Source organism: Delphinapterus leucas, chromosome 1, assembly GCF_059928025.1.
Source record: "Delphinapterus leucas isolate spDelLeu-1000000601 "Yukka" chromosome 1, BTC_Dleu_Yukka2, whole genome shotgun sequence".
NCBI classification, from domain to species: Eukaryota; Metazoa; Chordata; class Mammalia; order Artiodactyla; family Monodontidae; genus Delphinapterus; species Delphinapterus leucas.
The window spans coordinates 76,245,439-76,353,392 of record NC_143129.1 but is presented as its reverse complement, the minus strand read 5'-3'; the positions used below and the strand labels follow the sequence as shown (position 1 = coordinate 76,353,392).

General features: G+C 39.3%; 2 protein-coding genes and 1 pseudogene across 2 annotated transcripts; all 3 read right to left on the bottom strand.

The window, feature by feature from the left end:
* Positions 1-4,240: 4,240 nt before the first annotated feature.
* On the bottom strand, positions 4,241-5,467 carry LOC149750603 (Fc receptor-like protein 2; annotated as a pseudogene).
* Positions 5,468-33,177: 27,710 nt separating this feature from the next.
* On the bottom strand, positions 33,178-47,018 carry LOC111167001 (Fc receptor-like protein 1). The gene is given in 12 exon segments (XM_089907170.1): positions 33,178-33,737; positions 34,895-34,926; positions 35,494-35,565; positions 35,792-35,874; positions 37,109-37,136; positions 38,207-38,323; positions 38,670-38,948; positions 39,092-39,204; positions 39,206-39,368; positions 46,367-46,567; positions 46,570-46,635; positions 46,874-47,018. Coding segments are annotated over 12 exon segments (1,371 nt in total). The 3' UTR covers positions 33,178-33,665.
* A 15,808-nt stretch (positions 47,019-62,826) lies between these two features.
* CD5L (CD5 molecule like) lies at positions 62,827-103,561 on the bottom strand. The gene is made up of 5 exons (XM_089907107.1): positions 103,489-103,561; positions 70,217-70,364; positions 67,540-67,868; positions 66,435-66,752; positions 62,827-65,881 (listed from the first exon to the last, which is right to left on the bottom strand). The coding sequence occupies exons 1-5, from the start codon at positions 103,559-103,561 to the stop codon at positions 65,394-65,396; spliced, it is 1,356 nt and encodes a 451-aa protein (XP_089763233.1). The 3' UTR covers positions 62,827-65,393.
* Between the last annotated feature and the right edge of the window lie 4,393 nt (positions 103,562-107,954).

The window sequence follows — 107,954 nt, the reverse complement described above, 5'->3', positions numbered from 1 at the left end:
TACTACAGAACCTCTGTTTTTAAAGCCAGAGCCTTTATCAGAGAGGCCTTCCCTGGCCTTGCAATCAAAGAGGTCTCACCTGATTATTTTCTGTTTCAAGCCCCTGTATGCTTTTTTTTCATAGCATTTTATCATTATTTGTAATTATTTCCTCTATTTTCTTGTTTGTTTTTATGTCTTCTCCTCAGCTATCATTCAAGGGCCCATGTTTAGCTTACCCATTGTTGTATCCCTTGTACCTCTACCAATTTTCTCTTGCAGGGAGGCATTAAATAAGTATTTTTTGAGAAACTATGAAAAACTCTGGACCAGGGTTTCTTGACATTTATTTCATTAGCACTTCCCTAAGGGGCCCTTTCAGATTTTTTTTTTCTATCCACCCCCCTCCTCTATGAAACATTAATAGCACAGATATGCTGTATGTATATATATACATAAAAAGTAAGATTTTTTTTTTCACCTCCACAAGGACCAATTTTTGCTGCTTTGAGGGTGATATCACCTCTGTTGGGAATGCATGCTTGAGACGTAGAGACAGACCATTCTCAGCAATCTAACTACCAGGATAGAAAGTTATGACCATTCAAAGACATCTTTGTATTAGAAACAGAAACCTCTGATCAAGTTTCCCTTCTTTGTGGAGGCTATCCTGAGGCTATAATGGAACGAAGTCCTCTCCTTTAACCAGATGGCATTCTTTTCTTCCCCCCCATGACAGTTACCAAATTTTGTTTTTCTGTATGCATTTACGTGGTTATGATGTTCCTTTCTCTCCTTAGACTGTAGTACCACAGGGCTGAAAAGAGTCTGGTGTGTTCTCCATCACGTTTTCTTTCTTTTCTTCCTTCCTCCCATCCCTTATTTCTTCCTACACTCCTTCCTCCCTTCCTCTCTTTTTTTGTTGTAGAAAGAACAGTTAACATGATATCTATCTTCTTAACAAATTTTTTATTATGCAATACATTATCGTTGACTATAGATACAATGTTATACAGCAGCGCTCTAAAGCTTAACTTAATCTTGCTTAACTGAAACTTTATGCCAGTTGACTAGTAACCCCTCAGTTCCTCCTCCTGGCAACCACAGTTCCACTCTGATTCTATGAATTTGATTATTTTAGATAGCTCATGTAAGTGGAATAATGCAATGTTTGTTTTTCTGTGACTGGCCTATGTCACAACATAATTGTCCTCATGTTTCACCCATGTTGTCACAAGTTGAAGAATTTCCTTCCTTTTTTAAGGCTGAGTAGTTTTTCGTTGTATGTACATATAACAGGGAAGAGCCAATCCTGACTCCATGTTGGATCTGTTTCTTTACTTTAACCTTTGCTTCCTGTTGTTTTTGTTCACTAAAAGGACACTGTGTATACATAATGGCCTGCCTTCGGGAACCCTGCCCCTCTGCCTGAATGTTAAACCAAAGTGCCTTTGTTTAAGGAAGCAACCTGACCCTGTCCGCCTGGGAACAGCTGCAAGAAAGAAGAAATTAGCATGTCCCCTCTCCGAGGCTGGCCATTCCAGGAGATATTTGCAAGACTTATGGCCTTTTTATTTTACTTCCTCACCTCCTCCCACCCTCTGTTCTATAAAAGAAACTGACATCCAGACCCCGATAAGATTTTTTTTTTAGACACTAGTCTGCCATTTTCTCTGTCTTCCAGGTTTCCAAATAAAGTCATTATTCTTTGCCTCAACACCTTGTCTCCTGATTTATTGGCCTGTCATGCAGCGAGCAGAGGGAACTTGGACTCAGTAACATATATACCATGTTTTCTTTATCCATATATCTATTGATGGACAGTGAGATTTCTTCCACATCATGGTTATTGCGCATAGTGCTTTAATGAACATAGCAGTGCTAATATCTCTTCAAGATCCTGATTTCAATTATTTTGGATGAATACACAGAACTGGGATTGGTGGATCATACAATAGTTCTATCTTTTTTTGTTAGAAACTTTATACTGTTTAATATAGATGCTGTATCTTACAGATTAATAAATGATGCCTTACTGAAATTGGTGAAACTTATAAGAGGAAAATAAAGTGAGGAGGTGCAACAAAGTCGGGTTTAAGCCTCTGCAGTCAGGGAAATATGGATTCTGGTCTTAGCTCTACCCTCTACTGACTGTATGAACATGGCAAACTACTTCCCCAAGATTGTTAACCATGGACAATATCACACACTTAAAACATACTTTTTTTAAAATAATTCCAGATAATATGTGTAAGTTTTCCATACATAATAGACCCAATAATTAGTCATTGGTAACATTTTTTGGCTAGTAGAATATTAGTAGGGATCAGTATGATATATCATTTGGAGGTATTCTCTAAGTTTTGGGTCTTAAAAATTATATATTACAAAGAGATAAAGTTATGCTGAAAAGGCTAAAAACATAACACCTTTATGAAAGTGTTGGTTATAAAAGGTGGATGCATTTACACTTCCAGTAATGATGGAAGAAGAAACTGAACTAACCTTTCTTTTGAGGATCACTAGAAATGCTGGGCGAAATTCTTTTAAAAGTCTGTTTCAAGGTACTGAAGGGATAATAAGACAGCAAAGAATTCTGAGACACGATTAGAGAAGAAAGGAGCTCAGGGAGAAAAACCTGGCTTCTGAAACCACTTGTTTAAAAGGGCACTTGCCAAGTCCAGAAAGGGCAGCAGGGAGGCTTGTGCTTTAGCACAGTCCTGTGGGGTTGGGAGACATGGACTGGTATTCATGCTGGTGTGTGTGGAAATGTTTAAAATATGATTGTAAAATTAAAAAGAATAAAATACTGCCATTTGCAGCAACATGAATGGATCTAGAGAATACTTAGCTTAGTGAAACAAGTCAGGCAGAGAAAGACAAATACTATATGATATCAGTTACATGTAAGTAATCTAAAAAATAATACAAATGAATAAATATACAAAACAGAAACAGACTCACAGACATAGAAATCAAACTTATGGTTACCAAAGAGGATACAGAGAGAGGTAGGGAGGGATAAATTAGAAGTATGGGATTAACATATAAAAACTATGATACATAAAATAGATAAGCAACAAGAGTTTACTGTATAGCACAGGGAATTATATTCAATATCTTGTAATAACTTATAATGGAATATGATCTGCAAAAAAAAAACAAAACAGAAGCAGAACCAAATCACTGTGCTGTATACCTGAAACTAATGCAATATCATAAATCAGCTATACTTCAATAAAAAATATATATATGGCTGTAAAATTTTTGACAGTTCCTCAATTTAGAGGTGGAGTCTATACTCCCTCCCCTTGTATCTGGACAAGTTTGTTAGGTGCTAAGACCCAATAAAACTGTGGTGGAAGTGATACTGTAATTTTTGAATTAGTTGATGAGATGTTGTAGATTTACTATCACAATTTTTTTTGAAGCTTAAGCCAACATATAAAAAGTCTGACTACCCTAAGGCCACCATGTTATGAGGAAGTCCTGACCACATTGAAGGGTCACACATACACACTCTAATTGACTGTCCAGGTTGAGGTCCCAGCCTATAGCCAGCATCAACCACCAGGCACGCAGGTGAAGATGGCCCCTTATGATCCATATAATAGATCCAAGAATTCAAAAAGGAGTCACTGTTCTTGTCATGAGTTGGGTAACTGAGAAGAAATGGATAAATAAAAGATAAAATATTATACTAAGTTGTTTTCATTTATTTAAATAAAACTCTTAATTACATTTTACTCCATTGCATATAAACTAATTTTGTCTATTGAAAATTATTAAATTACATTTAATAATTGGACTTTTTATTTAAAAGTCAAGCATGGAGGAATGTGCTAATGGTTTTTGTCTCAAGTGACTGCACACAGGGAAAAACGACAAATTGTAAAATTAGTAATATGGCAACGTTGCGCACTACATGGAGCCTTAGAAAATTGTGAAGCATGAAAATAAATGATCAGATTTTTGAAGGTTTTCATTTTTCTCTCTTTTTTTTTTCAAATCCAATCTATAGCAGTAATGGGTCCTGGAATCCTTGCCAATACTATGCAGAAACAGTAAATATAAATTCATGTAAATTTAAGCATAGTGTGTACTTTTCAGGTTAGTGTGGAGAGAAGAAAAGCAGTCAGGCATTGAGGGAGTTCACCTTCTCCAACTCCCCCCATAGAGCAGACATCACCTAGACCTCCACCTATTTTCTGAAACCCAAGTATGGTACCAATAAAAAGCCATTGACTATAATACTACTCCTCTATCCAGGGACCATCAAGCCACCTGAGATGGAGAGTGGCACCAGTTCACAGTACTGGGCCCCCAGGCCATTGTCAGCCTCGCAGGAGTAGCTTCCAGGATGCCCTGCAGTTAGAGAGAGGTTGAAGGATGCTCCTTCTCCAGAGGGCACTGAGCTGCTACCCAGGTTGATGTCCTCATGATAAAACCGGTACAGGATTGGGGTGGGGGATGTAGGGGCAGCTCCAAGCCTCACAGCAAAGCTCTACCATATCCACCATGACAGCCTGGGTCCTGGGACCCCTGAGGGTGAGGACAGGACAAGATGTTGAAACTAACAGACTCAAAGGCGGCTATCAGAGAGGATTTGTGATGCTGCATTAGACTCATGAATTCCCATACCAGGATCTCAGCATCGGGCCTGGCTCTTGGTCATTGTGTATTCCTTCCATTCCTGTATCCCCATTAGAGCAATCAGAGGTTGTTTTTTCAAAGTGTCTTTAGAAATTTGGGGAAATATCAATTCTGGGTCATTGTCTAGAGACATGATCATTTGTCGTTCTCATCTTATTTACTTCTAATGCCAACCCAACCCCCTTTGTGTTTTCTGCTATGACAAAAAAAGATGTCAGAAGTTTAACTTGTGAAGGTAACCCATCCTCAAGTTTTTGGTGGTTCTCCACAGCACTGATCACTGGGATCTCCTGGAATTTCCTCATGACTCCTGGCTCTTGGTTTGGGGATTTCTGTCTGAGATGAATGGGAGTGAAATTTACTTCTCACAGAAATATTCACCACCTTGTTCTGGATGGGATTGTGGCCATTGTCAGCTCTATAGTAATGTTGGCCAGCATTGTACTCCTTCACAGCTGGGATCTCCAGGTCTGCTGACAGGGAATGCTGGGCTTCTGTCCCAGACTTGTTCCTGTGGCCTCTCTGTGCTAGGAAAATGTGATGTCTCCTGTGCCCTCAGCCACTGAGCAGAGTAGGGTGAGATCCCCTCCTTCAGTCTCTTGTCCCCCAGGGACCTGGGTATCTAAGCTTACATTAGAGCCCAGGACTTCTAGCTGAATAGAAGATGACATATGAGAACCCTGACTATGAAATACTCTGGGAACAGAAGGTAGACTTATTTCAGCCTCTAATACAAGGAGTGGGAATATGGGTATTGCTTATGTAACATATTACAAGTATACAATGGTAAGGAATCCATGGTAATTATCCTTGAAGAATGTGGATACAGATACTTTCAGGTCCTAACCCAGATCTGGGTTAATTTCATGGGTAGCAATCATTAAAGAATCATGATGAATCATCCACTACATGAGAGGAGAAACATTTTTTTTGGATGAGTCACTGTGCAGACACATACCTTTTGCATAGAATTAAGAAGTTCACTGGTAACATCAGTCTACCTTGAAAAAGGCACTGTTCCTAATAATGTCAATAAAAATTCCTCCATTATTCCCAATTTCAAGGATCAACACAAATTGTCACACCCTCCTCTGACCACTCCAGTTCACTTTGATTTCTGCTCTTCTGACTCTTCATTTTAGCCCCATATGTGTTGCAATCCAGCATGTGGAGACATTTGGAGAGCGGGAGCCTTGTCTTTTAAAGTTCCCAACCCTCTACTAAATGCCAATGCACACAGTTGGTGATCAATGAAGATTTGATTGATGATATTACTTTAATAAGAAGAGAAAGATTATAAGGAGCTTAGTCCATTTGTTATTCTTATGAAATGCCAAGAGCAATTTGGAGAGTTTCTCTAGTCCAGCTCCTACTTTCCACAAGGACAGAAGTTGAACAAAGAAGCAAAAGACTAGCCATCCATGCTGAAGCTACAGTGTTCATGTTTTTCCCCATGCTCAGCCCCACGATGCTTATTCTGCCCGTGAATTTAAGATTGGAGGCTCCAGTTTCTGACACTGTGAGTCACTGTCTCTGCATGGCACCAGTAAGACCCTGAGTCTTCACTCCACATGGTGGGGAACTAGAGCTCTGGGGAGCTGCTCCAGCCTAACCCCAGGGTCCTGCTATCTCTGAAGAAACAAACTGGAGCTGGGCATCTGAGCTCTGTGGAGAGGGATGGGTCTTTCAAGAGAGATCAACGTCACTGGGCCCTCCTCAATGGGCCCAGAAGAGCTGACTGTCAGCCCAGGACATGGAAACAGCTCTGGAGAGAAGGATCACAACAGCTTTCAGGGCAGTAAGATTTACAGTTCCTGCTGCAAAGTACCTGGTGAGAAACAACCCCAGCACACAGGACATTCAGAACCAGACATGCCACGTACCATGTCTCCCTTACATGGTCAAACCACAAGCACTCCAGTTCATGTTTGGTGTATGGGTAGCTTTCCCCTATGAAGTAACCACGTGCTCTGCTACCACTGTCTCCTATCCACCCCAGCTCCCACAGGAGTGACAGTTTTACTTAAGACTTCAATCCTTACTACTCTTTACTATTTCTGTTTTTAGAGTTTTCTTCCAGTAACAGTACAGTAATATTTGCCACTGTCACTCAAAATGCATTTTGGATAGGAAAGCTTGAGACTTCATCTGTAAAAACAATAACGCTTTTCTATCTTTGTAATAAGTCACTGTCTTTATTTTCCAAGCCTTTTCTCTCTGGCATATCAGAACTATACTGTTTCATTCAAAAACAGAAGAGGGAGCCAGCACAGTGAACCAGTCTGAAAGAGAGGGGAGGGGGGAACTGGATTTTTCATTTCTGCAGAGAATCCAATGTCTGACCATCTCCCTTATTCTTAGGCAATGAGATGTGTCAGGTGTAACCTCTTCATCTTTAGACAAGATAGAAGTTTCAACCCATTCCTTAGTCACTCAGAGATGCATCTTATTTTTCCTGAGGAGATATCTTATTCAACTTGGGCTGCTCTAACAAAATGCCATAAACTAGGGGGCTTATCAACAGCACAAATTTATTTCTCACAGTTCTGGAGGCTGAAAGTCCAAGATCAGGGTGCCAGCATTGTCCAGTTCTGGTGAGGACCCCTTTCCAGGTTGCAGACTGCTGACTTGTATTCTCATACAGCAGGAAGAGACCCAACTAGTTCTCCAGCCTCTTCTTATAAGGGCACTAATCTCATTCATGAAGAGCCCACCCTCATAATCTAATTACCTCACAAAGCTTCCACCTCCAAATACTATCACATTGAGAATATGGTTTTAACATATGAATGGGTAACAGGCTAAAACATTCAGTCCATTACAGGGAATGTCAAGGTAAACATAACATTTTACATGGATACAGGGTGTTATGCTAAAACTCCTACTCCTTAGCTCACTCCATTGGTGACTTCACATAGGGGACCCTTGTCCTCAGTGGACATTTTGCTTTCCCACCCGTTATGCTTTCATCCAGTCTTTAAAGGCACCACATTGTATTGTAAAATCAAAAAATAGGGGACCCTTGTCCTCAGTGGACATTTTGCTTTCCCACCCCTTATGCTTTCATCCAGTCTTTAAAGGCACCACATTGTATTGTAAAATCATGTTCTGAGCTTGCTAGATGAAACAACCAAGTGGCCTGGATAACGGGAATAAGCTGGTTACTGGAATAAGATCTAGTATCTTTGTTTTTTATCTTCTTTTAACATCTTTATTGGAGTATAATTGCTTTACAATGGTGTGTTATTTTCTGCTGTATAACAAAGTAAATCAGCTATACATATGCATATATCCCCATATCTCTCCCCTCTTGCGTCTTCCTCCCACCCTCACTATCCCACACCTCTAAGTGGACTCAAAGCACTGAGCTAATCTCCCTGTGCTATGCACTGCTTCCCACTAGCTATCTATTTTGCATTTGGTAGTATATATATGTCCATGCCACTCTCTCACTTCCTCCCAGCTTATCCTTCCCCCTCCCTGTGCCCTCAAGTCCATTCTCTACATCTGCATCTTTATTCCTGTCCTGCCCCTAGGCTCTTCAGAACTTGTATTTTGTTGTTTTTTTTTGTTTTTAGATTCCATACATATGTGTTAGCATATGATATTTGTTTTTCTCTTTCTGACTTACTTCACTCTGTATGACACTCTCTAGGCCCATCCACCTCACTACAGATAACTCAATCTCATTTCCTTTTTTGGTTAAGTAATATTCCATTGTATATATGTGCCACATCTTCTTTATCTATTCATCTGTCGATGGACACTTAGGTTGCTTCCATCTCCTGGATATTGTAAATAGAGCTGCAATGAACATTGTGGTACATTACTCTATTTGAATTATGGTTTGATCACGGTATATGCCCAGTAGTGGGTTTGCTGGGTTATATGGTAGTTCTATTTGTAGTTTTTTAAGGAAACTCCATACTGTTCTTCATAGTGGCTGTATCAATTTACATTCCCACCAACGGGGAAGAGGGTTCCCTTTTCCCCACACCCTCTCCAGTATTCATGGTTTGTAGATTTTTTGATGATGGCCGTTCTGAGGTAATATTTCATTGTGGTTTTCATTTGCATTTCTCTAATAATTAGTGATGATGAGCATACTTTCATTTGTTTGATGGCCATCTGTATATCTTCTTTGGGGAAATGTCTATTTATGTCTTCTGCCCATGTTTGGATTGGGTTGTTTGTTTTTTTGATATTGAGCAGCATGAGCTGCTTGTATATTTTGGAGATTAATCTTTATCAGTTGCTTCATTTGCAAATATTTTCTCCCATAGTGAGGGTTGTCTTTTCATCTTATTTACGGTTTGATTTGCTGTGCAAAAGCTTGTAAGTTTCATTAGATCCCATTTGTTTATTTTTGTTTTTATTTCCATTTCTCTAGGAGGTGGGTCAAAAAGGATCTTGCTGTGATTTATGTTGAAGAGTGTTCTTCCCATGTTTTCCTCTAAGAGTTTTACAGTGTCTGGCCTTATATTTAGGTCTTTAATCCATTTTGAGCTTATTTTTATGTATGGTATTGGGAAGTGTTCTAATTTCATTCTTTTACATGTAGCTGTCCAGTTTTCCCAGCACCACTTATTGAAGAGGCTGTCTTTTCTCCATTGTATATTCTTGCCTCCTTTATCAAGGATAAGGTGACCGTATGTGTGTGGGTTTATCTCTGGGCTTTCTATCCTGTTCCATTGATCTATATTTCTGTTTAAATGCCAGTACCAAACTGTCTTCATTACTGTAGATTTATAGTATAGTCTGAAGTCCAGGAGCCTGATTCCTCCAGCTCTGTTTTCCTTTCTCAAGATCGCTTTGGGTATTCGGGGTCTTCTGTGTTTCCATACAAATTGTGAAATTTTTTGTTCTAGTTCTGTGAAAAATGCCAGTGGTAGTTTGACAGAGATTGCACTGAATCTGTACATTGCCTTGGGTATTATAGTCATTTTCACAATGTTGGTTCTTCCAATCCAAGTACGTGGTATATCTCTCCATCTATTTGTATCATCTTTAGTTTCTTTCATCAGTGTCTTACAGTTTTCTTCATACAGGTCTTTTGTCTCCTTAGGGAGTTTTATTCCCAGATATTTATTCTTTTTGTTGCAATGGTAAATAGGAGTGTTTCCTTAATTTCACTTTCAGATTTTTCATCATTATTGTATAGGAATGCAAGAGACTTCTGTTCATTAATTTTGTATCCTGCTACTTTACCAAATTCATTGATTAGCTCTAGTAGTTTTCTGGTAGCATCTTTAGGATTCTCTATGTATAGTATCATGTCATCTGCAAACAGTGACAGCTTTACTTCTTTTCCGATTTGGATTCCTTTTATTTCCTTTTCTTCTCTGATTGCTGTGGCTAAAACTTCCAAAACTATGTTGAATAAGAGTGGTGAGCGTGGGCAACCTTGTCTTGTTCCTGATCTTAGTGGAAATGGTTTCAGTTTTTCACCATTGAGAATGATGTTGGCTGTGGGTTTGTCATATATGGCCTTTATTATGTTGAGGTAAGTTCCCTCTATGCCTACTTTCTGGAGGGTTTTTATCATAAATGGGTGTTGAATTTTGTTGAAAGCTTTTTCTGCATCTATTGAGATGATCATATGGTTTTTCTCCTTCAATTAGTTAATATGGTGTATCACGTTGATTGATTTGCATATATTGAAGAATCCTTGCATTCCTGGGATAAATCCCACTTGATCATGGTGTATGATCTTTTAATGTGCTGTTGGATTTTGTTTGCTTGTATTTTGTTGAGGACTTTTGTTCATCAGTGATATTGGCCTGTAGTTTTCCTTTTTTGTGACATCTTTGTCTGGTTTTGGTATCAGGGTGATGGTGGCCTCCTCCCTCTGCTATATTTTGGAAGTGTTTGAGAAGGATAGGTGTTAGCTTTTTTCTAAATGTTTGGTAGAATTCGCCTGTGAAGCCATCTGGTCCTCAGCTGTTGTTTGTTGGAAGATTTTTCATCACAGTTTCAATTTCCGTGCTTGTCATTCGTCTATTTATATTTTCTATTTCTTCCTGGTTCTGTCTCAGAAGGTTGTGCTTTTCTAAGAATTTGTCCATTTCTTCCAGGTTGCCCATTTTATTGGCATATAGTTGCTTGTAGTAATCTCTCATGATCCTTTGAATTTCTGCAGTGTCAGTTACTTCTCCTTTTTCATTTCTCATTTTATTGATTTGAGTCTTCCTTTTTTTCTTGATGAGTCTGGCTAATGCTTTATCAATTATGTTTATCTTCTCAAAGAAGCAGCTTTTAGTTTTATTGATCTTTGCTACTATTTTTTCCTTCATTTCTTTTTCATTTCTTTTTGATCTGATCTTTATGATTTTTTTCCTTCTGCTAACTTTTGGGTATTTTTGTTCCTCTTTCTCTAATTGCTTTAGGTGTAAGGTTAGGTTGTTTTTTTGAGATGTTTCTTCTTTCTTAAGGTAGAATTGTATTGCTATAAAGTTCCCATTTAGGACTGCTTTTGCTGCATCCTATAGGTTTTGGGTCATTGTGTTTTCATTGTCATTTGTTTCTAGATATTTTTTTATTTCCTCTTTGATTTCTTCAGTGATCTCTTGGTTATTAAGTAGTGTATTGTTTAGCCTCCCTGTGTTTGTATTTTTACAGATTTTTTCCTGTAATTTATATCTAGTCTCATAGCTCTGTGGTCAGAAAAGATACTTGATATGATTTCAATTTTCTTAAATTTACCAAGGCTTGATTTTGACCCAAGATATGATCTATCCTGGAGAGTGTTCCATGAGCACTTGAGAAGAAAGTGTATTCTGTTGTTTTTGGATGGAATGTCCTTTAAATATCAATTAAGTCCATCTTGTTTAATGTATCATTTAGAGCTTGTGTTTCCTTATTTATTTTCATTTTGGATGATCTGTCCATGGGTGAAAGTGGGGTGTGAAAGTCCCCTACTATGAATGTGTTACTGTCGATCTCCCCTTTTATGGCTGTTAATATTTGCCTTGTGTACTGAGGTGCTCTTATGTTGGGTGCATAAATATTTACAATCATTATATATTCTTTTTTTTTTCGGCATCAATTTTCTTTATTTTAAGGCATATCATAAGCAATTATTAAAATGGTATATATTATACCAATTGTTTAAACATTTCTTAATGAAAATTTGTAACAATATATGTAATCAAAGTGAAACTGAGTTTCTTTTCTTTTTTTTTTTTTTTAACATCTTTATTGGGGTATAATTGCTTTACAATGGTGTGTTAGTTTCTGCTTTATAACAAAGTGAATCAGTTATACATATACATATGTTCCCATATGTCTTCCCTCTTGCGTCTCCCTCCCTCCCACTCACCCTATCCCACCCCTCCAGGCTGTCACAAAGCACCGAGCTAATATCCCTGTGCCATGCGGCTGCTTCCCACTAGCTATCTACCTTACTACGTTTGTTAGTGTGTATATGTCCATGCCACTCTCTCACTTTGTCCCAGCTTACCCTTCCCCCTCCCCATATCCTCAAGTCCGTTCTCCAGTAGTTCTGCGTCTTTATTCCTGTCTAACCCCTAGGTTCTTCATGACATTATTTTCCCTTAAATTCCATATATATGTGTTAGCATACGGTATTTGTCTTTTTCTTTCTGACTTACTTCACTCTGTATGACAGACTCTAGGTCTATCCATCTCATTACAAATAGCTCAATTTCATTTCTTTTTAAGGCTGAGTAATATTCCATTGTATATATGTGCCACATCTTCTTTATCCATTCATCCGATGATGGGCACTTTGGTTGTTTCCATCTCCGGGCTATTGTAAATAGAGCTGCAATGAACATTCTGGTACATGACTCTTTTTGAATTTTGGTTTTCTCAGGGTATATGCCCAGTAGTGGGATTGCTGGGTCATATGGTAATTCTAGTTGTAGTTTTTTAAGGAACCTCCATACTGTTCTCCATAGTGGCTAAACCAATTCACATTCCCACCAGCAGTGCAAGAGTGTTCCCTTTTCTCCACACCCTCTCCAGCATTTATTGTTTCTAGATTTTTTGATGATGGCCATTCTGACCGGTGTGAGATGATATCTCATTGTAGTTTTGATTTGCATTTCTCTAATGATTAATGATGTTGAGCATTCTTTCATGTGTTTGTTGGCATTCTGTATATCTTCTTTGGAGAAATGTCTATTTAGGTCTTCTCCCATTTTTGGATTGGGTTGTTTGTTGTTTTGTTATTGAGCTACATGAGCTGCTTGTAAATTTTGGAGATTAATCCTTTGTCAGTTGCTTCATTTGCAAATATTTTCTCCCATTCTGAGGGTTGTCTTTTGGTCTTGTTTATGGTTTCCTTTGCCGTGCAAAAGCTTTGAAGTTTCATTAGGTCCCATTTGTTTATTTTTGTTTTTATTTCCATTACTCTAGGAGTGGGTCAGAAAGGATCTTGCTGTGATTCATGTCATAGAGTGTTCTGCCTATGTTTTCCTCTAAGAGTTTGATAGTTTCTGGCCTTACATTTAGGTCTTTAATCCATTTTGAGCTTATTTTTGTGTATGGTGTTAGGGAGTGATCTAATCTCATACTTTTACATGTACCTGTCCAGTTTTCCCAGCACCATTTATTGAAGAGGCTGTCCTTTCTCCACTGTACTTTCCTGCCACCTTTGTCAAAGATAAGGTGTCCATATGTGTGTGGGTTTATCTCTGGGCTTTCTATCCTGTTCCATTGATCTATCTTTCTGTTTTTTTGCCAGTACCATACTGTCTTGATTACTGTGGCTTTGTAGTATAGCCTGAAGTCAGGGAGCCTGATTCCTCCAGCTCCTTTTTTCGTTCTCAAGATTGCTTTGGCTATTCGGGGTCTTTTGTGTTTCCATACAAATTGTGAAGTTTTTTGTTCTAGTTCTGTGAAAAATGCCAGTGGTAGTTTGATAGGGATTGCATTGAATCTGGAGATTGCTTTGGGTAGTAGAGTCATTTTCACAATGTTGATTCTTCCCATCCAAGAACATGGTATATCTCTCCATCTATTTGTATCATCTTTAATTTCTTTCATCAGTGTCTTATAATTTTCTGCATACAGGTCTTTTGTCTCCTTAGGTAGGTTTATTCCTAGATATTTTATTCTTTTTGTTGCAGTGGTAAATGGGAGTGTTTTCTTGATTTCACTTTCAGATTTTTCATCATTAGTATATAGGAATGCCAGAGATTTCTGTGCATTAATTTTGTATCCTGCTACTTTACCAAATTCATTGATTAGCTCTAGTAGTTTTCTGGTAGCATCTTTAGGATTCTCTATGTATAGTATCATGTCATCTGCAAACAGTGACAGCTTTACTTCTTCTTTTCCGATTTGGATTCCTTTTATTTCCTTTTCTTCTCTGATTGCTGTGGCTAAAACTTCCAAAACTATGTTGAATAAGAGTGGTGAGAGTGGGCAACCTTGTCTTGTTCCTGATCTTAGTGGAAATGCTTTCAGTTTTTCACCATTGAGGATGATGTTTGCTGTGGGCTTGTCATATATGGCCTTTATTATGTTGAGGAAAGTTCCCTCTATGCCTACTTTCTGCAGGGTTTTTATCATAAATGGGTGTTGAATTTTGTCAAAAGCTTTCTCTGCATCTATTGAGATGATCATATGGTTTTTCTCCTTCAATTTGTTAATATGGTGTATCACGTTGATAGATTTGCGTATATTGAAGAATCCTTGCATTCCTGGAATAAACCCCACTTGATCATGGTGTATGATCCTTTTAATGTGCTGTTGGATTCTGTTTGCTAGTATTTTGTTGAGGATTTTTGCATCTATGTTCATCAGTGATATTGGCCTGTAGTTTTCTTTCTTTGTGACATCCTTGTCTGGTTTTGGTATCAAGGTGATGGTGGCCTCGTAGGAGGACTTTGGGAGTGTTCCTCCCTCTGCTATATTTTGGAAGAGTTTGAGAAGGATAGGTGTTAGCTCTTCTCTAAACGTTTGATATAATTCACCTGTGAAGCCATCTGGTCCTGGGCTTTTGTTTGTTGGAAGATTTTTAATCACAGTTTCAATTTCAGTGCTTGTGATTGGTCTGTTCATATTTTCTATTTCTTCCTGATTCAGTCTTGGCAGGTTGTGCCTTTCTAAGAATTTGTCCATTTCTTCCAGGTTGTCCATTTTATTGGCATAGAGTTGCTTGTAGTAATCTCTCATGATTTTTTTTATTTCTGCAGTGTCAGTTGTTACTTCTCCTTTTTCATTTCTAATTCTATTGATTTGAGTCTTCTCCCTTTTTTCCTTGATGAGTCTGGCTAGTGGTTTATCTATTTTGTTTATCTTCTCAAAGAACCAGCTTTTAGTTTTATTGATCTTTGCTATCGTTTCCTTCATTTCTTTTTCATTTATTTCTGATCTGATTTTTATGATTTCTTTCCTTCTGCTAGCTTTGGGGTTTTTTTGTTCTTCTTTCTCTAATTGCTTGAGGTGCAAGGTTAGGTTGTTTATTCGAGATGTTTCCTGCTTCTTAAGATGGGCTTGTATTGCTATAAACTTCCCCCTTAGAACTGCTTTTGCTGCATCCCATAGGTTTTGGGTCATTGTGTCTCCATTGTCATTTGTTTCTAGGTATTTTTTTATTTCCTCTTTGATTTCTTCAGTGATCACTTCATTATTAAGTAGTGTATTGTTTAGCCTCCATGTGTTTGTATTTTTTACAGATCTTTTCCTGTAATTGATATCTAGTCTCATGGCGTTGTGGTCAGAAAAGATACTTGATACAAATTCAATTTTCTTAAATTTACCGAGGCTTGATTTGTGACCCAAGATATGATCTATCCTGGAGAATGTTCCATGAGCACTTGAGAAAAATGTGTATTCTGTTGTTTTTGGAGGGAGTGTCCTATAAATATCAGTGAAGTCCATCTTGTTTAAGGTGTTATTTAAAGCTTGTGTTTCCTTATTTGTTTTCATTTTGGATGATCTGTCCATGGGTGAAAGTGGGGTGTTAAAGTCCCCTACTATGAATGTGTTACTGTCGATCTCCCCTTTTATGGCTGTTAGTATTTGTCTTATGTATTGAGGTGCTCCTATGTTGGGTGCATAAATATTTACAATTGTTATATCTTCTTCTTGGATCGATCCCTTGATCATTATGTAGTGTCCTTCTTTGTCTCTTTTAATAGTCCTTATTTTAAAGTCTATTTTGTCTGATATGAGAGTTGCTACTCCAGCTTTCTTTTGGTTTCCATTTGCACGGAATATCTTTTTCCATCCCCTTATTTTCAGTCTGTATGTGTCTCTAGGTCTGAAGTGGGTCTCTTGTAGACAGCATATATGAGTCTTGTTTTTGTATCCATTCAGCCAATCTGTGTCTTTTGGTGGGAGTGTTATATATTCTTATTGGATTGATCCCTTGCTCATTATGTAGTGCCCTTCTTTGCTCTTGTAATAGTCTTTATTTTAAAGTCTCTTTTGTCTGATATGAGAATTGCTAGTCCAGCTTTCTTTTGGTTTCCATTTGCATGGAATTTCTTTTTCCATCCCCTCACTTTCAGTCTGTATGTATCCCTAGGTCTGAAGTCGATCTCTTGTAGGCAGTATATATATGGGTCTTGTTTTTTTATCCATTCAGCCAGTCTATGTCTTTTGTTGGGAGCATTTAATCCATTTACATATAAGGTAATTATTGATATGTATGTTCCTATTACCATATTCTTAATTGTTTTCAGTTTGTTACTGTATGTCTTTTCCTTCTCTTGTGTTTCTTGTCTAGAGAAGTTCCTTTAGCATTTGTTGTAAAGCTGGTTTGGTGTTGCTGAATTCTCTTAGCTTTTGCTTGTCGGTAAAGGTTTTAATTTCTCCATCAAATCTGAATGAGATCCTTGCTGGGTAGAGTAATCTTGGCTGTACGTTTTTCCCTTTCATCACTTTAAATACGTTCTGCCCCTCCCTTCTGGTTTGCAGAGTTTCTGCTGAAAGATCAGCTGTTAACCCTATGGGGGTTCCCTTGTATGTTATTTGTTGTTTTTCCCTTGTTGCATTTAATATTTTTTCATTATATTTAATTTTTGATAGCTTGATTAATATGTGTCTTGTTTCTCCTTGGATTTATCCTGTACAGATTTATCCTGCACTTCCTGGACTTGATTAACTGTTTCCTTTCCCATATTAGGGAAGTTTTTAACTATAATCTCTTCAAATATTTTCTCAGTTCCTTTCTTTCTCTCTTCTTCTTCTGGGATCCCTATAATTTAAATGTTCGTGTGTTTAATGTTGTCCCAGAAGTCTCTGAGACTGTCTTCAATTCTCTTCATTCTTTTTTTTTATTCTGCTCTGCAGTAGTTATTTCCACTATTTTATCTTCCAGGTCACTTATCTGTTCTTCTGCCTCAGTTATTCTGTTATTGATTCCTTCTAGAGAATTTTTAATTTCATTTTTTGTGGTTTCATCATAGTTTGTTTGCTCTTTAGTTCTTCTAGGTCCTTGTTAAACATTTCTTGTATTTTCTCCATTCTATTTCCAAGATTTTGGATCATCTTTACTACCATTGATCTGAATTCTTTTTTAGGTAGATTGCCTATTTCTTCTTCATTTGTTCTGGTGGGCTTTTACCTTGCTCCTTCATCTGCTGTGTGTTTCTCTGTCTTCTCATTTTGCTTAACTTACTGTGTTTGGGGTCTCCTTTTTGTAGGCTGCAGGTTCGTAGTTCCCATTGTTTTTGGTGTCTGCCCCCAGTGGGTAAGGTTGGTTCAGTGGGCTGTGCAGGTTTCCTGGTGGAAGGGAGTAGTGCCTGTGTTTTGGTGGATTAGGCTGGGTCTTGCCTTTCTGTTGAGCAGGACCTCGTCTGGTGGTGTGGTTTGGGGTGTCTGTGAACTTATTATGATTTTATGTAGCCTCTCTGTTAATGGGTGGAGTTGTGTTCCTGTCTTGCTAGTTGTTTGGCATAGGGTGTCCAGCACTGTAGTTTGCTGGTCATTGAGTGGAGCTGGGTCTTTATATTGAGATGGAGATCTCTGGGAAAGCTTTCACCATTTGATACTATGTGTGACTGGGAGGGCTCTGGTGGACCAGTGTCCTGAACTTGGCTCTCCCACTCAGATGTTTAGGCCTGGCACCTGGCTCGAGCACCAAGACCCTGTCAGCCACATGGCTAAGAAGAAAAGGGAGAAGAAAATAAATAAATAAAATAAAGTAAAATAAAAAGTTATTAAAATAAAAAATAATATTAAAAATAAAACAGTAATTAAAAAAAGGAAAGAAGAGAGCACCGAAACCAGAAAGCAAATCCACCAATGATAACATGCACTAAAAACTATACTAAAAATAAAAAACAATTAAAAAACAGTCACACAGAATCCTAGGACAAATGGCGAAAGCAAAGCTATACAGACAAAATCACACAAAGAAGCATACACACACACTCAGAAAAAGAGAAAAAGGAAAAAATATATATGTATAAAAAGAAAGGAAGAGAGCAGCGAAATTAATAAACAAATTTACCAATGATAATAAGCTCTAAATACTAAACCAAGATAAACATAAAACCAGAAACAAGTTAGATGCAGAAAGCAAACCCCAAGTCTACTGTTGCTCCCAATATCCACCGCCTCAATTTTGGGTTGATTTGTTGTTTATTAAAGTATTCCAGAGATGCAGGGTACATCAAGTTGATTGTGGAGATTTAAGCTGCAGCTCCTGAGGCTGCTGGGAGAAATTTCCCTTTCTCTTCTTTGTTTGCACAGCTCCTGGGGTTCAGCTTTGGATCTGGCCCCTCCTCTGCATGTAGGTCACCCTCTGGCATCAGTTCCCTGCCCAGACAGGACAGGGTTAAAGTAGCAGCTGATTAGGGGGTTCTGGCTCTCTCAGGCTGGGGGGAGAGGGGTACAGAATGCTGGGCGAGCCTGTGGTAACAGAGGTTGGTGTGACATTGCAACAGCCTGAGGCACGCCATGTGTTCTCCCCGGGGAAGTGTCCCTGGATCATGGGACCCTGGCAGTGGGAGTGTGCACAGGCTCCTGGGAGGGGAGGTGTGGATAATGACCTGTGCTTGCACACAGTCTTGTTGGTGGCTGCAGCAGCAGCCTTAGCATTTCATGGCCATCTCTGGTGTCCACGCTGTTAGCCGCAGCTTGCGCCCATCTCTGGAGCTCGTTTAGGCGGTGCTCTGAATCCCCTCTCCTCACGCACCCTGAAACAATGGTCTCTTGCCTCTTAGGCAGCTCCAGACGTTTTCCTGGACTCCCTTCCGGCTAACTGTGGTGCACTAGCCCCCTTCAGGCTGTGTTCATGCAGCCAACCCCAGTCCTCTCCCTGGGATCTGACCTCTGAAGCCTGAGCCTCAGCTCGCAGTGCCAACCCACCCCAGCAGGTGAGCAGACAAGCCTCTCAGGCTGGTGAGTGCTAGTTGGCACCGATCCTCTGTGTGGGAATCTCTCTGCTTTGCCCTCTGCACCCCTGTTGCTGCATTCTCCTCCTTGGCTCTGAAGCTTCCCACCCACCCACCCCCTGTCTCCACCAGTGAAGGGGGTTCCTAGTATGTGGAAACTTTTCCTCCTTCACAGCTCCCTCCCAGAGGTGCAGGTCCAATCCCTATTCTTTTGTCTCTGTTTTTTCTTTTTTCTTTTGCCCTACCCAGATAGTTGGAGAGTTTCTGGGCTTTTGGAAAGTCTGAGATCTTCTGCCAGCTTTCAGTAGGTGTTCTGTAGTGTTCCACATGTAGCTGTATTTCTGATGTATCTGTGGGGAGGAAGGTGATCTCCATGTCACACTCCTCCACCATCTTGAAGGTCCCCCCAAGATCCAGTATCTTTAATTTTCAGAACTTTCTACTGAAATGTTTCAAAATTTTTTGTCCATTTATTCAACGTACAATTAGGTGGAAATGAGTTTAAATCCAAGGTTCAGTTCTTAGGTGACTGATTATAGTGAAAAAAAAATCATTGCCAAGGACACATATCCTCCCCTGGGGCTGCTCTTCTTAGATTGGTCACAGATTCTCTAGTTTCTGCCCTGTCTCTTCACTTATTTATGGTATCAGACTATGTTCTCTCTGTGACATCTGCATTATATTTTAGGATTATAGTTGAGGGTTTTGACCTCAAGGTAAGGAACTAAGTTATATCTCAGATGAAAATATTCTTTCTATCACTGTTCACTTATACCATGATTACCAGAATTTGGATATGTAGTATCAGGAAGCAGAGGTCAGTCATATAAGAGAAGCGATAACTCCAAAAATACCACTGCAAAGCCAGAGCCAAATGCCACAGGAAGTGTCGGGAGCAGAAACTGTGTGATGCTGGAGCAGGTTGGCCCGGGGAGCAGTAACATGTAGACATCTCTCCAGTCTTTCTACATCCATCTCTACAGGACCTTGTGGTAGCTGGGTGGCTGATATACCACAGATCAAAACCAACAAACACAAAGTGTGACTCACCTGCCTGTTCACTGAGCAGAGCTGTGAGGGGATCAAAAATCCAAGGTTAACATGGAGCGTTTGCATCACAATTTAGAAATTTATATTACTCTGCTAAATTGCTCAAAACATTCCATCTTTCCCTCCTTTTCTATTCCCCTACTCCATTATCATCAACAATTCAATCTCCCTCAAACATACAACCAATCTGCATTCGTTTTATTTTTTTTAATTAATTTTTGTTGGAGCATAGCTGCTTTAACCCTCATTCATTTTACAATCATGAGGCAAATTGCAAACCTTCTCTTCCCCAAAGGGATTGCCAGAAGCAAGTCCCATGGATGTTGGATGTTTAGTGATTCTCTCCATTTCATTTTGCTTCCCCTCTTCCCCACCAACTGCCTTCTCACCCATGCTTTTCAAGGGGTAGACACACTGCTACATGATAACACGGTCTCAAGTCACAAAGAGTTCATCAGGAAACATACCCAGTGAGAGCTTATGAGAGTTGAACCCACCCTGAACTGATGTTTTCTCTAGTCATATTTTATGTGAGAGTCCTTTTACTCAATTAACAAATATTTATTTAGTGCCTACTGTATGTAGCGAAAGGAATCTTGTTTCTCAGCAGCAGACTTCCTCTCCCTCATAGCCCATGATTAAGCAAAAGGACATTAGCAAAGGGTCTCAATTTATCTTTTAAGCCAAAATCTTGTAGATAACTACCTAAATACTTTTCATGGAGGACTATTAAGCATTGAAATTATGAAAATTTTATTTATGAGAACGTATTACTCTCTGAGATCTAAGAGAATCAGATTCATTCATTCATTCAATTCATGATCAACAAATGGTAAAGTGGCCTGCCTTAAACATTAAGAATTAGGATGTATGGCAATATGATTTTCCTGGGGCAACTGTTTTGTATTTGACTATGAAATCTAAGCAGGAAGCAGAGAACTGAGCATTTCTACTGGTCCCTGGGCTCTGATAAATCCTTAGACCTTTCAAGAGCTGGAGATCTCATCTTGCTTCCACCTCAGTTCTAACTCATATTAACTCACTGAAGATGATTAGTAGCGACCATAAGAGCGTGAAGGCTTAGTTTAGCTATTTGAGAAGATGTTCCCTCAGCCACCTGTTGAGTCCCATGTTCAGGAAATGAAAACTACTTTTTAAAGTAAGTCTTGCACAATTAGCAAGAAAAGGAAGTAGAAGAGCTCTTCAGTGTCTCACCACTATCTTCTTTTCCATAGGTGCTAGAGAGTTAAAGGCGATCCTCTCAATGCCAGAGAAATTCCACATCTTGACACTGGTGAGAGCTAACACTTATATATGGCTGTTAATAAGTTGAATAAGTTCAAATTGCTTTATGCCCACAAAGTCATTAATACCCTCAGTAAGCTTGTGAAGTCAGCACTATCCCCTTTACGCAATTGAGGAAACTGAGGCACCAGAAAAGGCAAGTAAGTTGATCAAGACCAATATGGTCAATTTCTAGTAGTAACAACTGGGAGTCAAACCTAGGCAGTCCAGTTCCATAGTCTGACTCTTAAACACTTTGATGTCTTGCTATGATATATCATCTCTCAATGTTTCTTAAGATAACAGGGCCGTTGTTGCAATGGCTCAGGTTTCTTAGGTGAAATTTTTCCTTAGTCAATTTTTAACTTCGTAGAATAGGATTTTTACTAAGATTCAAAGCACTTGCTCTATATCATTGCATTATCCCCTTCCCTATTTCTAATCCATACTGCTTTTTATACCATGAGCTGGTCTTAATACGGCTACACCCTGCAAAGCATGCATCATGTCAAAGCCTATTGTCACTCTCATTCTGATAGTATGTAGTCCTCAGAAATGTTATACAGAACAATCTGCTCAGATCAGGCTGTCCAGGCAGATGCAAGTTGCCTTTTTGGACCTTTTGCTGCATGAAACTTTAAATCACAAAATCACAGGTGTTTGTAACCTGGAGACTGATAGTGAAATAATAACCATAGACTCAATGTTATCTGTTCAGGTGAATACTTAACAGTATCATTCACTATAAACTTAGTTTTACTTTGGGAAATGCTGATGTATGTATGTGATGTGATGAAGCATTATAATCATGTAAAAAGAAAAGGCTAAAAACACCTAACAAAGGCAGTTTGAAAATAAATTATGTATGGATTACCAAGCTGCCATTAAAATGCTTCTGTAGAAGAATATTTAATAGCAATAAAAGATGCTCATGATATATTGCTAAGGGGAAAGTGGCTACTAAATGCAGTTTATCTGCTGCACACCACTCTCTTGCTCTCCAGTAAAAAAATGTCTGAGACAATAAACATCAAGTCTTTACTGTAATTATATCTGAATAATGTAATTAAAGGTGATTTTTATTTTCCTCATTTTGCTTATTAGTGTTTTCTAGTATTCCTACAATAAACATATGCTATTTATATATTTTTAAAAGATTCATTTAAAAAATGGCCTGGGTTTTTTGACCTTTCTAACCTTAAAGTATATCAAGCAATGCTACTTTAACTTTCTGCATAAATGGCTTATTTGTGTTTAGAAGAGGGGCCAGAGCTGATCTTCAAGTCCTTGCCTACTGGAAAGGTTCCTAGGTGGCCTGTAAATTCCTCCTCATCCTGGCCAGCCAGGAAGTCATAGGATTCTGATGGATGGAAGCAAATTAGGGAAGAGAGTAGAGAGAGAAGCAACCAAAAGTTGGTGGAGGAGTTCATGGTGGGTATAAGTTTTTCATAAACATCTGAGGAGATTTTTCAAAATATTCACAACCTTTCATTGATTCCAATATGTCTTCTATGGAAATGTATCCTGTTTGGTTGGAAGTTAATATTTCCTAAGGTATTACCAAATGGTGTGGGGCGGAATTCATGGTTTGTGTGAAAGTGAGTGTTGCAGGTAGAAAAGAGAAATAACGAGTTGTTAGAGACAAGTGTTGTCATAGTGAGGTTGATGGGTCACAGTGGTGACAACAAGTCTTCTGAAATGATTGACATGCTCCATCTGGGTGCTGCTCTGTATTTGACAGATGGTAGGCATTTACATATGGATAGACATAGACTGGAAGCATACCTAAAGTGGGAAGCAAACTAGGGACCACATTCAGAGATTAGGAAGCTAAATGGTTCAGTGGAGGGAAAGGTAACTTAATGTTTAAGACTGTAATGGCATAAGTGAAATTGTGTGTACATATGTTTAACCAAAGTGAGAGATAAAACTATCCCTCTGCAAAGATATTTAGCTACAAGTCAGATGGAGTCACAGGTACCACAGGGAAGCAGAGTTACGCATAGATATAAAAGCCTCTTGGCACAGCCATGTAGACTCTTGCCTTAGAGATTCCACAGGTAGCAGCAGGCAGAAGGATGCTATCTTGGACACAGAGCAAAAGCAGTCTCTGCAAATACTGTTCAATGTCTTGAATGGGACACAGAGCATAGTGCCAAGATGGGGGATGCCAGTATTGAAACAGAGGAGAAGAGAATCTTCATGAAATACAATTCAGAAGAAAATAAATAACATCTCCCATTTGAGGAAGTTGACTACTAGGACAGTTAGGGTAGAAAAATGAGGCTGGTAAACTTCAGAGATCTCTGAATATATCTGGTTGAACTTGGGGCTCCAAGGTCACTATGGCAGAATAAGTGTCATAATATATATAAATATGCTGCATACATGGCCGTAGAAGTAGTCATTGTCATGGTCATCATCATTGTGTGGTAGTAGTTATAGTAGTAATTTTAATAGTTACTGTAATTATCTTGAACAACATATGTCTCTCTTGAGTGGGGCTTGACCTAGGAATTTTATGTCCAGGGTAATAAATATATACTTTTGGAGGTGATAATGTTTGTTGGAGACCTTCTGGAGCAGAATTGGCTAGTGGAAATATTGATTTTGTCTTAATAGACAACACCTAGACGTTATTTAGGCAGAACCAGACCCTTCTGCCCAGCAGATTCTCTACAATGCAATCAATTAATCTCTAGAAGTCTACTGGGGCCCTGCATAGGCCAAACAGCATGACATGGAATTCAGACTGAGTAAGAATGCCTGGGGCTTCCCTGGTGGCGCAGTGGTTGAGAGTCCGCCTGCCGATGCAGGGCCACGGGTTCGTGCCCCGGTCCGGGAAGATCCCACATGCCGTGGAGCGGCTGGGCCCGTGAGTCACGGCTGCTGAGCCTGCGCGTCCAGAGCCTGTGCTCCACAATGGGAGAGGCCACAACAGTGAGAGGCCCGCGTACCGCAAAAAAAAAAAAAAAAGAAAAAAAAAGAAAAAAAGAATGCCTGGAAGCTGTTCTCTATCACCTCCCTGGCAGATATAAAGATGGAGATGCTCCAGAGACCCAGTTTCTAAAAGAAGTATCTCCATATTTGCTTAATTAGAGAAGGGCAGGAGGAAGTTTTAGTTTCAGATAGTAATTGTTTTTAGAGACTGGAATTTTACCAAACTCAAATTTTTCTTCTTCGTGAGGAGTACCAGTTTCTTCAGTATTAGTAGAAGTTTCTATAAACCCCTTCTAAAGAAGGCATTTCTATTCCTGGGGTGGGGAGTAGAGGTAAACCTAGTCTTGGAGAGGAGGGGAGACAGAGGCACAGGAAGACTTAGTGAGTCTCCTGGCAGATATCTGAGCAGCATCTGCAACAAGGAGCCATCCTCCCTCTATGTGTGAAAATACCGCCCTGTAAGTGACCTAGACTCCCTGGGGACGGCAGGTGCAGAGGGGCCCCCACGAATCAGACAAAATTCAATCTGAAGCTTTCTATTTTCTGTTTTAATTGTATGTTTGTGGGGTTTCCAGAAATGTGGATGGGATATGACTTTCTATGGAGGAAGCACAATTACCAAAAAGAACTGTGGACCATGGGTCATTGACTATACCAACCCTTAATAGCATCACCCAGAACAGCTTCCTGTGCATATCTTCCTGGCAGTTGAACATCAGTTGTTGGTGACAGAAACTAAACAAGTACCACAAAATTATACCCTGGCTTTCAATCTCAATTTCCCTTCAGAGGTTTTTGCTCACTCTTCTAACATGCTCTCCTAGCAACTCTTTCCCAGTTCACAAAGGTATAATTCCCAGTCAGAAAAAGCATTCATACATTCATTCAGGGATGCATAAATTTTACATAATTTTTAAAATGCATAGCCAAATAGGTAAGAAGGGAAAGTCCCCTATTACAGATAAAAAAGGAAGTGAAAACAGAGTGTTAAACATGTAAATTACATTACTGTTCCCCTAGGAGGAGCGGGAGATAAAATATTACACTAAATAATTTGTATGAGCTTTGCACTTAAAGTCTATGTGGAATCAATAGACAAAATTTTGGACCTACAAAAGGCAGAAACTTGAAACTAAAACATCACAAGACTTTCTTTTTAATAAATGAGTGGTTTGGTGAGGAAAAAATAATTACCCACAAGCACAGATAGATGCCAAGTAAACTTGTGTTTGTACAAGCTTGGGGAAAATAGAAAGTTTCCTCTGAAACAACAAAGCCCAGGACTGTGCCATGCTCCTGTGTGTGCCCTGGGAAATCCCAAATAAAGAATTATTATAAAAATTGGTCCTGGGCCAGTGACCACCCAGGGCTTAGAAGAAGTAAATACAAAATGGCTTTTGAGGGACACAGTCAGAAACCCAGGTCACATGGAATTCCTACACTGCACAAAAAGCTTCTTAATCTAAAATCACAAAACTCATCAACTTATGAAGAACAAGATTCAAAATATACAATAAATACCGGCTTTAAATACCTAAAACTTCAGAAGAACTATCTAAGAATTATAGAATATTAAATGTATTTAAACTATTTTAAGGTTGTTAAAATAATAAAGTACAGTTGACTCTTGAATAACACAGGTGTTAGGGGTTCCAACTCTCCATGCAATTGAAAATCCATATATAACTTTACAGTTGGTCCTCCATATCTGTAGTTCTGCATCTGCAGATTCAACCAATTATGAATCATGTAGTAGTACATGTATTGAAAAAAAAAGATATATAAGTAGACCCATGCAGTTTAAACCCATGTTGTTCAAGAATCAATTGTATTAAGCACATAACAGTAAAATACTATAAATAATAAAAAGACAAATTTGAAAAGTTATAATAATATTTTTGAAAACTTAATGTGTGCCGAGTATACTTTTAAGCATTTTAAACAAATGATTTTACATAATTACCAAAACAACGTCATATATTAGATACAATTGCTATCCCAATTTTAAGCATGAAAAACACACAAAGGTTAATTAAGTTGACCCAAGCTGCAGGACTAGTAAATAGGGAGACCAAAATGTAAAACCAGACAACTCTTCAGAAACCATGCTTTAAAAATTTTGCTACTAATATCTCTGAGAAGAAAAAAAAAAGGGGGGGCTTCCCTGGTGATGCAGTGGTTGAGAGTCCACCTGCCGATGCAGGGGACACGGGTTCGTGCCCCGGTCCGGGAAGATCCCACAGGCCATGGAGCGGCTGAGCCTGTGAGCCATGGCCGCTGAGCCTGCACGTCCAGAGCCTGTGCTCCACAATTGGAGAGGCCACAACAGTTAGAGGTCCATGTACCGGAAAAGAAAAAAAAATGTAGTCATTGAAATAAGAAAGAAATTGGTTAAACTGATATAGCTGAGGAACAATTAGTAAACTGAAAGATAGAGATTAAGAAATTGCCCAGAATGCACCAGGGCTAATAAAGAAATGAAAAATTGGAAGACTAATTAAGAGTCATGAGAATAAAGTCAGAGGGTCCAGAAAACTTCTAATATGAATTTCTGAAGGATAGAATTAAAACAATGATGAGGCAATATAATAACAGAGATAATAATTAAGTATTTTCTAAATTTGAAGAAAGCCATGAATCCTCAGGTTTAAGAAACATTTATCTCAAGCAAAATAAACTCATATTTAGACACAGCAGAGTGAAACTACATAAGACCAAAGATAGAGAGACTTAAAAACAACCAGTGAGAAAAGACAGATTAACTACAAAGAAACAACAATTAAACTGAGGGAAATTTTCTCAAAGGCAACAATAGAAGCAGGAAGACCATGGAATAAAGTATTAAAACTATTGAGAGCAAATCTAAACTATCAGTCTTAAATTCTGCTTTTGAACCTTCTGGACAAATGAACTCACAGATTGTAGCAAAAAGCACTAGAAAGTAAAAGTTCATAAAGAAAGAAATTGGACCACAGTGACATTATCATCATAGCAGAATAAGAATTTTCTTCTGCCTTTCCTCCAAGACCACCAGTTTAGACAATCACCAAAGAACAAGAGTCTTGTGGAAATCCAGGAGTCCAGCAGAGAATTTCTGACACACTCTCAGAGCAAAAAAGTCAGATATTGGATAGATTAAAGGGGAATATTGAGGTGTGCTGTGTGACTGAGTGGTGGGGAGCAACTGGGAAAGTGGCAGATACGGCTCTCAGAGAGGACCAGAGGGACATGAGTGCTACTAACTGCATCACAGAATCCATCAGGATGTCTGCCTGTGAACCACAGGGGATGCCTCACCTGTAGATCCCTCCAACTGGCCCACAGGCACCAATAGCACTCCACAGGCCTCACTCACACATTCCCCCGCTGCAGGAATGGTTCTTTATGTATGTTCCCAATAGCTGCAAGAATCAGCCTTTGAAGGTGGCTAGTGAGCACACACAGCAAGCTGAACCAGCTCTGCGGACTCGGGAGAAATGACACCACTTAAGCATTCAGGACCACCCTAGAGAAAGCAAAAAGGAGTCTGGCAGCACCCAGCCTGGCAGATCAAGAGAAGTCATACAAGCTTAAGAATTATCTTACAAGAGAACACGAAATGTGGATCAGGTGCACCCATAGAAAAGTTCTAAGAAAGCCTTAGAATTCCTAGCAGGGCTGACAGAAAGTATTTTTCTCCCAAAGTCAGCCAGTAAAGACTGGAGAAGGAGACTGCTTCCTCAAATGTGAAGACAGCAATGCAAGACCCCAAGAGATATAAAAATAAAGGAAATATAATACTACAAAAGGAATACAATCATTTTTTTCAATAACCAGCTCCAAAGAAATATGGATCTGTGATTTATGCAACAAAAAATTCAAAATAACTATTCTAAGGAAGTTGAGTGAACTATAAGACAACACAGAAAGACAATTCAATGAATTCAGGAAAATAATACATGAGCAAAATGCAAATTTTAACATAGAGACAGAAATCTTTAAAAAGAACCAAACAAAAATCATGGAGCTGAAGAATACAATAAATGAAATAAATGCAACAGAGATCATCAATAATCGACTAGATCAAGCAGAAGAATCTGTGAAGTATAGAAGACACATCCTTTGAAATTATCTAATTAGAGGAGAATAAAGAAGTAAAGAATGCAAAAGAGTGAAGAAATGCTATGTGAACTATGGACTACCATTAAGAGAAATAATCTATTCATTATTGGAATCCCCAAAGAAGAAAGGGAGAATGGGGCAAAAAGCTCATTTAAAGTAATAATGGCTGAGAACATCCCAAATCTGGGGAGAGATTTGGACATCCAGTTCATAAAACTAATAGGTCACCCAAAACTTCAACCCCAAACAATCTTTTCCAAAACACATGATAATAAAATTGTCTAAAAGCAAAGGCAAAGAAAGAATATTTAAATAGCAAAAAAAAAAAAAAATCTCATACATAGGAACACCCATAATATTATCAAACCTTGCAGGCTAGAAGAAAGTGGGATGATATATTCAAAATACTGAAGAAAAAAAACAACAACAACTAAGAAAACTACTGGGAAAAGTTGTCCTTCAGATACAAAGGTGAGATAAAGACTTCAACAAACAAAAGCTGAAGGAGCTCATCACCCACTAGACCTGCCTTATAAGAAATGCTGAAAGAAGTTCTTTAAGTTGACATGAAAGGATGCTAATAAAGAACATAAAAGCATATGAAGACATAGAACATATTGGTAAGGGTAAATATATAATTAAATTCAGAATACTGTAATACTACAATATGGTGATGTGTTAATAACTTAACTCTAGTATAAAGTTTAAAGGACAAAAGTATAAAAATAAATATAATGATAATAATTTGTTAATAGCTACACAATACAAAAAGTGGTAAATTGTGACATCATAAACATAATGTGGAAGGAGTAAAAGGGTAGAAGTTTTGTATGCAGTTAACTTGTTATCAGCATAAAATAGACTGTAATATCTACAAGATATTTTATGTAAGCCTCATAGCAACAACAAAGCAAAAACCTACAGTAGATACACAGAAGACAAAAAGAAAATCTAAGCATACCACTATGAAAAATCATCAATTCAGAAAGGAAAACAATGAGAGGAAGAAAAGAATAGGAAGCTACAAAAAGGCAGAAAATAATGAATAGGATGGCATTAGTAAGTTCTTACATATCAAGAATCATTTAAATGTAAATTAATTCAATTCCTCAATCAAAAGGCTGAGTGGATAATAAAACAAGGCTCAACTATATATGCTCACAATAGAAGCATGTCACCTATAAGGACACACATAGGATCAAAATGAAGGAATGAAAAAAATATTCTGAGTAAATGAAACCAAAAGAGAGAAGCTATATTTATATCAAACAAAACAGACTTTAAGTCAAAAGCTATAACATGAGACAAAGAAGGTCATTATATAATCTAAAAGGGGTCAATTTATCAAGAAGATATAACAATTGTAAATATCTACGTACCCAACATTGGAATGCCAAAATATGTAAAGTAAATGCTAACAGAATTAAGAAGAAAAAAGCACCAACACAATAATAGTGGGGGGCTTAACTATCCCATTTCTACAGTGGATAGATCATCCAGAAAATCAATAGGGAAACAGTGAATTGGAACAACACTACAGACCTAATAGACCTAACACACATATATAGAACATTCCACCCAACAGCAACAGAATACACACAGTTATCAAGTGCACATAGAACTTTTCCTAGGCTAGATAATATGTTAGGCCTCAAAACAAGTCTTAACAAATTTAAGGAGAAATAAATTATATCAAGTATTTTTTTTCCTACCACAATAGTATGAAACTAGAAATCAATAACAGGAGGAAAGCTGGAAATTTTACAAATAAATGGAAATTAAACAACACACTTCTGAACAACAAGTGGATCAAAGAAGAAAGCAAAAGAGAAGTCAAAAAATATCTTTAGACAAAATAAAATAAAAACATAACACACCATTACTTGGGAATGCAGCAAAAACAGTCTAATGAGGAAAGTTTATGGCTATAAAAGCCTACATTTAAAAAAACATAAAAGAAAGGCCTCATATGAACAACCTAGCAGTGTACCTCAAGGAACTGGAAAAACAAGAAAAAACTAAGCTCAAAGTTAGCAGAAGTAAGGAAATAATAAAGATTAAGCAAAAATAAATGAAATAGAGAATAGGAAAACAATAGAAGAGAATAAGAAAGCTAGAGCTGGTTCTTTGAAAAGATAAACAAAATTGACAAATCTGTAGTTAGATTAAACAAGAAAAAGAGGACTCAAATAAATAAAATTGTAAGTGAAAAAAGGAGACATTCCAATTAATACCACAGAAATACAAGGGATCAGAGGAAACTACTATAAACAATTATATTCTGACAAATTGGACAACACAGAAAAAATGAATAAATTCCTAGAAACATTCAACCAATGAAGACTGAATCATGAAGGAACAGAAAATCTGAAGAGATCAGTAATAAATAGGACATTGAATCAGTAATCAAAAACTTCCCCCAAAAGAAAAGCCCATGACTGTATAGTTTCACAGGTTAATTCTAGAAAGCATTTAAAGAAGAATTAAAGCCAATTCTTCTCAAGCTGTTCAAAAAATGGAAGAGAAGTAAACATGTACAAAAACATTTTATGAGGCCATAATTACCCAGATACCAAAGCAAAACAAGGACACTACAAGAAAAGAAAAGAAAAAAAAACCTACAGGCCAATATCCCTGATGAATATAGATGCAAAAAACAAATCCACAAAATACTAGCAAATTGAATTCAACCACACATTAAAAGGATCAAATATCATGATCAAGTGAAATTCATTCCTGGGATACAAAGATGCTCAATATGCAAATCAACAACTATAATATATCAACTTAATAGACTAAAAATTAAAACTATAAGATCATCTCAATAAATGCAGAAAAGGCATTTGACAAAACCTTTCATGATAAAAAACTTTCAAAATTGAATATATAAGGAATGTACCTCCATATAATAAAGGTCATATATGACAAATCCACAGCTAATATCATACTCAAAGGTGAAAAGCTGAAAACTTTTCTTCTAACATCAGGAACAAGCAAGAGTGGTCATTCTCACCAATCCTATTCAACATAATACTGGAAGCCCTAGCTAAAGCAATTGCACAAGAAAAAGAAATAAAAGGTATCCAAATCAGAAAGGAAGAAATAAAATTTTGCATGTGAATGACATGATTTGTATATAGAAAACCCTAAAGACTCCACCAAAAATCTTCTGGAAGTAATAAAATACAGTTAAATTTCAAGATAAAAATAAACACACAAAAAATCAGTTGCATTTCTACACATTAACAACAAATTATCTGAAAAGAAATAAAGAAAACAATCCCATGTATTATAGCATCAAAAACAATAAAATACTTAGGAATAAATTTAACCAAGGGGGTGAAAGGTCTGTATATTTAAAACTATAAGACCTTGATGTAAGACATAGAAGAAGACACAAATAAATGGAAAGATATCCCTTGCTCATGGATTGAAAGAATTAATATTGTTAAAGTGTTCATACTACCCAAAGCCATCTATACATTTAATGCAATCCTTATCAATATCCCAATGACATTTTTTCACAGAAATATAACAAAGAATTCTAAAATTTGTTTGGTGCTACAAGAGTCCCCAAATAAGCAAAGCAATATTGAGAAAGAAGAACAAAGCTGGAGACATCACACTTCCTGATTTCAAACTATATTGCAAAGCTATCATAATAAAAACAGTATGGTATTGGTATAAAAACAGACACATAGACAAATGAAACAGAATTGAGAGCCCATAAATAAACTTAGGCATATATGGTCAATTAATAATTGACAAGAGAGCCAAGAATATTCAGTGGAGAAGGGATAGTTTCTTCAATAAATGATGTTGGGAAAACAGGCTATTCATATTAAAATAATGAAACTGGACTCCTATCTTACATTACTCACAAAAGCAAGACAAAAACAAACACATAGATACAAAGAACAGATTAGCAGTTACCAGATGAAAAGAAGGTGGGGGAGAGCAAAGTGGGTAAAGGGAGCCAACTATATGGTAGTCGACTGAAACTAAACTTTTGGCGTTAAGCACACTGTAGTGTAAATGGAAGTCAAATTATAATATACACATAAAATTTATATAACGTTATAAACCGTTACCTCAATTAAAAAAGAGAAAAATAGAAGAAACACAAATGAGGAAAAAAATGAATAAAAAGAATTTGATAACTGGAAAATAAAGAAAGACATGGTTAAAATGGTAAATTTTATGTTATTTATATTTTAGCAAAAGAAAAAAAAAGAAAAAATATATTATGGTTTATCATATAACAGGATACTACACAGCTTTTAAAATAGTACAATAATCTACATACAGACTTTAAAATATTTCATGATATTTTATTAAATAGGTATACTTCTAAATACCTATATATTCACATGTATGTAGAAGTGTTTCTACAGAAAAATAGAAAAATATCTGCAGAGCTAAGATTTTAACAACGCTAAGCTTTTAACAGTGGGTACCACTTGTGGTAACTTATAGGGAAGACTTTAACTTTTACATTATATACTTTTAAAATGTTTTAATTTATGTGTTAGCTTATGATTGCTTTAAAATTAAAATACAGACTTCAAACCATATTATCACATTTTCAAAAAGTTCGTGAATTAAGGAAGAAAACATATTCCTAAAGCTTTTAGAGGTTGCAACAAATACAGAACTTTGGATGTAGTGAAACCTACTGAGATTATATCTCCTTATAAATATAGGGGCGTCTAGATTGGCACCTAGATTGGCCTGACATACAAAATATGTCATTAAAATTTAGTATAACTGCAATGGTATTTTATGTAACTTTGCTTTAATTTTAGTTTGGTAACAGTGACCCCCAAATTCACTGAGTCACATATTTTATGTAGAAACAGGATGATTAACATGAGGGGCAGGGTTGGAACTCTGTACTGTCTAAGCAGAGAAAGCACTTGGACAAAAAATTAAGGACACAGCTTTCTGTATGGAGCAGTCCCACAAAATCACTAACTTTGGGTTCATGCTTTCTAAGCTTCATTGTCCCTCTACCCCATGACCTCAAGTTCTTTTATTCCTGTCCTGTTTCCTCTTGTAAAAAGAACTCAGAGCAGAGTTTGACCTGTACCTGAAAGAACCAATAGGAATCCGGTTCTAGTAACAAAGTTCTTCCCACTCCTGAGTTCATGTTGGTTCTCCTGGGTGATCTCTTCAAAGCTTGAGCCAACTTCACTTCACAGTAGATGCAGGAATAATCTCATGGAGGTAAGCACCTGGATGAGGTGTACTGGAACGCTGATTCTCACAGGATCTCTGAAGGACGTATTAGTTCGGAGGTATAGGGTCATGCGTGGTTTCCCAAGAGCAAAATCTTCTATAACTTTACATAGCATCTTCATAGTCCACATCTGTAAGATCCGCCTTCTTCAGCCTAGAATAGATGGCTGAGGAGTTCTAAAAGCAAAGATACATGGATAGAACCTGAGCAGGGAAGACAAGTCGAACATGTTTCCCACAGGTCCTCTTCCCCAGTCCTCTTCCAGTCAGCCTGGATGCACCCTATCATGGTGCACCACTGAAGACAAAATTTGGAGCCTCTTGGAAGACTGTGGCCCTAGGCCACCATTTTCAAAGGGCCTGCGTCCCACTGTTGGGCTACTGAGACACTCCTGGTGAGCTGTAAACTGACCCATACAAAGCCTTCTCTCATTTTTATGAGTCATTGTTAGGCTGTTCCATGGACTATAATTTTTCAAGGATGTCATAATTTTGTATTCATAAACTAAATTTAGCCTGTTACTGGAGTTTATCAAGGACTTGAACTCTGTCCTGAGATATTTGGCTGCCACACCATACTAGACTCAAATACAAAGCACCTACTCTATTTGCACACGTGCAGAGTTGGAATTTATGCAATTTTTTGAAAGCTTTTTTTTTTTTTTTTTTTGCGGTACGCAGGCTTCTCACTGCTGTGGCCTCTCCCACTGCAGAGCACAGGCTCCGGACGCGCAGGCTCAGCGGACATGGCCCACGGGCCCAGCCGCTCCGCGGCATGCGGGATCCTCCCAGACCGGGGCATGAACCCGTGTCCCCCGCATCGGCAGGCGTACTCCCAACCACTGCGCCACCAGGAAAACCCCAAAAGCATTTTTGTATCGTCAGTGAAGTCTTGAATTGTTCAAGGTTCAGAAATTACTGATTTTTTAATGACAAAAATCACTTAGGTTAGCTTTATTCAATATTAATTTAGTTTTTGACACGTTGTTTGGTTAAACACAAAATGATGTATGTGTTATTCAACAGTATTTCAGGATAAAGATTTTCAAATCTATAGAATTTTTAGACTAAGCATGCACTACAGTTTAGCTACAAACCTTCCATATGTCCATTGCTAAAAAAAGTATACGTGAGCCTCTAAAATTACCTTGTACAATGACACTTTACTGTTATAATCAAATATTTTTATCCCTGTGGTGTGAGGAGATAAGGTAGGAGATAGACCATGAGATATCTTGTTTTTCCTAAGTGGCCATAATTTTAAAAATTTGAGCACCTGTCTCCAGAAGAAAGAGAGAAAGAGCATGGAGGAAAGAACAGGGATTCTAACTCACCTTATCCCCAGTATGCATCCCAGGGGGTTCTTCTGTGGAGACAAACATATGTGAGATTCCATTTAAAGTCCTTCATTAAATTAGTGTTAAGGCTTCTTTCTCTCCTGTCTATTTCCCATGGACTTACTTCCATTAATATTTTCTGTCTCACTTTTCTGCCTATCACAAATATGACTCCTTACTGTACAGAGGAAAACTAGTACCTAGGGGGAGTGAGGGTCCGCCAGCCCCTCCTGGCATTTGTACCTCTCAGCATTTCTGTGCCCACCAGGTACAGGATGGGACAACAGCCACAACTAGGCAGCTGTATTGGGGTGCTACAGGGAGTACATAGCTGGTACCGTCTCCAATGCTGCCATCTGACTGGGGAGTGAGATATACAGGAGGCCAAGTTAGCATCAGCACTGGCATCTACTCAAGACAGCTTCCAGACCAAAGGCCAATCTTCATATAAGGCACAGCAATGCTCATAGTCAGCTCCAAGAGCAGAAGCAGCAGCGCCAAAGAACAGAGCCATGTTGCCATACACAGTCACTGATTATCCTCCCGGTTCCAGGAAAGACAAAAGTCAGAGACAAATTCACTCCTTCATGTCTCACCTGCTGCCGGTTGCTGTTCCTGCTGCACACAGTACACCAAAGAATAAACCTCATCCCCACTTACGACATTCACTGAAAGAGAAAAAAGGAGGCATCGTGACATGACACAGTCCCTTCTTCCTGCCATTTAACTCACTCCATACCTACCACCTATCACAGCCATGAAGATAGATGAGTCATTTATTTGTAGAGGTGGCTGGGACACAGCAGGGTCAGATTTGGTTAATAGACATCACCTTATTGCTTCTTCCCCAGCTTGGTCTGCCTACTTTGGCCCAGGTCATTTGGGAAGCCTCACCATTTTCATAGTTAGGGTGTAGTTGCTCTGGGGCTTGTGAGTTGAGGTAGGTGGATTCTTGGGGTACAGGGCTGGGAAGGCTCCTGCAAACACAGAAACACATGCTATCTATCTGGGATAGCATCCTAGATGCCCCAGACACAACTATCTGGGATTATGAGTAAAACACTGAAGGAGAGAAGCATGTTACAAAGTGTCCTGAATAGAATGCTAATTTATGGGGAAATCATAAATCAGCACAGCTGTCTGATACAAGCCCTGTACTTGCGCTGAGCAGGGCATTGCAGAGTATCACTGGAGTATGTATTCCACAAATGTACGGTTCTTATTTGACAGCTTACTGTGGTATTGCCCACACCCAGAATAGTGCCATTCACATCATAAGTGCTCGGTAAATATTGAACGAAAAATTATTCATTCACCCCAGATGGAAACCGGTTGCTAAGTAGAACAAGCAGCTTGAGGAAGGGAAAGAAGAAAATGCTCTTGCATGTGCATCACTGAAAAAGTGCTATTCTGATTTGGAAAAAAATCTGTTTTTTGTTGGCAAAAATAATAACACAGTATAAAATGTATCAACTAAACACTGGTATCCCCCGATGGAAGTATTTTAAAAATCTTTTCCTTTTCTAACCAACAAGGACCTATCACATAGCACAGGGAACAATACTCTATTTTGTAATAACCTATAAGGGAAAATAATCTGAAAAAGAATATATAACTAAATCATTGTGCTGTACACCTGAAACTAACATGACATTGTAAATCAATATACTTCAATAAAACATTGTAAAACATTGTAAAACAATTATACTTCAATAAAATCAAAAATAAATTTTAAAAAATCTTTTCCTCTTCTAAGGAACTTGATCAACAATTTTTCCGTATGTTTATTACTTATTCTCTGGCCTGCATTATGGAAATGTGTGTATATCTTAACTACTCTAGGATACTTAAAACTCTCAAGATCTCTCCATATTTTCATGCTTTCTAGCACTCAACAAAATGACTTACAGACTCTCAGACATTGGTTTGTTGAATAAATGCACGAAACTGGTCAATATAATAGAACTGTCTTATTCTGCAGATTTAGTGAGGGAGACAAATTAGGAAAAATGATGAAAGGATTTAAATTAATTAGTTAATATATAAAAGAAGAGGAATAGCAAATGAAGTTACCAGTGGAAGAACACTGGAGTAGCAGTTTTGCATATGACAAAATATGGAAAAAAGCTCATGAGAGAGAACAATTCAAAAAATTGTTTGAAATAGATTTTTCTACATTAACTGTGCACACAGAGATAGCAGAGGTCTCACCTGAGTGGATCCCTGGCTGAACGACTTCCTGCAAGTCAAACAAATGAACATACATGTCAATGAGGGAACTCTCTTTCTCAGTGCTTTCATACAGCCCCTGTGCAGGGAATGTGCCTTGTTCCAGGAGGCCCATTGCAAGATGTCACTGTGTGCTCAGAGGACATCCTGGCAATTATTTGGGCAGATCCTTCATATTGCAGATGAAGAGATTTAGGTCCAGAATAGTTAAGCGAGCTTCCCAAAGACAGTTAATACCAGAATTGGACTTGAGCCCAAGGCTCTGTACCCTCACACCTACAACATTTTTTGGTTTTGGTTTTAGTACCATACGACCTAATCCTATCATGACAAAAGGCACTTCCATAGACACAGTATAGTTGGGGTGACGTCTCCAAAGATGCCCCAAAAGCTTGGAATTTAAGTAAGAATCTCACATTGTCCTCTCTTGCCCCATCTCCAACTTGCTCAATGGAGAACAGGAAACCAAGATTAAACATACAAATAAATAGGTAATAATCAATTGTAATAATGTGTGAATTTATTGGTACTCTGAGGAAGAATAATAGAAGAGAATTGTAAGCTGTGTGGTCAGGTGAAGCCTCTTGGAGAAAATGACATTTAAGCTGAAAAGTGAGAAACACTCAGAGAAAAGCATATGCGTGGATGTGTGGGTAAATATTTCAGGGAGAAGAAAAACCATGTGACAATATTCTAAGGCAAATAAGAATTAGTGCAATGACTTTACCTGGGAGATTGTCAGTATAGCTGGAACTGCTAACTGTATTTCTCTTCTAAGTGGCTGATTAGTTATTTTAAGTAGTTACATTTTTGTATAAAAATTAAACCACAGAAGTACAAGGTATCAGTTTAACCTCAATTGATAATATGTGGGGATGAAGGGCTTTACTAAAAACTTTCACTACTTTAATAGGTGCCATTCCATGTGCTGGGGCAGTGGGGATGGCTATGAGCAGATCTATAGGCAAGGTGGCTAATGGGATATATTCATCCTTATTAGTATATATGTCACAAATCTTGCCTTATTTCAGTGAAAACAAAGGTCACAGTAACAAAATACCAATCTCTATAAATACAAACCTATTTTTCTCTTGAGCCAGCAGCAAAATAATAGGGCCATAGTGGTGGGACCAGAGATGCCAAGCAGCACCTCCATGACTCCTGAAGTAAGAACTTCTTTTCTGTCCTCCGTAGGCACTGAAGGGAGAGACCTGTACATGAGCTGCCAAGGAGAAGGGCTTGGGTTTGGAGAGCAGATATCTTGAGTGTGGGTTGAGGAAAGGTCTGCTCTTCCTGGGGTAGTTGGGGAGGTAGGACTTACTTATGCACCTAGGGGCTTGCAGCTTATCACATTGTTGAGAGAAGAGAGGCACCAGTTTTGGTGTCCCCCATGCCCCCTCGGATATATCTCCCTGGACAGGACTACCCATAGAAGCCTCATCTTGGGTAGCACACCACCAGAAACTTTGTGGGGTCAGCAAAACTCTCCCAGAATGCTGAGAAAGAGACATTGACCAAAGTAGTTCCACAGCATGAGCTATACCGATGATACTGAGTGGTACCACCTCACTGGACTGGGCCACCAGGCCATTTTTGGCCTCACAGTAGTAGTTTCCATAATGTTCTGCAGTCAGAGAGAGGTTGAAATACACTCCTCCTCCAGAGGGAGCTGAGCTTCTCCCCAGGGCGACATCCTCATGATAAAACTGGTACAGGATCGGGGGAGAGCCTCTCCAGACCTCGCAGTGAAGCTCCACCACATCCCCCAACACAGCCTGAGCCCCAGGAGCCCTGAGGGTGAGGACAGGGCGAGACATTGGAACTGAGAGAGACAGTAGACTGTCAGAGGGGGTCTCTGATGATGACAGACTCACAATCCCTTCCCACAGAGGCTCAGCGCCAGTTAACTTCCTCAGGGTGCCCCAGGGTAACATGCTGGCTGAGCAGAAAGGCAGTGGAACTTACTTCTGACAGCGATGCTCACCAGCTCACTGAGCCTGGGGCCATAGCCATTGTCAGCCGCACAGTAATATTGCTCAGAGTCACTCTCCCTCACCACAGAGATCCCAAACGTCACCGTTAGTCTTCATTTCCATGTTTAAACCCAGGGCCCCTTTGTACCAGAAGAAGGTGATATCGCCTGTGCCCCCAGTGACCAAGCAGACAAGAACCAGCTTTTCTCCCTCCATCATGTATCCACCTGGAGGTTGTATCTCCAAGCTCACATTACTGATGGGGAGTCCTACATGAACACAAGATGACACAGGAAGGCCCTGAGTAGGGAGGGTTTCAGGGACAGGGTATGTGCGACAGTCCTGAAAGCAAAGGCCTCTGGTGAAGTCAACAGCTTATATTGTTTAAAGGTGGGGCAGGGAGCTAGTGGGCAAAGGGGGTCCTGCTGATTTGGAATTGGCATTGGTTGGGTTGATGGGGGTAGGGCAAGAGAGACACCATAATATTCCCATGGAGGCTACAGTGTCTTCTCCCTGCCTAGGACAGTGTGATTCCCAGAACCCTGATCTCTCAAACTCCCATTTTTCAAGGCACAATAGTGTAATTTTTACAAGTCTAGGTTACAAATCACACTGCCTGGGTTTGAATGTTGGTTCCAACTCTTCTTGTGCGTGCTTGATCAAATTACTTAACTTCTCTGAGACTCAATTTCCCATCTGGAAAATGGAGAAGATAATGACAGTTATCTCCTACAGTTGTGATGCTTCAATTAAACAACATGTGGGTCAGATTGGTTCAAGATGACGGAGCAGAAGGACATACACTCACTCCCTCTTGCAAGAGCACTGGGATCACAACTAACTGCTGAACAATCATTGACAGGAAGACACTGGAACTCACTAAAAAAAATACCCCACATCCAAAGACAAAGGAGAAGGCACAATGAGATGGTAAGAGGGGCGTAATCACAATAAAATCAAATCCCATTGTGCTGGGTGGGTGACTCACAAACTGGAGAACAATTATACCACAGAAGCCCACCCACCAGAGTAAAGGTTCTGAGCTCCACATCAGGCTTCCCAACCTGGGGTTCTGGCAACAGGAGGAGGAATTCCCAGAGAATCAGACTTTCAGGACTAGTGGGATTTGACTGCAGGACTTTGACAGGACTGGGGGAAAAAGAGACTCTACTCTTGGAGGGCACACACAAAGTAGTGTGCGCATCAGGACCTGGGAGAAGGAGCAGTGACCCCATAGAAGACTGAACCAGACCTATATGCTAGTGTTGGAGGGTATCTTGCCGAGGCAGGGGGTGGCTGTGGCTCACTGCGGGGACAAGGACACTGGCAGCAGAAGTTCTCGGAAGTACTCCTTGGCATGAGCCCTCCCAGAGTCCACCATTAGCCTCACCAAATAGCCTGTAGCCTCCAGTGCTGGGTTGCCTCAGGCCAAACAACCAATGGGGAGGGAACTCAGCCCCACCCATCAGCAGACAAGTGGATTAAACTTTTACTGAGCTCTGCCCACCAGAGCAACACCCAGCTCTACCGACCACCAGTCCCTCCCATCAGGGAGCTTGCACAAACCTCTTAGATAGCCTCATCCAGCAGACAGCAGAAGCAAGAAGAACTACAATCCTACAGCCTGTGGACAAAAAACCACATTCACAGAAGACAGACAAAATGAAAAGGCAGAGGGCTATGTACCAGATGAAGGAACAAGGTAAAACCCCAGAAAAACAACTAAATGAAGTGGAGATAGGCAACCTTCCAGAAAAAGAATTCAGAATAATGATAGTGAAGATGATCCAGGACCTCGGAAAAAGAATGGAGGCAAAGATCAAGAAGATGCAAGAAATGTTTAACAGAGACCTAGAAGAATTAAAGAAGAACAAACACCTAGAAGAATTAAAGAGCAAACAGAGATGAACAATACAATAACTGAAATGAAAACCACACTAGAAGGAATCAATAGCAGAATAACTGAGGCAGAAGAATGGATAAATGACCTGGAAGGCAGAATGGTGGAATTCACTGCCACAGAACAGAATAAAGAAAAATGAATGAAAAGAAATGAAGACAGCCTAAGAGACCTCTCAACAACATTTAATGCACCAAAATTCACATTATAAGGGTCCCAGAAGAAGAAGAAGAGAGAGAAAATATTTGAAGAGATTATAGGTGAAAACTCCCCTAACATGGGAAAGGAAATAGACACCCATGTCCAAGAAGTGCAGAGAGTCCCAGGCAGGATAAACCCAAGGAGAAACATGCTGAGACACATAGTAATCACATTGACAGAAATTAAAGACAAAGAAAAATTATTAAAAGCAACAAGGGAAAAATGACAAATAACATACAAGGGAATTCCCATAAGGTTAACTGCTGATTTCTCAGCAGAAACTCTACAAGCCAGAAGGGAGTGGCATGACATATTTAAAGTGATGAAAGGGAAGAAACTACAAGCAAGATTACTCTACCAGGCAAGGATCTCATTCAGATTTGATGGAGAAATCAAAAGCTTTACAGACAAGCAAAAGCTAAGAGAATTCAGCACCACCAAACCAGCTCTACAACAAATGCTAAAGGAACTTCTCTAAGTGGGAAACACAAGAGAAGAAAAGGACCTACAAAATCAAACCCAAAACAATTAAGAAAATGGTAATAGGAATATACATGGTGATAATTACCTTAAATGTGAATGGATTAAATGCTCCAACCAAAAGAAACAGGCTCGTAGAATGGATACAAAAACAAGACCAATATAAATGCTGTCTACAAGAGACCCATTTTAGACCTAGGCACACATACAGATTGAAAGTGAGGGGATGGATAAAGGTATTCCATGCAAATGGAAATCAAAAGAAAGCTGGAGTAGAAAAACTCATATCAGATAAAATAGACTTTAAAATAATGTTACAAGAGACAAGGAAGGACACCACATAATGATCAAAGGATCAATTCAAGAAGAAGATATAACAATTATAAATATATATGCACCCAACATAGGAGCACCTCAATACATAAAGCAACTGCTAACAGCTATAAAAGAGGAAATAGACAGTAACACAATAATAGTGGGGGACTTTAATACCTCACTTACACCAGTGGACAGATCATCCAGATGAAAATTAATGAGGAAACTCAAGCTTTAAATGACACAATACACCGGATAGATTTAATTGATATTTATAGGACATTCCATCCCAAAACAACAGATTACACTTTCTTCTCAAGTGCACGTGGAACATTCTCCAGGATAGTTCACATCTTGGGTCACAAATCAAGCCTCAGTAAATTTAAGAAAATTGAAATCACATCAAGCATCTTTTCCAACCACAACGCTATGAGATTAGAAATAAATTACAGGGAAAGAAAACGTAAAAAACACAAACACATGGAGGCTAAACAATACGTTACTAAATAACCAAGATCACTGAAGAAATCAAAGAGGAAATCAAAAAATACCTAGAGACAGGGCTTCCCTGGTGGCGCAATGGTTGAGAGTCCCCCTGCCAATGCAGGGGACACGGGTTCGTGCCCCGGTCCAGGAAGATCCCACGTGCCGCGGAGCGGCTAGGCCCGTGAGCCATGGCCGCTGAGCCTGCGCTTCCGGAGCCTGTGCTCCACAGCGGGAGAGGCCACAACAGTGAGAGGCCCGCGTACCGCAAAAAAAAAAAAAAACAAAAAACCTAGAGACAAATGACAACAAAAACAAGATGATCCAAAACCTAGGGGATACAGCAAAAGCAGTTCTAAGAGTGAAGTTTATAGCAGTACAATCCTACCTCAAGAAAAAAGAAAAATCTCAAATAAACAATCTAAACTTACACCTAAAGGAACTGGAGAAAGAAGAAGAAACAAAACCCAAAGTTAGTAGAAGGAAAGAAATCATAAATTTTTAAATATCAGAGCAGAAATAAATGAAATAGAAAGAAAGATCAATAAAACTAAAAGCTGGTTCTTTGATAAACAAAACTGATAAACATTTAGCCAATAGAATTAGATTAGAAATGAAATAATTTCTAATAATCAATGATTAGAAATGAAAAAGAAGTTACAATGGACACCACAGAAATACAAAGGATCATAAGAGACTACTACAAGCAACTCTATGCCAATAAAATGGACAACCTGGGAGAAATGGACAAATTCTTTGAAAGGTATAACCTTCCAAGACTGAACCAGGAAGAAATAGAAAATATGAACACGCCAATCAAAAGTAATGAAATTGAAACTGTAATAAAAATCTTCCAACAAACAAAAGTCCAAGATCAGATGGCTTCACAGGTGAATTTTATCAAACATTTAGAGAAGAGCTAATACTCACCCTTCTCAAACTCTTACAAAAAAAATTGCAGAGCAAGGAACACTCCCAAATTCATTCTACAAGGCCACCATGACCCTGATACCAAAACCAAAGATACTACCAATAAAGAAAATTACAGACCAATATCACTGATGAATATAGATGCAAAAGTGCTCAACAAAATCCAAGCAAACAGAATCCAACAACACATTAAAAGGATCATACACCATGATCAAGTGGGACTTTTCCCAGAGATGCAAGGATTCTTCAATATATGCAAATCACTCAATGTGACACACCATATTAACAAATTGAAGGAGAAAATCAATATGATCATCTCAATGGATGAAGAAAAAGCTTTTGACAAAATTCAACACCTATATATGATAAAAACTCTCCAGAAAGTGGGCATACAGGGGACCTACCTCAACATAATAAAAGGCATATACGACAAACCCACAGCAAACATCATTCTCAACAGTGAAAAATTGAAAGCATTTCCACTAAGATCAGGAACAAGACAAGGATGTCCACTCTCACCACTATTATTCAATATTGTTTTGGAAGTCCTAGCCACAGCAATCAGAGAAGCAAAAGAAATAAAAGGAATACAAATTGGAAAAGAAGATGTAAAACTGTCACTGTTTGCAGATGACATGATACTATACATACAGACTCCTAAAGATGCCACCAGAGAACTACTAGAGCTAATCAACGAATGTGGTAAAGTTGCAGGATACAAAATTAATGCACAGAAATCTCTTGCATTCCTATACACTAACAATGAAAGACCAGAAAGAAAAATTAAGGAAACAATCCCATTCACCATTGCAACAAAAAGAATAGAATACCTAGGAATAAACCTACCTAAGGAGGTAAAAACCCTTTACTCAGAAAACTATAAGACACTGATGAAAGAAATCAAAGATGACACAAACAGATGGAGAGGTATACCACATTCTTGTACTGGAAGAATCAATATTGTGAAAATGACTATACTACCCAAAGCAACCTACAGATTCAATGCAATCCCTATCAAATTACCAATGGCATTTTTTACAGAACTAGAACAAAATATCTTAACATTTGTAACACCATACACAAAAATAAACTCAAAAGGATTAAAGACCTTAATATAAGACCAGACACTAAAACTCTTAGAGGAAAACATAAGAAAAACACTCTTTGACATAAATCACAGCAAGATCTTTTTTGACCCACCTCCTAGAGTAATGGAAATAAAAACAAAAATAAACAAATGGCACCTAATGAAACTTAAAATCTTTTGCACAGCAAAGGAAACTGTAAACAAGACAAAAAGACAACCCTCAGAATGGGAGAAAATATTTGCAAATGAATCGATGGACAGAGGATTAATCTCCAAAATATATAAACAGCTCACGCAGCTCAATATTAAAAAAACAACCAACCTAATCAAAAAATGGGCAGAAGACCTAAGTAGACATTTCTCCAAAGAAGGCATGGCCAAGAGGGAAAATCTGCTCAACATCACTAATTATTAGAGAAATGCAAATCAAAACTACAATGAGGTATCACCTCACACTGGTTAGAATGGGCATCATCAGAAAATCTACAGACAACAAATGCTGGAGAGGGTGTGGAGAAAAGGGAACCCTCTTGCACTGTTGGTGGGAATGTAAATTGCTACAGCCACTATGCAGAACACTATGGAGGTTCCTTAAAAAACTAAAAATAGAATTACCATATGACCCAGCAATCCCACTACTGGGCATATACCCAGAGAAAACCATAATTCAAAAAGACACATGCACCCCTATATTCATTGCAGCACTATTTACAATAGCCAGGTCATGGAAACAACCTAAATGCCCATCGACAGACTAGTGGATAAAGAAGATGTGGTACATATATACAGTGGAATATTAGCCATAAAAAGGAATGAAATTGGTTCACTTGTAGAGACATGGATGGACCTAGAGAGTATCATACAGAGTGAAATAAGTCAGAAAGAGAAAAACAAATATCGTATATTAATGCATATATGTGGAACTTAGAAAAATGGTAGAGATGAACCAGTTTTCTAGGCAGAAATTGAGACACAGATGTAGAGAACAAACTTATGGACACCAAGGGGGGAAAGCGGTGGGCAGGGTGGGTGGGATGAACTGGGAGATTGGGATTGACATGTATACACTGATGTGTATAAAATAGATAACTAATAAGAACCTGCTGTATAAAAAATAAAATAAAATAAAATTCAAAAAAAAAAAAAAAAGTAAAAACAACAGGTGTGAATCACTAGAACAGGGCCTATGGCATATGAACTGTCCAGAGGCTTTTTGTATTGGTCCAGGTTCACGGAATTGAGTTTTGAGGAAGTCTGGGAAAGCCCAGCTTTCGGAAGGTATTAGCAATTGCTTTATGGTATCATGGCTGCATCTTTGTCTCAGAGTGGGAGAGGATGTCAGTAACGTCAACCATGTTATATGGAATAACACGGTTCAGAATCACAAAACACCCTCATTCCTTTTTATCTGTCAAAATCAGACCTCAGCTTCTCTTCCATAAGCCCTTCCCCCATAGCCTTTTCCTCAAGGCCTCCTCTTACCGCCTCAGCCAGATTTCTCCCTTCTTTGTAGTTTCTATTAATAGTCGACCTTTATGACATCACCACACATTTCACCCTAGTTGCTTAGGAGGCCGGTTAGGCATCAGCTTCTCACAGTCAGGGACAATATATTATGCAGCTATTTCCTCCACACCCTCCAGCACAGTGATGACACATGGTAAGGGCTTCCTAAAAATTCTTTTGTTGGCTTGAATGCGAATAGCAAGGATAAGGGAAGACCCCTTCAGAACTCTGATAAAAAGAAGCTCAGGTACATGTCTCAAACAGCATCCATGCATGCAGGAGCAGAACACAACAGTCAGGGAAGACCAGTCTCGTACCTCTGCCCTTCTCAGCCCACCCCAGCAGAGGCCCCCACTGGAACTCACCGTGTACTTGGATCTGGACTCTGCGGCTCCTTTTGACTCCGAGTGGTGTTGCCTTTGCTTGACACCAGTAGGACCCTGAGTCTTCCCTCCACACAGCAAGAATCCAGAGCTCTGGGATGCTGTCCCAGTCCAGCCCTAGGGGTCTGCCAGTTTTGTAGAAGCGGAACTGGAGCTGAACATCTAACTTCTGTGGAGGGGCTGGGTCTCACAGGCCAGGGTCATTGAATTCCCCTCTATGGGCCTAGAGGGGCTGAGTATCAGGAAGAGCTCTAGAGGGAAGAGTTAAACACATATTCTAGGGCAATGGGGTTCAGAGATCCTGATGGGTGGCACTTTGTGTTTTCAGCATTTGCTCTCAGCAAGACTCAAAGGTCCAGCTCATTGGACAAGCAGACCACTTCTCACATCACCACCCTGCCTCGACATGGCTCATGGGCTTTCAACTGCTCACCCCCAGCACCTCCTGCCCCTGTACAGCATCACTTCCTTCTACAAGGCAACCCTTACCTTTGACTTGGTTATTACTCTTTGAAGGTTCTATCCATGAACCGAAAACACTTTTGGAGACAATGCAGGGATACTGATGACTGTCACTAGAGTTGGCATTGGAGATGGTGAAGCTTGAAGTTTTAGGAAAATATATTTCATTCATCCTTGTTATAAGCCATATTGGTCATTTTCTTCTGTTCCCATTCCCCTGATGTCTCAGACCCACGCTATCTCTTTCAGAGATAGAATATGAGACATGGAGAATCAGTCTGGGAAATACTCAGAGGAACTCTATTTGTTCTGTACTGTTTCTCTCCTGCCCCTTTTATTGCTATTCCTAATGGAAGGAAGAGGCATGCATTTGCCTAGAAATACCCTGCATCCATACATCCACATGGCCCAGATCCCTTGATCTGAGACCTCTATACAAACCCCTATAGGAAGCATGTATCCCTTTTTGGCCATAGGGGTTCTTTTCCGGATGAATTAAAGATGAGTAAAGTTGTGTTCTGCTTGCATCTCATCTCCTTATCTATCCCAGTTGCAGCAGACCATGAAACATTGAAAGCCCTGATTGCATTTGCTCTCAGGGCATTTGTTTATCCAACCCTCAGAGCCTCTGTTCTTTTGGAAGTTTTAAGAGTATTCCTAAGAAAAGCCTCTTTGTCTCCTCATCAGATGAAAATGCTAAGTGTTCTAGATCACTGAGGGGTGATTCCTAGTCCAGTATGTATAATCTCCAAGCCTTCCAACTGGAATGCTTTACCCTAGGACTTTAAAAAATTCAGTTCAACTGTGGTACCAAAATGTTTGCCCTGTGCTGAGGCCTGGAATACCCTGTGCATTAATCACTTTCTCTCCTTGGAAAACTGTAGTCCCCAGAGGACTGAGGAGCAGCACAGCTTTGGGTGCATAGCAGAAAAAAGGAGTAAAAAAGGCATCTAGGCACCTGTAACCCACTCTTTTGAATGGGTCTGGGATGGGGATGGAATAGGACGCTGGACAGGGCAGTTTGCACGGGTCCAGAGCTCAGTCTTGCAGCTTGGCGCTTGTTTCAGAAAATTCTCAGGCACAGAGACTACCTGGCAAATTCCTGGTGGCAGAAGCTTTGTTTCTTCATCCTGGATGTGGTTTTGGACTTTTGCTTAGGCTACGACTGGTCAGGCACATTTACGGAGTAAAAGCAGAGCCAAGCACAAGGTATCATGGAATTAACATAAGGCATGAGTTAGACTTGGACAAACATCAGGTGAGGAAACCAGAAGCCTGAGTTGGTTCTGAGTATCTCTTGTCATAGGAATTCCAAACCCTGTGTTCCTAGTTGCACATGCAGCCTGTGTTGAAGTAGCAGGATAATCTCTTTTAACCCTGTGCTTATTATTTTAAGCACAAGACAGCAGTCCTCATATATATTAGATTTAAACATACTTCGGTGGAAGATTTCTTCTGGGGTGAAATTTCCTCCTCTCCTCATCCGGTACAAGTAAGACTGAATCAGGAGCAAACTAATGAAGTAAGTTTGCATAAATCAGAATCTAAGAGAGAAAACGCACCGGGGTAACAGTTGTGGCTGCAGAGCAAGGCCGAAAACAGGAAGAAGGCAGCAGTCTACAGTTTGTACATGGCCCACGCATTGACTGTAATGTTGTTCTCCGTGGAGGCATGACTTTGGCATTTTTTCCAACACTTCTGGTGGAGTACCCAGCTGGGAGTACACAGGGGCCTTGGAGCCCTTCTGCCAGAGGGCAGAGATTTTTCTATAACATCAACCTTCAGCACCCCCTGACTTCCTTGTGCAAATAGCATTACCCTCCCTAAGCTGGGACATCCCAGAAAAAAAAAGATTATGGTCTTGAGAAGGTCAGAGCAAGACCTGCTCCATCAGCTAAGCACGTACATGTCACGTGCAGAGACTGCTCTGAACACAAGCACCCTGGGCCCAAGGGGGCCGCTGTCATCTGTATACTGGATATCAAACAGCCATCCACAGGCCTCCTGCACTGGCTCAAGCGACAAGATACCTGCAGACCGTGAAGAAGCAAAGGAAGTGCAACTCACCAGTTGCTTCACAGAGTGGAGCTGGGAAAGAATTTAGCAGAGATCAGTACAGGGCAGCAAATCCCAAACATACCCAAAGTTTAACTCCCACGAAGGCTTTCCCAACAACGCACCCTCCTTCTTTTGGGCCCTTCCTCTCTTTTTTCTCTCTTTCCCTCTCTTTTTCTCTTTTCCCCTTCCTATCTTCTTATTTTCTCCCCCTTCCCTACCCTGCTTCCTTCCTCCTTTCTCTCTGCTCCTTTCCCCACATTCCACATCAATCACCTGCCTACAAAATGACACAGAGCTCTGTTTTATGATTGTAATTTCCAATAACTTCTCTCACTGTGGTTATGAGATGGTGCCTTTGTTGTATAACTACTTAGCCGCTCCCTTCCTCAAGCCCATCATCCTCATTCCCTCTCTCAAAAGTCTGATGATCCAGCTCTAGACTTGCTGACTCATGGTAACAGCAGTCAGGCAAGGAGAGTGGACAGGCTTATGCTCAAGACATGATGCCCCTTTATTTAACAGCTTCAGGGCAGAGGAGGCTTAGGTCCAGAGAAGGACTTCAGATTTCTCCAAAGATTCTCTCTTATCCCAAGGATTTGACCATAATATTATGGCATAATGGTCAAGAAGAGAAAATCCTGGGGAAAACGCAGCCTTTGTAGCCAGATGACATAGACTTGAATCCTGGCTCTTCCTCTTACAAGCTGTGTGACTCTGGGAAAAATGCTTCACCTCTCTGTGCTTTAGTTTTCTGTAAAATGGAGATAATAATAGACCTACCTCACATAGTTTTGTGAAGATTAAATGAATTGATATCCACAAAATGCTTAGAAGAATGCCTGAAATTTATCTAGCATTTAATAAATATTATCTCACTATTATTATCTATTTTAGTTCAGTTCAGCCTGAGATGCCTACTGTTTATATTAAATGTTTATTTGAATAATCAGTTCCTCAGGAAGGAGAAGGGAATCAATGAGGGCTAGCATGAAAATCACATTTTATTTATTCATCCATACCACAAATAATTTTGAGTGCCTACTATATGCCAGGCATTGTACATCACAGTTTGCAGGAATGAACATGAATGACAATCTTTTCTGTCAAGGAATTTACATTATAGTGGGAGAGAGCCAATTAAAAAAAAATATATGTAACATGATTTTAGAGAATGGTCAGTGCTCTAAGAAAAATACAGTAGAAAAATAAGTTACAGAGTATCTTCGGATGGTCTTGACTATTTAGATATATGTCAATTGAGTAGAAACATGAATGAAATTAGAGAGCAGGCCTTCTGAATATTTGGGAAATAGCATTCCTGGCAGAGAAACAGCAAACACAAAGACCTTGAGAAGGAATGAGCTTGTCCAAGGAAGAATCAGAAGGCAGGTGCCCTGGGAACTGACTAGGTGAGGGGAACAGTGGTTGATACTGGTGTGTGAGAAGTAAGAGGGGCCAGTCACAGAAGGCTTTGTGGGCTTGGTAACAGCTTTGGATTTTGTTCATGATGTAATGGAGAGCGATGGACAGTTCTGACTTAATTTGCATTTGTAGAATCATTCTTCCACTGTAGAAAGGACAGACTACAGACATGCAAGAGTAGCAGGGAGAACATTAGTGGGAGTTTAGTCTGGAAGAGTGAGGATGGTGGCTCAGGCTAGGCAGTATTGGTGCTGTGAAGGCGACAGATCTCAGTATATATTCAGAAGTAGAATCAATAGGAATTACTTATGGATTGGATATAAAGTGTCAAAGACAGAGAGGAATTAAATATAACTCTTAGATTTTTGGCCATAGCAACCAGAAGAATGGTGGTGACGTTTACAAAAATGGAGAAGTGGTGGGGAGAAATAGGTTAAGTCCTATGGTGATGGTGATTCATGTGGGAGATCAAAGGATCTGTTAGGACATGTTGAGTTTAAAATGCATATTAGACAGTTGAATGGCACTTGAATATATGAAAGGTGTTCAAAGGTGGGATCGAAGTTGGATAAATAAGCTTGATTTTAAGCTGTTTAAACTTAAAGTGACTAAAGTGTATAACTTAGGGAATGAGTATGGATGGAGAAGAGAAGTCTACGTACCAATCTTGAGAAACTCAAACATTTCAAGGTTAGTAAAGCAGCAGGTATTAAGTTAGAAAGAATACCAGCAGAATACGGTCTTTAGAAGCCAAGTGGAAAAGTATTTCCAGGAGAGGGAATGATCAACTTATGTCAAATACCCCCGAGATGCTGAATAAAATGAGAAATAAAAATTGAATCCTGGGTGAGGCAACATAGAGGTGGTTGATGATATTAACAAGAGCAGTTTCAGTGGAGTGGTGAGGACAAAGATTGATTGAAGTGGATTCAATAAAGGATAAGGAAGAACAATAAGGACCTAAAACAGTTTAGCAGTTTCCAGGGGTTAGGAATGAGGGAGGAGTTGACTCTAAAGGGATTGAGGGCATGAAGAAATTTCTGAAGTGATGGAAATCTTCTGTATTTTGATCGTGGTGGTAGTCATATGACGCTAAATCTTTGTCAAAAATCATAGACATTGCATCAAAAAATGTATCTTACTGTAATGTAAATTAAAAATGAATTTTGAAAAGAAAGGATGGGAGGAGATCAAGTAAAGATAATGACTCACTGAAAACTACAAAATGATGTGCAGAATGGTGAAGCAAACGGAGGTCACATTTCTATTATTTTAAGATAGAAGATATTATGGCATATTTGTATACTTATAGGAATAATCCAGGATGGAGAAATATTTTGATGATGGAGCAAGGGAGTCTGGGACCCAATGCACAAGTGGAGAGTCCTGTCTTCAATTCGGATGAGGGAAAATATATCCATAATAGGGAGAGAAAAGGCAGAGTATGTAAATGCAAAGGTGGGCAGGTTGATAAATACAGCCGTATAAAGATGAGGAAATTTTCTTTCGATTGCTTTTATTTTTCTCACGTTATAAACTAAGAGTAAGAAGAGAAAAGTTTGAGGAGAAAGGAGTGGGTATGAGGAAGTGGTCATCAAGAATGGAAGAGCAGGGCTTCCCTGGTGGCGCAGTGGTTGGGAGTCCGCCTACCGATCCTGGAAGGGTTCGTGCCCCGGTCCTGGAAGATCCCACATGCCACGGAGCGGCTGGGCCCGTGAGCCATGGCCGCTGAGCCTGCGCTTCCGGAGCCTGTGCTCCGCAGAGGGAGAGGCCACAACAGTGAGGGGCCCGCGTACCGCTAAAAAAAAAAAAAAGAATGGAAGAGCATTGGCTCTGAAAGAATAGGAGGACTGCATGGCACCCGAGATTGGTGGCCCTACATTTCAAGAAAGATACGTCAGCAGGATTGTACCTTTTGCTTAGAGTCACATTCAGCTGCTTAGGCACAGGTGTGAAGCATGCAGAAAAGTGTGCTAGTCAGAAAAGTGCTATGGGGAAGGGGGATGAAGGTATATCCAAGGGGAGTATCGTGATAAACTACAGAATCTAAGTACTGTGAGAAGTGAGGACATGGAGTGTAGTAATTTGACAGTGGAAACCTAAGCCTGGGGAGGGGAAGGCATGTTGAATATGGAGCATTAGAGAAAGTGAGCTGGAAATACAATGTAGTCGGGTAGGGAGATGGACGCTGAAGTCAAATATTTTGGAAGTGGGACAGTCGTTGGTAATGATAAGTTCTAGGGTTTGATGGTAGAAGTGGGGAAGTCAAGGAAGGATACAGGAAAATCATGTTGATTATAAGAAGGGCAAGGAACTGAGAGGCCAATTTGTTGTTTGAATTATCTTTGCGGCTATCGAAGCCACCAAGAACAAAGTCAGAATCAAAAGTGGAAACAAAGAGAACACTTCCTATGAGATAAAAACTAAAAGGATAGTTTTCCTCCAAAATCTGGCTTTCCAGTATCTATGACTTTCTGCCCAACTCTAAGCCCTCAGTGGGAAGTAAAGATCTGAGCATGCCTGACCATTGCCCGGCAGAAACCTAGTCCTGAGAAGTCCCAGTGCTCTTCAGGAAGCCGGGCGCCAGGGAATGGAATCCCATACCCTTTTCTGAGTTGTCCTACTCACCACAGATCAACAGCAAGAGCCTCAGCAGCATGAGGACCAGGTCGGGGGACTGGAACTGGAGGTGCTCTCTCATTGAAAAAAGAATTCACCTTAGAATCAGGAGGCAGTGGCTTGTCAGAGGTTTGAGGAAGTCGGGATCAGAAGTCACACAATAGAAAGCACACATTTACAGAAATAGAAGAAGGAACAAGAGCCTTCTGATGGCCCATCTCTATTTCCTCAGCTCTGGAGGCCAAGAAAATTGAATATAATCCTGTTTATAGTTTGGTTCTATCTCCAAAATGTGAAGATAATGCATATTAGTACATCAGCTCCTTCTTCAAGAACACAGGTAGCTCAAAGGAAATTTCCCAAAGGCAGTTTCTGACTTTGATGAACATCTCATCAGGCAGTGGTTCTGCTGAAATTCAGACGGCATGTCTGTCATCTTTGATAAAGATGTCTCCTCGACCATATCTAATGAGCACATCCTTTTGTCTCACAGCAGCCTCTATCGTAGTCACGCTATGTACAAGAGTCAGTAAGGTAGGGACCGATGGGCTGTCACCCAGGTTATGTGTAATGTCTGACAGTTGTTGCACAGGATGATTTTCAGGGTCAAGCTATCCATAAAATACTAGCTTGCATATTTAAACGTTCACAGTGTACCAATAAGTGAGCATGAAACAGCTGAAAAATAAAATCATGGGAAATTACAACCTGGGCAACATTTATAAGTAAAATACAGGAAACAGGCATATGCAAATTATCTTCTGGGCATTTGGGGTCAGTTCACCATTATCACTAACCCTGGCACTTGCAATATTGTTCCCCCCCTCACCCAAAATCAGGATATTTATAATCTCTTCCATTTCATCCTTGAGCACCTGTGGCTACCAGTTCTCCACACTTGAAGCCTGTATTTAATTCAGATTGTGGATTAGAGGGGAATAAGACATCTTAATTTTCAACATTTCTTGAATCTTTGAGTATCTAGGCATAAGAATGTGTAGAAGCTAAGATATTAAGGACCTGGGAAGAGGCTATTCAGTAATGACTTCCAAGTCCAGGTATCCAGTCCGAAGAGGAAGACTGAGAAAAGAAACAAACGGTCTTGTAATAACCTAAATGGGAGAAGAATTTGAAAAAGAATAGATATATGTTTATGTATAACTGAATCACTTTAAAAACTAACACAACATTGTAAATCAACAATAGTTCAATATAAAATAAAAACTTTAAAAAGAAAGAAACAAATGGTCAGTGATGTGCAAAGCTGGAGTGAAGAGGGAGCAATGTTGGGGACCAGACCAAAGACCCCTAGGAAATTGCCAAAAACAGGAAAAGTGTGCCACAGCTTTGTTTATTGACTTGGGAAAGCCTGTGTGGGGATGAGTTTGACTGGTTTAAAGTTTCAGGGCCAAGGCATAAAACTCAATGAGAAATGTGGAACCCTCTGAACTCAGAGCATAAGGGTATGTTTCTGCATATACTGTGCTGTTTAACACCTTTTCCTGTGCTCATGTGTGTGCCTTCACAATTTCTTCAGATTAAAATATCTGTTCCAGTATGAAGGTTCCTTAGAAAACTACAAATAGAACTACCATATGACCCAGCAATCCCACTACTGGGCATATACCCTGAGAAAACCTTAATTCAAAAAGAGTCATGTACCAAAATGTTCATTGCAGCTCTATTTACAACAGCCCAGAGATGGAAACAACCTAAGTGTCCACCATCGGATGAATGGATAAAGAAGATGTGGCACATATAAACAATGGAATATTACTCAGCCATAAAAAGAAACGAAATTGAGCTATTTGTAACGAGGTGGATAGACCTAGAGTCTGTCATATAGAGTGGAGTAAGTCAGAGAGAGAAAGACAAAAACCGTATGCTAACACATATATATGGAATTTAAGGAAAAAAATGTCATGAAGAACCTAGGGGTAAGACAGGAATAAAGACACAGACCTACTAGAGAATGGACTTGAGGATATGGGGAGGGGGAAGGGTAATCTGTGACAAAGCGAGAGAGAGGCATGGACATATATACACTACCAAACGTAAGGTAGATAGCTAGTGGGAAGCAGCCGCATAGCAGAGGGAGATCAGCTCGGTGCTTTGTGACCGCCTGGAGGGGTGGGATAGGGAGGGTGGGAGTGAGGGAGATGCAAGAGGGTAGAGATATGGGAACATATGTATATGTATAACTGATTCACTTTGTTATAAAGCAGAAACTAACACACCATTGTAAAGCAATTATACTCCAATAAAGATGTAAAAAAAAAAATCTGTTCCTCCTTCTCCGTGGGTTTAAAGATTGCATTATTTATCAAGTTCTCACACCTTTATTTTTATAACATTAATACATACATATATACCAAGAAATGGAACACGCCTTTAAGTTATGCAATACTATAATGAAATAAAAAACCATGAACCAACTCACAAAGATTCTAGTGAAGTAAATGGGGATAAGAGCTGATTCAGGAGGTGGTAAGTGAACAGGTGCATCACTAGAAAGGAGAGGAATGTGAAATCCTCTGGGGGAAATCACTGGGGCTCCAACATCAGGATACGAATTTACACAAGAGGATGCTTCTGTTGGGAAATCAGCACCTTTTGCTCCATGGAGCAGTGATGAGGGCACAGAGGTGATTTGAACTCAAATGCAATAGTTTGGAGAGTGAAGTAACATAGCACAATGCAGAGAAATGATCTACAATGCTCATGGGTCATATCTAACAAACCCCACTTTCTGCAGGGGAAACTGTGATGGTTAATGTTCCATGTCAACTTGTCTGGGCTATAGTGCCCAGATGCGTGGTCAAAAACAGGAATCCTCATTCCAATATATTACAGATGAAGAAACTGTGGTCCATAGAGGAGAAGAAATTTGTTTCAAGTCACTGTAATAGATTGGGTTACTACTTCCAACTATTGGCTCCCTACCTATAAGAGAATTATATATGCTTTCTCATTGTCAGGTGACTTGCTCAAGTATCCTTTGGGAGAAGCGGACATCCCTGATTCACTGGCTTTTGGCTTGGCTATGGGACATGCCAAAGTGATGTAAATGTACAAGGTATTTGCTGCATCCATTCAGACACTTAATTGAAGTTTCATGGTTTGATTTGACTGCTCCTTCAACACACTTCCTAGAATGAGATGACAGAGGAAACTTGAACCCAGCCCACAGCCTGTAGCCAAGCCCAGCTGAGCCCAGAAAAACCTCAGCTGACCTGCAACGCTCAGTTAGCCTGGGTAAGAAATAAAAGTTTACATTGTAAGTCATGAGATATCGATATGGCTTATTACCATAGCAAACGCTAACACAGTCACACAACAGATTTGTGGCTGGGTACTACTAATATGCATTGTCAATTTGATTTCATCTTCAAATTAATATTACTCATTTACTTATTGGATCTCTGCTCTGGACTGTTAGGCGTACACACCCTCTATTCCTCTGTTTTCATAAAAGGAAGAGATTTCCATACTTCAGGAAGAATATTATCAAGGAGATGTGATTTATTTGATTGATAAATTTAGGAGAAGGAATTGAGTGAGCTTGCCCTAGTGCCACCTGGGTTTTCTCTTTGTGCTACCAGGCTTCTCCATGCTCTAATCTGCCACTGTCCATACAAAAGGAGTCTGTCCCTGTTGCAGAGGCCCATAGGTGTCTAGACTGCCTGTGGCTGGCATGGTAAATCTGCCTAGTACAGCGGTGAGTTATCAGAGAGCCCACTGAGGTCACACAACTGAAGCCACTTCCTCCAAAGTACTTTTTATTGGTGAGAAAGCTGAAGTTTGATTCCCTCTGTATGACTCTTGCTACTCTCAGTTTGTTCCAAAGTTGGGTGAGTAAGAAAGGGGTATTACTTATTGGTCTCTAAAAACGGTAATATGTGCCATGCACTGTACTGCATGCTGGGTTTACAGTGATTTTTCTTTAAAGACATGTTTTTTAAGTGCCAGGAACCCACAGTATAGTAGAGAAGAGAGATATATAAGCAAACAAAACACAATGAAATGATTAACATGATGACTGGAATAGTCATGGGTATAGAGGTAACATAGTGGAGAGTCTAATTGGACTTATATCAGGAAAGGGGTGGGGTAAGGGAATTAAGCAAACCTTTCTAGAGCATGTGATGTGTAAGCTGAATTTCCAAGAATGAGTAGTAGTTCAGCTAGCTTCTAGGTAGGGAAGAACATTCTAAACACACAAAATCATCAAGTCATGAGTAGTGAGGCATTTTTGCTGAGATATTTGTAGTTTGATTTTTATTTATTTATTTAATTTATTTTTGGCTGCGTTGGGTCTTCATTGCTGCGCACGGGCTTTCTCTAGTTGCAGTGAGCGGCGGATACTCTTAGTTGCGGTGCGCGGGCTTCTCATCGCGGTGGCTTCTCTTGTTGCAGAGCACGGGCTCTAGGAGCACAGGCTTCAGTAGTGGTGGCACGCGGGCTCTAGAGCGCAGTCTCAGCAGTTGTGGTGCACAGGCTTAGTTGTTCTGTGGCATGTGGGATGTAACCGAACCAGGGCTCAAAACCTTGTCCCCTGCATTGGCAGGCGGATTCTCAACCACTGTGCCACCAGGGAAGCCCTGTAGTTTGATTTTATTGGAACAAAATATGAAGAAGTACCAACATGAAATGAGGCTGAAGAGACACAGAGGATAAATCATGAAAGGCTTTAAATGCAATCCTAGGAATTTTGAATGTACTTTCCAGGTGGTGAGTTGGGCCAGGTGGGGCTATGATGAGCTGGAGAAAGAGTTCCTCATCCAAGGGAGCAGTTGCTACTCTGTTTCAGTTGGTCATTGCCAGGAGGTTAAAATAACATGTTGCTAGATCTTCTGACTGTCCAAGGAAATCAGAGTTTGGGAATTTTATGTAAAATCTACTAATTTTTAAATGTTTAAGACTAATTTTAAAAATTGTTTGAAAACAAGCATTTTTGTAGAGCCCCACAGCTTTGTGACCTCTGCTCTAGGTCATGGTCAGGGGACAGACACTACTAATCATACAGAAAATGAATTAGGGAGAGGATAACCTGGACATTATGAAGCTCTGAAGCAGGAGTAGGAATGGAGAGAAGTGGACTTAGTTAAGGAAATGTTTGAGAGAACTTGGCGACTGGCTGGACGTGCAGGGAGAGAGACTTTTTTTGTTGTTGTTGTTGTCTTTTGGCCTAAGGTGGAATGATAAGGCCACCAACTAAGATAGTAATAGGGCAGTAAAAGAAAGTTCAGGAAATAAAGAGAAGATATTATAAGTTTTAGATGTGATAAGTTTGAACATTTTGAGGTAGAAAAGTTACTCATTTTATTCATGAGGAATCTACAACTCAGAGATGTTAAGTAATTTTCAGAGTTTCACCTGTGATAAGAACTAAGGCTGATATAACCCCCAATGACTTTATCTTACACCTACATGTGCTGTCACACATAATAGTCACTAACGACGAATGTTTTTTGAACACTTGAAATGTAGCTAATTCAAATTAAAATGCACCGTAAGTGTAAATTACATATGGGATTTTGAAAACTTAGTAAGAGAAAAAGAGATTGTAAAGTACCTTGTTAATTTTTTATATTGATTACCTGTTAAATGATAACATTTTGGGTATATTGAGTTAAATAAAACGTATTTTTAAAATTAATTCCACCTGTTCTTTTTTTATTACTTTTTTCTAGTGTGGCTACTAGGAAATTTTAAATTATATATGTGGCTCATATTATATATCTATTGGACAGAGCTGCCCTAGACCATGACCCTCAACAAGAAGGTGCTTTCTAACTCTGCCCACAGCCAGTCTATAGAGAACACATGGGCCATTAGGCACACCTATCCCATTATCATGTGTTAAGCCCCAGGAGAGGATGCCTTCACCTCAGAGTAGAAGAAAAGAAATCCAAGGAGGGGGGGACTTCCCTGGTGGCACAGTGGATAAGACTCTGCCCTCCCAATGCAGGGGGCCTGGGTTCGATCCCTGGTCAGGGAACTAGATCCCACTTGCATGCTGCAACTAAGGAGCCAGCAAGCCTCAACTAAGGAGCCTTGGAGTTGCAACTGAGGAGCCCGCCTGCCACAACTAAGGCCCAGCACAACAAAAAAAAAGGTAAATAAATAAATAAATATTAAAAAAAAAAAAGAAGAAGAAACCCAAGGAGGGGAAAGCATGGGTTAGGGGAAGAGTAAAAGTGACATTATCTAGTTTCCCAAGCATCTCCAAGGAGCGTTTTGGATCTAAGTCCTGCATTAGGAGGACATCATGAGATGAGGACATTCTTACAACTTCAGAGCATCTTCATGAATTTAAATAAAATTGTGGGCCCATCTTACTGATTGCTTTAGGTCTAGGTGACCTTCCCCTCAGAATAGATTACTGGGTGGTCCTGATGAAGAAATACTGAGGACCTAAGTGAATCCCATGAGGCAAGATCTGAGCGGGACTCCTGCGAAGCATCTCGCAATGCTGGGGAGCTGGATATCCACCTTGGGCTCTCTTTTCCTACTGGAGAAACCACAGGCTCAGGGAGACCCTCTCAGTGTGGCACAGTGGCAGCCTAGGGGAGGGATGATGCAAAGTGAAACTGCTCCTTTACCCTTCTAATGTAGTCCCTCTCAGTCTCTGTGGTCCAGGGGTTCTTTTTCAGCCTCACCTCCAGGTTCTGGAATTTTCACAATGATGTTCTTATCTATGGATAATTGCTAGTTGTTTTTCTTATGAGGACTGAAGTCTGGAATGACCTATGTCGCCATCTTGATGGCAGTACCTCAATTCATCTGTGTTTTAATAAGGAGGGCATGAGCTATAAATGTCACCTGTGTAAACAAGTTGATTGGTCATCCAACCGATCAGAATCACTCAAGGGTAATATGTTGTAGTGGTACCTCTGTTGTAGACCTTAGTCCTCATCTTTTCAGATCCATAAACTTGATTTTATAAATGCAGTGAGAATTGATTCATTACTGATAAATGGGCTTATCTAACTAAACTTACACAGGACAGGTAAATTACCACTTTATTAAGTTAAAACAGGAAAATTGGTTAGGGTTATTTTGGTTAGAAATACAAAAACCAATGAGATAGGGACTTCCCTCATGGTCCAGTGGTCCCAAGACCAGGAATGCAGTTGGATTCCAGGAAAAGATGAGAACCAGAAATTGAAAATGTTGTTCGGGTTCTATGTCTCTCATCTATGTTCCTCTCTGTGCATCTCGTTCATTCATTTCATGTATCTCTGTGGAAGGGCTTCCCCTCATTCTCTGATCTATGTGGAAAATGACCACCCACAGCTCCTGGGTTAATTTGTTACAAGTCTAGCTACTTGGAGAAACTAACCTGATTTCAATCAGTGTTCCTGTCTCCTGGGAAGGGTTGATTGATCTAGCTTGGACATAAGCCCACTCTTGTATCAATCAACTGTAGCCAGAATGGCATGCTCATATTGTTGAAAAATACTCCTTAGTATTTACCCAAAAGAGTTTAAAACTTATGTCCACACAAAAATCTGCACACAGATGTTTATAGCAGCTTTATTTATGATTGTCAAAACTTGGAAGCACCAAGATGTCGTTCACTAGATAAATAGATACAAAAAAAAAAGTGGTACATCCAGACAATGGAATGTTAGTGCTAAAAAGAAATGTGGGCTTCCCTGGTGGCACAGTGGTTAAGGATCCGCCTGCCAATGCAGGGAACACAGGTTTGAGCCCTGGTCCAGGAAAATCCCACATGCTACGGAGCAAGTAAGTCCGTGCACCACAACTACTGAGCCTGCGAGCCACAACTACTGAGCCTGTGTGCCCCGACTACTGAAGCCTGTGTGCCTAGAGCCACCACAATGAGAAGCCCGCACACTGAAAATAGAGAAAGCCCACGTGCAGCAACGAAGACCCAATGCAGACAAAAATAAAAATAAATAAATAAATAAAAAATTGAAAAAAAATTTTAAAAGTAGATTGTAAAATAATATAAAAAAATTTTTTAATAAATAAATAAAAGAAATGAGCTATCAAGTCATGAAAAGACATGGAGGAAACTTAAATACATATTACTAAGTGAAAGAAACCAATCTGAGAAGGTTATATACTGTACAATTCCAATAATATGACTTTCTGGAAAAGGTAAAACTATGGAGACAATAAAAGGATCAGTGGTTGCTAGGGGTTAGAGGGGCATGAGGGATGAATAGGCAGAGCACATAGGATTTTAGGTAGTAAAAGTATTCTGTATGATACTCTAATGGTGAATACACATTTATAAATTTATCCAGACCCATAGAACAACACCAAGAGTGAACCCTAATGTAAACTATGGAATCTGAGAGAGAATGACATTTCAGTGTAGGTTCAAATATACTACTCTATTGGGAATGTTGAGAATGGGGCAAGTTATGCATATGTGAGAGCAGGAGGTGTATGGGAAATCTTTGTACCTTCCACTGTGTTTTGTTGTGAACCTAAAATTGTTCTTAAAAAAAATAATAAAGTCTTAAGATACACAACAAATAATGTTGGCAAGGAATTCTCCAGGAGCATCTTGCATAATTTTTAGAAAAAAACATATGTGGGGGTGAGGGGGTGGGTCAGAAGACCATCAAAAATAAATATCCAAAATAAAATATAATTTATAGTAAAAATAAAGTGAGTGAGCCAAGTCTCACATTTCCTGATTAGCATGGAATATTAGATATCTAGGAGCTTTAGAGGAAGCCAAATGATCATCAGAATTTTTTTTGGTGAGCTTTGAAGGAATGCAATTGATTTTTTAAAATACTATTTATATCTGTTTTAGTCCAGCTAAACTAATTGCTGTAAAAACCTCCTCAACACTTCAGTGACTTAACATGAATAAGCTTTATTTCTTATTCACGACACAGTCAGCAGAGTATGAGTCATTCAGAGATCCACACTGTCATTCAGAGATCCAGGCTCCTTCCATCTTCTGGGTCTGCCCTCCCCTAGGTCTTTGGGGTCTTCTCTAACAAGCCAGCAGGTAAGGAGAGAAAGAGCATTGAGAAGGCACACTATTGTTAACTGCCTTGATATGAAAGTGTCATAAATTATTTCCACTGTGAGAATGGGACATATGGTCCCACCTAGATCAAAGGGACACCTGGTAGCCCTAGTTACTTGAGAAGCCTGGGACCATCAGGCAGCAAGTCCAAATGGAGATTGATTGTGGCCAATTTGCAGCTGCAGCCTCAGGGTAAACTCCCAGTGGCGGGTCCCCTCCCCACTGGAGATTATGTAGGTGCTTAGTGTTAGGCTCTAGCTCCACAGACCTGGAGGCCCATTGCTGCCCAGGACTCTTGTAAGAAGGTGTAGTGAGCAAGTGCATGCTGAGCACTTCGTGAGTAGCTAGGGATCTGGAACTGGGCAAGGGTCAGGAGATGCTGCTTACAGGACAGGTACTTGGAGGATAAGGTGTATGCCAACTGGCAACTCCTAAAATACCCAATGGGTAAAATTCTCATTGAATGAAGAGCTCCAGTTTACTGCACTTCTTTGCTAGGGTTGGGGCAGGAGTCTGGTTGGGGTATCTTCTATAAGACAAACTTGGGATAGACTAGTGGCATGTCCAGGAAGAAGAAACAAACATGAATATTTGTGAGCACTGTCAGTCATTGTCACTATGCTAACTTCTTCAGGCTCTGATGTACTATTTCATCCATGTCCACTTTGGAAATCAAGATAAACAGCCATATTCTTGGGTCAGGGAACAACGTTCTCCTGGACAGTGCTAATAGGCTAGTGTCAACTTTGACTTTCAGCTTCTCAGTTTCCTCTATTTAAGTGACACATTCTTATTAGATGTCCAATGCTACTTATTAGGCTACTGTCATGTCTTGCTTTCTGCGTTGGATCACCCGGCCTCCTCTAAGAGGTATTATGTTTATCTAATTTGTTCTCAGGGGTCTTGTTAAGTAGGAATTTTACAAAAGAAATTTTAGTGTAGAAATTAAGGAGAAATCAAAGTTCCTTTTGTGAAATGCCAACCCTGTTCTACTCTACTTAGGATAAAAGAGCTAGCTTTTCAATGACTCAATCAAGGCAGTTCAGCAGGCCTCTAGATTCTAGATATAATACTGTGTAGTTTAGGGAACATGATACTAGTCTGTAGGGAAAATCAGGAGGACCTGAGATAACTGATCAGTTAAAGGCAAAATCTCTTTGAGTAGACAGGATAGATCTCAAAATGTCTGTTAAGGAATTTTCTTCTCTTCTATGAAGCTAGGTTTCTTTACATATTTTCCCATTATAGGAAATAGACAGGGAGAAAGTTCTCCATCCAGAGGAGAAATCTATATTACACATAAGGCTGCATCTGCTGGCAGATTGCATCTTCTACCTAATCCTGCCTAAAAGGTCATCCCTGTAAAGCTGAGACACCTGCTTCCTCTTGGGTAGAAAGAGTATATCACAGAGAGAGGCAACTGTTGAGACTGTGAGAACTACTTTATTAGAAAGCATAAAGGTAGGCATATTACAGGTACTCGACTTGGCCTCAGAATCTAAAGTTGTCAGTTTTTAGAATTAAGTCATGATTCTCTCCTTAGTATCATTCTATCTTGCCTCAGACTTGCAGATCCTAAAGTCCGAGTTGACAGAATTAAAATTATATCATCTGGTTGGCATGAGGCATGACTCTGGACCTCCCTAAACTCTGTCTGCATCTCTTCCTTTCCCTTCTCCTAGTGGCAGCTCCATAGCCAAAACATTTTTCCTTGGAATAGTGAATTTATGAGATTCTTCTTGTTCAATGTACACCATGTTGGCAAGATGTACATGGATGGTCAACAAAGATATTTTATTATGGGCATTCAGGGAGTGTGATATTTTTTTCCAAGTGTCGTGAAAAGGTCTAGGATTACAGGATACTGCACTGCTCTTGAAAGAATGGTCTACTCTCATCAAAGAATAGGAGAATATTCAGATGTTAATTGTTGTGATCACCTGAAGGTTAAGAAAAAGCGTTCAAAAAGACTCTAAGCTTTCCCCCAACTTTCATGTAATTGTTAACCCATATTCCCCTTCAAATGTTCTTTTGTTGTCTCATTCCTTTCATGTTCTTTACAGACATAGATCTTTTCTTGAAAAGGGCCTGTAGTGGTCAAAGTAACAAGCCTGGGGATGCTAGGCTGGTTGAGAAGAAGCAGGAGAGGCCAGAACCAATGCCAAAGGGTCAGCAGTGAGGAGAGGGCGACTGGGAGCTCATCTTCCCCAGCAAGAGAGAAGTCAACAACTCATATCTCCAGGCAATGATAGGGGTGCTTGGCTCTGAGAGCAAAGTATAAGCAGAGTGTTCAGATTCCTGCTGAGGAGCTGAGGGAGTGGTAGCTAAGCCTGCAGGCTCAGTGCTCATGCCAGGCCATTCTGGCCCAGGAGAAAGCAAAAGACCCTCAGGGCCTGCAGGGATCAGGTCAAGCATCAAGAAGGCCAGGCTACAGTTCTGTAAAGAGAAGAAGAACGTACAGTAAGGATGGGGACACGCCAAGAGGGGATTATTTCATTCAGACCCAAAGAGGCCAAGAAAGAAGACTGGGTTCCAGAATAAGAAACAGAGACCCTCCCAGACCTAATCACACACATATCTCACACTGATGTGGACCATGTCAGAATCTGGTACAGTGTCCCAGGCACTTAATTCAACCAGCTCCCCTATGAGTCACAAAGAGTATTCACACATATTAACACTTCTCACCTTCACACAGTCACAAAACTCTTCAAGAAGAATGGGACAAGTGTCTCCCTTTTTAACAGTGAAAATACTGAGGTCTTGAGTAGTTAAGTGACTATCTAAGATTAACTAGCCTCAGAATGGCAGCAGCAAGGCTCAAACCCTAGTCTTCTGTCACTAAAACCCTCCTTTTCTGGGCACTAGCTGCTCTTCATATCTTTGGTCCACTATCAGCTCTTACCCAGTTCCATAGCTGAGCATTTAACCAGGCAGCCCTGCATGCCAGTTTCCCACCCTGATTAAAAAGCTGGGCTTCAGAACTGTGACTCTCTTGAGTCAGTCACCCAAAGGCTATGCTTGCATTTCCGGACTCACGTCGGGACAGGATTTCTTCCTTCACTCCCCCATAGAGGTCTACAGTTCAGGAATAGTACCCTGGCTTCTCTAGAAAGACACTCATGGGAATTCCCAAAGAGCCCCCTACCCCAGCCCCATTCCCACAGCTTAACTTAATATCTGGGGAGTGACAATAGGTAGAATGAGATGGGACAATTTTCTATAGTTTAGAGTTTCATCTTAGTTCTGCCCTATCATTTGAAAACAATTTTTATGATTTTGGAAAGTTACTTATTGGCTGACTCTTACTTTCTTCATGTTTAATATAAAGGTGTTAATTCAATAATTTTCAAAATGCTTTTTGTTCTCATATTCAATAACTGTATGGTATGGGATTTATTATTATTATTATCAGTCTATTCACTACTAGAATGTCTCAATTAAATTCCTTGAAGAACACATAAAGTAGGTGACAATTATGGGCAGCTGTATGGCACTGGTAGAATAACTCTTATCCTCAGAGTTCACCCCCACCACCCTCTTCTTCACCTCCCTCAATGTCAGTCCCCTTGGGTTCCATCTACAGGACTTACCTAAGCAGGTCACGGCCACATCTTCCTTGTGGTTGCAGTTGTGATGCCCCCAGAACCTGTGCCGACACTGCTCCAGGGACTGCTCCTTCCCTGAGCAATGAACATCATCTAGCCAGATGCGGCCAGCTCCAAGGCCAAAGTTTCTCCGGGCTTTGGCAGATAGAAAGATTGACTCCCCACAGCCCAGTTGCTTGCACACCACCTTTTCCTCCTTTTCTCCCCAGCCATCATCACAGACAGAACCCCATTCGCCCTTGTGCAGCACCTCCAGTCTCCCAGAGCAGCGGGTGTCTCCTCCTACCAGCCTCAAGTCAAAGGGATCTGCAGGGTCAGGGGATGGAGAGAGACATGGAAAGAAGAAGAAATAACATCATCTACATCCTCATTCAAATCCCATCAGCACTTTTGAAACTCTTTACCTGTGTTTCTGTGATTATATGATTAGTTTCTGTGATTATAACCCTTGCTCTAGGTTCCAATTCATGTGGCCCAGGACCGTTTCCTTAACTAAGATCTTTTCACTTTCCCATTTATTTTATAAAAGTCTAATATTTATGAATGACTTTCTAGCCGTTTTTTAAAATTGGAGACTTCAACAAGTACATGGAATGGTGTGTCCTTTCCTATTATATAGAATTCAATATAATAATAGTTCATATTAATTCATTGCTTAATATCATTTAAAGCATTTTCATATACAAAGGTAAGTATCATTACCTCCATTTTAAAAACAAGACAATTGATGAGCAGCACACTTAAATAACGTTGTCATGGTTATGTGATGCATGAGTAGTTCTCTGTAAACATTGGTTGAATAGAATTCCATTTAATCAAATTCATGAATGAACCTAGTCGCTGGACTTATAGGCATTACCTTCGCATTCGACCCACGTGTCCTCATCATGGGTGCAGTTATTCTTCCCCCAGAGCCCAGAAGGGCAATCTTGAAGGCTTCCTTCTTGTCCTGAGCATGACACCTTACTCAGCCAGATGGGCCCTTGGCCCTGTGTATCCTTGTTGCAGCATCTTTGGGTCAGTGTGGCCCTCCCACACCCCAGCTGCCAGCACACCACCTTCGCGGCTGAGAGATTCCAGCCTGCTTTGCACACGGTGCCCCATTGCTCTCGGTGCTTCACCTCCACTCGCCCTTTGCAGCGACCAGGGCCACCAACCAGCCGCACAGTCTCTGGAACTATGGGAAAAGAAACATGAAGCGTCTGCTCTTTGTAAGAACACATCCTTCCCAGAAAAGGGGGCTCCTAACACTGAATTTTTCTAAGAAATAAGAATGAGACCTCAGCATCAGGGCGCAAGCATTTAGTGATTGTTTCTCTGATAACAAACTGTGGGGTAACAAAGAGAAGACATGAACTAGTCCCTTAGCCAAATCACAGTCTAATGGAGGAGGAGATAGACACAGAGAGAGAAATTATTAATACATAGAAAGCAAATATATGAACGGAGCAAAGGAATACAACAACAACAACAATTATATATATATATATTCACATATATATGTATGTATGTGTATATATAGATAGATAGATAGATATACACACAGTTGTTGTGTGTTGGTTTCCTATGAGTGTCTCCTGTCTACCTAGCTAGATGGTGGACTCCTTGAGAACTGAAAAAGCATGCATTATACTTTGGGAGCTCATTTCTTCCCCATAACTCCACCTGAGCTCTAGATGCAAATGTTTAGTGGTTGTTGGATTTGTGCATGTTTGTGTGTGTGAAGAAGAGAAACAGGTTCTCATATAGATTGAAACTAAGAGAAAATCATTAGCTCAACCAAGGATGAGTAGCAATTCTACCTGAGGATAATGTTTGTCTCCAGTGTCCACAATTGAGGAAGTGTAAGATGTGAAGGACAAGGAGCCAATTAGCCATTAGTTCATGGTGGAGAATAAGGACAAAGAGTGGTCATGTGGGGTGTGGGCAGCTGGCAGATAGTCCTTGAGCCCTGCCATACTCACTTTCACACATAGCCCCTGCATCCTCATTGTGGGAGCAATCAAAAACATCTTCCTCTTGCTCACAATGAATCAGTTTACTTTCCATCCCACTGCAGCTGACCGCTTGGATGAGGACTTTTTGGTCTTTTTCTGCCAATGGCTTATATAAAGTACCACTGGGTGTCCCTGTGGCTGCTCCACAGCCCAGCTCCCGGCACACCACTTCCACATCTTTCATGCCCCAGCCGTCATCACACACGGTGCCCCACTGGCCGTCCCGTTCCACTTCCACCCGCCCTTCACAGCGATGGCGACCTCCCACCAGTCGCGTTCTGGATGAAGACCCTGCAAAGAAATGAGATATTGGCTGGAGATCTGGGAGGAGCTCAGAGAGTAGTCAGGCATGTATGCAGTCTTCTTAGAACTCTTCCACCACTTCCAGTGCATGGAAAATTGAGGGATGAGAAAGGAGGGGCCAAAAGGGAAGAGGAGGAAGAGGAGCTTCAGGACTCCATCTCTGAGTTCTAGCCTTGCTACACTCTTAATTGTACCCTACCAAGAAACTCCACTTCAAGACACCTAGATATGACTGCTAGTTTTTGAAAACCAGCAGTCATATCTAGGTGTTTGAAGATTAAGAGAAAGAGGTTGGTTGAACATCCAGCAGAGTTTTTAGAATCTTTGGTGGTCAGGATAAGAAGGACCTATAGAGATCATCAAGTCTACCCCACCATTTCACTGATGAAGAAAATGATCCTCATGAAATTCAAGGTCATATGGTCACACTGTCAAATAGTGGAAAACCCAGGTCAGAACAGGAGTGTAGAGATGATATCTGTTTTTGTCCTTTCTTCCTCATGACTCTGTCTCCCCCCATGGCAGCTAGATTGAGGCAAGGTGTCTGGATATAATTTGGGCTGAACAACCTAACTCTCTCTCCCAGTATCAATGATCCACTACCACTCATCCTTGCTACTTCTATGACATTTTCCCATGTCCAAGAACCCAGCTCAGAAGAAATACAGAGAATACTGGGCAAAGGAAGAATCAGAGCCTCAGAGTCTCAGAGCCCCAAAACTGAGTCTAGAGGATTCTACGGGTTGGGAGTAGGAGATATGCTTCACAGAGCTTCCAGATAATTTCTGAGGAATCCAGGATGTGTTTCTGCTTCTTGACTACAACTGTGAGGTAGAAAAGACTAATAGAAATTCTTTCCCTTCTACTAAGACTTAGACATGGAGTAGAGATGGTTGTGTAGGGAGCCCAGGGAAGAGCCCATCAGAAAATAAACTTCTGGATACTACATTCCAGGTATTGTTTTATGAACTCAGAGAATAGTGATGACAAGATAGTTAGCATTGTTGCCCTCAAAGAGATTATATTTAATAGGCTTGAGGCAATCCCGCCAAGTCCTCTCAGCCCCAGAGTGATAGAGTGAGAAAGAAAACCTAAATTTGCCATACATCCATGGAGAGGTCTGTTGAACCTGGAGGGGCCACATTCAGACTGGTGGTCTGTGATCTATTAGAATATGAACAGTATAACATGTGACAACATGGGTCACATGGAATGACCCAGATCCCTGCAAAAATGGAATACAATTTCTCAGGACAAGATTTTCCACTGCCTACCTTGCCTCAACTCTGCATAAACTCCCTAGAACTTGGCATCAACCCCAGAAGATGCTGTTGGGTGAAAAAAGTCTGACCTGATTTTAAATCACACTGGGAAGTTTATGTTTGGTTTGTTCATTTGTTTTTGTTCTTCTCCTTTTCTTCCATAATTTCTTGAGGGAAGCAATATGAAGAATGGAGGTTAGAGATAGAAATTAAAATAAAACTATAAAAAATAAGAAAAGTCTCCATTTTTGCACACCAAAGTTTAAGGCATGTATATCTGAGTACAAATATAATTCAAGAAGAGTCATCTAGAAATAACTTTTGGGTCATTGTAACTAAGATTAGAGCTTGGATAGGCATTATTGTGTACTCCAGCAAATATTAGTTATCAGAATCATGCATATGTTATTTCATTTTATTTTGAATGATAAAACTCTGGTTTTAAATAAATGTTCATTTTCATGAAGTGGAGGACTAGAACACCTCCTAAGAAAGAAGAAATATGTTTTAAAAAAGAGACAGAGAGACAGTGAGAGAGAGAGAGGAACACAGAATAAGTATAAAAGAAATCCAGCTTGAGGGGAGAGAAGGTCTGAGAAAAGATTTGAAAGCTAGAGAGAAGAACAGAGGGGCTCGTCAGGGCAGTGTGTCCTAGGCAGTGTGTTAGCTTACTTTATTAGCTGAGGTCTTGAAAGAGGGACCCAGGGGTGGAGGAGAAACATCTTAGGATGTGAGAAGGCTATAAAGAGAGCAGGTGTCTCCCGGCACTTGCAGTAAGGGATAGCCCTGGAGGTCAGAGAAGAAAGACCAAGTAATCTGAGTATTGGACTGAGACTCAGAAGCAGCACTCCTTTAAGGAATCAAACTGCATCTATCAGGGTGTAAAACCCTCTACATTCATAGAGGAGTTTGTAGCTGCCCCTCTCTGGTAAAGCCTCTACTATCAAGAGAAAGACTAGGCTGAAGGGATAATGTCAAAGAAACTCATAATCCACAGCCAATCCCCTTGATTTTGGGCCATCAGAGCCTTCCTCTCCCACAGACTAATTCTCTCTTTGCAGCCCCTTTCTCTCCTCAGTTGAGCTGTTTGTGCTCCACCCAAAGACTCCTCACAGAAATGGCCAGTGGTGGCTGAAATCCAACCTGCACTCTGCTGGTGAAGCCATATGCTGCACAGAAGCTGATGCATTTCTAGTTCAATGGTACCATTAAAGCTAGCAGAGAGAACTGGAAATGGTAGAATTCAGCAGGGCAAAAGGAAGTTTGTTTCCCAGGGGGTGAGGTGTCTTCCGAGCCTGAAACAAAGCCCTCTGCTACTTAGATGTGGCCGAGAGCCTTGGGTCACAGAAGCCAAGTGGAGAGGAATCCCCTTGCAAGATAAACCACCCAACTTTTTTCTTATGTGGAAATCTACCCACATAAGATTGAGTGGGTGGGTTGGGAAACCAGAAAGGAAATCTACTTGGGCTGTTTTGAACCAGATGCTCTCTCCATGGCCCAGAGAAGTTTCAGAATTTCCACTCTCCAGAGCTTAAAGTCCTCCCTCTTAGGAACCCAAAAATCTTACCTGAGAGGCCAAGTCCAGTACAAAAGGCTGAGGAAAAAAGAGAGAAGTGAATGAGATCATGTAGTCAATTTCCAAGGCTTTGTTCAAAAATGCAACTCTCTAGAAAGCCTTTGCCAAACTTTGTGGGACAGTTAGAGTGGTAAATACACAGCCTCCAAAGTTAGTCCTTCTTGGGACCTTTTCTTCCTGGAATGACCAGTCTCAAAGGACACATGGGCACTGACTAGGAACCACAAAACCAGTTCTACCATAGCTAACTGACCCATCATGTTCCCTTTACATCTGATGTTGGCTTTACCCCAGGCATGGATGGATTTGGTTTTCTATTCTAGTCAATTAGACTGATTGGTGATTACCACCTAAAGTAAAAGTGTGGTGATGCAGCATCTGGGCTCAAAAGGAAAGCATGCTAGAGGCCTCTGGGCAGACACACTGGTTGGGGAAGATAAAAATGTCATAGGAAGCAGCACAGAGCATAGGGGAAAATGGCAGGATATGTCTGTGTTCACTGACACTGCATTTAGACCAGGGTCAGCAAACTTCTTCTGTAAAGGGACAGATTGTAAATATTTTAGGCTTTGTGGGCCATATAGTCTGTTTTAACTACTCGACTCTGTCATTGTAGCATTAGCACAGCCATATATATATATAAATGAATGAGCATGGCCGTGTTCCAATAAACCTTTATTTATGGACAACGAAATTGACATATTTTCATGTGTCACAAAATATTATTCTTCTTTTGATTTTTTTCCACCATTTAAAAATGTAAAATCCATTCTTAGTTTGCAGGCTGTAGTTTGCTGAACCCTGATTGATAGGTCAGAAAGCAGTTCTACATTGAGTTCCGAACTTCCAGGTTTAAGCACCAGCACATCTTTGAACCACCAGAGTTTCTTCCTACAGGATATCTACATGATCAGACTCTTCTATTCATTAGGCTCCCTCCTAATGCTGTAGAGAGAGTCCTGAAACCTGTTGAGTGTCAGTGGCCTTTGAACTGCAGAACTCATCATTCCCAACCCCTGCCTGTCATCCCATCTTATAAGATCTTTCTGAAGGAGTTAATATCTTTGGACTTCCAGCCTAGAGCTTTTTAGGTAAATCTATGTATTTCACTGGCTTGTCCTGGAACATTTTCTTCCAAATACTTGCTTTCCAAATAATTTCTTAATAACCCCATGTCCTTAGTTTTCAGGATATGGCCACTCCCAGACTCAACGAGACCTTGTGTGCAATTGTCTAAAACTCAAAATTATATTATACATAACACCCTACATGTCTAATAAAGAACACAAAACATGTGTACATGCAAAGGAAACTGAATGTGATGAACCTGATATGTAGGTGTGAAAGTGACATAGCCCAAAAGTGACTTGAATACTCTGTAGCAGGGTGGATGACTATGGGTGTCACAGATAAGGAAAGCTTCATGAAGGAGATGTGACTGAAGGTAAGTCTGAGAAATTCAACAGCACCTTCATAATGGGTGGGACTATCTGTTAGGTGATATAAGGGGTATATAGATGTTTAAGCATGTGGCCAGCACCCTGCATAGAGCACACAAGTGTCCAACTGAGAAACCAGTGTGGGCTTCAGTGATGTACTGGATCAACAAGATAATTAAAATGGATGTGATTGATTAGGGAAGGGACCTAGCAGGCACTGTTATCTTGTGAAAACGTGCCTAACGAAAGTCTGAGGAACATACCATTATCTTTATTTCATAGATGAGAATGAGATTTCAGAGAGATACAGTAACTTTAAAATTCAGACAGCTAAGAAATCAAAGAGCAAGGATTGAAACTCAGATCTCTTTGATTCCAAAATCCCCATTTACTCTAAATTAATCTAAGCAATAAGAAACTGGGAAAAACTAGGGAAACATTATATGAAACACATTTGATAAATGAAACACAATATGATAAATGAAAGTTGTTTGTCCTGCAGTTCTACCTCCTTTTCTTGCTTTATCTGCTGCTAACCTTGGTCCATTTATTTGTCTTTTTATAAATAGTGCATTTAGGAAAATTTATGTACAAATTTGTTAGTGCAAATATAGGGAAATAGGAAATTTTCTGGTAATCAAGGTGGATTATAAATTGGGTATAAATTAAGTGGCTTTGGGGATTTAGGATAATTGCCAGGTATAGAGAAAGGAGGAGAGCAAGGAAGAGCCTTTCCTTGAATGATACCTAGATCTGCACCAGATGGGCAAGGAGCGGATTCCCCCAATCAAAGTTCCAGAGTATTCTGAAGCCTAGACCAAAAGGAGCAGAAATACTCACCAAGGATCAAGAAGAATAGCAAAGCCATGACCCAGGTAGCTGGAGATGGTGAGCTGAATTGTAAGGCTGGCAGGAAGCCCCAGAACAGCAATATTCAGCTTTGGTTGCAAGTGTGCTGGGAGGAGGGAAGGAGGAAGGTCCTGCCTGCAGCAGAGGCTTTATCAGATGACCAGAAACCAATGGGCTCAGGGAGCAGAACTGATAGAACTAGACTTGCTGAATTCAGCATGTCCCCAGAGGAAGGGAGGTGGCCAGAACTGGCAGAAAGATGCTGAAAACCAAAGAAAACAAACAAAATATTCCCAAGCTGTTATGATTTGGTTCAGCTGTAATCCCAGCTCCATCAGTCTCTGCTTCAGTCCCTTCACTATGTAAACAGGGGAAACAACTCCCACAAGGAAAGGCAAGTACCAAGAATGGGGTCACTTCACATTAGAATATCAAGCAATGCTTGTCCCCCATGTATGGTGTGTGGGGGGCAATAGGTCAATTTCAATTCTCTCCTTCCAGGTGGAAGTGACTAGAAAATATAGAAGCCAGATATCACAGAACAACTCCAGAGTTGCCCTTGTGGGCACCATGATCCAGAGTCAAGATGGTAATCCAGAGTCAAGGTGTCAGTCTCTGCAAATAGGGCTGGATTTATTTCCTTCAAACCAGCTTTTCCAGTGCTAAGCAGGGGGCCTAGGACTTGGATCTGCTTTTCTTCTATGCTTGTCCTCATTTATGCCCATCTTTGGAAGTTGAAGGGAAACAGGTCCTTATGGTAATGAAATCAAGTCGTTCTTAAGTCTAAGATATGGTGGGCAGGGATTGAGTAGCAAGACCCTCAGTATTCCCAGGTCCCCCTGCCTTGCTATTAAGTATAGCTTTTTTGTTTTTGTTTTTGTTTTTGTTTTTGTGGTATGCGGGCCTCTCACTGTTGTGGCCTCTCCCGTTGCGGAGCACAGGCTCCGGACGCGCAGGCTCAGCGGCCGTGGCTCACGGGCCTAGCCGCTCCACAGCATGTGGGATCTTCCCGGACCGGGGCACGAACCCGTGTCCCCCGCATCAGCAGGCGGACTCTCAGCCACTGCCTCTCAGCCACTGCGTCCCCAGGGAAGCCCTTAAGTATAGCTTTGCTTCAAGAGCTACTCAACTCTAGACTATTCAAGAACTCAACTACATATGCTAACATCACTCCCTACTATTTCAAACAGGGTAATTTTGTCTCTCTAATGAAACATCTTAGCTTCTTTGTAATATTCGGATCACTCTATACAAAGATTAGTTCACTATAGGTATTTATTTTTAATCCTGTTTTTCTTCCTATAATTTCCATATTATTATATTCAGTAGAAAGTTTTTAGCTGCCATGTGTGTTAGGTGAATGCGATGGGTCAAGGGAGTACACTGATGAATAAGGGAGAGTTTGGTGCTGCAAAATGATATGGTCTAGTAATTGTAATAGCACGTAAAAACAGCTGTAAGAGAGGAAAGTATAAGAAACTTTGGGAACACAGTGGAGGAAATGGTCACCTTTACTTGGTGCAAATAATAGGCTTTAGAGAGATGATGACACTTGAACAGGAATTAAAGGATGAGTAGCATGGAGAATCAGAATGGGAAAAGACTTTGCTGTGCATAAGCAGACAAATGAAACAGTATTACCTATTTAAGCAATGACAGGTAGTTTGAAATGGCTGGTCACAGCCTGCTTGGTGGTCAGGTGTCAGGAGATATTGGTGTTGAAATGTGAAGACTATGTAATATGAAGGTATCAATAGGATCCAGATGATGGAGAGTCCATTATAAATGTCTTGTAAATGCTAATTACTCACATTCCACCCTCTGCAGATTCTGAAATGTTGCAGTAAGAGACACAGAATTCAGAAAAGGCTCAAAACATCAGCTTTACTTTGAGGAATCTAGATTAGTTTGCAACTGGGATCCAAGATCCTATGTTTTTACCTTCCGCCTTCAGAAGTCAGACCTGCCCTACTGAGTTTACCCGTGGAGGAGAAAAGACTTCATGTGGCCTGTGGGCAGACAAATCCACCGGAGAGCTCAGGGTTCAAGATTGAGATATATTTCTCCACATATAATGTAGAAGATTAAGTGAAAGAAAAGGAGAGAAAAAAATAAAGACAAAAGCTTTCTCCCAACTATAGTATTTTATTAACAGAGTCAAGAACATGAAGAAAGGAAAAGGAAGCTTTTTCAATCAGAAAGAGCATTATGCTAAGGGAACAAAAAACTATTGAAGGATGGTATGCATTTTAGAGCATGCATTCTGACTGCAGCTTGAAAGAGGAATTGGAATGGGGGAAGTCTGGAGTCAGGGAGATTCATGAAGAGACCACTGCACCAGTCCAGAGAGCAAAAGAGAGTCTAAACTGCCAGGGTGCCAAAGGGTGTCCAGGGGAGGGGATGGATATGAGAGAGAGTTAATTGTAGAACCTGTAAGAAGACTTTGCTCTTTGGATGTGACCATAAGGAGTAAGTAGTCATTTAAGATGATTCCCAGATTTCTGGAAGGAAAAAATGTGACAGAAGGAGAAAATAAAAATAAATGTCAGCTACGGTAGGTAGAAAGTAGGGCACTACACCTCATAGTGTTTTGGGGGTGAAATGGAAGATAAGTTGCTTAATAGGAGCCAGGGAGTCTGGATTGGAGAGGAAGCTTCTGAAAAATGGTAAGGGTCTGAAATAATCACTGAGGGGGAAGGAGACCCTGGATAAAGACAAGCACTGGATTGAAAACCTGCATTTGCTAAGCAGCACCAATGTGCCCTGTCAAGCTACAATCAAGAGGTCAGTGTGAGATTATCAGCCTGACCAATTCAAAGTTGGAGCCTTGTAAGAAAAGTATGTTGGGAGCCTGACAGAGTCAGGGAGTTTGAGATGAGAAAGCAACTCAAGTGGCTGACAAGACTTAGAGATCAGGAAATGGGTTGATAAAAAGTGAAAACAGAAATAAGTGGTAGGAAAGAGGATCTTACTGAGGAAGGGCTGGGGAAAAGGAAAGTGCTAGAAAGTTCAAGTGATGGAAAGTTGTTCAGAGATTTCGAGAGGAGTGGTTAGGGTTTTAGAGGAGAAGCAGTTCTGGGCAATGACAAGTCCCAAGTCAGGGAACTGAAAGAGAATGAAGGTAGAAGTTTCAGAAGCTGAGAAGTTTAGGGAATTGAGAAGGGGTTATCAGTAGGAGGCTTATCCAGGTGAAGAAGATGGGGTGGGATGCAGGGAGTGGTAAGCCCAAAGCAGTGTGGAAGTAGATAATTGTCCGGAGAACATCAGTATATAACACACATAAGAGCATAGAAGACCCTCTCTGGGATACTGTAATGAAGGATGAGCTACATGCTCTGCTGGTTTAGCATCAAGGTGAAATCCCTCTGACAAATAACTGAATATGTCAATTATTAGTGGTCTCTGTGAGAATAGGAAACCATCTGAGTTGTTCCCCTTGCATTCCCAGTGTTTGACATGGAATAAATGATTGTTGACTCTGTGAATGAATAAATGATTATATTATCAGGCAAAGAATATCATTGAGCAGTTAGAACCATAAGAAACATCGTCTCGGGACTTCTCTGGTGGCTCAGTGGTTAAGAATCCTCCTGCCAATGCAGGGGACATGGGTTCTATCCCTGGTCTGGGAAGATCCCACATGCCGTGGAGCAACTAAGCCCATGTGCCACAACTACTGAGCCTGCACTCTAGAGCCCATGAGCCACAACTACTGAGTCCACGCACCACACCTATTGAAGCACACATGCCTAGAGCCCGTGCTCCGCAACAAGAGAAGCCACCGCAAGGAGAAGCCAGTGCACCACAACAAAGAGTAGCCCCTGCTTGCCACAACTAGAGAAAGTCCACACACAACAACGAAGACCCAATGCAGCCCAAAAAATAATTAATTAATTAATTAATTTAAAGAGAAAGAAACATCGTCTCTTGTCCATCATGTCCATATTGTCTTGTATGGGCTGGGGGATAGAGACTTTAGAGTCCCTAAGAGAAAAAAATGGCATGAAATAAGTACTCTGTCTATCTGGGGTGTGCATAATCAAAGGATGATCTGAAGAGCTAATAGGATACTAAGTCAATCAGGTGTCTACCACCATAATAATGGGATAGATCTTTTCCAGGAAGACCCATTTCAGTCACTCTTGGTGGGACAAGGTTTTTAATGTGCACCTATCTCACGCAGGATTGGCTTTAGAACTGGGTGGGGCTGAACTCACAGGTGAGAGTCACTGGCGTGTGCTTCCTGGGTGGGAGAAGGTAAAGACTGACATCCTGAGATGGTTGTCAGAATGACTGGGGCTCGCGGGCTGCCTTTCTATAATAATTGATCTGAAATTAGGCTTCTGGTCGGTGTGGCTGTCCTTTCCTGTGTACATCTGTAAACCCCTGTAAATAGCACCACTGATTCCCTTCTGTTGCTCTCATTTGTTTATCTGCCTCCCTCTCCCATCGCGACCAGGATGGAGGAGGAGCTCAAAATAAGGAATAGATCCAGGACTTGGGATTGAGGGAGCATGAGCACAGCCTTCAGGTATTTAGAAGAAAATTTCTTTGTGGTATTCCTGAGGAGATAACAAGACTTACATATGGACACTTCTGGAAAACATTTATTTTCAACTCATCATGAGAAAAATCTGAAGACAAAATAGATTGTCCCAGAGGACGTGATCTATAACTGCAGATGTTCATTCATATGGCCTGTTAATAGATTCCATTATTTATGGTTGGGTGATTATTATTAATTATTTTGTTGTCACCAAGTCTCAAAATTGCAAAAATATTCTAAACATGGTCATGAAAAAGATCCTAAATCCTTATTAAAATACCAGCATCACCTCTGTTGGGCTGAGGGTCCTTGTTCATGCTGAAGGACAGGCAGGACACCTGGGCTGTGGCCTCTCTCAGGATATGATAAAGGCTTTATGGCCTCTCACTCTTCAGGTACCAGAAGCAAGAAATCTGAGAGAGAGGAGAACGGGTGATGGCAGCCATAAGAGTAGAGTATGCAGGGAGGAAACCCTGTAAACCTGGCTGTCCTGTGTGTATCCTCCCTGGCTGTCCACTTCCTGCTGGCAGAAAACTGGCCCTAGCTGTTCTTATGTCCTTGGTGTGTGCTCTGGCCAGGGCACTTCAACCTGCTTTTCTGGACTTTCCTGGAATCATCCTTAGAAAGAGGCATTACAGTGCAAAGGCTAAGAGCATGTGCTTTGGAGGCAAGTGGACCTAGTTAAAATTCCAACTCAGTCACTTAATAACCATGTGGCCTTGAACAAGTTACTTTGACCCTTTGGGGTAGTTCTGTTGAAGAGGATTTATACCTTTTTTGCTAGAATGATCAGTTTTCATTTCTGCCTTTTATTGAATAAATATTTAACTAATTTAATCTTGCTTAATCTACTTTCATGTTCCTTTTTAAAATGGGAAATCAAAAATGACAGCAAAGCAAGTAGCTTATAGAGTGACTCCTCAGATAAGCACCAAGCACAGAAGGCCAGCTCATTTCCTAATAGTAATTAGCCTTTATTAGTTTTTCTGTGCCCCAAAGTTGGTTCCCTGGACATCCCTGATCCTAAACCTAGTCCCTATGAAAGACAGACATTCCCATGTTTTAAAAAAAGCCCATATTCTGGTAGCATAAGGATAAATAGTCAGTATGGGGCCCACGAGAAGGCAGCAAGAGGAGCTGTCTGATGAACCAGCCACAGACTGGGCGGTTTCCCAGGGGTTACTAGACATCACAGCACTATGCTGCCTCATCACTATACTTCAGTAAAAAAAAAAAAAAAAAAATTTAAAGTATATAACAATTGTAAATATCTATGTAGCCAACATTGTAGCACCTAAATTTATGATATAAATATCTACATATATGAAAGGAGAATTAGACAGCAAAACAATAATAGTAGGGGGGAATTCCCCAACAGTCCAGTGGTTAGGACTCCACTCTTCCATTGCAGGGGGCACGGGTTTGATCCCTGGTTGGGGAACTAAGATCCTGCATGCTGTACAGCATAGCCAAAAATAATAATAATAATAGGGGACTTCAATACCCCACTTTCCACAATGGATAATCATCAAGACAGAAAATCAATATGGAAATATCAGATGTAAACTACACATTAGGCCAAATAGACCAAACCTAATAGATATATGCAGAACATTTCATTTAACATCAGAAGAAAGCACATTCTTCTCAATAGCATGTAGAATATTCTCCAGGATAGAACATATATTAGGCCTCAAAGAACTAGAAAAAGAACAAACTAAGCCCAAAGTCAGTAGAAGGGAAGAAATAACAAAGATCAGAGCAGAAATCAATGAAATAGAGATTAGAAAGGTGATAAAAAAAAGATTAATGAAACTAAGAGCTAGTTTTGTAAAATAGATAAACAAAACTGACAAAACTTTTGCTAGATTAAGGAAAAAGAGAGAAGACGCAAATAAATAAAAACACAGATGAAAGAGGAGACATTACAATTGATAACACAGAGATACTAAGGATCATAAGAAACTACTATGAACAATTATATGCCAAAAAATTAGAAAACCCAGAAGAAATAAGTAAATTCCTAAAACATACAACCTACAAAGACTGAATAATGAAGAAATATAAAACCTAAAGAAACCAATAGCAATGGAAAAGATTGAATCAGTAATCAAAACTTCCCATAAAGAAAAGTTGAGGACCAGATGGCTTTACAGAAAAATTCTACTAAACGTTTAAAGAAGAATTAATACCAATCCTCCTCAAATTCTTCCAAAAGATTGAAGAGGAGGTAACACTTTCAAATTCATTTTATAAGGCCAGCATTACCCTGAGACTAAAGACAGACAAGGAAACTACAAGAAAAGAAAATTACCAACCAATATCACAGATAAACATAGATGTAAAAATCCTCAACAATTTATACTAGCAAACAGAATTCAACAAATTATTAAAGGATCATATACCATGATCAACTGGAATTTAGCCCTGGGATGCAAGGATAGCACAACATTACACAAATCAATAAATGTGATACAGGGACTTCTGTGGTGGTGCAGTGTTTACGAATCCGCCTGCGAATGTATACAACAAGGGTTTGAGGCCTCGTCCGGGAAGATCCCACATGCCGTAGAACAACTAAGCCCCTGAGTCACAATTACTGGGACTGAGCTCTAGAGTCCGTGAGCCACAACTACTGAGCCCCTGTGCCACAACGACTGAAGCCCACGCGCCTAGAGCCCGTGCTCCACAACAAGAGAAGCCACCACAATGAGAAGCCCGCGCACTGCAATGAAGAGCATCCCCTGCTAGCTGCAACTAGAGTAAGCCCGCACGCAGCACTGAAGACCCAACATAGCCAAAAGTAAATAAATTTTAAAAAGAAATGTGATACAGCTCAGAAACAAAATGAAGATTAAAAGTTGTCTGATCATCTCAATAGATGCAGAAAAATCATAGGACAAAATTGGATATCCTTTCATGTTAAAAACTCTTAAATATAAATGGAATGTACCTTAACATTAAAAAGGTCATACCTGTCTATCTATCTGTCTATCTATCTATCTATCTATCTATCTATCTATCTATCTATCTATTATATATATGTGACATATACATATATATATAAATATATATATATATATATGAAAAACCCACAGTTAACATCATATTTAACAGCGAAAAGCTGAAAGTTTTTTCTTTAAGATCAGGAACAAGACAAGGATATATAACTGCCCCACTCCTCACAGAAGACTTTGTCTTTTTTCATTAACTCTTCCTACCCTGCTCCTCCCTACTTCCTGAGGGGTCCCAAAGAGCAGCTAATGTATCGAGAAGAAAGTGAAGCAAAAAAGAAAAATGACACTGATTACATCTCATTTCCTTGCTGCAGACTTCCAAATAGGAGTCATCCCTAAGCTGAGAGAGGGGTGAGGAAGACACCATCAGATGAGAAAGTCAAGTTCTAGAATGGACCAGATTTGTTCCATCATTTTCTTTTCTTTTTTTAAAAAAAATAAAAGAATTATTTATTGATTGATGTTTATTTTTGGCCATGCCATGCTCGGCGTGAAGGATCTTAGTTCCCAGACCAGGGATGGAACAGGTGCCCTCTGCAGTGGAAGCTTGGAGTCCTAACCACTGGACTGCCAGGGAATTCCCTGTCATTTTCTTTTCTTTTCTTTCTTTTTTTTACTATCTGAGGAGACGACTACTTATTGATACCTGAAAGTGATTGGAAAATTTAGAAGATGTGCTAGAGATTTCTTTTAGTGGTGAAAAACCAAAAGATTCAATAAAGTTAGGGTAAGTTATTGGAAATAATAAAATTAATTTGTTTGCACCCTACCAAGAAATTTAATAAACTGAACTTTAATAAACTCAGTAAAGTTATACTCAATAATGCTTTGTGGAGAGGATGTTTACTTCGGAAATGAGAAGAAGAGATGAGTACTGTAAAATTGGGCATTGGGAGAACAAAGTTTGCAGCAGAGATGACCACCATCCAGGTCACAGGGGAGAAAAGGACAGGATACAAAGTGCATGCTGATCATAATGTGACTCCCATTCAAAATGAAAACTCTGGTTTATGCTAATAAATGTTTATTTTGAAAACACATATAGTCTGATGTTGGGTACTTTACACTGAGTTTCAGTATCAGACATATGTGAAGGATAGAATAAAACTTTCATACCACAACTCAGATGTGAAAGAATTTAAACTGTCCTTTTTATCTATATAACCGATCACATCTTAATTTTGAGTTCTCAGCCTTGATAAAGTCATAAGAAAAATTTATGTTTGATCTGAAAATCAGTGTGGTTTTGGTGAGAATGAGCCAACAGTGAACACTGTCTTCTCTATTGGGTAACTGAGAGTAGCAACAAATTTTACATATTTCTGTAATTTAGCAAAGCAACTGGCTACTAGGGAAATCTTAGGAGAAATTTGTACCCAAGAAATTCTAAACATTTTCACCACATTAGGGCATGATGTGAATTGTAGATCCAAGGGAGATAATGGAGATGTTTTGGTGGCAGCTGGTAGCAACAGGGTAGTCGTTTTGCCTCATTTGTATGGAAAACTTTGCAAAGGCTCTGTGCTGCCTGCCCTGAGGTAATTCAGCAAGCCGGGGGACTTCAAATCTGAAAAAGTTCTATCCAGTCTTGGAGGCTCTGATATTAAGAACTGGAGATGGCAAAGTCCATTTAAGGCCCAAGTCTCACTCAAAGTGAAGCACACCAACATAAGAACCACACCCTGGGCAGGGTCCAGCTGTGAAGGCTCAGATCCAGAAGATTGTTCCTAAGAACTAACCATGTGACAGTGACCACTTGCTCCAGGGGACTTCCTTCTTCTGGATCCTTTCTCCAGAAGTTGTGCAACACTTGAACAACTCTAATCTATAAATTTCTGTCACAGTGAAAGAAATAGTAATGGAAATAGCTTATAATTGCAGAGCCCTTAACAAATGCCAGACACTGTTCTAGGAGCTCTATATGAATTAATTTATGTGGGTAATTTTATTACCCTATGATAAGCAAACTTGGTGTAGTAACTAACAGACCTTAATTAGATGAAAGAATTTCAAACCTCCTAAGGACCAAAGGGAAGATCTTCCCACATATTCAGAATATTGGAGCTGGAAGGAAACTTAGAAACTAACTGGTCCAGGGGTTTTATTCCACCAACAAAAGAAGGACTAGGTTCAGCCTTGTAGAAAAGAAAGTGCTGATGATATTTTAGAAGTGGGGGAAGAAGAAAGAGGGAAAGAATAGGAGAGATTTTTGAGTCAGAGAGCCCTCCCAATGGCTTATACATTACTGTTTCACTTCTTTTAAGGGGACTATATGGTGGTTTTTAGCCTATAAACCATCCATTAAGGTCTCTTGGTCTAATTCAGGTCCCTTCTCTTCAAATGGAAACTGAAGGCCATAGAGGTGCAATGACAGTGGCGAGGGTCACACAATGCAGCAGTGGCAGATTTGCCTCTAGAGCCCCGGATTCTGATTTCTTCTAGCACACTGTGGTACATTTTCCCCACGCCCTGTTACACAACACACAACTGTAGGTGGGTCTTCAGCAGATTTGCATTAACTGACCAATGTAATAATTCTAACATGGAGGGAGTGTTCTGGGTCAGGGAGCACTGGTATAGATTTGTGGGACAGTGACCACAAATGTCCACTTTTTACTCTCTTCTCTGTTTATATTACAGTCTTGCATTTACACTGCTTCTTCTGAGGACATATCAAGTGTTAACAGCTACTACGTTGACATGTATGATCTTGAACAAGTTAGATAATCTCTTTGGACCTTAGTTTTCTCATTTAAAAAAAGACAAATAATACAACAAGTAAAACTCTTGATGCTTCTCTCTGCTAAGGTCTGTTCACTTCTCTCCACCAGTCAGATCTCTCACATGGATGACCCATATGGGGTTCAGGGAACATAATTCAAGCATTCTTTATTCCCACACACTCTAGGAGAATAAGATCCAGAGAGTGGAATCCTCTCAATAGCTACGTTTAATCTCAATACATAATTAAAAACAAAACCAAAAACTCTCAGTAAACTAGAAATGAAAGAAAATTTCCTTAAGCTGATAAAGGATAACTTTGAAGAAAATGTAGTTAACAGTCTACCTTCACCACTTGTATTCTACATTGTACCATCTTTCCTAGCCAGTGCAATATGACAAAAATGATAAAAGGCATACAAATTAGAAAAATAAATCAGTAAAATTATTGCTTTTTTTTTTTTTTTCGGTACGCAGGCCTCTCACTGTTGTGCCCTCTCCCGTTGCGGAGCACAGGCTCCGGACGCGCAGGTTCAGCGGCCATGGCCCACGGGCCCAGCCACTCCGCGGCATGTGGGATTCTCCTGGACCGGGGCATGAACCCGTGTCCCCTGCATCGGCAGGCGGACTCTCAACCACTGCGCCACCAGGGAAGCCCCAACTATTGCTATTTTTAAACAACATGATTGTGTCCATAGCAAGCCTATGTAACCTACAAAAGAAAAACACCTACTAGAACTAATAATTTAATAATACTAGAGGATTCAAGGTCAAAATACAAAGTCAGTTGCTTTTCCATATACTGGGAAAATAATGGGAAATAAAATTTCAGGGAGTGGTTAGGTCCATTGGTAGGGCTTGGTGCTTTCACTGTTGTGGGACTAGGTTCAATTCCTGGCTGGGGAACTGAGATCCCAAAAGAAAGAAAGAAAAAAATTTCGAACAACACCATTTACAATAGCATCAAAATACATTAAGTACCTAGTAAATGATCTAATGACATATATAGAACACCTCTACACCAAAAACTACAAAATATCACTAAGAGAAATTAAAGACCTAAATAAATGGAGAGGTAGACGGTGAAAGGGTAAGCTTTACACTGGTAGCATGTCTATTTTCCCTAAAGAAATAGAAACTTGAGATGTGTCACAATCTTAAACATAAAACACAGTCTGTCAAACTTCTGAAAGAAAACTTAGGAAAATATCTTCATGACCTAAGATCTGCTTAGAGACTTCTTAGGACACAAAAAGCTCTAACCACTAAAAACATTTGATGTTAGACTTTATCAAAATTAATTTTTTGCTTGTAAAAAGACACAATTAAGAAAAAATAGACAAGGCAGAATAGGAAAAAATCTTTGTACCTAGACTCTACAACAAATTGTCACAAAAAATTAAAAATGAGCAATCCAATTAAAACTGGGCAAAACCTTTGAGCATGATTTGACAAAAGAAGATATATGAATGATCAATATATGCATGAAAATGTGCTTAAGACCATTCATTAATCATTAGGTAAACTAAGGCCACAATAAAATATACAGTGAAATACTTATCAGAATGCTAATAATTTTTAAACTGATAACATTAAATGTTGGTAAGGATGTGGGGCAACTGGAACTCTCATACATTGCTAGTGATAGTATTAACTGATCTAATTACTTCGAAGGACCGTTCAGCAGTTTCTAAATTTAAACACACATCTACCTTTTCACCCAGCAATTATGTTCCTTGATATTTATCCCATATTCCATAAAAATATATGTCCTCAAAAGACTTGGGGGCTTCCCTGGTGGCGCAGTGGTTAAGAATCCGTCTCCCAGTGCAGGGGACACGGGTTCGAGCCCTGGTCCGGGGAGATCCCACATACCACAGAACAACTAAGTCCATGTGCCACAGCTACTGAGCCTGTGCTCTAGAGCCCACGTGCTGCAACTACGGAAGCCCACGTGCCAGAGCTACTGAAGCCCACGTGCCTAGAGCCTGTACTCCACAATGAGAGAAGCCACCACAATGAGAAGCCTGCGCACCGCAACGAAGAGTAACCCCCACTCGCTGCAACCAGAGAAAGCCCATGCACAGCAACGAAGACTCAACACAGCCAAAAATAAATAAATAAATTTATTTTAAAAAAGACTTGTACAAGAATCTTTGTAAGGATCTATTCATTATAGCCCCAAACTGAAAACAACCCAAACATTTGTCAACAGGAGGATGAATAAATAAATGATAATATATTCATATAGTGCTAAAATACTAAGCAATTAAAAAACACAAAGTACTGATATATGCAGAAACATTTATTCTTCTCAAAAATATTATGTCAAATTTTTTTAAAAAAGAAAAAAGAGAAGATAATGTATGATTCTATTTGTATAATATCCAATATCAGGCAAAACTAATTTGTAGTAGTAAATCAGAAAGAGATTGCTTTAGGATGGGGATTGTACACTGATCAGAAAGAGGTATATGGGAACTTCTTGGGGTGATGGATATGTTCTATATTGGAGGGGAGGCGGATATATAAGTAGATACAATTGTCAAAATACATCAAACTGAACATTTGAGATCTGTGCATTTTATTCGTCACTAATAAGTTTTTGTAGATTCTCATCATTAAAACAGAACTACGTTCATGTATAAATGAGTGTCACAAATTATAATGTAAAAAATCAAAAATACATGTGAATTTAGTATATGGTAATGATGTAATATTAATGGGGGAAAGATTGATTACTCAATTAATCAGATTGGGAACTCTAGTGGAGACCTGAAAAGAATAAAATTGTGTCCAAATTGGGGCGGTGGGGGGAAGCAACAAAATTAATAGACAATTTAAAAAATTAAAAATATCTATGACACTCAGCTTCAGTCATATTAGGAAAAATGTAAATTAAAATACACTGAAATACTATCAGATTTGCAAAGATAACAATCTTTTGCACATGGGGAGAGGGAAGGGTAAGCTGAGAGAAAGTGAGAGAGTAGCGTTGTCATATATACACTACCAAATGTAAAACAGATAGCTAATGGTAAGCAGCTGCATAGCACAGGGAGATCAGCTCAGTGCTTTGTGACCACCTAGAGGGGTGGGATAGGGAGGGTGGGAGGGAGACGCAAGAGGGAGGAGATATGGGGATATATGTATACATATAGCTGATTCACTTTGTTATAAAGCAGAGACTAACACACCATTGTTAAACAATTATAATCCAATAAATATGTTAAAAAATATATGCAGTAATATCTTGAAAGGACTCTTTTTTCTGAGCAGAAGGTCTCAACAGTGGGCTTAAAATATTCAGTAAACCATGTTATAAATAGATGTGCAGTCATTCAGGTTTTGTTGTTTTATTTGCAGAACACAGGCAGAGTAGATTAATCACAATTCTTTTTTTATTATTAATTTTTATTGGAGTATGGTTGCTTTAGAATATTGTGTTAGCCTCCACTGCACAACAAAATGAATCAGCCATACACATACAGATATCCCCTCCCTTTTGGACTTCCCTCCCATTTAGGTTACCACAGTGCATTAGGTAGAGTTTCCTGTGCTATACCGTATGTTCCCATCAGTTGTCTATTTTATACATAGTATCAATAATGTATATGTGTCAATACCAGTCTCCCAATTCCTCCCTCCCCACCCCTTCCCCACTTGGTATGCATACATTTGTTCTCTAAATCTATGTCTCTATTTCTGCTTTGCAAATGAGATCATCTATACCTTTTTTCTAGAGTCCACATATATGCATTATTATTATTATACGATATTTTCTTTTCTATTTCTGACTTACTTCACTCTGTATAACACTGTCTAGGTCTATCCTTGCCTCTACAATGACCCAATTTCATTCCTTTTTATGGCTGAGTAATAGTCCATTGTATATATTTACCACATCTTTATCCATTCCTCTGTTAATGGACATTTAGGTTGGTTCCATGTCCTGTCTATTGTAAATAGTGCTGCTATGAAGATTAGGGTGCATGTGTATTTTTGAATTATGGTTTTTTCTGGGTATATGCCCAGTAGTGGCATTGTTGGGTCATATGGTAGCTCTGTTTTTAGATTTTTAAGGAACCTCCATACTGTTTTCCATAGTGGCTGTATCAATTTACATTCCCACCAACAGTGCAAGAGGGTTCCCTTTTCTCCACACCCTCTCCAGCATTTATTGTTTGTAGATTTTTTGATCATGGCCATTCTGACTGGTGTGAGGTGATACCTCATTGTAGTTTTGATTTGCATTTCTCTAATAATTAGTGACGTTGAACATCTTTTCATGTGTTTGTTGGCCATCTGTATGTCTTCTTTGGAGAAATGTCTATTTAGGTCTTCTGCTCATTTTTGGATTGGGTTGTTTGTTCTTTTGATATTGAGCTGTATAAGTTGCTTGTATATTTTGGAGATTAATCCTTTATCAGTTGCTTCATTTGCAAATATTTTCTCCCATTCTGAGGGTTGTCTTTTCATCTTATTTATGGTTTCCTTTGCTGTGCAAAACCTTTTAAGTTTAATTAGGTCCCATTTGTTTATTTTAATTTTCATTACTCTAGGAGGTGGGACAAAAAAGGTGTTGTTGTTATTTATGTTGGATTAATCACAATTCTTATGGGCCCTAGCGTTTTGGAATGGTAAATGAGCATTGCCTTCAACTTAAAATCACGTTACATTAGCCTCTAGCAAAAGAATCAGCCTGTTCTTTGAAGCTTTGAAGCCAGGTGTTGACTTCTCCTCTTTAACTATGAAAGTCCTTTATGGCATCTTCTTCTAGCATAAGCCTGTTTCATCTACATTAAAAATCTGTTGTTTGACTAAAAATAGAGTCACCATATGATCCAGCAATCCTACTTCTGGGCACATATCTGGAGAAAACTATAATTCAAAAAGATACCTGCACCACAATGTTCATAGCAGCATTATTTACAATAGCCAAGACATGGAAGCAACCTAAATGTCCATGGACAGATGAATGGGTAAAGAAGATGTGGTATATGTATATGAATATTACCCAGCCTAAAAAAGAATGAAATAATACCATGTTGAGGCAACATGGATGGACCTAGAGATTATCATGCTAAGTGAAGTAAGTCAGACAGAGAAAGACAAGTAATATATGATATTACTTATATGTGGAATCCAAAAAAATGATACAAATAAACTTACTTACAAAACAGAAATAGACTCACAGACATAGAAAACAAACTAATGGTTACCAAAGGGGTTAGCAGGACAGGGAGAGAGATAAATTAGGATTGGGCGATTAACAGATACACACTACTACATATAAAACAGATAAAAAGCAAGGACCTACTGTATAACATAGCAGTCCATTTCCTGATCTCTAAGCCTGAACCCATGGTAGGAAACTTGAGTTGCTCTCTCAACTTGATCCCAACTTATGGGGTATTTGCTTACGCAACATCCTACCTTTTAACATCCTCAAGAAGGCAATAAAGTAAACATCTGCATCTAGACTCTTTTACTCTTAATTCAAAATCTGATGGAGCCCAAAACTGGCACCTACTCATCATTCCTAGCCTTAAATCAGAGCCAAGTGTTTCATATATACTCAAATCTCAAGATATCAGTACTAAAGCAAGGATATCACTGACACTTCCTACACTGCACTTGGTTAAAACACTACCTTTAAAACTCCCATAAATGTAATACTTACTCTATTATTAGAGTTTACCTGAATCTCACTGAAAAGTTGAAACCCCATTCTTACATCTGCAGTGATCCTTGAGTTGTCAGCAACATAAAAGTGAGTTTATTCTAATACTAGACTCATTTAATTCAAAATCACATGGAAAACTTTCTAATGATCCTGTTCATTAATATCTTCTAGAATAGATTTTGATGCCAATCCAAATGCTAATCTTAATTACCATGAAATATACTGACACCAAAATGATTTCTGGATGATTTCTTTTCAATTAGATTTGTAACCAGATGTACAGAATAAAAATAGAATAAGTCATAAACTAAAATGTACAACAATGATAATTTTCTCTTATTTTTTATAATTTAACTTCTATTTCTAATCTCCATTCTGCATACTGCCAAATAAATAGTCTTTAATCTTGCCAATTCTGGTTAATTTCAGATATATCAGTTTTCTCACTCAACCCAATATTTCCCCCTTCCACTTATCTCTGAGAATAATTCCAGGATCAGGTGTGTGTGGGACACAGTGCAGAAAGGCATATATTGGTCTAGTCCTTTTTTAAAAGTCCCTTTTTAATCCATGTAGACATCTGGTTCATACCATTCGGTCTTCAAGATCATTCCTCTATGTTGGCATCTCTTAAGGTGTCCATATTTCTATAGGTTTCAGATCATCATTCCATGCACTTTGCTTCTTTGTCTCAAATATGGTCCCTGCAGGATACTTAGTGTGCTACCTTAAGCTCACTAAATATAAGCTCCTGAGGGGAAGGAATGCTGTCTATCTTGTTCTCAGAACATAGAATAACACCTCAAATAAAATACATGCTCAATAAATGTTTGCTAGCTAAGGGACTTTTTGTTCCTTGATGTCCCCACCCAGCCATCTCTAACCTACTTCCGTGCTTTGGTAGAATAGAGAATTTCTATCATATTACTTATATGTATGTCTCTGGCCATGAATCAGCCATGAGTATTGGATTTCCCACAACTTATCTGGAGGTTTATGGAATCTACCCCACAATTGTGTCCTCACTGAATTCCCTAGAACAGATGTTGGGTACTACAAGTCATGACACTAGTGTACCTCAATAAGTTGGGCTTCTAATATCTCTCAATATCCATTTTGGCAATTTGGCACTTTCAAAAAATACAGAAATTTAACCGCTCAAATTATCAAACAGTAACACAGACCTTTATAGACTATCTCTTGAGTAGGTGGCAAGAGTGGGGAGCAGTAAGACGTGATGGATATTGCAACATACAGCACACAGTAAAACTTTCCAAAATTCCCCTTTAGAGATCTCTCTCCACAATGTGCATTAATCACAGCATCTGCCTACCCCAGACTCTTTAGATTTTTCCCAAATCTCCAGTCTCCTGATCTCACTCATGACCATCTTTCCCAATCTCCTTACTTCTCTTGCCCCTCATCCTACCTTCTAGAGCTTTTTTCTATATCTTACCTTTGTGTACCTTCCAGTCTCCTCTTTTCATTAGAAAGACTCTAGAAGCTGTGGTTACAGATACAGAAGCTGACATGTAAGACATACTGATTACAATCATATGCTATCCAAGTATCTATGAGAATTGTACTCCTGCCAATTAAAAACATAGAGAGAACCTGGAATGCAATTAATTGAATCCAATCTAATGGCAAAGAGGCCTGATGGAGGACCAGTGGTTGGGGGTGGTCATAAACCCAAATTAGGCTTGAAATTTTGTCAAGATGAATTCAAGGACAGTGAGCTGCAAGACTATCCCATTTATAGGGCATGGATTTGAGGTATCTATTGGCATGGAGAGTGTAAAACAAGGTTTGACTAATTTTTCACAGTTTTGAGAAAATTAAACCTAGAGGTCTGTTCCATATGCAATATCAGTTCACCTACACCATAAAGCTAAGGTGCTTGACAGGTTATGGCAGAGAGTGCTGGATGCCCACCAAACGTTCACTCTCTCCTTATTCAGCAACAACATGGGGCAATAATGTGACCAGATGAACATCCAGATTCCCCACCCACTCCCTTTGCAGATAGGAGTAGTCATATGACTGCATTTTGGGCAATGGTATGTAGGCAGAAGTTGTTGGGTGGTACTTCTGGGAAAACTCTTCAGAGAGGGTGAGGCTGACTCAACAGGGAAGGCTTTCTGTTCTTCTTTCTTCCTACTTCAAATGGGAAAATTGTTGCTACAACCCTGATGCAACCTTTAGGATGGAGTCCATGTGTTAATCATGACAGAAAAGAAAGCTAGAAGGAACACAGAACGTTGACAATTTTTTAAAAGTCAAATTCAGTAGGAGGAAGATAATATCATGAGTGAAGGGTAGAACTTGAAGTGGTAGGGACCCTTCATGGCCCAATTAAATTTTGTGAACCTCCTTGCAAAGACTTAATTTTTGCAGGGATAAGCATCTTTTAGGTAAAGAAAAACAAATTCCTCACATTTTTAAGCCATCATAATTTAGGTTTCTGTGACTGGCAATTAATCAAATTCCTAATATTTAGTAACTTCAAATTATGTCAATATGTTAAAATTGTTTCTTTAATGGATATGGGGTTTTATTCCAATAAAAAGAGAAGGATTGATATGATAAAGTTAAAAAAACATTATTTTCTCTGTTGAAAAATAATCTTTAACTATTTAGTGTTTAAAACATTTGTAATATTTAAGATAATATGTATATTGAAATGCCTAACAACTATAAGACTTCAATATTTAAAATGTGTAATAAGTAAATGATTTAGAATTGGAGGTGGTGAGAAAAAATAAATATTTATTTGAATTCTAATGTGTTTTGCACCTAATTCTCTAAACATTTTCTAATTAAGGAAGAATATTCATTATAATCTTAGGAAACAGCTCCAAATGCTCCTAAATAATTGGCATATTTTCTTGAAGACAGCACATTTTTTTCTAATATTCCATGGATTAAATCTGATGATCTTGAAGTGATGACTTGTGTGTGTTCTTTTTCTCTTCATTGTGGTTCTCATTTGTCTCTTCATTTAATAATTTATACAAGCTGTCATTTTTCTGTTTTATATCATAAAGAATAGAATCCATAGAATAGCCAAATTCAACAAGAGCATAAACTTTACCTCTGAATTTATAAGAACACCCAGTGGAATGCAATCAGCAACTAACTTGCCAGATGCATTAAATGCAAGGGATCCAGGGGACCTTTAGAGAAACAAGTATCATAACAAAGTGTGTCAGAGCTCCAAACCTCTATTAGAAATTTTCCTTGGGTAAACATAGGGTAAGCATGATAAGTGGCAGCACAGGATCTGACCAACCCAGCTTGACAATGCTCTGGATTTAGAGAAACAATAACACAACCATTTATTTCCTTGATCAGACCTCCTGGGAGACCAGTTAAGTAAGACAAACCACTAAATGATTGAGAGAGAATTTGTTTAATAGAATTGTTGTTTTAAGTTGAATGTTATGAGAGAATTTTACTGTTGTAAACTTCAATGAGGAGAACATCAGAGTCACCATACTTTTAAGAGCAATTTATTTGATTTGTGATTACTTAAGTACATGAGAAGTTTTGTTAGACTGACCATTTACTAGGAAAGAAAAAAGAATATAGTACATTAAATTTATCAATGCAGTTGAAAATGCCTAGGAAATATAATTAACTAAGCTATAAAAATCCCACTTAAAAATACTTGTTAAATTTTCATTAACATAAAGTTACATTGTTAAGTATCACTTTTGTTTTTCTGTTGCTTTTTTTCCCCTATTGTTTGGGTTTTTTGCTGTTGTTGTTACTCAGTATATTTAAAATATCTACAAAGTATTTTATGTGTCCTCAAGCTACTTTCAGTAAATTCCAAAATTCACATTGACACTCTCCTTGGATTATATTGATCAGCCCAATAGAGCAGTGCAAACAAAGAATTTCTCACAAAAAGCAAGGATGAGGGAAATGCCAGAAACTGAAACTGTAGGTTTTGTCCTGACAAATTTTCTACCCAGGAAAACTATTATAATCTTTTTAAAGACGTTTAAAAAATCTCATTGGGTCTCTTAGAGTCCCTTCAATTTCAAACTTCATTCTCATCCTTGATATTATCTTGTTCTTATTGGGTTTTCATGGATTCTCTCTGTCATTTTAGGGGTGGTTTTGACTAATTCAGCCGAGATTTGTCTGCAAAATTTGTTTTAGAAAATTTTATATTTTGGAAATTTTTAACAGTCTGGAAAAAATACATTACCAGGGAGAGGGCAGACAGCAGAAGCAAGAAGAACTACAATCCTGCAGCCTGTGGAACAAAAAACACATTCACAGAAAGATAGACAAGATGAAAAGGCAGAGGGCTATGTACCAGATGAAGGAAAAAGATAAAAACACAAGAAAAACAAATAAATGAAGTGAAGATAGGCAGCCTTCCAGAAAAAGAATTCAGAATAATGATAGTGAAGATGATCCAGGACCTCGGAAACAGAATGGAGGCAAAGAGCAAGAAGATGCAAGAAATGTTTAACAAAGACCTAGAAGGATTAAAGAACAAGCACCTAGAAGAATTAAAGAACAAATAAACAGAGATGAACAATACAATAACTGAAATGAAAAACACAGTAGAATGAATCAATAGCAGAGTAACTGAGGCAGGAGAACTGATAAGTGACTTGGAAGACAGAATGGTGGAATTCACTGCCACAGAACAGAATAAAGAAAAAAGAATGAAAAGAAATGAAGACAGCCTAAGAGACCTCTGGGACAACATTAAATGCAACAACACTCACATAATAGGGGTCCCAGAAGGAGAAGAGAGAGAGAAACGACCCAAGAAAATATTTGAAGAGATTATAGTCAAAAACTTCCCTAACATGGGAAAGAAAATAGTCATCCAAGTCCAGGAAGCACAGAGAGTCCCAGACAGGATAAATCCAAGGAGAAACATGCTGAGACACATAGTAATCAAACTGACAAAACTTAAACACAAAGAAAAATTTTTGAAAGCAACAAGAGAAAAATTATAAATAGAATACAAGGGAACTCCCATAGGTTAGCAGCTGATTTCTCAGCAGAAACTCTATAAGCCAGAAGGGAGTGGCATGACATATTTAAAGTGATGAAAGGGAAGAAACTACAAGCAAGATTACTCTACCAGGCAAGGATCTCATTCAGATTCGATGGAGAAATCAAAAGCTTTACAGAGAAACAAAAGCTAAGAGAATTCAGCACCACCAAACCAGCTCTACAACAAATGCTAAAAGAACTTCTCTAAGTGGGAAACACAAGAGAAGAAAAGGACCTATAAAAACAAACTCAAAACAATTAAGAAAATGGTAATAGGAACATACAAATCGATAATTACCTTAAATGTGAATGGATTAAATGCTCCAACCAAAAGACACAGGCTCGCTGAATGGATACAAAAACAACACCCATATATATGCTGTCTACAAGAGACCCACTTCAGACCTAGGGACACATACAGACTGTAAGAGAGGGGATGGAAAAAGATATTCCATGCAAATGGTAATCAAAAGAAAGCTGGAGTAGCAATACTCATATCAGATAAAATAGACTTTAAAATAAACAATGTTACAAGAGACAAGGACACTACATAATGATCAAGGGATCAATCCAAGAAGAAGATATAACAATTATAAATATATATGCACCCAACATAGGAGCACCTCAGTACATAAGGCAACTGCTAATAGCTATAAAAGAGGAAATCAACAGTAACACAATAGTAGCGAGGGACTTTAAAACCTCAATTACACCAATGGACAGATCATCCAGACAGAAAATAAATAAGGAAACAGAAGCTTTAAATGACCCAATAGACCAGATAGATTTAATTGATATTTTTAGAACATTCCATCCAAAAACAGCAGATTACACTTTCTTCTCAAATGCACACAGAACATTCTCCAGGACAGATCACATGTTGGGTCACAAATCAAGCCTCAGTAAATTTAAGAAAGTTGAAATCATATCAAGCCTGTTTTCTGACTACAACGCTCTGAGATTAGAAATCATTACAGGGGAAAAAAATGTAAAAAACACAAACACATGGAGGCTAAACAATATGTTACTAAATAACCAAGAGATCACTGAAGAAATCAAAGAGGAAATCAAAAAATACCTAGAGACAAATGACAATGAAAACATGAGGATCTAAAATGTATGGGATACAGCAAAAGCAGTTCTAAGAGAGAAGTTTATAGCAATACAAGCCTACCTCAAGAAACAAGAAAAATCTCAAATAAACAATCTAACCTTAAACCTAAAGGAACTAGAGAAAGAAGAAACAAAACCCAAAGTCAGTAGAAGGAAAGAAATCATAAAGATCAGATCAGAAATAAATGAAATAGAAACAAAAATCAATAAAACTAAAAGCTGGTTCTTTGAGAAGATAAACAAAATTGTAAACATTTAGCCAGACTCATCAAGAAAAAAAGGGAGAAGACTCAAATCAATAGAATTAGAAATGAAAAAGGAGAAGTAACAACTGACACTGCAGAAATAAAAAAAATCATGAGAGATTACTACAAGCAACTCTATGCCAATAAAATGGACAATCTGGAAGAAATGGACAAATTCTTAGAAATGCACAACCTGCCAAGACTGAATCAGGAAGAAATAGAAAATATGAACAGACCAATCACAAGCACTGAAATTGAAACTGTGATTAAAAATCTTCCAACAAACAAAAGCCCAGGACCAGATGGCTTCACAGGTGAATTCTATCAAACGTTTAGAGAAGAGCTAACACCTATCCTTCTCAAACTCTTCCAAAATATAGCAGAGGGAGGAACACTCCCAAATTCCTTCTACGAGGCAACCATCACCTTGATACCAAAACCAGACAAGGATGTCACAAAGAAAGAAAACTACAGGCCAATATCACTGATGAACATAGATGCAAAAATCCTCAACAAAATACTAGCAAACAGAATCCAACAGCACATTAAAAGGATCATACACCATGATCAAGTGGGGTTTATTCCAGGAACGCAAGGATTCTTCAATATACGTAAATCAATCAACGTGATACACCATATTAACAAATTGAAGGAGAAAAACCATATGATCATCTCAATAGATGCAGAGAAAGCTTTCGACAAAATTCAACACCCATTTATGATAAAAACCCTGCAGAAAGTAGGCATAGAGGGAACTTTCCTCAACATAATAAAGGCCATATATGACAAGCCCACAGCAAACATCATCCTCAATGGTGAAAAACTGAAAGCATTTCCACTAAGATCAGGAACAAGACAAGGTTGCCCACTCTCACCACTCTTATTCAACATAGTTTTGGAAGTTTTAGCCACAGCAATCAGAGAAGAAAAGGAAGTAAAAGGAATCCAAATCAGAAAAGAAGAAGTAAAGCTGTCACTGTTTGCAGATGACATGATACTATACATAGAGAATCCTAAAGATGCTACCAGAAAACTACTAGAGCTAATCAATGAATTTGGTAAAGTAGCAGGATACAAAGTTAATGCACAGAAATCTCTGGCATTCCTATATACTAATGATGAAAAATCTGAAAGTGAAATCAAGAAAACACTCCCATTTACCACTGCAACAAAAAGAATAAAATATCTAGGAATAAACCTACCTAAGGAGACGAAAGACCTGTATGCAGAAAATTATAAGACACTGATGAAAGAAATTAAAGATGATACAAATAGATGGAGAGATATACCATGTTCTTGGATGGGAAGAATCAACATTGTGAAAATGACTCTACTACCCAAAGCAATCTACAGATTCAATACAATCCCTATCAAACTACCACTGGCATCTTTCACAGAACTAGAACAAAAAATTTCGCAATTTGTATGGAAACACAAAAGACCCCGAATAGCCAAAGCAATCTTGAGAACGAAAAAAGGAGCTGGAGGAATCAGGCTCCCTGACTTCAGACTATACTACAAAGCTACAGTAATCAAGACAGTATGGTACTGGCACAAAAACAGAAAAATAGATCAATGGAACAGGATAGAAAGCCCAGAGATAAACCCACACACATATGGTCACCTTATCTTTGATAAAGGTGGCAGGAATGTACAGTGGAGAAAGGACAGCCTCTTCAATAAATGGTGCTGGGAAAACTGGACAGGTACACGTAAAAGTATGAGATTAGATCACTCCCTAACACCATACACAAAAATAAGCTCAAAATGGATTAAAGACCTAAATGTAAGGCCAGAAACTATCAAACTCTTAGAGGAAAACATAGGCAGAACACTCTATGACATGAATCACAGCAAGTTCCTTTCTGACCCACCTCCTAGAGTAATGGAAATAAAAACAAAAATAAACAAATGGGACCTAATGAAACTTCAAAGCTTTTGCGCAGCAAAGGAAACCATAATCAAGACCAAAAGACAACCCTCAGAATGGGAGAAAATATTTGCAAATGAAGCAACTGACAAAGGATTAATCTCCAAAATTTACAAGCAGCTCATGCAGCTCAATAACAAAAAAACAAACAACCCAATCCAAAAATGGGCAGAAGACCTAAATAGACATTTCTCCAAAGAAGATATACAGAATGCCAACAAACACATGAAAGAATGCTCAACATCATTAATCATTAGAGAAATGCAAATCAAAACTACAATGAGATATCATCTCACACCGGTCAGAATGGCCATCATCAAAAAATCTAGAAACAATAAATGCTGGAGAGGGTGTGGAGAAAAGGGAACACTCTTGCACTGCTGGTGGGAATGTGAATTGGTTCAGCCACTATGGAGAACAGTATGGAGGTTCCTTAACAAACTACAAATAGAATTACCATATGACCCAGCAATCCCACTACTGGGCATATACCCTGAGAAAACCAAAATTCAAAAAGAGTCATGTACCAAAATGTTCATTGCAGCTCTATTTACAATAGCCCGGAGATGGAAACAACCTAAGCGCCCATCATCGGATGAATGGATAAAGAAGATGTGGCACATATATACAATGGAATATTACTCAGCCTTAAAAAGAAATGAAATTGAGCTATTTGTAATGAGATGGATAGACCTAGAGTCTGTCATACAGAGTGAAGTAAGTCAGAAAGAAAAAGACAAATACCGTATGCTAACACATATATATGGAATTTAAGGGGAAAAAAAATGTCATGAAGAACCTAGGGGTAAGACAGGAATAAAGACGCAGACCTACTGGAGAACGGACTTGAGGATATGGGGAGGGGGAAGGGTGAGCTTTGACAGGGCGAGAGAGAGTCATGGACATATACACACTAACAAACGTAGTAAGGTAGATAGCTAGGGGGAAGCAGCCGCAAGGCACAGGGATATTAGCTCGGTGCTTTGTGACAGCCTGGAGGGGTGGGATAGGGAGAGTGGGAGGGAGGGAGACGCAAGAGGGAAGACATATGGGAACATATGTATATGTATAACTGATTCACTTTGTTATAAAGCAGAAACTAACACACCATTGTAAAGCAATTATACCCCAATAAAGATGTTTAAAAAAAATAAAAAATTAAAAAAAAAATCCAACAACACATTAAAACGATCATACACCATGATCAAGTGGGATTTATCCCAAGGATGCAAGGATTCTTCAATATACGCAAATCAATCAATGTGATACACCATATTAACAAATTGAAGAAGAAAAACCATGTGATCATCTCAATAGATGCAGAAAAAGCTTTTGACAAAATTCAACACCCAGTTATGATAAAAACTCTCCAGAAAGTGGGCATAGAGGGAACGTACCTCAACATAATAAAGGCCATATATTACAAACCCACAGCAAACATCATCCTCAATGGTGAAAAACTGAAAGCATTTCCTCTAAGATCAGGAAGAAGACAAGGATGCCCACACTCACTGCTATTATTCAACGTAGTTTTGGAAGTCTTAGCCAGAGCAATCAGAGAAGAAAAAGAAATAACAGGAATACAATCTGGAAAAGGAGAAGTAAAACTGTCACTGTTTGCAGATGATATGATACTATACATAGAGAATCCTAAAGATGCCACCAGAAAACTAGTAGAGCTAATCAATGAATTTGGTAAAGTAACAGGAAACAAAATTAATTCACAGAAATCTCTTGCATTCCTATACACTGATGATGAAAAATCTGAAAGAGAAATTAAGAAAACACTCCCATTTACCATTGCAACGAAAAGAATAAAATACCTAGGAATAAGCTACCTAGGGAGACAAAAGACCTGTATGCAGAAAACTATAAGACACTGATGAAAGAAATTAAAGATGGTACCAACAGATGGAGAGATATACCATGTTCTTGGATCGGAAGAATCAATATTGTGAAAATGACTATACTACCCAAAGCAATCTACAGATTCAGTGCAATCCTTATCAAATTACCAATGGCATTTTTTACAGAACTAAAACAAAATATCTTAAAATTTGTATGGAGACACAAAGGACCCTGAATAGCCAAAGCAGTCTTGAGTGGAAAAAACAGAGCTGGAGGAATCAGACTCCTGAGTTCAGACTATATTACAAAGCTACAATAATCAAGAGAATACGGTACTGGCACAAAAACAGAAATATAGATCAATGGAACAGGATAGAAAGCCCAAAGATAAACCCACGCACCTACGGTCAACTAATCTATGACAAAGGAGGCAAGGATATACAATGGAGAAAAGACAGTCTCTTCAATAACTGGTGCTGGGAAAACTGGACAGCTACACGTAAAAGAATGAAATTAGAACACTCCCTAACACCATACACAAAAATAAACTCAAAATGGATTAGAGGCCTAAATATAAGGCCAGACACTATAAAACTCTTAGAGGAAATCATAGGAAGAACATTCTTTGACATAAATCACAGCAACATCTTTTTTGATCCACCTCCTAAAGTAATGGAAATAAAAACAAAAATAAACAAATGGGACCTAATGAAACTTAAGAGCTTTTGCAAAGCAAAGGAAACTACAAACAAGACCAAAAGACAACCCTCAGAATGGGAGAAAATATTTGCAAGCGAATCAACAGACAAAAGGTTAATCTTCAAAATATGTAAACAGCTCATGCAGCTCAATAATAAAAAAAAACAACCCAATCAAAAAATGGGCAGAAGAGTTAAATAGACATTTCTCCAAAGAAGATATACAGGTGGCTAAGAAGCACATAAAAAGCTCCTCAACATCATTAATTATTAGAGAAATGCACATCAAAACTACAATGAGGTATCACCTCACACCAGTTAGAATGGGCATCATCAGAAAATCTACAAACAACAAATGCTGGAGAGGGTGTGGAGAAAAGGCAACCCTCTTGCACTGTTGGTGGGAATGTAAATTGATACAGACACTATGGAGAACAGTATGGAGGTTCCTTAAAACACTAAAAATAGAATTACCATATGATCCAGCAATCCCACTACTGGGCATATACCCAGAGAAAGCCACAATTCAAAAAGACACATGCACCCTAATGTTCATTGCAGTGCTATTTACAATAGCCAGGTTATGGAAGCAACCTAAATGCTGGTCGACAGACAAATGGATAAAGAAGATGTGTTACGTATATACAATGGAATATTACTCAGCTATTAAAAAGGACAAAATTGGTTCATTTGTAGAGACTGGATGTATCTATTGACTGTCATACAGAGTGAAATAAGTCAGAAAGCAAAAAACAAATACCGTATATTAATGCATATATGTGGAACCTAGAAAAATGGTACAGATGAACCAGTTTGTAGGGCAGAAATTGATACACAGATGTAGAGAACAAATGTATGGGCACCAAGGGGGGAAAGTGGTGGTGGGGGGGTGATGAATTCGGAGATTGGGATTGACATATATACACTAATATGTATAAAATGGATAACTAATAAGAACCTGCTTTATAAAAAATAAATTAAATAAAATTCAGAAAAAAATTACATTACCAGATATATCTGGCTCCTATTGTATGAATATCTGAAAATATCGGGCCTCTTGGTGAGTGAGGAAGAGGATTTGTTCACTTTTTTCTTCATGGGTGCCACCAAGTGTTGCTCTTCTCCAAAACTAAGGTCAGTGCTAATGCAGTTACCCTTAGCTTCCCAAATCCTGGGACGTCCAGGATTTGTTACCAAATCTGTGCCAGTCATGGGGGGCATTGCAGGCATCAACAGGGCCTTGCAGAATCTCACTTAATCTGCAATATTTCTTTACCTCCAAGGTTGGCCAACCTGTAAACTTCAGCGGGGTGCTTTTACCACTACTCCGTGTCTTCCTCTACCATCTCCCTCCATGAGTTTCTCTCGTCTATGGTAGCACATGGTCTCTACTTGTGGTTCCAGTATTTGTTTAATGGTGCACACAACAGCCATTCAGTCCCCAGAAGGCTTGTCTTACATGGTGCAGAAGGGCAAAGAGGTACCCAAAACCTTTCTCCTTATAAGAAAGACTCTATTAGGAAATTGTATTTCCATGGTAGAGAGTTAAAAAACAAATTCCTGTAGGGGGAGTTACTTAGACTTCATATGAAAGAACTCGCTGAACACTGTAATTCTGGTTCTCCATCTCATATAACCAGATCCAAACTGCAATTATTTCCTCAATGAGCATTATTAAGATATCTTAATTTTCTCTACAATATCCTTTTAAATTTGAGGGTGTATTTTGAAGACCATTGTAACTTAATGGGGATATATTTCTACTTATTTATACTATAAGCCAAAGAGTGTGGGAGTCATGATGAAGGTTATCTCTTTCCTAACTACATTTTTAAAAATTTCATTGCACAACACAAAGTCAGCCTTTCCTCAGTATCTTGTTTCTATATCTTTCTCCCTCAAAATTGCACTCAGCATAACAGCTATTCCTTCCAAAACTTTTCAAATATCTCTTCCAACCCTGTTTTCCCTAACTCTTCTATTTCATCACCTCTTCTCCTATCTCTAACCTCCCACTCTCTTTTGTTCAGAATGTTTTTTCTACTGTGTTCTTTCTCTGGAAATCAGTCACCTCCCTCTCAGCTTCTTCTAGTTCCTGTGACCTCAATCAGGCCTAGACACTGAGCAAAGCAAGCAATGAATTTTGCTTAGAAAGAAGAACTAGAGGAAGGGCATGTATAGTTATATTTCAATATCTTCCTAGGCACAATGCAGTTAAATTAACAAAAATCAACATAAAGAATACATTGCAGTGATAGCAGATTGTTCAGAAACAAATATATCACTAGCGGCATTGGAAAATCATAGTTTTTCAGAAAAATAATCTTACAATATGTGAAAGGATTCATTCAAATTCTTTCTGATTCAGTGATTCCATTTCAGAAATATGCCCCCAAGAGGAAAGTAAATGTCAAAATGTATAATGATGTCTGAAGCCGTGCACTGTGAAGTGAGGTAACAGAGGGTGTCATAAATACGATACCTGACTCACAGTCAAAATAATAATAGGAGCTGTCCATATAGGATGCAGCCCCAGAATCTGAATAAAAATAAAGTACTCCCATGCTGTGAAATGTAAGCAAACAAGATTCAACATATAATAGAAGGAATATGCCATGGTCTAGTTCTCCCCAACAGGAGTCCAGAAGAGTCATTTGTAGATTTGTTTTGATAAGGCTTGGTAGTTCCCAGTTCCCAAGAGGGCGCCTAAAGTGTACCAAGTGGCAATCAGTGAGCTATAATGTTGGAAACCATAATATCAAATAGCAAGTAAAATATCTGGATTGACTATCAAATAGTTCTCAATCATTTTTGCTCCCTAATACTTTTAACGGATATCATAAGCTCCAATCAGGCAGAGAAGCTCACTAGAACTAGAAAAGTTTTTCTCAATTAGTTGGATGTGGCAAGGATGTGCAAAGATGGGTAATAGGTGGAAGGTAAAAAGAGAAGAAGAGAGCAAATTAGTCTCCTTGAGCTTCTAAGACCTGTGTAGTCAGAAAAATCCACTTTCTTCCAAGATTTTGATACTGATACAAACCCGCAGGTCACTTCACCACCACCCTACTTAGCCTTGGAGAATCACTGTCCTACACTAGGATCAAAGTTTAAGTATGTGTATATGCATCTCCAGTACAATCTGTAGAGAAGAAACATCCTTCTCAACTGATACAAGACAAAGTTAGAAAAAACTTGTACTTCCAGTCAATGCTTCCAAAAGTATTCCATGTCATGATATTTTGGGGGTAATTTGGTATAAACTGGAGGGGATCTGAAGGCCCTAGTGAGGCTGCTGCAGCAGGAAATGAGTGGTCCAAGGGTTCCAACAACTTCAGGCACCACCCCAATCAACTAAGGGCTTAGGAGATCAATATCTCACCTGGAGCATTGGGTCACAGTATAACAAAAGTTGGGAAAGCCTGTTTAGAGGAGAGAGGATCAAGATCTACCACAGTCCAAGTGACTTATCTATCATAAGCCCTATACCCTGATTCTATGTCTTTTAAACATTCCAATGGCTGGATGAAACACCCCAACACAGGGTGTAGGAGGAGCAGGTAAATCCTCCATCCCTCGTTGTTCTCACGGACCACTTGGTAGCAAGATGTTTCACTGCAGCCTCTCCAGAGAAGTCTTGCCAGCCAAGTGACTGTACCTGTTTTGTGACCTTCCTGCGTTTCTTCACGCCTTTTTATGATCAAGACCAGGATGACAATGTACCACTTCATGGTCTCACATCTCTGCTGGTCTCATGCCCTTCTCCCAAGCCCTTGTCCACTTGACTTAATGCTGCCCAAATAAAGGGTCAACAATTTAATCCTTGCCTCAGGTTCCAATGTCTAGAAACCACGGGCTAAAACAGCCATTTCACTTTCTCTCCTGTTTTCTCTCTTTTTACCTAAGCTGAGTTGTATTTTTCTCACTTGCGATCAAGAACCCTGACAACTGTAAGCTCAGTACAAGTGTTTACACCACTGGATTTGTTCCTAGCACCCTATAATATTTCTTTGATCACTTTATCTCAATTTTTAATGTCTGTCTTCCTGCATTAGACTCTAAGCATCATGGGAATAAGGACCATATATTTTTTGTATATTACTAAAAAGTCAGCATCTACCACCGAATTCAGCATAAAGTAGGCAATCAGTAAATATTCAAAATTTTTAATGAATAACTGAATGAATTAATTAATTCTATCTTTCAATTACCTTGGGACTAAGTTATAATAGTTCAACCAAGTGTTCTAAACCTTGAGTGATATATTCAATACACAAGACTTTTAAAAATTGATATTTCGCTTTGTAAATGTGTCTTCTGTGAGTCTGGCCAATGAGAATTAATCAAGCTGTATGTGTTTAGCTCTGAAACTAATAAATTTGAGTTACTAAATCTAAGACATACACAAACATTTTTTAGTAGTTACCAGCTCTGAGATTTGGGGTATGTCATTGAAACTCTCGGATATGATCTTTTCATTCACCAAATGATAACGAGTGTTTTCCTCTGCCAATCTTATAGGCCGTTTTGAGGACCCAATACTTCAAATGATGTGAATGCTCTTTATACCTGTGAAACGCTGCATATATGTTGTGTTTGTCATGAGTATGACTACAAAGGACAACCACCACATAAGGAAGTTCCAGCCTGAAACAATGATCTCTGACTTTCTAACCCAGCAATGAGAAAAGCAACTGTATAATTTTTTGAAAATGATTTCCATATTGCTTAACTTTTTATTGTAACATTCAGAAGAATTTTAACTGTTCTTTGTCTACCTTCTACTACCTGGATGTGGCATTAGGGTGGAAGTGGGGAAGGTGATAAATTTCTTAACATAATCAAGGAGCACAGTGAAGTATTTTTCTCTAATAAAAGGGCTGTTATCTTCCTAAGATAAATTTTGTTTCCAATCTCTAGACTAATTGATATAAGTTGATATTGACATTAAGTTGAAATTAAATAGTAATTTCTTCAAAGGCATGTAATAGGATCAGACTATAATGCTGCTTTATAATCTGCTTTTGTTTGCTTAGTTACAAAACAAACATCAAAAAAAATGATTTTTACTCCATACATAACACCACATTTCTTTTTTTTTTTTTTGCGGTACGCGGGCCTCTCACTGCCGTGGCACCTCCCGTCGCGGAGCACAGGCTCCGGATGCACAAGCCCAGCGGCCACGGCTCACAGGCCCAGCCGCTCCGCGGCACGCGGGATCCTCCCGGACCGGCATGAGGATATTCCTGGACCGGGGCACGAACCCCCGCCCCCTGCATCGGCAGGCGGACTCCCAGCCACTGCACCACCAGGGAAGCCCCACATTTCATTTTTTTAATGTACAATAATTAATCTAACCAATTCCCTAAAATTAGACAGTTTTATTATTTTTAGTATGATTAATACCCCAATAATGAAGTTCTTTTGCAACCACCTTAGCTTGATATATTTTGGATATTTTGGGATTAAATGCAGGACGTATAGTAGTTTAGATTTTTTAAGTTAGGAATTTACAAACATAAAGACACTGTATTTAGGGGCTTCCCTGGTGGTGCAGTGGTTGAGAGTCCACCTGCTGAGGCAGGGGACATGGGTTCGTCCCCCAGTCTGGGAAGATCCCACATGCCACGGAGCGGTTGGGCCCATGAGCCATGGCCGCTGAGCATGCGCGTCCGGAGCCTGTGCTCCGCAACGGGAGAGGCCACAACAGTGAGAGGCTCGTGTACCGCAAAACAAAAAAACAAAAAAACACTGTATTTAGCATCAAGTTTTTAATCAGTATTTTTCCATGAAGGGAAAGCAATGATAATTACCTATCCAGAAGTATCTCCCTAGGAAAAGATACAACTCATCCCTGGAAATCCCATCTACCCAGTTACTAATGCCTCTCCTAACACATGGTTTCTGTCTCTAGATGACAGTTTTCAAAATTTATCAGTCCTGACCCAACAAAAACCCTGGCTCCAAGATCATCATGACTACTTTTTGTTAGAGTGAAGAGGGAAGAAGTAGAGCGGCTGCAGGGCCCCTGAGCTTCCTCCTTCACACGCAGCCTCTCACAAATCAGAAATGCCCTTGTTCCTTCTGGGAAACTACAGAAGCTTTATTCAGAAACACAGAAGTTGTGTACTGGTTCTGTATCCAGATATTTGCTTCCTGGGGGGTAGAGAAAAGGAAGTGGTTTCAGCAATACCTCCTGACATCTGTGCCTCTAGTCCAATCTACTCTCTTGTGCTACACTAGTCTCTGTCAGCAATTCATATGTCCTGTCCTTTCTTCTCCTGTCTAGGTACAGAACACCTCCCAGGTAGAAAGAAAAAAACAGAGACACCCTGCATAGGGCCATCTGAAGTAACATATGGAGTTTGACATAGCTGAGGTGTAATCCTTTTCCAAGTCAGTGAATTGAGGGTACAATAAGGCTAAACTCTCAAACACTGATATTATTCATTCTTTCCACTGATGTTGAGCATTTGCATGTAGGAGGCACTATTAGGCATGGATGATATAACAGGAAACAAAGGAGAAAGTCTTTGCCCTTGTGGAGCTTATATTCTAGTGGGGAGAGAAAATGTAAACAAAATATATAACACTTCATATATTGATAAATGCTATTTTTAAAGAATGTAAAGGAGATGGAGGAGAGAGTTGCTATTCCATATGAGTTAGTCAGGCAAGGCCTCACTGATAATGTGCCCTATGAACAGACATGTGAGAAAATGAAGGGATAGACCACACGGTTATCTAGGGGGGAAATAGTCTAAGCAGAGGGAACAGGCAGTGCACAGGCCCTGAGACAAGAGTGTGTCGAGCATTTTCACAGAATAACATGAAGGTTCCTGTGGCTGAAGTTGAGAGCATGAGGGGAAAGCATTAGGAGATGAGGTCAGAAAAGTGTATCTGGATAGCTAGATGACACTGGTAGTCTAATAGAACACTGTGAAAACCTTTGTACTCTTTCTCTAATGTGAGATGGAAAATCACTGGGTGCATTTTAAGAGAAAACAAACATAATCTTTCTCAATCCCTGTTCAGCTGCTTGAGTGTAGGCTTTCCTGCGTGCCACAACTACTGAAGCCCACATACCTAGAGCCTGTGCTCCGCAACAAGAGAAGCCACTGCAATGAGAAGCCCACGCACTGCAACTAAGAGTAGCCCCCGCTCGCCACAACTAGAGAAAGCCTGCACATAGCAACGGAGACCCAATGCAGCCAAAAATAAATTAATTAATTAATTTAAAAAATAATAATAATGCTGACAGTTCTAACCACTGCAATAAGACAAGGAGGAAAATGGCATACAAATTGAAAAGGAAAAAATAAAACTGCCTCTGTTTGCAGATGACATGATTGTCTACATAGAAAATCCCCAAGAATATACAGATAGAAAACCCAAAAAACAAACACACAAACAAAAAAACACCTCCTAGATCCAATAAATGAGTTCTGTACAGTCAATGAATACAAGATCAATGTGCAAAAATCAACTGCATTTCCGTATACTGACAGCAAACAGGTAGAAATATAAATTTAACACATGCTATGTACTTACTAATTTGTTAATAAGTACAATTTGTTAATTGTTCTGGGATTGTTTTTGCAGGGTTTTTTTGTTGTTGTTGTTTCTTTCTTCTTCTTTTGCTTTCTTCCCTGTGGTTTGATGACTATCTTTATTGTTATGTTGGTTTCCTTTCTCTTGTTTGTGTGAGTATCTATTACAGATCTTTGGTTTGTGGTTACCATGAGGTTTATATATAGCGATATTTCATATATATATATGATTATTTAAGTTGCTAACTCTTGAGTTCAAATGCATTTTAACCCTCCATTTTTACAACCTGCCACACATGTGTTTACTGTTTTTGACATCATATTTTACATCTTTTTATTTTGTGTATCTCAAATATTTATTACAGATATAGATGATTTTATGACTCTTTAACCTTCCTACTAGACTTATAAGTGATTAATTTACTACCTTTACTGTATATTTTGCCTTTACCAATGAGATTTTTCCTTTCATAATTTGTATATTTCTAGTTGTGGCCTGAACATCAGTTTAAATTTTATTTTGGTATCTCTACTCTTGGAAGTGGGACTTTGATACCCCCATATTCCAACATGA

Bases quoted from the DNA above. Each gene is read 5' to 3' on its own strand.
- CD5L (XM_089907107.1), bottom strand. From the start codon at position 103,561: ATGAAGTGGTACATTGTCATCCTGGTCTTGATCATAAAAAGGCGTGAA. The intron at 70,365-103,488 runs GTACAGTCACTT...TACCATTTCCAG, and splicing joins GCAGGAAGGTCACAAAACAG to TTCTCTCTGCTAGCTTTAAT. The intron at 67,869-70,216 runs ACTGAGGAGAGA...ATCTCATTTCTT, and splicing joins GGTGGAGCACAAACAGCTCA to TGCAGGGTCTTCATCCAGAA.